The following is a 144,179-nucleotide window of genomic DNA, read 5'->3' on the forward strand; positions in this document are numbered from 1 at the left end:
GCAAAAGGATATTATAAAAGGATTTCCATAACCCACTATTATGGTCCTCAAGATATTCATCTTAGGACACATAAGCAAGAGGCTTGGAATAAACTCACCTGTTGGTTATGTGGAAAAAAGGGGCATACTTCAAATAATTGCCCACAAGGAGAAGAATCAAAATTACACAAAGGGAAAAAATCACAGGAAATCACTAAGAAATACCAACATGATAGACAAAGAAGAGAAGAAAGGAAACCACTAGTCCAAATTCAATGTTACAAATGTGGTTCTAAATTTCATAAAGCTAAAAATTGTCCTAATATTCACATCAAAGAAGAAGTACATGTTTTGGGACAAAATTACACAAAGGGAAACAATCACAGGAAATCACTAAGAAATACCAACATGATAGACAAAGAAAAGAAGAAAGGAAACCGCTAGTCCAAATTCAATGTTACAAATGTGGTTCTAAATTTCATAAAGCTAAAAATTGTCCTAATATTCACATCAAAGAAGAAGTACATGTTTTGGGACAAAATTGTTGTGACTCTACAAAAACTTCCAGTTTCAGTATTTCTGATTCAGAATCCATAGATGATCATGATGCAATTTTTCTTGCTGACTATTGTAGATGCATAGATTCAGAAAATTGTCATTGCAATGACTCAGAGCTAGATTCTGGATATAGTTCTGAAGAAGAGCTTGTCTTACAACATAAATAAAAAATATGTATGGCTCATATTTCCGACGACGAAGAAGCCAAGGCCTTAGCAGGAATCAAAATACCTTTTGAAGGATAAATGAAAGAAAAGATGATGGAAACATTCCTGTAGACCATGCTTAAGAACCAAGGTTCTACATCAACCCCTACAAGCAAAGGTACTGCCTCAAGAGCCCTATTTGTTGATGCTTCATATGAGTAGAATACTAAGTCATTTCAAAGAAATCATCAACAAATAAACAAAGAGTTCTTAGAACCAATGAAGTCAGTCAAGAGATAAAAAAAAAAAATATGAAAAAGGAAATCAGTGAAATTAAAGTTCAAGTTTCCATATTAAAAAAGGAAAAAATGAAGAAAGAAAAAGAAGATAATATCCCAGAACATCATTGGGTACCAAAACAAAACCCCTCTTTAAGAAAGAATTCAAATATAGAGATTTACGAGGTTAAATCAGATGACTTATTAGGGATAAACAATATGAAAATTATGGCAGTCCAACACCAACAATGTCATGTTATGCTCAAATTTAAAATTCAATTTGAAGTCATTACTCTAAAGATTCTATTGAATACACGGGCAAACATAAATGTATTAAATAAAAATCAATTCCTGCTAAATATTGGGCTAAGGAAAGAAGAAAAGTCATAGGGCTAGGAACACAAGAATACAACTTTTAGTATGAAGTTCCTAAAGCCACCATTTGTTTAGAAAATTACTGCATAAATATTAAATTTGCAGTAGGAAGCATCCCAGTAGACTGTATTTTGGGAAATCCATTCTTAGCAGTTGTTGAACCCCATGGTTCAACAAGATTAGATGATGGCTGGTATGGATATTATATCTCTGTCCCAAATCAAGAAGGGTATTTACAAGCCATCACACTGCCTTTTGTCTCAACTCCAAGGATTTCAACTATGGTCTAGGCCATGCAAGAATTGGGTTAGTCTGAAAAGCATTTGGAAGAGCTCAAAGACCTGAAATCCCATCTTAAGATTGATGAAGGATTGAGAAAAGCTATAGTCATAAGAAAAATAGAAGATTTGAGGAAACAGTTAGAGGCAGAATGATGTGCAAAAGAACCCAATGCTTTTTGGCACAAAAAACAATATTTTGTAGAACTACCTTACAAAACTGAATATACAAGAAAACCCTGTAGGAGCAGAGTCATCCCAATGAATGAAGAATACAGAAAGCTTTGCTAAAGAGAAATACAAGAACTTTAAAAAGATGGCTAATAAGAGAATCTAATAGTCCCTGGAATTGTTACAGATTCTATGTGAATAAGCTCTCTGAACAGATTAGAGGAGTACCTAGATTAGTAATAAACTATAAGCCGCTTAATAATGTTTTGGATGACGATACTTATCCCATTCCCAACAAAGGAAATATAATAGCCAAAATTGCAGGAGAAAAGATATTTTCAAAATTCGACATGAAGCCAAGTTTCTGGCAATATCAATCAAGGAAGAAGATCAATTCAAAACAATGTTCAGTATCCCTTCCAGACATTATGAATGGAATGTTATGCCTTTTGGACTCAAGCATGCTCCTTCTAAGTTCCAAAAAATTATGGATCGAGTTTTCAGGCCATATTTTCATTGGCTAATTGTATATATTGATGATGTTTTAATCTTTTCCAAGTCCATAGATGAACATTTTAAGAATGCATATAAATTCATGCATATAGTCAAGAACAATGGATTGGTCCTAAGCGAGAAAAAGATGGAGATCTTTCAAAACAAGGTCAAATTCCTTGGACATATCATAGAAAATGACTAGATTGCTCTCCAACAACATGAAGTTGCATTTGCAAACAAATTCTCAGATGAAATTAAAGATAAGACTTAGCTGCAAAGGTTCTTGGGTTGTCTAAACTATGTTTGTAATTTCTATAAGGACTATGCAGAAGACATAAAAACTATGAACCAGAGACTACAGAAAAATTCAGGGCCTTGGACCACAACATGTACAAGAATGCTTCCCATCTTGTACGTTTCAAATGAAAATCTCTATAAAATTGTTGAAACAAACACCAGTGACATAGGATGGGGTGGAGTTCTCAAACAACTTAAATAAGATCAAGAGAAAATTATCCAATTTGCCTCAGGTGTGTGGAATCCTGTAAATAAAAACTATTCAACCATTGAGAAGGAAGTAAAAGTTGTCTAGAATTGTATTGATAAATTTGATATACACCTAATAAACAAAATATGTATTCTCATAGCTGATGCTTCAGCCTTGAAGAGGTGTTAACCAAGGACATCAAGAAACCAGGAGAGTCAAAGTCTACGCGATGGAAAGCTCTCTTCACAAACTTTGATTTTGAAATTGAACACATCAAGGGCAGTAAAAACTGTATTCCTGATTTTCTCAGCAGAGAAAATATTCAAGAACGGTCCTATCTGATGTAGGAGCATTCGGCTTAGAAATATCATTGTATTTTAGTAGACATAAAGGGTCTTGTGTTTTCAAGGAAGTTGGTTTCCTATGTATCAAATTAATGTAATTGTTAAGGTTTTGATTGATTTTAATGAGAGATATTTAGAATAAGGATTAATTAAGTCTTGTGAGGCATATTTGTAAATGTTCTCGAACGTTGGAAAACATGAGAGATTTAGGCTAGTTAAGATTCCATAGAGATTGAGAGATCTAGGAATCAATTGTAAATCTTAGATTAGGAATTAGTTCATGATTTCATGGATTAGAGAGGATCCTTAGAGATAAAGAAGAGATTTTAGGATTTTCTTGAGAAGGTTATGGTTCTAAACTAGGAATTGGTTATAGAATCCTTTTGTATAAATGTAAGCCTAAAAGGCATAGAAGAAGGTTAGCTAGTTAGAAATTAGTTCAAGAGTTATATAGGTTTGATTGTAAGCCTACGAGAAGGAAAGGGCAAAGGCCACTGATAAGAAAATCAGGCCAGAGAGAGACAAAGACTCGTGGTGTAATTATTTGTTTATATATACACAGATAGTTTGATTCCTGAGTGTGTGATGTGTGTTGATTGATGGACTTATGAATTGTGTGTGAATTAGAAGTAATTCTACATAACATAGGGTTGCAGGTGTGCAGAACCAGAGATCAAGTGTAGGGAAGAATGTATTGGGTTTACACACAGACAACATTGGAGGAAACCTTTAATGTTACAATGAAGGTATAATGTAAGGTTCTTAAAACCTAACGAGTTACGCAGTGGAAGCGTAAAAGAGCAAAGGAATAAAGAACGAAGTTGAAGATCGAAATCAACACAGTCGAAGACCGGAAGGCGAGAACTAATATACAGGTAGAAACCTAAACAAATGGACTATTACACAATATAGACAAACGAACATAGCAACGGAGCACAATCGTTGGATCAGTCGAATCAACGAACGGGAGTGATGGAGATAGACGACCAGGATTAAGTTGGGTAGAATAAAGTTAAGAAGATGGATGGTGGAGATTAAAAACACATGTAGAATAGTGGAGGAGTCTATGGAAACAGTAAGTGGTATCTTGCGCGCCCTCAAAGCGGTAAACGATATTTCTATGAGTTCATGCGATTAGCCTTATGGGTTTACATGTATCACCCGAAGGAAAGAGAAAACCAATTTCTCGCGTTCTCTCAAGCTAATATCGATCATGCATGTAATTTGCGTGAGATTACGTGATCACCGTTGGATTGAGATAGGAGAGATAAATGGTGGAGATCGTCCGGGTAAGTTGATGATCAGGTGACTCGATGACTGTCGGATTAAGGATGAGATCGACGGCAGAGGATGAACGCGCTAAATGTTGAGCGTTGGGAAATGCGTAAAGTCATGTGAATCAACAGAAAGGTAAGGTTTAAGTGTTATATGAAATATTTCTATTATATGAGAATTATAATAGAAATAAGCGGAATCAATGATTATGGGTTAAGTGAGGTTTAACCATAGTCCTAAGACCATGTATAGTTGATAAGCGCGGGTGATTAAAATCAGAGTTGAAGCTTATATGATATTTTGTTACCGCGGGTAATAAGAGTTAAACCAAAGGTTGTGAAGGGTTCCACTCAAAGGTTAATTAAAGTTTAGACTTGGTATAGTTAAATGAAATGATCCTGCTTAAGCATTTAATTAAGGGGCCTTGAACCTTGATTTGTGAAGGTTTCCCTAAGTATGGAATTTTAGAATCCCTCGGACATGTACATGAAATGCAATTGAATTTGCATAATGTAGGTATTGTCGGCTTAGGCTAACATCACTATCTAATGGTTATAGTAACTAAATGGGATTATGCTCTTAGTCATGAAACTCTAAGAGAAATTCCAGACTCCATGAATTGGGAAGATTATATGAATTCTTGGAAACCAACTTGGCAGCTTCGAAACACTCAGGTCTTAGACGCAAATCTCCAACCTCATGGAGATATACAACATTTGGTCCCATAATTAAGGTTTATCCAAAATCCAGCAAATGGATCCATGATATGGTTTTTGACCATTCTAGACATTTGGAAAACCTGGCAGAAGATGCTTTAAACCTTCATTTCAAAGACCTGAACATAATTTGGGGAGAGGAAAATAACATATTTAATATTTTCCACAAATATTATGTGATAAATAGAGCCAAAGATCCAAAATTCCATAGACTTTTGTGGCCTCAACATAATCCAAAACTTATTTTTCCTAATTATGTTTATGATTTCTCTGGATATAAAAATTTACGGTGGAACCTACTTTGCAGAGACAAACTAGATTATACCTATTATACTCTCTTAAAATTTGGATCACTATTTGTCACTCGACTACTACATCAGCTAGACTGGTTAAAAGAATGGTGGACATGGTTTGGCATCAACAAGACCACTATGGATCCCATTTATTTCCAATCAAAGTACATACAAGCAGGCGAAGAATGTATGGACTGCTTTCACCAACCCTATAAAACTGTAGTAGATTTAAACATATTCATAGATGATGGGATTCTTTTGGATTGTATGGCTAAACATCACCAATGGTTAGTCATGACAAAAATAAAGCATCAAATAGTACTTGGGAAGCCCATGATAGTTTGACACATATTTTCTAAAGCATGGGACATTGTTGGAAGATATGCCAAACAAAGATTCCCTAGCACAAATATGTTGGGAACATATTCGTTTCTCGTGGGCTTTGCACGATAAAATCATCCACTGTGTGAAATAATGTAAAATTCTAGTCACTTGACGATGAGTGTGACCGGTATCGTGGGATTCCGATAATATCTCCACTATGTAAATAAAGGTATCGTGGGATGCCTTACATCTCCACTTTGTATACTTTTAGGACAATTCCATGTCCCAAAAGTCATTATTATAAAACTTTATTAAACGATTCTTTGAGACTCGAAGCACATCTCCGATGATTGGTGCGGTTTGACCCACATCTCAAAGCATCTACAAAAAAGACATTAGTCAGTATCAGTAGTACCATATGATGCCTTTGGTCTCCCCCCAAATTCTTATAAATAAGGGGGAGAAGAACCATTTAGGGCATCAAGAGTTAGAAAAATCTAGAGTCTAAGAGTCAAGAATTATCCCTGCTCTGCATCTACGTCTTAAAGGTGATCTTCTTGTATCATAGAGAAATTCTTAAGTTTGAGTCATAGAGAATCTAAAGTCTGAGAAGCCTGTGCATCAGGACTTGTGAGCCTGCAGAGAACCTAAAGTGACCAGAATTTCTTAGGGAAGAGTCTTTTAGTTTGAGTTCTCTAGTTGCAACGGGCCAAGAAGCCTTCAGTTTCTAGCTTGTTCTAAGAGGCCCTCATCCCCTGCATCTAAAAGGTCGAGAGGCCGAAAGGACAAGAAAATGAGAAGCCATTGATTAACGTAAATTTAGTGGCCGAAATGACAAGAAAATGAGAAGCCATTGAACAACGTAAATTTAGCTTTCTTGTCAGTGTGTCACCTCAGGGTCTTTTCTCAACGTGTCATGTAGGCTTTTGAAATGGGGTTTTATAAATTATCAAGTTTCATATTTTAAAATTTATGGCTCATAGGCAGCTCTACCAAAGGTGATCTCATATTTACATTATATGTTAAACCCATTAAACATTATAGACTCTTCAAGTTCCCTCCAACCGTGAATGTGGGACTAAAGAATTTTGAATTTTAAACATGACAAATCATTTTCCAAGTGCGTTTAAATAGTTTTAGGACTTTATCTTATGGGATTCATATATCGAGATCTAGGACATGAAATCAGACCCATAAGGGCTTGTTGGAAAGGTAAACTAGAGGAGAACAATTTGGAAATGACTATATGACCAAATTTGTTAATTAAACACTCCTAAAATTTAGCAAGAAATAATGTTGCAAATTTGCAACACATTGAGTCTCTTAGTGAGTTTTTTGGAAAAATTTGATTGTGAGGACATTTTGTTGTTGGGATTTCATTTCCAAATTATCTATTTACCAGTAATGCAACAACTAAAAATGATTTGGGGCTCAGATTTAGTTTCTATTAATTAATTAAATTGGTTTTCTCTTTTAGATTTCGGTTTCATATGACTTTTTAGATCTGGGTTTTATCTTCATTTTTTTTTTTTTTTTAATAATAGTTTAATGATATTTTGCATAATTTGTTGAGGGAAATCACAACTTGAAATCTCAAGATTTTGGATTGGAGCTACAAAGTGAAAAGGAGAATTTTCCAAATCTCAAAATCAGAGATCAAAATCTTCATTTAGTTGTCATTAAAACACACTTCTATTTTTAAAAATTAAATTGCATAATTATAAATAATAAATTTGTTAATGAGAGGGGGGTTCTATTTTTTCTGAAAAAAAAAAAAAAAAAAAAAAAAAAAAAAGAGAAAACTCTTTGCATTGTTGTAAGGGGGAGTTTATTATGTAGAATATCTTAGGCTCAAATATGAATTTTGGGGGTTTCTTTCTGGACTTTTAATTTCTATATAAAAGAGCAAAGATTGTGCATTATTATAGATCCATCTTTTGATGGTAGAGTTGTTGAGCCCACGAAGATTTTTTTAGAGAATTTCTGAGCTTAAAGAAGCACTCAAAACAAAAAAGTTTATGTAATGTATTTAAATATGAATACTATTGTTCATTTGAATGCAATATTAGACTATTGGTGTTGATGTATTTCTTCCAGAACTTGTATATTTTCGCACTATTGTGAATTATGGAAATGTATTTTCATATTACCAACTATCTATTTATATGATAAAAGAAGTTTATCAATTATTCCTAAATGTATTCATGAATGAAATTAAATGTATAGTAACTATTTGCTTAGGGATTTATTAATTTACATTGGTTTAACAATCACTTAAGCATGAGAACTATTTCCATCCTATAGACCTATTCTTAATATTTATTATCATTATTATTTATTTTTCTCCAATATGAAATAATTCACAGTTGTCAGAACTATTTATACAACTCAATATTGCCCCTAGTTGTCCATTTACTAGGTTAGGACAATTTTATTTGCATTTTCCCACATTGTTACATAGGACTACATTTAGATTTAGTTTTAATTTATTTTAAACAAGAGTATACTTATGCAGGAGAAAGCTTCATGGTGGCTTAGTTGAGCCCTTATTTCAATCAATTCAAGATATTGCCCTCTTTAAGCAGCTGCAACTAGGCAAGTCTGTCCTTTTGCATGTTAATACTAACAAGTATAATCATACACTAATAGGTAAAAGCTATATTTAGAGTTAGATTTATGCATTTATATTATTTTGAAAATGATTAGGTATTTAGTTTAGGTTAGAATTAGGTTGAGGCAATCAAGCCCATAACAGGGAGAAATCACCACACCAAACGAAAAAGGATTTAATTGGGATCTTGACTCTGTGATTTCCTTAATGGTGAACATGGTCAATTTTGGCCATCAATAGGACTTCACAGTCTACATGGATGCTTCAAAGCAAGGATTAGGAGTTGTGTTAATGTAAGAAGGGGGAGTAATAGCCTATGCATCTAGAAAGTTGAAAAAACATTAGGATTTTATCGCTACATATGACTTAGAATTAGCGATATTTATGCTACTTCTAAATCTTTAGAGGCATTACCTCATTGAGAGAAGCTTTGAGCTAACGATTAATCATGAAATTCTGAAGCATCTCTTCACTCAAAGAGATCTAAATACTAGACAAAGGAAATGGAGCAAATTCATGAGTGAGTATGATTTTAGAATTTCATACATTAAGGGAAAGGATAATGTGATGATCGATGCACGAAGTAGAAGACCATGGATCTTCTCCCTATTACTCTTAAGTGTCAATTTGAGGGATCATACAGTAGAAAAACTCTTTAGAGATAGTAAATATTTGAAAGTCATGTTAGTCCTCTATAATGGGAAGTAAATAAAACTGGATTTTAATTGCTATGTCCTTGAAGCTAATGGACTGTTGAGATTTTAGGGAAGGATGTATATCCTTGATGGAGGATATATACAAAGAACAATCCTCGAGGAATCCCATTGAGCACTTTATTGTGCACATTTTGATGTGAAGAATAAATATGCATACATAAATAAGCTTTTCTTTTGGGTAGGCATGAAGCATGATGTAGTCTAATTTATCGTTAGGTGTCTTGAGTGTCATCAAGTGAAGGTTGACTCTCACCACCTAACAAGACTCATGTAATCACATGACATTCCTATGTCTAATTTAGAATTCATTTCCATAGATTTCGTTGTGGATTTTCCATAGATTCTTGAATTACATCTAGGTTTTGGACAAGTTGTCGTCAACGTTAAGGACTTAGTTGAACATGAACATTACATATCATCGATCAATAAATGAGAAAATTGGAAGAGTAAAATAGGTTCTAGAAGACATGCTTATAATGTATTTTATGGATAATCAGATTCAATGGGAGAAGTACCTACCCTTGGTAGAGTTTGCTTATAATAACAATTACCACAGATTAATCAGGATGTCTCCTTGTGGAGCTCTGATGGGAGGCCATGCAGTACACTGTTGTGTTGGGAAAAATTGGAGGACAGAGTAATAGTAGGGCCTGAATTAGTACAAGGAATGGAGGAACATGTGATTTATATTAGAAAATGGTTAAAGGAAGCTCGAGGTAGATAGAAGAGTTATGTTGATGCACATTGGACCGATCAAAGTTATGAGGTAAAAAACTAAGTTTCTATTTGTATCCAACCCAACAAGAGTATTATTTGATTTGGAAATGGGATGAAGTTATCACCTTGATTTATACGACCTTTTGAATTGGACCAATTGTCGATCCTCTTGTAGTGCAATACCACTTACAAGATACTCATGATGTTTTTCATGTATCTATTCCATGAAATTATTTTGTTGATGAGTCTCAAAAAATCAATTGGAGGTAATTGTAGGTTTCTGACATCAAAATAGTTATGTCCAAACCGTTACACAGATTTGACCATAGAGTTTGACAACTCAGGCATTGTTTGATGGACCAAGTTAAGGTCCAATGGGACAAGTGTATCCTAGGATTTGCTAGCTAAGAGGATGCATAGACTTTATGTCGAGACAACATCTCACTTTTTCTTTACCACATGTAACACCCCATTTTGACCTAGGCAACTGCTTATATTGAGACCTCTATTTTCATGATGCATTATTTATGAATGCTATGTAATATTGTTGCATTTCATATTTTGGATGGGTGGAGTTATTTATATAAAACACTAGATGGATTATGTTTATGTTGTTAAAATTGATGTATTATTTACTTCCAACATGCTAATGTTAATTGAGACATCAAATGAGTAATGGGATGATATGAAATGTTTTATTGTATTCTGTATTAATTGATATGCACTACCATGACCTTGGGTAAGATGCAAGTTTATAGTTAACATGATTTTCTGGCTGAATAATTTGGTGACAAGCATCCAAAACTAGTGTTGTAGTGTGGTCCATGATAAGGTCTTGACCCTAGTTTTATGAGGAGGGGTGGAGGAATTTCCCACTGTGTAACCTTCAAACTTGGAGTCTTGGGAGGTTTGTGATGGACACACTCCCCTAGATGTGTGATGATGACTGCCAATTGCATGTTGGGGAAGTTAGGTTGATATAGTCAACACTTCTACCATTTTGGTTCTATCAATGGTTAGGTTGGTATAGCCAATGCCATAGTATATTGCAACAAAGGACCGATAGGATGAGAGTGAATGTAGGTTAGGGGGGATGGGTGGATATAGGTTAGTTGTGAACCCCAAGTGGGAAGTGATTTCTTCATATGCCTTTACTTAATTATGGATACCACTTCTTTCTCCTTGTTTTGTTATGTCTTATTGTCATATTACTCCTTGATTACTTGTATCCTCTTGACTTTAACCATGGGGCGGAATTTTATGAAGGAAGGGTATATGTAATGCCCACTCCTTGATCCTATTATATTATGCTTAATTATTAACCTACCTATTGAAAGATTGATTACAATGTTAATTTATTGTTGGTGTTATTAGTATACATATGAGGTATGCATATGCTAGCTACATACCCACACCTCGCACGAGTACGATAATATTTCTATGATATACTATGTATTGAATCTTAAAGTGGTGCTTATGTTAAAATTAATATTAATTAATCCTCATGCTTTATTAATTACTAATCATTATGGATTAATCTTAAATAGAACCTTATGTTAAAATAATGCTAATTAATCCTTATGCTTATTAATGACTAATTGGTGTGGTTGAATAAATTAATAATAAATTAATTACTATGAAGTTTAGGCTATTACAATATAAAAGCATAAGAATAAATATGGGAGCACCTTGTTTGTTTCTTTATGACTCCAATGATTTTCTTTTAAGGTTTTATTGGACAATAATATGATATGATTAAATGATAAAAGATTATATGTCATATAGTATAAGGAGAGTATCATATTCCTAATCCTCTTAAGACTAGGAAAAAAACAACTAATATTTATATCATAATAGACTAACCCTTGATTTGACCTTGTAAATTAATTATTTTTATTGGTAGGCTTGCTTTTTGTGCCTCATCTTGTTGGAAGGGGGGGGGGGTGGAATTCAAGGCCCTCACAATAAAATAATGGAGTTGGTAGAATTTTAAAAAGGAAGAGATATTTGTTGGAAGCTTTTATGATTGGGTAGGGAGGACATTAAAGGAGGGGGAAATATTGAGAGAGGGGGAAGGATAAATGAAGGGGGAGGAGGACAATTATGGGGGTTCTTTATCTTTGGGTTTTGGAGTCTTTGAAGAGTAGGGAAAGGAGTTTTGGAACTTGAACGTTAGAGTTGTTACAATCTATTGAGATCAAAGAAGATGTTGGGCATCTTGTGGTTTTGGCACACACATTATGGGTTGCAATTCTAAGGATTGGGCACATAGGGATAGGGAACTTGTGGAGGTTCCCTGGGGCTACTGAGCCAAATATGATGTTCCTAGTTGGTTGGGTGGCAAATTCAATTGGGTAGTTTCGAGGAGTAGAGGAAGGAAAGTGGCTCAAATCTCATTAAGGACAAATTCAATAAGCTCTGAGGTATTCTTTTTTTTAATCAAAATTTATTTCACGTAATTTTTCAAGTAGTATGATGATTTACTTCACATGATTCTACTATGTTTATACTGTCAAGGAAAAAAAACTTAAAAACTTTAGAAAGAGGAAAAAAACATGGTACATGTGCATATTAAATGATAGACCTTGGTTTTTCTTCATTACAATTGCTTACAAACTTGAGGCTTCAAATAAGGAGCCTCACATCTAGGATCAAATCCTTTAGCTACCATTATAACACCAAGAATATATCAAATAGTGTGCAAGCCAGATATACCAATAAATTATGACTTAGCAAGAGTTGAGACGTCAAGTGGGTTAGGGCATCTACTCTTCTATCATTATCACAAGATGCCAAACATGTCCCTTGGAATTAAACTAGGGTGGATGGGAGAAGAAACTGTGGGCCCAATCACTCGAGCTACCAATCTAGGTCAACGCAAGATGTCAATTATTGACATATATGAGCATCTTGTTTGTAGGATAATTGACCTCATGAACAATAATTTCACCACTTGAAAGATACCCTACCATATCCAATTTTCAAATAAAAAAAAACACTTATATTCTTAAAGTCATTAATATTATATCTAAAAACACACATATTAAAATCTCTCTCTCTCTCTCTCTCTCTCTCTCTCTCTCTCTCTCTCTCTCTATATATATATATATATATATATATTTATTTTTGGGAAATTGGTAACTAAAACATATAATCATTTTTGCCACTAAGAATCACGTAGCTTTGCTACCAAAATTGATAACTAGAACATATAATGATTACTACCACCAACAATTACATAGGGATGCTAGCAAAAAAACTCCTTAGCTCAATATAATAACCTGAAAACCATACTAAACAAAATTATCCAAGATTGAAACCTAAGTGGGTGGCATTATCATTATGAATCCCCAACAATTGGACTGCGCATTACAAATTTCTATCCGTACTATATAAAACACACAAATTAATCTAAAATTACTTTCTTTACTTGTCTTAGTATTATATTTAGTTCACTTATGATTTTACCATTAATTTAGATTATCAATGAATTATACCTATAATTTTATCTCCCAAAAACATATTCTTTCAAAGAAGGATACAAAATCGATTTTAGAAAGTCAAAACATTTTATGCACACACAAAAATACTCTTATATTTCCCAAACCAAAATTTATGTGCTATGGGAAAATTGTTAACTAAAACATATAATCATTGCTGCCACCAAGAATCACATAACTTTCCTGCCAAAATTGGTAACTAGAACATATAGTCATTGCTACCACCAACAATTACATAGGGCCGCTACCAAGAAAACTCCTTAGTTCATTATAATAGCCTGCAAACCATACTAAACAAAATTATCCAAGAATCAAACCTAAGTAAATTAGTTCTAGAAGACATGCTTATAACGTATGCTATGGATAATCAAATTCAATGGGAGAAGTACCTACCCTTGGTAAAGTTTGTTTACAATAACAATTATCATAGTTCAATCAAGATGTCTCCTTGTGGAGCTCTGATGGGAGGCCATGCAGTACACTATTGAGTTGGGAAAAGTTGTTGGACAGAGTAATAGTAGGGCCTGAATTGGTACAAGAAATGGAGGAGCAGGTGATTTATATTAGAAAATGGTTAAAGGAAGCTCGGGATAGATAGAAGAGTTATGTTGATGCACATTGGACTGATCAAAGTTATAAGGTAGCAAACCAAGTTTTTATATGTATCCAACCCCACAAGAGTATTATTCAATTTGGAAAAGGGATGTCGTTTTCACCTTGATTTATACGACCTTTGAAGATCAAAGAGAGAATTTGAACAATTGTTGATTGTCTTGTACTGCAATACCACTTACATGATACTCATGATGTTTTCCATGTATCTATTCCATGACATTATGTTGCTGATGAGTCTCAAAAACTCAATTGGAGGTAATTGAAGGTCTCTGACATCAAAATAATTATGTTCAAACCGTTACACAGATTGGACCATAGAGTTCGACAACCCAGACACGTTTGATGGACCAAGATAAGGTCTAATGGGACAAGTATATCCGAGGATTTGCTAGTTGAGAGGATGCAAAGACTTTATGTCAAGACTACCCGTCACTTTTTTTTGACCACATGTAACACCCCATTTTGACCTAAGCAAATGCTTATATTGAGAGCTCTATTTTCATTATGCATTATTTATGAATGCTATGTAATATATTTGCATTTCAAATTTTGGACGGGTCGAGTTATTTATATAAAACACTAGATGGATTATGTTTATGTTGTTAAAATCAATGTATTATTTACTTCCAACAACCTAATGTTAATTGAGACATCAAATGAGTAATGGTATGATATGCAGTGTTTTATTATATTTTGTGACAAGCATCCAAAACTAGTGTTGTAGTGTGGTCCATGATAGGGTGTTGACCCTAGTTTTATGAGGAGGGGTGGAGGAATTTCCCACTATGTAACCTCCAAACTTGGAGTCTTGGGAGGTTTGTGATGGACACACTCCCCTAGATGTGTGATGATGGCTGCCAATTGCATGTTGGGGAAGGTAGGTTGATATAGTCAACACTTCTATCGTTTTGGTTCTATCAATAGTTAGGTGGGTATAGCCAATGCCATACTATATTGCAACATAGACCGATAGGATGGGAGTGAATGTAGGTTAGGGGGGATGGGTGGATATAGGTTAGTTGTGAACCCTAAGTGGGAAGTGATTTATTCATATGCTTTTACTTAATTATGAATACTACTTCTTTCTCCTTGCTTTGTTATGTCTTATTGTCATATTACTCCTTAATTACTTGTATCCTCTTGACTCTAATTACGGGGCGAAATTTATGAAGGAAGGGTGTATGTAATGCCCACCCCCTAATCCTATTATGTTATGCTAAATTATTAACATACCTACTGAAAGATTGATTACAATCTTAATTTCTTGTCGGTGTTATTAGTATACATACGAGATATGCATATGCTAGCTACACACCCACACCTCGCACGAGTACGATAATATTTCTATGATATACTATGTAATGAATTTTAAAGTGGTGCTTATGTTAAAATTAATATTAATTAATCTTCATGCTTTATTAATTACTAATCATTATGGTTGAATCTTAAATGGAACTTTGTGTTAAAACAATGCTAATTAATCCTTATGATTATTAATGACTAATTGGTGTGGTTGAATAAATTAATAAAAAATTAATCACTGTGAAATTTAGGCTATTACAATCTAAAAGCATAAGAATAAATATGGGAGGCACTTGTTTGTTTCTTTATGACTCCAATGATTTTCTTTTAAGGTTTTATTCGACAATAATTTGATATGATTAAATGATAAAAGATTATATGTCATATAGTATAAGGAGAGTATCATATTCCTAATCCTCTTAAGACTATATATATATATATATAGAATTAATATTTATATTATGATAGATTGGCCCTTGAATTGACCTTGTGAATTAATTATTTTTATTGGTAGGCTTTCTTGTCGTGCCTCATCTTGTTGGGGGGGGGGGGGAATTCAAGGCCCTCATAATAAAATAATGGAGTTAGGTAGAACTTTAAAAATGAAGAGATATTTGTTGGAAGCTTTTATGATTAGGTAGGCAAGACATTAAAAGAGGGGGAAATATTGAGATAGAGGGAAGGATAAATGAAGGGGGAGGAGGACAATTGTGGGGGTTCTTTATCTTTGGGTTTTGGAGTCTTGAGAGAGTGGGGAAAGGAGTTTTGGAACTTGAAGGTTAGAGTTATTACAATCTGTTGAGATCAAAGAAGATGTTGGGCATCTTGTGGTTTTGGCACACACATTATGGGTTGCAATTCTAGGGCTTGGGCACGAAGGGCTAGGGAACTTGGGGAGGTTCCCTGGGGCTAGGGAGCCAAATAGACTGTTCCTAGTTGGTTGGGTGGAAAATTCAATTGTGTAGTTTTAAGGAGTAGAGGAAGGAAAGTAGCTCAAATCCCATTAAGGACAAATTCAATAAGCTCTAAGGTATTCTTCTTCTTGTTATCTAAATTTATTTCACGTAAATTTTCAAGTAGTATGATGATTTTATTTACATGATTCTACTCTGTATATATTTTCAAGAAAAACAACTTTAGAAAGAGGAAAAAAACATGGTACATGTGCATATTAAATGATAGCATTTCGTTTTTCTTCATTACATTTGCTTAAAGTCTTAAGGCTTCAGATAAGGGCCTCACATCCAGGATCAGATCCTCCAACTACCATTATAACACTAGGAGTATACCAAATAGCGCGCAAGCTAGATATACCAATAACTTATGACTTAGCAAGAGTCGAGACATCATGTGGGTTGGGACATCTACTCTTATAACATTACCACAATATGCCAAACATGTCCCTTGGAATTAAACTAGGGTGGATGGGAGAAGAAACTGTGCTCCCAATCACTTGAGCTACCAATCTAGGACAACTCAAGATGACAAATATTGACATATTTGACGTCCTTGTTTATAGGATAATTGACCTCATGAACAACAATTTCACCACTTGAAAGATACCCTACCACCTGTAATTTTCATATTAAAAAAACACTTATATTCTTAAAGTCATTCATAATATATCTAAAAACACACATATTAAAATCTCTCTCTCTCTCTCTCTCTCTATATATATATATATATATATCGTATTAATGGGAAATTGGTAACTAAAACATATAACTATTGTTGCCACTAAGAATCACATAACTTTGCTGCCAAAATTGGTAACTAGAACATATGGTCATTGCTACCGCCAACAATTACATAGGGCTGCTAGCAAGAAAACTCCTTAGCTCAATATAATAACCTACAAACTATACCAAACAAAATAATCCAAGATTCAAACCTAAGTGGGTGACATTATCATTATGAATCCCCATCAATTGGATCGATAATTACAAATTTCTATCCATACTATATAAAAAACACAAATTAATCTAAATTTACTTTGTTTATTCGTCTTAGTATTATATTTAGTTCACTTATGATTTTACCATTAATTTAGATTATCAATGAATTATACCTATAATTTTATCTCCCAAAAACATATCCTTTCAAAGAAGGATGCAAACTGATTTTAAAAAGTCAAAACATTTTATGTACACACAAAAATACTCTTATATTTCCCAAAACCAAAATTTATGTACTATGGGAAAATTGTTAACTAAAACATATAATCATTGCTGCCACCAAGAATCACATAACTTTGCTGCCAAAATTGGTAACTAGAACATATAGTCATTGTTACCACCAACAATTACATAGGGCCGCTATCAAGAAAACTCCCTAGCTCATTATAATAGTGTGCAAACCATACTAAACAAAATTATTCAAGATTCAAACCTAAGTGATTAGCATTATCAGTATGAATCCTAAGCAATTGGATTACCCATTACAAATTTCTATCCATTTTCCCGTAAAAAAAACCTGTAACCTTTATTAATTAAAATAAAAATTATACTTTGTAAACACAACAAGTGTGGATGCTTTAAAACCACGAATGAACATGCTTTTCTGATACAAAGCATTTGTCATTAGAGGAGTAGAGAATGAATCCCTAACAGACAAGAACCCCGACCCTATGCAATAATAAACCAAGGCACACAGGCCCAACCAACAAATAAACTGGTACGCAAGCCATATGTCGTCGAAAACAAAAACAAAAAATAAGGTGCACAAGCGTCCCAAAACCCAGAAAAAATACAGTCATCCAACAAGCATCATGACTGCAAAAAGCAAAAATAGGGCCTGTAACCCACACCAAAGAGGTTGTGATAACTTAAAGAAGAATGCCATGAACCTAGATGGAGTCTATGCATAGGTTATGCAGGAAGAGGCGTGATAAGGCACGAAAGGGGTTAAAAACCCCATCCACTCAACTTATCATAGGAGGACGACGCACCAAACTCTAACGAAGACCCTGGTCCCAATGACAGCATGTGAGCTCCACGAACCGGGCATCCCTGCATAGAAAGTCCCCGCAACAAAAAGAGAAGAAGAAAGGGCTGCAAAGCCCAACAAAAACCTTAAGCAAAATGCGGCAAAGGCGCCTAGAGCAGATGAAGTGGTGATGGGAGACAAAACCACCACAATGAGCCCATTCCATGTGTAGGCGACTAAGCAAGGAGGAAGAGGCACAAAATAGAGCCCATGAAGCTCCATCCCCTCATAAACTCCATCTAATCGAGCTTAGGGACACCACGACAACAACATATCTAACACGCACATCTACACAAGAGGAAAAACACGACAGGGGAAGAGAACTAGGACAATACAAGAGCGGAGCAACTAGGGTAAGCCACATGCCCCTTGAAAACTCTTACGAATTTCTATCCATACTATATAAAAAAACACAAATAAATCTAAATTTACTTTCTTTATTTTATCTTACTAATATATTTAATTATAATTTTACCAATAATTTAGTTTTTTTAAATAGAAAAAAAACATCTTTTTACATATCCTAGAGTCTTTATCCTGGCAATTACAAACAAAACAATGCAACAAGATAAAAAAGATAATCTAAAGCTTGATAACTAGTGGAAAGCCCCCTTACCATTAATTTAGGTTATCAATGAATTATAGCTATATTTTATTTCCCAAAAGCAAGTATACGAAGTCGATTTAAAAAAATCAAAACCTTTTAATCATACACAAAAATACTCTTATTTTTTCCAAAACCAAAATTGAAACTACCTACATTACGATGCTGTTTTCCGAGGGCAGAGTTAGAAGTTAGAAACCATGATGTACATTTTATTCCCCACCAAGTGCAGTTTCCACTCTTCCCCAAAATTGAACTAGTTGTTCGAAGTCCATCATGTCATCTCATGCTGAAGTGACAAGCAAATATAGTAAGGGCGCGGTCTCATGGGAAGGGGATATGATGCTTAATTCTCCGCCCTAATACGACCGTCCGTCTTTGTCTTTAAACTCTCACCCCTGTGCAAGGCACAAACAGTTTTCCAGCCAGAAGATATCAAGCAGAGCAACGATGATCAAGAGACTGTTTTACAGCGTAGACCATCCCAATGACAACGATGGCGCCTCTGATAACTCTTCATCGTCTTCAGAGGATGATCCTGAACCCACCAATGAACTTTCCACCAATGGCAAATCAGAAGAAGAGGAAGAAGAAGTAGTAGCAGCAGCAGCAGCAGAAGAGTCCCCAGGTAATCAGTTGGGGTATATCTCAATACAGACGGCAATGCAATTTAAAGAATGCGGGGTAGCATATTATTGCTGGTTAACATGTTTTTTGTTAAAGATATGGTTGAGAGGGCAGGATTGCGCTGTAAAATGAAAATTTTGTCTGTCGGGTTCTGGTTCTCTGAGGCGGACGGGATGCTCATATGCTTATTTACTTGTTTTTATCAGCGCTGTGGCTTAAAATGAAAATAATCATGTCTTCTAGGCTGAAGCTCTGTGGCCATGGCGAAATTATCAGTGTCCTTTGCCTCAATGTAATATCTTGGATTACTTAGTTTCTCTTTTAAAAATCAGTGCCCCTCCCAGGATTTTAGCCCGCGCCTTTGTGTTAGAATGCTAGACAACAATCGCCGTCCTACAATCCCTTTGACCTCTAAATGATTTTCAGAGCTTAATTCTTCCAATGATTTTCAAAATCCCAAGTTTTTTAAGGCCTGTAGTCCACAGGTTTCATGCAAGTAACGTTTAGATTGGTTCGCCATGAAGCCCCTTGAACTCATATATATAGTCCCTTGGGCTGTGATCTAGCAATGATTTGGAGTGGTTGTTGTGAAATTGACCCCAGTTTAAAGCATGCTTCTACCGTGTGCGATGTGCCGGATGTGGTGTTTGATCTTGAGCCTTGTGCCAATTATTGTTTATAGTCTTCAGGCAGTGGTATATGCTTATTTCCGTGCCTGCCGTCTGTAAAAAGGTTGGCTCCCCTTGGCTCCCCTTTACGTGTATGGAAGTTATTTGAAAAAATACGCCCAAGGAAACTGCACTGTAATGAGAGCGGACTTCCTTACGCATATGCCAAGTCCGAGGGTTATCTTTTCTGATAAAATTGCACACTTTGAAGGTCATGCCTTGTGGATGTGACAGATCACAGCAATATTGGAACTCGGTTGGACGGTTTAATACTTTCTTGATCTCACTAATGGACAAATGCATCATTGACAGCTGTATATCCTTTTGACAACACACTAGAAGTGTTTGCCCGTAACTGCTTGGGCTAATTTCGGGCTTTATTTTGAGAATTAATTACAAGTGCTGGACAAAACAGGCCTTAATTTAGTTGTTATGGCACACAGTTCGGCTGACTGTAATTGATTTTCTGTGGAAACTCTGATGTAAAGTTACTTTTCATGAGGACCCCTCCTGTCTTAGCTAGGGGAATTGAGGAGTATTAAACAGAATTTGGCTTTACTTGCGAGAGTCAAATTCAGTGTTTTCCGTCAATATGTTAAGTTCATCTCTTGTAGTGTGTAGGCTCGCGTGCTTTATCGGCCTTTCTAGGGTGGGATTTCCTGGTATCCCTGTTCATGTGGTATATTTCTCTTCGTTCGATGATGGATTTACTAATTTACTATTTATTTGTTCTATGAAGTAATATATGCATCGTTTCTTAAAAGAAATAATATGCCCTAATTGAGATGTTTAATTTCTATTGTTTCAGAGTCTGGATACCAGAGTGAGAATAGCTCAGACAGTGATGAAGAGTTCGATGCCACAGAAGGTGTGTTCTGTTATCTGTAGCTTCCTTACAAGACGGTTGTTTCAATTTGTTACCGCTTCTCTCTCGAGTCTCTGTTGCTCAAGCTTGTGTGCTGTTTCACCACCTTTAGTTCAACTGTGAACTTCTCATCCATTTTCTGGCTTGTCCTTTGTCTATAGAGGTAGTGCATTCTTCTTGTGGCTATTTTTTTTGGTTGGCAAAACTTATTATCTTATCGTTAAACCTAAAATACTTAACATAAATTAGAGAAAAGAATGTAGGGATGGGGGATGCTTGTTCCCGTTGAAGTTCCTTACGAGCTCAAATATGTGTATCTTTGATATATGGATTGATGAAGATTGGTAGGCGTACAAATCATAACATCCTCATTTCAAGATTGTACCACTATTTGAGGTAGTTGAAGCATGCCAAATTTCTCCACTTTTTATGGGCCTGGATCTACTACGCACTGTTCTCAGACAAAGTAGGGGCATGCTTGGCTATAGATGAAACCATGATAGACTAAATAATCTTCTTTCAGGAGTGTGACTGAAGTCTTTTAAAGAAACCTTGCAGAGATAGAAGCCCTGCTAGACAACCATGCAAGCTAAAATGGTAATGGTCTTGAAAACTGTAGCCACCAGCCTTACACCACTAACTGCAGGGGTTCCAAACTATAGTTAAGAAAGCATGATAAAATAAAACCCACAAATTTAATATGTATGGAAACTTATGCCAATACATGCTTTAAAAAGTATAGATAATACATGAAACATGAATTGTGGGCTGAATGCACGAGATTCAGAATTTAGTACAGAATTTGAGATTCCATTCGCTGGTCAAACATTTGTGCATATAAAGTAAGTATAACCATGTTGGTTTTTCAAAAACCACAGTCAATGGCTTTAACTGAAGTCATATTTTTTGACAGTCGATATGCTTTAGTATGCCAGATTTGCCAAGTAAAAAGCTAAGCTATAAATTATCTGTCCACACCTTCTAAGTAACCATGCTGCAAACCAGACATTTCCATGTTCATTGTTATTACATCTGTTTGCAGGGAAAAGGTTCAGGTCACCAATCCAACAAGCAGAGTACTAACGGCTTCACAAAAAGGACTGCAAAAAATTATCTGCAAAACTCATGCTGACCAGAGAATAACTTTATCAATTTCCCATGCTTTATAGTGCTGGTACCATTAAGAGCCGTATTTACTGTTGATGCAGCTCTAAGACATCACAGCCTTTGGCTTGAAGCAGAATGTCCAATATGTCACCAAGGAAAATTCTAATTACCACGCTCAAGTGTCTTTCTCTACCCAAGTGATATTTCAGAGCTGCTGTACTTTCCCAAATAGCTTACAGAAGAGATGCATGGATTCTCAATCCTTTGAAGTCACCCTCTTTCTTTCTTGCGGCATTCCATGCCCTTCAAAAGAAACACATGGCCCTGAGCAGTGAAACAAGGCTTCTTTTACTACTTGCTGAGTTTGGGCAAGTTGACTCAGTGAGCTTCTCAATACTTTTGTGCAGACCAGACAGGTATTCTGGTCAAACTTCGCAAATTATTGCCGATTTTTTCCCAGTTTATGTTCATTATTTTTTTAGTATGTCAAATATTGCTGAGTTTTTGTAATGTCCCCTAGGGATTAATTAACCCAAGCGACGAAGTAGCCTATCAATCCTCGTAGGCTATAGTCCTCGATAAAGGGGAAAACCTCAAAAATACCCAAGGTTGGGAAAGTTCTGGGGCAGCTAGAGCAAAAAAAACCCAATGTTGGGGTTTGGTGTGAACATCACTTAATTAATTATAGAGAAAACCCCCCTCATGAAAATCTATAAATACAAGAGGCTTAGAAGCATTTGAGGTATCATTGATTTGGATCATTTTGTCTCTATTCTTCTTTGAGCTTAAGGCTCTGAGGGTTTAAGACCCCTTTTACTCTTGGACTAGTTTTAGTGGAGGTGATCCCACCCTACCCTGCCACCGTTCTCTTGTTCTGACACAGGTTGTTGGCGATAACACTGGTTTGGTTTGTGAATTTGGCACTTGTGTTTTTTCTGCCACAGGGAATTTAATTATGCATAGAGCAGTGAGGGTGTGGTGGAAGTTCTGAAGCAAGACAGATTGTTGAGATAGGCCAAGGGTTTCTATGGTGGCTGCAACCCCTTCTAAGGAAAAGACTGAACAAGATTTCTGTGGTCAAAGGCTTGTGAAGACCCATCCATATGCAGGCCGCAACCCTTGAGGTGGATAGAGCAATCCTTGAAGATAGACATATTATCTGGGGCTGCAGTGGATTTCTTGAGCAAATCGTACTCTCTCCTTGAGGCAAAAATCACAAACTGAGTCAGATTGAGGCACACTTTTGAGGATAGACACCCCTTTGATACACTTGTAGCAGATCCGAGTCTTCTCGAGGTCGAGTCACCTTGAAGTCTGGGCGGATTATTCACTGAAACTAATGCTTGGACAGAGCGAAGTCTTCGTGAACCAGTTTGTCGCTGGAGAGATATATCTGTGGTAGATTGACGTATTTTGGGTTCGATGGCACACTCTACGAAGATTTCTGAGGGCGGAATTGTGATGATGTTGAGGCATTCCCTAAGGCAACGCAGAGTTCGATCATCCACTCAGTTGGTATCCTAGAGTTTTAATTGTAGTTCGAGTATCCTTGAAGGTTCGATTTTGGAGCTTAGTGTGGATTTGACCCTGAAGTCAGTAGTGTAGTCAGACCAGAAATAGGCTAGTAACACAAAATCTGCTAAATTCAAAATTAGATTGGCACTGTTCGAAATTGTAGTGAATTATTGAAATACTGGATTGTGGAGGTACTGTGGAATTGTTTTACTGGGCTGTTGAAATATTATTGAATTGATGTATGATTTAGCAACATCTTTGCTTTGCATGATTCATTGTGTATTGAAGGAGCAATTTGTTTATTATATTTGTATGAGATAGACTATGCAACTTTGATAGTACAAGAAATTGTTGAAACCCTAGTTTTTTTGAGAAACCCTAAGTGTAATAATTGCCCTAGCTTCTCACATTGGTATCAGAGCTGGAATCATGCTAGCTTGTGAGGGTGTTAGCCTTGTATGCTTCCATGAGATACAAGTAACGTGTAAGCGGAAAGAAAAAAACCCATCAGCCAGCTATGGGGGATAGAACAACGCAAGGGGAGCGGGACCCTAGTGATCTACTGAATGCAATATTCTAGCAACAACAACAAATGGCCACTGTGTTATTGGAAGGACAACAACAAATGGCTCATGTTATTGTCCAGGCCATCAATAATCTCGGTAATAGAGGGCTGAGTGCAAGCAATAGGGCTGGTTTTGAACGAAGCTGTGGCCATAACCTTGTTTTGTCCAATGCTATTCCTCAAACACACAACCAAGCAAATAGTGGGAGGAACCTCAGACCCTTACTCCCTCATTTTTTAAACCGACAACAGATAGTGGCCCAAGAAGCAATAGAGGAGAATAGGCTCTTTGATGAATACTTCTGGGAGTATGCAACATTAGAAGAGAACACTCGAGCAAGCCTAACCTTCCAGGATTATAGCTATATCAGATATCGGAATAGACTCAGGGAACACCAAAATCCGTATTTGGCACGCAAGGTAGGGAAGCTACCCATCCCTTCTTTTGATGGGTCATCAAAATGCTCAACGAGGGCATGGGTGCAAGATTTGGACACCTATTTCTGACTTAATCCCATGCAGGAAACATATGTTGTTCAATTTGCCATGCTTCACCTAGAAGGAGAAGCCCATGATTGGTGGTATCATGGATTGGTTACGTTGGGACATGCAAACATCACTTCTTATGAAGACTTTACATAGAGGCTGATAGATAGATTTTGATTGGAAGAACTCAGATATACACTTCAAAGAATTGGCACAACTCAGACAAATCGGTCACACGAAGAGTTTATTGCAAAATTTGAGCGAATCGAAGTCATGGTGACAGACATATTTGGAGAATGACTAGTCATGCTTTTCACGGAGGCATTAGTCGAACCCCTACAAGGTTGGGTCAAGGAATTCAATCTCGCAACCCTTCAGGAAGTCATAAAGAAGACTCGAGATATGGGAGGTGCAACACTAGAAGTGAAGACTCCACCCATGCCACTAGTCATTCCAAAGGATAAGGGCAAGAAGATATCTCTAGACAACGAAACCACGAAACGAGCTTAGAAGAAAGAAGCTCTGTTTCACAAAGAGCCATGGGAACCAGGTCATTGTTGTTTGGAAAAAGGTCATTACATTGAAGTGTTGTTCGATAGCGACAGTGAAAATGATACAACACAACCACTGAGCAAGGAGCTTAGCATCTATGAAGAAGCACCACCCCCAAAGTAGTGAGGAAGCCACTTTTGAGAATTGAAGGAGGTACTATCGCCACTCACTCAGGAGTTCCTAATTATCACACATTCAAAATCAAGGGCACTCTACAAGGGTTGCGTGTCATAGCATTGATAGATGACGGAGCAACATACAACTTTTTAATGCAATCGTAGTGGTAAGGAGAGGCATCCTCGTCTAGGAATTTGAGGGCTTTGAAATGAGGGCAGTTGATGGATATCATATGACATACACCCAGGAAGTTTCTTAGTTAAGCATCATTCTTGGTAAGTATATGCTTACTGATGATTTTTATGTGATAGAATTAGTAGATACTAACATGGTGCTGGGAGTTTAGTGGTTGTACTCGCTAGGAAGAATTGTGATGAACTATCAAACAATGGAAATGTAATTCTGAGACCCAAAGGTCAGCAAGGTAGTTTTGGGAGGCATGACCAATGGTGGTCCTCGCATTGTCACAACTCAGCAAAATACAAGGGTTGCGTGTCATAGCATTGATAGATGGCAGAGCAACATACAACTTTATTAATGCAGTTGTAGTGGTAAGGAGAGGCATCCTTGTCTAGGAATTTGAGGGCTTCAAAATGAGGGCAGCTGATGGGTATCATATGACATGCACCCATGAAGTTTCTTAGTTAAGCGTCACTCTTGGTAAGAATATGCTTACTTATGATTTTTATGTGATAGAATTGGTGGATACTAACATGGTGCTGTGATTTTAGTGGTTGTACTCGCTAGGAAGAATTGTGATGAACTACCAAACAATGGAAATGGAATTTCGAGACCCAAAGGGCAACAAGGTAGTTCTGTGAGGCCTGACCAATGGTGGTCCTTGCATTGTCACAACTCAGCAGATGGAGGTTATACCCAAACAAGGAGAAGTCACTTGCATGTCAGCTTGTAGAACTACATGTCACAACCTAAGAAACTAGATTCGTTGAAAACCCTCTACGTGAACCGAGTCGGGCGAATCAGACAAGATTCAATGGGACATGTGTCCAATCGTGTTCGATTGTGTCCTGATCGTGTCCGGTCGTGTCCGGGGAACAAGTCCATCGTGTCTCGATTATGGGGCATGTGTCCCCTTGATTTGCATGCCGTGCCCATAAAGGCTGGTTTTGGGTCATTTCTCCCTCACTTTTCTCCGTCTCTCTTGTTGTGGGTGTGTGGGAGCGAATAACAAAGGGTTTGGGAGCATTTTGGAGGCAATTCAAGCAACAAGTAAGTGCATTTTGTTTCTATTTTTTTGCATTTTTATTACAACAGTTTGCATGTGCATTTTTTCTTTATTTTTTTTACAGCATTCATGGCTCAATCAAGGGCAGCAGGGAAGGGGCAAAGGAAGGGGAAGAATGTCCCATTGGAGATGCCCCTCCTGTTCCAATTTCATCAAGGTCTGCAAGTGTTCCCTCTATTGGAAGTGGGGCTGCAACAACAACTTCAAATGTTGAGGGAAGAATTAATTTAGAAAGACAACAGGCTCAAGAAAACAAATATCCCTTGTGGAAGTATGTCACAAGAGAGCAAGGGCCAGACAACAAGTTGAAGGGAGAAGGAAATGTTGCTTGAAAATGCAACTATTGCAACAATAATTTCATGAGCACTTATTACCATGTGAAATCTCATTTGTTGGCTTTACCAGGTTGTGGAATTGCAGCGTGTACACGTGTCTTTAGCTAGAGGAAAGAAATGGAAAAAGAGGCCAATGTTGGTATGGCAAAGGTGGCTGAAACATTTAAAAAAAAAAAGAATGATGATCCCTTTCCATTCTTGAGGAAAAGCAACAACAAATTTCCATTTGAGAGTTTTGGTGGGGGACAAGCAACAAAAAGAAAGGCAGTGGCACTTGGTCCAATGGACAAGATTTTCCAGAAAGAGAAACAGGAAGAGCTTGATCTCACCCTTGCATTATTTTTCTATCAGAACTTTATATTACACATTCACCTTTATTTATTGAGATGTGTTGAGCTCTAACTGAAGGGCTCCATTAGGGTATGTGCCTCTTGGGTCAGAGAAGCCTAGAACCACATTGTTGACTAAGGCAAAGAAGGAGGTGGAAAAAATGATTGAGCGTATTAAATCAGCATGGCCAACATTTGGGGTCAGTATTGTTTTTGATGGATTGACAGATCCAATACGCCACCCACTCATCAACTTCATGGTGTCTTCCTTGAATGGTCCAGTTTTCTTGAAATCAGTGGATGCACTTGGAAAATACAAGGATGCACAATATATGGGTGAGTTGTTCATTAAAGTTATTGAAGATGTAGGTGTTGATTCTTGTGTGCAAATCATTACAGATAATGCACCTGTTTGCAAGGCTGCTGGCATGATTGTGGAAGCTAAATATCCACAAGTATTTTGGACACCTTGCATTGTCCATTCCTTGAATTTAGCACTTAAATCTATTGCTTCTGATGTGCTTTGGATTGGAAATATTATTGAGGATGCATGACATATCCACAACTTTGTACAAAATCATACAAATGCCCTCACAATCTACAAGGAGTACACCAATCTATCATTGTTGAAGATTGCAGATACACAATTTGCATCTTCATTCATCATGTTCAAGAGGTTGAGGGAGGTCAAGATCGCTCTTGGAGCCATGGTTATTTCAGAGTTTTGGTCTTTTTGGAGGAAGACAGATCCAGCAACCTCAAAAAGAGTGAAGGACACAATATTATATGATGCTTGGTGGGAGAGGGTAGATCTACTTATTAAGATCATGGACCCTATCATTGCTTTGCTACGATTTGTAGATACAGACCAACCCTGTTATTCTAGTTATCATTGATGTCAATATATTGAAGAAGGCAAGGACTTGAAGATGGTGATGAAAAAGGCTGGGACATGGTAATGAAGAAGGCAAGGACATCAAGGACATGACAATGGTGACTCTATGTTGAAGAAACCAAACCATGAAGGAGCCCAACACTTTGCCCTGCCTTCGTTTCTACACTAATAAATTGTCAGTGACTTTAAATAATATTTTCTCCATCTTAGAAGAAGAATCGCATCATGAGACCTGGACCATCTTGAAGAGCATAATTTTATCTTTCTAATGAGCTATTATGTGTCCTGAAATTCCAAATAACGAGAGAGAAATTAATTTTACAAGTTAAATTATACCTCTGTTCATGGAGTTGACCTACACAAACTTATATATGTTGGATTGCCCTAAAAGACATGTCCGTTCAGGCTTATGGGCAGAATAACCTATTAATATAGGCTCGTACCTCCTCCTCAAGGATAGAAGATAAGCATATAACACAGAGAAAAGATAGGAAGACTTGTTCACATCTCGTGAATAGTTAGAGGATAAATAAAGCTAAAGAAAATAAACTCTTGGACAACTGGAAGAGTACAATCCTTGCTTGGCACAATTCCGCAGTCTCTGAATTGACACAGTTCCACAGTCTTTGAAATTGACACAGTTCCACAGTCTCTTAATTGACACATTTTCGCAACTCCTTGCATTGGCATAGTTCTGTAGTCCTTGCTTGGCACAGCTCCGCAGTCCTTTCTTGGCACAGTTCTGCTGTGTCTTACTTGGCACAGTTCCATGGTACCTTATTGGTGCAGTTCCAGAATTCCTCGGTCTCTGTTTCTTGTTTTTGCATGGTCACAACAACATTAAGGGCTACCCCTCATTGACACAACTCCTTGGTCTCCACAGTGTTTTCGGTCTCCACAAAGTGACATTATCTCGGACAGTTGCTAAGCTTCTCGGGCCTCTGTAGTGGGATAGATTCTCACCCTCACAAAGAACTCTAATACAATGAGTGATAACTTGGACAAAGGCAGTGAGCAGTGACATGGTATACTCAAGGTGTCATTTCTTACAACAGTAATGGACAAAGCAAACAAATGAAGTACAATTGATCTTGAAACAATTGAATAGCCCCTTGACAATCAAGTAAGTACATTTTATATTCTCTATACAAAACAACAACATGATTGGTGTCCTTGGAGTTGGTGCTCCTAAACTCAAGGTCGGTGCCTTGGACAAGATAGGGTCAAAGCCCTAGAGGTCAGAACCTCATCAAATACCAAGCTGGTGCTTGACAATAATTATCATACATTGTACTTATTTTTTTATACTCAATAAAATTATTCTTATACTTTTCTCTGATTAAATTGTGAAGAATCTAAATGGTAACAATTGAAAGAAAATACTGATTCACCCCCCTCTTAGTATTTCCAACAAACCCATCCTAGGAGAGGTTTATGAGGGGTGAGATTCCATAATTGAGTCAGTGAGGACCATTATTTTATAGAGTGAGTGCCCCGAGTATGAGACATCATCAAAGGCCTTCTTCACCACCGTACAAGATATTATTGTCAGCAGATGGGGCAAGAATTGCACACCTTTGCATTGTTTGGCTCACTCATTGAACCCAAAATACTATAGCCATGAGTGGCTGAATGGTGGACCTTCCCATAGATTCCCTCCTCAAATGGATGGTAAAATTTCACAGTGGAGGAAGGATGCATTGCGGCGATTTTTTAAGGATAGAACATCCCTTGATGAGGTGGAGGATGCCTTTGTAGAGTTTTCCACTGGCATTGGTTGATTTGCAGGATATGATGTGATTAGAGACAGGGGGGCTAAGAAGCCCTATTCTTGGTGGGCAACTCATGGGGCAACAAGCCCTCCTCTACAACAGTTAGCCATGAGGCTCATCTCTCAGGTGACTTCATCCTCTTGTTGCGAGAGGAATTGGAGCACATATGGGAATTTGTATAGTGTCAAGAAGAATAAGATTGAGCAGTCCAGGGCAGAGACAATGGTGTATGTGCGCACCAACCTTCGTCTTATTTATAGGCAGAGGGATGAGTGGTTGAGGGGAAAGACAAAGATGTGGGATGCCTTTCCTGATGATATGGGTTTGGACAACAGTGTTGAGTTGGCATTGGCCAACTTGCATCTTAATGAGCCTTTGCTAGAACCTGTCACTTTTGATGATGGTGATACTGTTGAGGGGTCATCCTCTACACTAGCAGATGCGTAGATGACATTGAATACAGAGGAGGATGCAGCAGAGGAGAGCAGTGGCGACCATGATGATGACAGTGACGCTGATTTTGATGATGATGATTGATGACTCATGAGCTAACTACTGGCTTGAGGCTTGTATTTGTTTTGTATTTGCTATTTCTATTTGCCATTGGCATTGGTACTACCTATGTAACACATTTTGATTTTGATCACTTAATGAGAAAACTGCAGTTTCTTGTCTTTCTCCTATTGGATCATTGATGAATCTTTCACAATTGTATTTGTATGCATAATGTTGCTTTGTAAAATTTACATCTAGATGAAGATCTATGTTTGAATCAATGAATTTGTATCATGAATGAGAATTTGTGTAAGAAATATCCAATTTTTAATATATCTATATATATATATATATATATAAATAAAATATATATAATGTGTCTTGTTCCAGGGGGTCAACGTGCTATATATATATATATATTTTAATAAAATAATATATAACGTGTCTTGTTCCGGGGGGTCAAAGTGCCCGTGTCGGACACTCGAATCCTCGTGTCTTGCGTGTCCTGTGTTCCCGTGTCAGGTGACTTAGGTCACAACTTATAATCCAATGAGGTCAGGCATACGGAACACGACACATTCTTGAGAGATTGGATGCGCTCCAACTTCCATCTCTTAGTAGAGTACTCCAAGAATAAATTTGCTTGTGAAATATTGGATGGGCTCATTCATGGCGACATGGTATAAGGTGGAAGATGACATCATCTTCTATAAAGATGAGATGTATGTTGAATTTTGTAGCTATGGCCAGTCTTCATAATATCTCATTTTTATTTGTAACTATGAATTATATTTGTAAAAAGAAAATTTATTTGAGGCATGTTCTTCATGCTTGCAAGAAAAGGGAAAATGCTTATTTTGTATTCAAAAGCAAAAATATTATAAGGATCATCAAGAGTGAGAAAAAAATGAAATTTTGAATTTGTATTTGACCTCCACAATTGACCAACTCGGCCCCTCCAAGATCAAGTCGGCTTGTCCAAGGGACAACCCTTCACCTTGTTGAAATTTGGTAGCTCAGGGAGAAATTTCCTCCTTTGGGAAACCCTCCTCATCCTAAGGAGACCCTACTAGCCCTTGGAAGAATAAAATTTGTAAAAGGAAAAATATTATTTTTAATGTGGAACCACATTAAAAAATACAAGTCGGTATGGGCAAAGAAATTCAACCTCATCAACCACATATAAATAGACCACACTTGGTATCAGTTGGAGGCATCACATCGCACATTCATTTCATCTTCTCTTTGTTCGATTAGCTCTGAAATTGCAGGTCCGAGTTCACACGTTCGAAGGAGAGAGAGGCACTTCTGGTTTGACCAATGTTGACTTTTTGTTTGAGACTGTTTTGACTAGTGTTGACTTGGGGAAGTTTGACTTTGTTTGACTTAGATTTTGACCTATTTTGGGATGCTGAGTTGATTGTCATTTTGGCTGAAGTTTTCTGGGCATGTTGACTGTCTTTGACTGCAAATTTGAGTAGGGTTTGACTGGAAATTTTATCTCTCCTTTGGTTGAGAGTTTTGGGGCTACTTTGACAGGGTTTGACTAAAGGAAGAAGGCCACATATTTTGACTGGTTGACCAAGCTCTTTAGAAGTTGATTTGACCATTGACCAGGTCTGGTTAGGGTTGTGTTGACTGTTGTTGACTTTGACGAGAAATTACAAATTTGACTTTTGACCAGATTTGACTATATTGCTCATTTAGATTGGATATTGGATAGTTGACTTGGTTGGTCAAGGCTTTGACTCCTTGACTCATTATTGATGTACTTGGACTATGTATCTCTCTGTCAAACATTTGATGACAATCTAATAGAAGAAGAATTTGGAAATGGTTTTCTCCCTTGTGGGGTTTTTCCTTGGTCTTTGACCAAATCACCGTGTCTCTATTGTTCTTGGTTGTTTTCTATCCTGCATTTGGTTTACTGTTCTATCTACAATTGCTTATTGTTACTGGAAGATTGAAGTCATATTGGATAATTGATTGCTAATTGAAGAAGTATTGTAATAAGTGATTGTGTCAACATAGAACATTGGAAAATTAACATGGTCTCAGAGGTGAGGTGAAGATAAGCCCAAGGAGACAAGAGCAATCACCTTTGACGGAAATTGATTTGAAGAAGTTTATTTGACTTGGTCAAGATGTCTACCTCATACTTCAAGATTGAAGAGAAGCTGAATGACTCATCTAACTATGCTATTTGGAGAATCGGGTTGGATGTGACTTTGGATGAGAACAATGTCTTGAAATATGTGGAACGAAAGGTACCTAAGCTTGCAGAGAATGCTTCTGTTGCTATCAAAGTCAAGTACAAGAAAGGTGAGATCAAAGCTAAGAATATTATTATTGATTCGTTGAGAGATCATTTGATTATTTATATTTCAAAGTTGAAGAAGTCCAAGGAAATGTATGATAAGTTGGTTGGGATGTACGAAGTCAACAACTTGAATCATATTCTATCCTTGAAGAATCAACTCAAGGACATTAAGATGAACAAGGGGGAGACTGTGCAGTCATATTTCATGAGGATATCCCAACTTAAGGATCAATTGTTGTCTGTTGGAGAAGTTACTTCTGATAGAGAGCTGGTACTAATTGCACTTGGAGGTCTTCCACCAATTTGGGAGACATTTATTACAACTATTAACAACAATGACAGGTTCCCTTCATTTGATGAGATCGTTGGCAAGTGTACTCAAGAGGAGACCAGGATGATATCTAGAGGGAGAATTCAAAAACATGAAGAAAGAGAGTCCTCTGCCTTTGCTGCCCAAGACAAGAAGAGGAAAGGATGAGGAGGTCCATCTAATACAAGAAAACCGACACCAACATCCAGGGACTCTCAAAGAAGATTTAGAAAGGACAAAGTTCAATGTTTCAAATGCCATAAGTATGGTCATTTTGCCAAAGACTGTTCGGAAAATGGAAATGCTCCTAGGTCTTACAACAACAACCGTGGCTTCAACAACAAAAGGTTCTATGATAGAAGAAGAAGAGAAGCTCATGTTGCTTGTGAAGAAGACCACCGTCCTCAAAAGAGATCGAGGAACTCAAGGTATGAAAATAATGCAGCTGCTACTCAATCTAAATACTTTCTTATTTCTGCTCTTTCTAGTTCCTCTCCTCTGGATTCGTTTGATAGTTGGTTGGTAGATAGTGGGGTCTCTAAACACTTCACTGGTTATTGTGAAGTCCTCTCAAACCTGGTTGAGAGGGAGACAAATTTGAAGATCATTCTTGGGGACAATTCTACCTATCCCGTGAAGGGCTTTGTTTCTATTTCATTTCATTTGGATTATGGTGAAACTATACATCTACAGGATGTTCTATATGTGTCGGGATTGAAAAAGAATCTAGTGTCTATATTTGCCTTGGAGGACAAAGGAATGAAGGTTGCTTTTATAAATGGAAAGGTCCTTACCTGGCCTATGGAATCTTGCTTAAGGGATGCATTCACTTTGGGATCTAGAATTGAAGGCCTGCATAAAGTTAATGGAAGACCAATCTGAACAATTTGTTCATGATAGTAATCTTTAATATGAATTGTGGCTCTAAAGATTGGTTCACCTTCACTATGATGCCTTGCCTAAGGTGAGGAAGATGGTTTCTGGAATGCCTGAGGTTCAAGCAAATCATGATGGAGTTTGTTCGGGATGTGCTAGTGGAAAGAAGACAAGGGGACCATTCGCTTCTAGCAGGAGCAGGACCAGTGGTATTCTACAAGTCATTCATTCTGATCTATGTGGACCCATGTTAGTGACATATCTTGGTGGCTAACTATACTACATAATCTTTGTGGATGGCTTCTCTCGCAAAACTTGGATATTCTTCTTGAAGCACAAGGACTAGGAATTTGATATGTTCAAGGAATTCAAGGTGTTGATAGAAAATTAAACAGGGAAGAGAATCAAAGTCTTCAAGTCTGATAATGGTGGAGAATTCATTTCAAATGAGTTCATTAACTTTTGTAAGAAAGCAAGAATCAAGGAGGAGACCATTGTACCTTACAACCCTGAACAAAATGGAGTAGTTGAAAGAAAGAATAAGACAATTATGGACGCTGTTCGAGCTATGTTGAACGATCAAAAGTTGCCGAAGTTTCTATTGGGTGAAGCTGCTAACACAACAGGTTATGTTCAAAACAGGACTCCTCATCAAGCCTTGGGTGACATGACTCCCAAAGAAGTTTTGACGGGTGTACAGCCCGATGATGGACTTTTAAGGATTTTTGGCTACCCCATCTACTTTCATGTGCCGGAAGACAAAAGGAACACGCTGGAAGCTTGTGGAAAGAAAGGTACGTTTGTTGGTTACTATGAAAATTATAAAGCTTACAGAATATATGTGCTTGGTTAAAGGAATATAGAGTTTAGCAGAGATGTAACATTTGATGAAGATTTTGCACTTGGGAAAGCAAGGGACACTCCTCCCCCTGCCAATGTTGAGAAGAAGGATGTGCCATGGATATTCTAGAAGGCCCTTCTTGTTGAGAAATCTAGGGAAGCTAGATTAGGGTGATTTCTCTTACTTTGATAACTACATGTGATGTTCTTTTACTTAACTTGATGTACTTGTATTTAGCTTCTTCTTTCACTTGATTATTATTATGTTCTTATCATCAAACAACTACCAAACTATGAAGATCAATGAGACAAGAGGACACAAAATATAGGCTGCTAGCCAGGGCCAAAACTTCTCCTCTTGAGGATTCTTCTCTTCTTATACAATATTTAAAATGACGAATTCCAAGACCTAAGACCCTTGACAAAGACACCTCCAAGACCAAGTTGACCTTCCTTCTTGACAAGCTTTGCTCACATAGCTTCCAACAACAAACTTCCACCTTTCAACAACTTCTCCAGCAACTTCGACCCCCAACAACAATTTTTGCAACTTCGACCTAGTAGCTTCAACAACTTCGACCTAGCAACTTCAACAACTTTGACCTAGTAGATTCACAACTTCGACCTTGATGTAGCTTCACAAATTCGACCTAGATGCAGCTTCACAACTTTGACCTAGATACAACTTCACAGTGTCGACCTAGATGCAAATTCACAACTTCGACCTAGAAGCAGCTTCACAACTTCAACCTAGATGCAACTTCACAAGTTCGACCTAGAAGCAGCTTCACAACTTTGACCTTCACAGCTTCAACAACTTCGACCTAGATGCAACTTCACAACTTAGATGCAACTTCAGAATTTCAACCTGCCCAACAACTTTGGAAACCCTAACACGAGAGAGAGATCCAAAACTTCGATCTTGCTCTTCTTCTTCTTATCCTTGATTTTTTTCCTTTTTCCAGCTTATTTCTTGAGGAGATCGAACTTGCTTATTGTGTGTCCAAATGAGGTCGAGTTCCTTCTTATATATAGTCTTTCTAGGGGTACGAATTGTCTTCTTGAGGCCGACTTGATCTCTTGTAGGCCGACTTGATCTTGGAGGGTCATTTGACACAATTTTGACTCAAATAAATTGTTTTGACATGTTACAATATGCCCAATGGGGTCTTCTTCATATGACAATGATTCTATTGACATCTCGACTCTATGGCAAACCCTCTAAGCACTCAATGGGTGCTTGACCTCTAAATAAAATGATCTTGAGCATGAAACCCATGCTACAAAAACAACTATAATAATTTTTTTTTTCTTTTTACAATATACAAGTATCAAGAATACATTTCATATTTATGAAAACCGAACCTAGTTACATATTTCAACACTCAGTCTAGGTATTCATAATCCATACATGGTACTTGGACATTCTCAAAATGAAGAATTCTCATAAGAATAGTTGGATTGGTAATCCATCTCATAAGCTATCTTATTAACTTATACTAGAGCATCTCATCATACCAACCAACATTGTCACATAACAAGGCCTTGACTAACAACTCAATCTCTCCACAAGATCAGAGTACAATGCCAGCAAGACCAATAACTGATAGACACTGTTGACCACTACGTGTCAACTACCCATAGCAGTACACCCCCTTTTCTTCGCAAAAGGGATAGTGCTTGAGTGATGTGTCCGTGCCATTCGGCAGTCATCGTCGACTTGATCATATTATGTTGTAAACCCAGTCTGCATGTGTGAATTGTAAATAATCTTAGCAGAGCTGAGTCATGTATGTAAATTGCCTAGGTGGACCTAATTTTCTAGTGATAATCTACGTTCTGGAAGGTTTTTTGTCTCACCGATCCATGATCGACAGAGTTTTCCTTCAGCCTAACCCCAAAGCCGGAATGAATTTTGTCATTAGAATCTTAGAGGAATCCTAGTGTGTTAATCTGCTAGATTATATTTGGTCGCAGAACTGGGTGGTCTATGAGGGTCTATGTCAAATGGGTTTTCCCCCTTGAGATGTAAAATTGTAAAAGTCATGATGTAAAGTGTCTTGAGGGTTAGGAAATGTTTTAATCCCCTCATAGGTCCTAAGTCCTAAGTCCTAGGTCCTAGGTGATTTTTCCAAAGGCTAATTTCGAGGATCCATTTAAAAATAAAAAATAAAAATTGAAAAAATAAAAATAAGCAAAAATAAAAGATATATAAAAAAAAAAAAAATAATAATAATAATAATAAAATTAAAAAAAAAAAAAAAAAAAAAAAAAAAAATTTAAAAAATAATTAAAAAAAATAAAAAAATAAAAAATAATAATAATAATAAAATAATAATAAGTCAAAATTTTGAGTAAATAAATGCAGAATTTTAATTTTTTAATATATTAAAATGCATTTAAAAATTCGACGGATGAGATTAAAAGAAATCTTGATCCTCATCGACGGTCGAGATTAGTTTGACATGGATCACTCGAACTCGCTGTTGGGAATTTTTCCTTTAAATAGGGTGCTAGGGGTCATTTGGGATTAGATTTGATTTGAGAGTCTGGTGCTAAAGAAAGCTCTCTCGTAGTCATTTTTTGTGCAATAAAGAAAGACTTTGGGGTTAAAAATCATGTTGGTGTTACTCTTCTGGAAATGCTGTAAGATCTTTTATTCTTTCTGCATAATTTTATTTTCAGCTATTGATTTTAGCTTGATGAAGATTGATTCAGGGACAGGTATCTTGTCTGATCTCTAGGGTTTGAATGATAGTTTAGGTTCTGAAATATAATGGCAGGTTTCTCCATTTGATCTGGATTTCACTATCTTTTTTTCCCTCTATGTTAATGGTTGATTGTAAGCTGTGTAGGAAATCTTAGTTTTGAGTTTACTGGGCGTTAGGGGAAGTTCTCGGCTGAACCAGCCAACTCCCGAGTTGTGTTTTCTGAAAGAGCCCAACGAGTTCTTGACCCCGGGCTTATCATTCGAAATATTTTTTATGAATGCATGCAGGGTTTTCTGAAGCGTCTTACATTAAATTTAAATTCTGATAATATTACTGTGATTATTGACAAATCTGGCTGCTTAAGAGTCGAAAATCTGTAAACGCTGTAATTATTTAGCTGATTTAGGGTTTCAGTTTTGTTTTCTGCACATATTATTTCTGGTTTTTTTTTTTTTGTTGTTTTTGCCACTGTAGGCTGCAGGTGCAGGCTTTGAGAATTTTTCGGGGTTTTCATTAAACAAATTTGAATGCAGGGCCATTTAAAATTTACTAGAGAATTTGCAGGGTTTCTCTGAGGAAATTCGAGGTTTCCAAGCCATTTGTCTGCTGGGGCTTCATCTTCACAGGAAAATTTCGAAATTTTTCTTAGGCTATGCACTGTTCAGATCTACAGATTTGCGTCCATCAGACTGTTGGCCAATCCCTTCCATTCCACGTAGCCATATCATTTTTACCCGCGGTGCATCACCATCCTCGTGCTGCTTCACTCCCATCTCCCCTGCGTGCTGCCAGATCTAACTTATTCAACCACGCGTCCCTCCAAACCTTAAGTATTCCGCTCTTCAGTAAATCCGCGTGGCCTTTCCTTTCATCCAGTTCCCGCTCCCTGCTACCCGCACTTCACACCTGCAAACACCAGATCAAAGCGGCATTTTGCCCCACGCATTTTTCATTCTCTTCGCAACTCTCATCCTCATCACCATTGTTGCAGCGCCTTTCCACGCAATTGTGTCCACGCTATCCATCCAACTGCTTCATTCTTATGCTTCCGCCGGATTTCATTCCATTTCGCTGCAAACTGGTCTCATATCCATGCACCTTTGCGTGATTGTTTCATCGCTGTCCAGCACCCCTCCTCCCTGCGTATAGTTTTCTGCTCCATTCAGCCTATCTGTCCTCTGCTCCTCACGCGAACCTGCAAACAATCACCCCGTTCCTCACGTTTTTCTCCTCTGCCGTCAACCTGCACCAACAACAAACAAAGCAAATTTAATTTTCCGTATATGCCTATGGTAAGTCGCATGGTTAGTTTAGATTGTAAGTTTAATGTAGATTTAATTTTCATTTGAGTTATAATTCTAGCGTAGCCTTCAGTTTTTGATTTCAGTTTCTTTTTTAAATGGTATATATTCATTTAGTTTAGTTACGTTTAGATTTTAAAGTTTAGTTTTATTTTGTTTGATATACGTAGCTTATGTTTTGCTATTTAGATTTTAAATTTTGTTTGATTCTAAGATTAAAATCTCATAAAGAAATTAAAAATATATATATATATATATATATATATATAACATAAAAAAGTTTCTATTAGGTATTTTTTTAGGATAGATTAAATCAGATTTTGATTTTACTAATCTAAGTTTTAGTTTAGAATTTTTTTATTTAGTTTTGTTCTATGTTAATTTTAAACTTGGAACTTTATATCATAATAAAAAGTTTAAAAATATATAAAAATTCAAAAAAAAATCATAAAAAGTTTTAGATTTTATAGTTTAGTTTAGTTTTATTTTTTATATATCATAAATCAAATAAAAAATTCATAAAAAATAAAAAGTTTTCTTTTAATTTAAATTAGATTTTAGTTTGATTTAGATTGTAGACTTTTTTTTGTGAACTTTAAAAAATATAAAAAAAAAATTTTAAAAAAAGAGTCCCTTTTAAGTTTTTTTTTAGTTTTAGATTTTTACTTTATTTTTTAGATTTAGATTTAGGATTTGAGTTATCAGTTTTTCATTCAACTTAAAAAAATAAAAGTAAAATTTGGAAATTTTTTGCCAGTTTCAGTCTTGGATCAGGGATTTGTCATATATCTTTTCCGCTGAGGCTAAATTTTGATGTGGGATTAATGTTTCCGTGTCGTTAAATATGCTTGAATGATCATTCAAAGATTAGCCATATGAATGTGATCTCTGGTTAAAATTACGTGGTTATTTAAAAGCACTTAGTCTTTCGAATTTTAATTTGCTGGAGTATCATTAAGCCTTTGAGCATTTATTGATTATCTCATATTTGGTAAAAATTAATCTTTGTTTGAGTTGTTTGATGGTAAATGATTGTTAATGAGTTCATATTTCTGCAGTATTTGATAATTAATCGTTTAATCATTTATTTCATAAGGCACTGGTCTATTTAAGTGCTTTCGTGTCTCCCAACCCAACTGGTCCCCAGTTGGTCATCCACTATCCCATAGGGTCTAGCCCCCTTAGCTGCGGGAGACAGGCTTAAATGGAGAGATCGGGGATCAGGGTGACAGCCCCCCGTCTGAGCATTGTCGTGACAATCTGTGCGACAACATTTTTTGGCGCCATTGCCGGGGACATTTTATTCTCGACGTTTCAACGACATTCATCTTCTCATTTCTCATAATTCTTTCATCTCTCATTTGAGTTGGAAAATTCAACATTTTTGGCATCATTTGGATCTTTTTCATCACCTTATCTTTCGTCATATCAGCAACTACTCTTCGGTTCATTTCTTGTTTGGGTGGCGACTCCATTTCTTTTACTTTTCCCAGACAAGAAGCCTCCCTCATATCTGTTTGTTGGTTGTTTTTATTTTTTTGGATCCTAGAATTAGATTCATTGTTCAAGTGGCGATTCCATTTCTTTCATCTCTTGATTTTCTTGAGCAGAGATCTCTTTCGATCATCCATTTGGTCCCTCGTTATTCATCATGGATTATTCGTTTAAACCATGTCATTTCGCTGATGATCTCCATGATATTCCGGAAGTGGCCATTTCTAAATTACCTTTGTTCTCAAGTGGTGATTCAGTCGCTATTAAAAGACATCTAGGCTTGTTTACTCGTATAATGATCATATATTGTAGACCCCCTCAGTATAATCATGAAGATGTCAAAATGCGTCTTTTTGTCTTTTTTTTAGAGGGTGATGCTTTGAATTGGTTTAACAATTGTCCTAAGGATTCTTTCACTTCTTTACAAGACATTGTCAATGCATTTAAAGATAGATATGGTAATCCAGACAGCTCGCCTTGTGCCCCTAAAATTGTGCAACATAATGAAAGTAATCTTATGAAAGGTTCAGCTGTTGGTGAAAGATTCCAAGACAATTCTTCATATCAGAATGTGCCATCCACCTGTACCATTGCAGATCAAATCCATGATAGTGGAAAAGCAGGGACAAATGACAGTGAAAAAGAAAATCAAAAGCAAATTATACAAGAACTAATGCTGCTGGTAAAAAATATGGAGATAAATCAAACTAATTACGCTAATGATGTGAGAACTTTATGCACCCACTGGAAAAACGTAATAGGGAGATGGAGATCATGCAAAATCGGCATACTAAGGAAATTGAGGCCATGAAGATTAATCATGACATAGAAATTAGTTTTATGCAAAGCAAGATGTCAGGCTTAGAGGAAAATATGATGACCATGAAAGCTAATCATGATAGGGAAATTAATTCTATGCAAAACAAGTTATTAACTATGGATGAAGAAATGACTATCATGACATTCGATCATAATAATTAGTGGGCTACCATGCAAGCAAATCATAAGGAAGAAATAAACTCTATGCAGTATTGCTTGATGAACATAAAGGAAAAGAACGATAAAGTAATAAAATATATGGAAGAAGACCATGCCAGGCAAATCAGTGCTATAAAGGTTGAACACTCTAGTTAGATAGATGCCATTAAAATACAGGTTCAGAAGTTTCAACACTGGTCAGAGGATGAGAGAAACCAGGAACGTCAATAGATCAGGAGCCCCCTTATATGTTACAGCAAGCTCCATCATATTATGAGGTCCTTTGTTCCATTGAAAAGTGGATAATTAAAGATGACTTGGATAAAAGGGAAATTAATAATCAGGTTGATGCTCACACGGTTAATCCACTAGTCATTGAAGATCAAGTTATAACTCATGACACCTATGAGATTGGTCCATCATCTTTGACAGGCCGGATGCAGGATGAAGAAAGACATGTCACGCATATCTTACATACTTCATTTGATAGCTTTGAAGCAAAAAGTTCCACGTCATCAATAATACAGCCTACCAGGAAGACAAAGCGCAAAAGGAAGAAAATGAGAAGAAGATTTGATGCATCAGACGGCCGCAAGCAACTTGATTTTCGGATAGGAAAAAGTCCTACCATCTGCAGAATTGGACATGGCACATCCGACAAGCAGCCGACAGATTTGCCTGAAAGCAGGTAAATGCTCAGTATACACTATATTGAACACATCTGATGCCATGGGGCATCCTTTGTATTGTATTTCTAACCTACTTCTCATTTCAGCATTTCATTTCTGTTTTAGGATTAGATTTACTTTTCCAGATAGTTAATAAATGAAGAGCTTATATCTTTCATGTGCTTAATGTTATATGATGATTTTTGGATGGACGCTACTTATGTTTTATTGTGTATTGCGTGGATGCAGATTCTGGATTCTCACATTCCTGCAATGCAACAACGTGTCCCCAAGTGGAACCAGATGTTGACCACTACGTGTCAACTACCCATAGCAGTACACCTCCTTTTCTTCGCAAAAGGGATAGTGCTTGAGTGACGTGTTCGTGTTATTTGACAGTCATCGTCGATTTGATCATATTATGTTGTAAACCCAGTCTGCATGTGTGAATTGTAAATAATCTTAGCAGAGCTGAGTCATGTATGTAAATTGCCTAGGTGGACCTAATTTTCTAGTGATAATCTACGTTCCAGAAGGTTTTTTGTCTCACCGATCCATGATCAGCAGAGTTTTCCTTCAGCCTAACCCCAAAGCCGAAATGAATTTTGTCATTAGAATCTTGAGGAATCCTAGTGTGTTAATCTGCTAGATTATATTTGGTCGCAGAACTAGGTGGTCTATGAGGGTCTATGTCAAATGGGTTTTCCCCCTTGAGATGTAAAATTGTAAAAGTCATGATGTAAAGTGTCTTGAGGGTTAGGAAATGTTTTAATCCCCTCATAGGTCCTAAGTCCTAAGTCCTAGGTCCTAGGTGATTTTTCCAAAGGCTAAGTTCGAGGATCCATTTAAAAATAAAAAATAAAAATTGAAAAAATAAAAAACAATAAAAAATAAAAGATATAAATAATTAAAAAATAAAAAAAATAAAAAATAAAAATAAAAAATAAAAAATAAAAATAAAAAAATAAATAAAAATAATAATAAAATTTAAAAAATAAAATAAAATAAAATAAAATTTAAAAATTTAAAAAATAATTAAAAAATAAAATAAATTAAATTAAAAAAAATAATAAAATAATAATAAGTCAAATTTTTGAGTAAATAAATGCAGAATTTTAATTTTTTAATATATTAAAATGCATTTAAAAATTCGACGGATGAGATTAAAAGAAATCTTGATCCTCATCGACGGTCGAGATTAGTTTGACATGGATCACTCGAACTAGCTGTTGGGAATTTTTCCTTTAAATAGGGTGCTAGGGGTCATTTGAGATCAGATTTGATCTGAGAGTTTGGTGCTAAAGAAAGCTCTCTTGTAGTCATTTTTTGTGCAATAAAGAAAGACTTTGGGGTTAAAAATCTTGCTGGTGTTACTCTTCTGGAAATGCTGTAAGATCTTTTATTCTTTCTGCATAATTTTATTTTCAGCTATTGATTTTAGCTTGATGAAGATTGATTCAGGCACAGGTATCTTGTCTGATCTCTAGGGTTTGAATGATAGTTTAGGTTCTGAAATATAATGGCAGGTATCTCCATTTGATCTGGATTTTACTATCGTTTTTTCCCTCTATGTTAATGGTTGATTGTAAGCTGTGCAGAAAATCTTAGTTTTTGTGTTTACCGGGCGTTAGGGGAAGTTCTCGGCTGAACCAGCCAACTCCCGAGTTGTGTTTTCTGAAAGAGCCCAGCGAGTTCTTGACCCCGGGCTTATCATTCGAAATATTTTTTATGAATGCATGCAGGGTTTTCTGAAGCGTCTTACATTAAATTTAAATTCTGATAATATTACTGAGATTATTGACAAATCTGGCTGCTTAAGAGTCGAAAATCTGTAAACGCTGTAATTATTTAGCTGATTTAGGGTTTCAGTTTTTTTTTCTGCACATATTATTTCTGGGTTTTTTTTTGTTGTTTTTGCCATTGCACGCTGCAGGTGCAGGCTTTGAGAAATTTTCGGGGTTTTCATTAAACAAATTTGAATGCAGGGCCATTCAAAATTTACTGGAGAATTTGCAGGGTTTCTCTGAGGAAATTCGAGGTTTCCAAGCCATTTGTCTGCTGGGGCTTCATCTTCACAGGAAAATTTCGAAATTTTTCTTAGGGTATGCACTGTTCAGATCTCCAGATTTGCGTCCATCAGACTGCTGGCCAATCCCTTCCATTCCACGTAGCCATATCATTTTTACCCGCGGTGCATCACCGTCCTCGTGCTGCTTCACTCCCATCTCCCCTACGTGCTGCCAGATCTAACTTAGTCAACCACGTGTCCCTCCAAACCTTAAGCATTCCGCTCTTCAACAAATCTGCGTGGCCTTTCCTTTCATCCAGTTCCCGCTCCCTGCTACCCGCACTTCACACCTGCAAACACCAGATCAAAGCGACATTTTGCCCCATGCATTTTTCATTCTCTTCACATCTCTCATCCTCATCACCATTGCTACAGCTCCTTTCCACGCTATCCATCCAGCTGCTTCATTCTTATGCTTCCGCCGGATTTCATTCCATTTCGCTGCAAATTGGTCTCATATCCATGCACCTCTGCGTGATTGTTTCATCGCTGTCCAGCACCCCTCCTCCCTGTGTATAGTTTTCTGCTCCATTCAGCCTATTCGTCCTCTGCTCCTCACGCGAACCTGCAAACAATCACCCCGTTCCTCACGTTTTTCTCCTCTATCGTCAACCTGCACCAACAGCAAACAAAGCAAATTTGATTTTCCATATATGCCTATGGTAAGTCGCATTGTCAGTTTAGATTGTAAGTTTAATGTAGATTTAATTTTCATTTGAGTTATAATTCTAGTGTAGCCTTCAGTTTTTGATTTCATTTTCTTTTTTAAATGGTATATATTCATTTAGTTCAGTTATGTTTAGATTTTAAAGTTTAGTTTTATTTTGTTTGATATATGTAGCTTATGTTTTGCTATTTAGATTTTAAATTTTGTTTGATTCTAAGCTTAAAATCTCATAAAGAAATTAAAAAAATATATATATATATATATATATATATATATATATATAAAACATAAAAAAGTTTCTATTAGGTTTTTCTTTTAGGATAGATTAAATCAGATTGTGATTTTACTAATCTAAGTTTTAGTTTAGAATTTTATTTTTTTATTTTTATTTTTTATTTTTTATTTTTTAATTTTAGTTTTGTTCTATGTTAATTTTAAACTTGGAACTTTATATCATAATAAAAAGTTTAAAAATATATAAAAATTCAAAAAAAAAAATCATAAAAAGTTTTAGATTTTAATTTTGATTTTATAGTTTAGTTTAGTTTTATTTTTTATATATCATAAATCAAATAAAAAAAATAAAAAATTCATAAAAAATAAAAAGTTTTCTTTTAATTTAAATTAGATTTTAGCTTGATTTAGATTGTAGACTTTTTTTTGTGAACTTTAAAAAATATAAAAAAATAAAAATAAAAAAAGAGTCCCTTTTAAGTTTTTTTTAGTTTTAGATTTTTACTTTATTTTTTAGATTTAGATTTAGGATTTGAGTTATCAGTTTTTCATTTAACTTAAAAAAATAAAAATAAAAAATAAAAATAAAATTTGGAAATTTTTTGCCAGTTTCAGTCTTGGCTCAGGGATTTGTCATATATCTTTTCTGCTGAGGCTAAATTTTGATGTGGGATTAATGTTTTTGTGTCGTTAAATATGCTTGAATGATCATTCAAAGATTAGCCATATGAATGTGATCTCTGGTTAAAATTACGTGGTTATTTAAAAGCACTTAATCTTTCGAATTTTAATTTGTTGGAGTATCATTAAGCCTTTGAGCATTTATTGATTATCTCATATTTGGTAAAAATTAATCTTTGTTTGAGTTGTTTGATGGTAAACGATTGTTAATGAGTTCATATTTCTGCAGTATTTGATAATTAATCGTTTAATCATTTATTTCATAAGGCACCAGTCTATTTAAGTGCTTTCGTGTCTCCCAACCCAACTGGTCCCCAGTTGGTCATCCATTATCCCATAGGGTCTACCCCCCTTAGCCGCGGGAGACAGGCTTAAACAGAGAGATCGGGGATTAGGGTGACAGTCCCTGGTCTGAGCGTTGTCGTGACAATCTGTGCGACAACAGACACCATCATCATTGTCTCTCAAGGCACATACCCCACTCGGGTATTCAAAGGATACGTCCTTTTAGGACAATTCCTGTCTTGGAATAACACATCCTCAAGGAATTTCCTTTTCGACTACTCTTGCCTATTGGATGCCCTACCACATCCTCAAAAAGTATCAAAATCAATCTCAGATGCTTACCCAATCCTCCATTCTTTCTTCATAACATGAAGACAAGAATGATGTGTCTATCTCTCTCTCTCAACTAGGGAGGATATACTCATTCCTATAAAGAAATATATTCAAGCTCCTTCTTAACCAGGGACTTGCCCAAGCTCTTTCTCAACTAGGGACTTGTTATCAACAACAACTGTCTGCTCTTTGGTGGAGATCACAGTACTCTATCATTGGCTTGTAAGGCTCCTTTTTCTGCATCATGTCATGAACTTTATCTTCTTCATCATCACATTATCGTAGGGCATTGCTCATCTTCTTCATGACTTTTCCTTCAATGAACCATGGTGTTGAACCAATGGTCATGTCATCCTCATTTTCATCAAAAAGTGATCTTCTAGTCCACATCTGGCTTTACTTTATACAACTACCTCTTCCAGGTCAAGTTTCTTTCAAGATCTTCCATCCAATCACATGAGTGCTAGTTGTAGATGACATCTACAACTTTCTTTTGGTAGCCCTGTAACAACCCAACCAAATGATTTCAAAAAAATCAAAATAAACATCAAACCAAAGTTATCTTTGTTAAGATGGCCTTCCGTCATGACATCAACTTTTCCCAGCATCAACATCCTGCACATGTATGAATCCATCTACATTTAATATCAAGGGTCTCCTTCTTTTTCAGACTTTATCAAGGTCTTCATACCTTCTTTTTCCATGGAGATGTCATAGCTAATTCTTCTAGTTATCGGATATTGATCACTTATCTCTATCTTACGTGACTATAGTTGCATCTTTCACAAACTCTTCTTCCCTTCACATATGGCTTCCCTAAGAACTTCTATACATAGTTCCTTCATTATTGGAATCATGATTGTCAACCACCTCATATTTCATATGAGGTCATACTATGTTGATTCCATCTTATCAATATGTAGAAGAGTTAAAGGCACATCGTCTACATGCCTTCATGCATCATTCGAATGGAAGAGGTCCTTCTTCTTCAATAATGCTCATGAGATATAGTTTTCAACCATTCTATCTGCAACCATGTGATGGCATGACTTTATCTATCAAATATATATACATACCTCTTCCTTCATGTGGTCATCTAGACTTCCTTCTAGCAACTTCCTTTCTCAAGGATGAAAGTACTTCAACCATCTTGACACATTGCACTTCTTTGTCATCATACCTTACCAATGGATCCCACACAAGGTGAAATGTGGACTATTTGCGAGACACTTGCTTTATCCATAGTAGGGGTGAACCTTCTCATAAAGATTCTAGTGGAGGATCTTGATGATCCTCATTCTGCAAATGCTCCTTTCTAATGTATGATGACCTTCCTTTATCTTCTATCTAGATGACTTTTCTCCAACCATATATACTTCTACTCCAGTTATCCTTATATGCTAATGGAGATGCCATGAGCTACATTCTTTCTATCATAATGACTGCTACAACCATGTAGACTTTTACTTCAGTTATCCTTTCAAGCTTCTATGATGATGTCATCTCTATCTTGCTATCATGCATCCTATCATACTTCTATAACTAAAAAGAACTAAGTGAAAGAGATTATCTCAGTCTCAGTGGAGATCTTTCACTTCCTCCTTTTTCGATTTCTTCTTTCTGGCTCTTCTACTTTTTCAGTGATATGGGCTTCATTTCTTTCTTTTCTTTTCTTGTTGTCCTTCTTGAGTTTGGGACAATTCCTTTTAAAGTGCCCATAATCTTTGACATATCGATCTTCTTCTTTTTCCGAGGTTCAAACTTTCCAAATTTTCCTTTTCTCTTGGTCATGGCAACATATGCTTGAATTTGTTCATTTGATCCAACATCGCTCTTTGCCTTCAATCTAGTTTCTTCAATCTTACATAATGACCAAAGTTCACTGAAAGGAGTGGCTTCCTTCTTTCCATAGATACTTGATACAAAGTTGCCCCATTCACCAGGTAGTGCATTGAGCACAACGGTTGTCATTTCTTTATCGGACATTATTTCCCCTAACTCTTGTAGTTGGTCTCTTATTTGTGACACCCTCATATGGTATGCGACTATCCCTTCTACCTTTGATACCTTCATCTTGTATAGCTCGGTTCCAAGATATAACTTCTCCTGTAGTGCTTACGGAAAATAGTTCTACCAACTTTTCATAGATTTATTTCGATATCTCCATCTTTGCTACATAAGGGATGAGTGAATCCTTGATTGATTCTATGAGGATTCTTGGAGCCCTTATTTCCCCTTTCGTGTACTTTGATAGTGCTTGAGATTGCTCTTGAGATGGTTTGGTGATGGAGCCCTTCACATATTCAATAATTTCATTCTCTATGAGGATCTAATCTATCCTCTTCTTCCATGCAAGGTAGTTTAATGACCCAACCAATTTGTTGCTCTCCTTGCAAAATGAAGTCATTTTGATAGTAGATTCAAACATAGATATACAGATACTTACTTGTCAAGTGAAGATGCTCCTCGATGATGATATCTTCAACTTGATGCCTTCTTGATGATGTTGATAATAGAAGATGTATTCCTTTGAAAAGTAGTGATCCTTTCTTCAATGAGAGGGAGATCACCTTTATTTCTTTGATGATGATTGTAATGCTTTTTCTTGCTTGACAAATGTCTCCTTCTTCTTCGCTAGGGTTTTCTCCTTCTTCTAGGGAATATCGCTCTTTTTTTCTGCCTCCAGTTACTGCAGATCGAACTTCTTGGTTTATGCTCCAAATGAGGTCGAAGTAGTTGCCAATATATAGTGAATCTGTGAGGTTGAATTCCCTTGATGAGGGCGACTTGGTGGAGGAGGCTTAAATGACCTAATTTATATCAAAATAAATTTCTTCTTTGATAGATAAAGCCCAAGAAGGGTCTTTTACATGATGATGACGACAAGGACTCTTGACACAAACCATAGAAGCCTACAATGGAAGCTTTGACCTAGAAGTCATTGACTGACGCATGAAACCCATGCTTTAATACGTCAATTACTTTTATAATAAAATTTCTTTTTCTTTGTTTTGACAAATACATTACATTATGACTCAAATACAATTATGAAGACTGACACTAGTTACATTTTTCAACACCTCCAAGGCACACTTCGGATCACACATTTATCTTTGTTCAAGCGAAGTAGTAAGAAATATTTGAAGGATGAAAACAGGAGGAGAGAGATCATTCTATTCACTTTAGTGACTAAGGGAGGTCGAGTTTTGGACAGTTTTCTGAGGTATATCTCTATTGAACAGTGCAAAATTTTGTGGCATACTGCCCAAGTCTTTTCTGGCATCATTCTATGATATAGTGCGAAGGCTCCTTGGTTTAAGTGCATAGATCTGAGGCATATATCCTGTGGTATTTAGGTTCCTTTGGAGACCTCATCTTTGAGGTATATCTTTGTGGATAAGTGCATATTTGAGGCAGAATCGCAGAATTTGACTGGGGCTGCCTTGACTGTTGTTGATTTTGACTAGAAATTTAGATTTGACTATATTGCTAATTTTAGATTGGATATTGGATATGTTATCACTCCAAAATTTCTTCAAAGTTGTTAGAAAAAGAAATGATAGAGGTAACCACAAACCAACTTTGGAGATTAGGATCTAGCCTTCCTAATCTCAGAGAGGGCTCTCTCTTTTTGATTTAACTTTGTTTAAGTTAATTGATTTTAGGCTAGTTATGATTGTGCTTGGGTTTTGATTTAGATTTGGTGGTGGGATCACTTACTTAGATGAAAAAGGGTTGTCTTTTACCATTGGGCTATGGGGTCAAATGTCAGACAAACAGGACTGGATCAAGTTCTAAAAATAGTGTCTACAGGGAAAGATAACAGAGTTACTTCAGATCTCAAGGCTGGATGGTGAAGTGGTTTTCAATTGGATCCAAAGAGAAATTAAGGGTTCCTTAGGCCGGATTATGAAGAAAGTGAAAGAGGTCAACCGAGATGGGAGAGCAATTAAGGATTCTCAGATCCGGATATCAGAAGAAAACATGTAAATGATTAACTGTGGAAAACAGAGTGTACTTAAACAAATTCTGAGATAAATTTCCAGTTAATTCATTCAACTTTAGATAACATTTAAGTTTGTGAAAAACATAAGAGAATAACAAATTGACAAAGAAAATACTTCACTGTAATAGCTCTACACATGAATCTTGTAATGCAATCTATTTATCACTTGCTCCAACACGCTGACTTGAAAATTGGTACAATAACCCTCATGTTTATGATCAAAATAACTTTACAAATGTATAGCAGTCCACACTCAATACTGCGAATTATGAAGTATTTATACAAAAATATTTTACAAAATATCCTACACTGTCTTGGGAACTAATCTAGGAGAAAGAAAAAATCTTCATGCAAGAAGATAGAGACAACTATTGAACTGATGCTTGTTGCCCCTGCTTATTAGGTTGTGCTGGGGTTAATCTATGATATTTTGCCCTTTAATCTGCTTTGTTGTTTGGTCTTCACGCTGGATGTTCTATTTACTCTGATCTTTCAACTGATACACTTTCACCTTATACACTTTGACCTGGATGACGAGTCATTATCCTTTTACTGTGCCCTTTTACTATTACTGTACATTTTTACATTTTTACTGTGTATTCTACAGTAAATCATTTAGTTTCTCCCATGTTTCAACATCTGGTAATTGGATATTGATCATTTTCCTGAAAATCTCATCTGCCTTTGTGTACTTGGCAAAAGTAGGCTTATTTGACAAAAAAATGTTTTACCTCACGCTGGTAGTAAAACAAATTCTCAAGAGTTTGATATAATACTTTGCTAGTAGGTATGCCCTTCATGGATGAAGTATTCACTTGATCTCTGGCCACTTTCTGGATTTTTCTGTTATAGTCCTCCTGTGTCATTAGCTTATCATTTATTACCAAGGGATTCGGTAAACCTTTTTGCCTCAAAATTTCAAATTTGACCATGAATCTGTCAATGGCTAGCTGCATGGTTTGGCACTTGTCTTCCAGGTTTAACATTAAATTCCTCTTGGTGAGGACCCTTTTCACTTCCAAAATTGTACCTGTTCTGTCAGGTATCTCTAATTCCTGCAGCTCATACTTGTTCTTGGAGTTGAGGAAGTGAATGATCCTTGCAGCTTCCTTTGGCATGTCTCCAAGTTCTGCTTTGACTCTTTGTATGGCTTCTATAGCCTGCTTTATTAAATCAATCTGTTCAAAAATAACTTGGATGGATGGCCAAATATCATTGACAGAGTCAATGATATTGGCCCACAATTGTTCCTTAGCCTGACCTAGGGGTTCATTCAGTGTCAGTTCCTTCTCCATGCTTTTTATTCGTTCATTCATCCTTGTAGACTTCTGCTGTTCTTCTTTGTGCATGATTTGGGCAAGCTTGTAGTCAGTTTCTAGGCTGGTCACCTTCTCCTTAAGCCTGTTCATCTCAGTGGTCTGAATGGACATTTCTTCCATTGCTTTGACCAACCTGTTTGCTTCATCACCTGCAGACCCTGTTGTTGATGTAGAGGGTGTAGATGCTGGCAGTGTTGTGGCCATTGGAGCTGTGGGAGCTAAGGATGCTGCCAAAGTAGAAGGTACAACAGTGGTTACTATTGGAATAACAGTGGCAGGGGCATCCTCAAGACTAGCTTGTTTTTGTTGAATCAAGCTATCCAATTCTTTTTCCATCTCCTTTAGTTGATCATTCAATTGAAGTACTAGGTCCATCATCTCTTCATGATTGGTTTGGCTCTCCAAGACCTCTTTAGTTTGTGGGTGTTCTAAATGAGGCAGCTTTAGCTGTTTCTTGAGAGCTACTATATCCTCATTCTTCTTTTTGATCAATTTTTCAGTTGCCTTAATGTCACTTGGATCATGGCCCAACTCAATGACCAAGTCCTCCAATGACTTGATCCTGTTGTCTTTGGCCTGTGAGGAGGCCTTCTCCAATTTGTATTGGGCTGTTACATTATCCAGTGAACCCTGCAGCCTGTGTGCAGCCATGGCCTTTCCTGTAAGGGTGGAGTAAATCATCTCTCCAGCCTGTTTATGAAACTCTATTTGGTCAATGGGATGAACATCCCTGGCCAATACCTCAAAATCAGTCTTCCTATAATCCGCTGAGGTCTTTGGTTGCTGAACAGTGGGCTGCATAAATGAGACCTGCATCTTTCCTGCTTTGATGTCAAAAGCTGACATCAACCTGCTCTGGTTGGCTGGTGTATGCTTGAAGTATTGGGCGTATGTCTCAGCCTTCAACTTCTCATTCCTCATCTTTATTTCCTTGTACCTGTCTTTGATGTCTCTTTCTCTGTCAGCTGGTTTGGTAAAGGAGGAAACCTCAACACTCAGCTCTCTCAATCATTTGAGTGTTGGAGGTTGATGGCTGCTGTGTTTCACCTGAAGCAGCTGTGTCTTTGCTTCTTTGCCCCATTGTTTCAGTGTTAGTTATTTCCACTGATTCAATGTTCTCTTCCTGTTCAGACACATGATTCAACTTGGGCCTTTTCCTGAGTTCAAAGTATTCATCTGTAGTCTCCATGGCAGAACTAGAACCCTCCTCCCTGTTTCTTTTTGGATTCCTGTCCTCATTGGCTGGGGTCTGTAAAACAGGAGGATTACTCATTGGTTCCCCTAGTTCTGGAACCTGCAGGAAAGAACTTTGGTCAATTTGCTTTTCAACATCAATTAGTGTGTTTTCAACATCCACTACTGTGCTATCCATGTCAATCAATGTATTTTCCAACCACTCAGATTGGTTGGCAAACTGCTCAATATCAGGTCTTGGATGGTGGATGAAAGGTCCCAATTTGACCTTGATTCTCAATTTGTTTATGACCCCATGAGGGTCATACTGCCACATGAAGCTGTTTCTGAATTTCATCTGTTGCAATATCTTGTCAGCCTCAGGTCCAGCTTCTCTGTTATTACATATGAAGGGGCCCAATTGGTTCTTTATTTTAAATTGGGTCTTCTTCCTAGCTGCTAGGAAGTTGACCTCATCTGAATTGATGATTTTCCTAAAATACTCAAGTGTAAATATCCTCATAGGGAGGTATTTGGGCGGCTTATAAGGGACTAGTTTGCAACCATAAACCCTAATTTCAGTGTAGTTCTGGTATAGGTACCAGTCTCCCACCTTGCTGTTCTTAGCCAGTTGTAGCACCCTTTTGATTTCTTGGCTGATTCTAGGTTGAGTGTTACTGGTCAACATGTTCATGACTGGGTAGACAAATGAATCTATGAAGTCTTTGTAGGTAAATGCTGTGGAGTATTTTTGGATCAAGGGTGTCCAGTAGACCACTGATCTCTCTTTTCCCTTGGTATCCAACTTCTGGATGCTGACAGGGAATTTATTTGCTTGGTAATACAAAAACATGTGAAATAACACTGAAAAGTACTTGAAAACTCTTTCAGTGGGCAGTCTGGTGAATTGTTCATGCATCCTGTCTGCAATGAACTGAGCATAATTGTACATGATAGCAAGAGGCTTGCCTGGGGTGAAGATGGACAGGAAGGCTAGGATAACCTCATCCACATGCTCATCTGAGGTATATCCTAGGATGCAAGAGAGCATGGTGATTATATGTCTGCCTGTCTCTAAAAAAATGGTGGCAGCATAAGGTGGAGTATCTGTGGGAGTATGGCGGTCTTCAATGATGAAGGTCTGGAAGATTTGTCTTATATTAACTAGGTCTAGTGTGATATATAAGTCCAATAGGTCTCTAATAGATAATGGGGTCTCATTAGGGCTAGGTTGGACTTGCAACATTTGGTTGATAGACTCTGGAGTGATGGTGAATAAGAGCTGCTGGTTAGGGGCAACAATAGCCCTTTGGCTAGGGATATAGCAGGCATGACAAAAATGTATGATATCAGGGAATGGGTGAACTTCTGGGAATAGGTATTTGGGTAAATTGGATTCCCACAGATGGATGTCATCGGTATGGTTCAGGAATCTGTCCTTACTCTAGCAGTGGAGTTTCAGAAGGTAGGCTGGGGTAGCAGTATCTTTTATCTGGAAATCCCTATCTGCTAGTGCCAAATGGTCGATGTCCAGGTGAGGGGTTGACACAGTCTCACATCCAGAGAGGTCTGGGAAGCCATGACTGAGTTTATGGATTGGGATTAGGCCTGTATTGGCTGTAGAAGTGAGGTTTGGGAAACTCTGGTACAGTGAGAGGGTAATTGCAGTTTGCAAAAGAGGGGTTTTGGATATACAGGCAAATTACTCTTCAATTAGGCAAATGTATTAATTAATTTCAATTAATTAATCTTTAACTTGACTGTACGTTTTCAAATTTAGAGGGCCGTTCTGGTTTTCCCAAAAATACCTGGAATTTTGGTGGTATGGCTTGCAAAATGGTTTGAATAATTGTTGCAAAGGGTACAGTTGATGCAGCTGTGAACTGGATGGTTGAATTGGGTGTCCAGAGTTTCTTCGGGTGGTAAACAACAGTCAATTTTGGTCACAGAAGCTCAGGGTGTCGCAAAAAAGCTCGAGTAGTATTCACAGCGCAAACGAGCGAAAAGAGTCGAAATGGGGCTTCTCCGGCCTTTTAACTGACAACGGTTACAATTTGGCGTGGAATTTTACAAATGAACAGTGGATGGTTTTGGTTTGGGCGGGGAGGTGGTTTCTTGGGCCATCGCACTGCTTTTGGAGAGTAGGCGGTATTTCCTTGAGAGCATGCGACCTCACCTGGGGCTGCCATGTAGCAGAATAGTGCCCGAGCAAAACCGCGAATCTCGCGTGCTCTCGGGTTGGTAACGGTCGGATCGTGAACAAGTGCGATATGGATGCGCGCCATCGGATCTGGGGTTGGAAGATTGAACGACTGTCGCACGATCAATATGCAAGGAGGGAAACAGAGTCAGGATTTGCGGGGCCAGGGGGGTTAATTACAATTAATTGTAATTAATTAATAACTAAGGCAGGGATTTAAAAAATAATCAGCAGGTCTAATGGAGTGGGACTAGGGGTTAATGTGGCAGGGTTAGTTTAACTACACCAAGGGTTGGTGGGTTAAAAGGTTTATGTCGGGGAAATATAAACTGAGGAGTTAATTAAATAATGTTGGGGAGGGATTAAACTTAGGATAAGGCGTTTTTATGGGTTTTGAAGGGAAAATAAGGAAATTAATAAGGGGAAAGTGATTTTTGCAATAGGGAATGGGTTTCACACTAGGGAAAAGGGGTTTTTGGTTAGGGGGGTGAGTTTTGGAAGGTAACTTACTAGAGAAATGTGTGAAACCAAGGGATAAGGGTCAAAATGAAGGGAAAACAATATTTTAATCAGAAATGAGGGGATAATGGGGAAATTAGTAAATGAGTATGTGGGGTGAAATGAAATGAGGGGAAGTTAATCAAAGAAGCTTGTGAACATATTTTCACTCTCATAAATGCTCCTGCACATGAAACATAGGATTAAGCATGATAAATGTGCTTTTGACTGAGCAACCTTGTACATTTGCAACCTTTCTTCTACCTACCCATTATTTATCCTAACATTTTTTCTTCACTTTCTTGGGTGCATTTAAGCTAGCAGACCCTTTATTTCCTTTTCTTTTGACAAGCAAACTATCTAATTCTAACCTTATAACTTCCAATGGCTCAGATTAAGCTGATGAACACATTTTTATTCTCTACCTAACTACTGATCTGCCAAGGTTAAACAGTTTGGCTAGATCTTTATTCTCTATCTATAAACATGAAATTTAAAGCATGAATTAGTCAAGATTAAGCTATTTGACTATCATGGGCTGTGGCATTTATGACAAGCTGCACACAACCATTATTTTGCATAGTAAAGTAACAAGTAGTGGCACTTGAATTTGCACACTTTCATGATCTGTTTTATTTTTTGTTTGGGGTTCATATTTTTCACTTTTTTCACTTTTCTTTTTCTTTTTGTCGTTTGATTATTCTTTTAGGACATACCCTCTTTACATTTTTAATTTTTAATATGGAAAACATTTTGCAGAAAGCAAAAGTATGTATAATATTACAAGACTAACCATAGCCAATTCAAAATTATGAATCCTATTATTATAGGACCCTAATAGGATAGTTGATTTGGTTAAGGCTTTGACTCCTTGATTCATTATTTATGTACTTGGACTATGTATCTTTTTGCTAAACATTTGATGACAATCTAATAGAAGAAGAATTTGGAAAGGGTTTTCCCCCTTGTGGGGTTTTACCCCGGTCTTTGACCAAATCATTGCGTCTCTATTTTTCTTGGCTGTCTTCTATTGTGCATTTGGTTTACTACTCTATCTACAATTGCTTATTGTTACTAGAAGATTTAAATCATATTGGATAATTGATTGGTAATTGAAGAAGAATTGTAATAAGTGATTGTGTCAGCATAGAGCATTGGAAAATTAACATGCATGGAGAAATCATTATAAATAGAGCCTATTCGCTCTCTTCCAAGCCACACTTCGAATCACACATCTATCTCTATTCAAGCGGAGTAGCAAGAAGTATTTGAAGGACGAAAACAAAAGGAGAAAGGTTATTCTATAGTCCTCATTCTAGTGAAGGGAGGTCGAGTTTTGGACGGTTTCTTGAGGTATATCTCTATTGAACAATGCAAAAATTTGTGGCATACTGCACAAGTCTTTTATGGCATCATTCTGTGATATAGTGCAAAGGCTCCTTGGTTTAAGTGTGTAGATTTGAGGCATATATTCTGTGGTATTTTGGCCCCTTTGGAGACCTCATCTCTGAGGTATATCTTTGTGGATAAGTGTGTATGTTGAGGCAAAATTACAAGACTATTTTCGTCCCTCTCTTGTATATAGTGCGCATTCAGAGGTTGATCTCAGTGGCATAGTGTGAGTTTTGAGGCAAGTTTGGAGGATGTTTTGTGACCTTGTTACAAAGCTGCTTTGATAAGATTTATGGAGGGTTGACTTGGTCCTTGGTGGTTGTTCATCATACTAATTAGTTGACTTTGATGTATCTCTTGTTGCATTGACTCTTTAAAGAAAAGGTTGGCTAGGTTTTTCCCCTTAGTGGGTTTTCCTAGGTTAAAATATCATGTTCTTTGTGTGGCTTTCTCTTTATGATCCTACTGTGTTAATTGTTGATGTCTTCTATGTAATTATTGAATGATGGAATAACGAATAAGAATGTGAAAAGATCAAAATCATCAAAGATAAATATCAGTATAGAAGACACCCAAAAAATCAACATCGAATCAAAGCAGGTTAAAGAGAAACCATATAAATAAAGTCGTCTAAGTTCTCCTATACGACCCAATTTGTGAATTGACCTGGATGCCGTAGCTCAAGATTCAAAGGTCAAGATTTGACCTCTTGTTTGAAGAAACTCTCACTCCATTCTGCCAAATCAATATCAACCTATGATCAGTACGAGTCTAGAATGAATTGTCATTTGTCTAGGACGTAAGAAAGTTCTGGTTAAGGAATGACATTGCAAGGTATGAAGTTTTGCTCTCACTGATTTTGATCAAAGCCAAGATTCTTTTGACAAGGATGAAAGTGCAGTGTATCTTCATCAAGTTTGAGTAAGCAAACTCATGTGTTATATATTGCAAGAAAGTATTGAGATGATCCCTAGACAATATTCATCTTTTATGATTTGTATCACTGCAATAAGGAATATCACAGTTATATGTGTGAAATGAAAGGTCATTGCTAAAGGTTGATCATCTCCTTGAGATATGATGATTTCATCTCAAATATAATTGATGAACTACCTTGTGCCAAGAATATTTGAAATAAACAAGAGATATTTCCGTCAGCTTTGTAGAGGATGTGTGAAACTACTAGTATAGAAAAGGCCGAGTTCCTCTTTAAAACTGAAGACTAATGTCATCCCAAGGAAGATGAGTGACTTGCAGGACTTGATGGGCTCATGGAAGACTTGGAATTAATACCAAAGTAGTATCAAAGTATACTATCCTTAATTGCTTGTTGAGTGATTGAGAATCCATGAACATTTGTATGAAAAGAAAATCTTGCAAAAGGTGTAAAGTGAAAGCGCTAGGGTTTGGAAGGTTGAATATGAAATGTTCTAAGGTTTTAGATATTTGGGTATCTAGTGTTTGAAAACCCCAACTGGTGTAAAAGGCTTGGAGAAGAAAGCCTAGGGTTCATGGACAAAACCCTAGTATTAGACATTTTTTCTAAAAGAAGAAACCCTAACCCTAGCATGGAAAGCATGCCATCATGATAAGGACGAGGATGATAAAGGTGGCAATGTATGCAAGGAAGCTAAAATCAAGTGGGAGCTTACATTCTAGTATAATCCTCAAAAGATAAGTATTTTTCTTATTTGATTATTACTATTGTTGTTATTTCACTACTAGTTAGTCTCGTCTTTGAGTTCTTTGCTTGGTTGTAATTGTTCTTCCATGGCCCCTTAGTGAGGATTGCAGGTACGTAGTGAAGGTTGCCAAGGCTTTGACAAGCAAATGGAAGAAGTGCAAGAACAAAGCAAAGCAATAGGACTTTCCCAAAATCATGACCTGTGTTGAGAGATATTGTAACAAATGAGATCTAAACTCAGAGGGAGCAATTAGAGGTTAACGTATGCCTTGATCATGAAGGTTCTCCTAGTAAGAGGGAGAGGATCTTGTCAAGACATTTGTCCCCGTTGTGAGGTGCACTTCTATTATCATTGTTTTGAAAATTGCACAAGGTTGATGCTAGACTGCTTTCCTCAATAATTGAGGAGGAAGAAGTGTACATAAGAGCTCATTGAAGACTTCAGAGGGATTTGATCTTTGAGTTCGAGGTGATGGATTGTCATTGATAGCTGATATACTAAAAGACAACAGTGGCAGAGGGAGCAACCTAAACTACCACAAAAGTATATTTCTCAGTCTGAGAGGGAGCACTCAGTTTGAGTGTTCGGAAAACATTTGTGATCTAGTGAAGGGAACAAAACAATTTATGGATATGTTACTCAACATATGATGGAGTACTAACATGGTACAAACTTATAGTTGGTCATGGATGTTTTGAGAAGTATAGTTGCAGACTTAGTTTGGGCAATTTGTTGCTTCATTTTGGGCTCCGTTATAGTTTTTCTTGGATAAGCATGAAGCAGTCATATGTTGCACTCAATATGGCATAGGCCAAGTATATTGATGCTAGATTGGCAAGTTGAGAAGCAGTAAGACTTCTGAGGCTACATGCTGGATTATTTTTTATCAGGTGTTGGTGGTGACCATGATGACAGGTCGAAGCATGTATCACTTTATTCGAGACATGGTGCAGAATGGAGTCGTGAAGCTCCAATACATCTTTACTAATAAGCAGATAGTTGATATTCTTGAGATGGCTCTTTCTGGAGGGAAGTTTATGTACTTGTGGGACAAGCTTGGGCCTGTGGAGATTGCCTCTCTCATTTGAGAGGGAGAGCTGATGAGCCTTCATGGATATTCTCCCCGTGTCTTCATGACCTTGGTTGGAGAATGGTCTGATATTCTCCCTGTGTCATCATGACCTTAGTTGGAAAAGTTATCCTCGTGTCATTATGACCTTGGCTGGAGAATGGTTTGATAGATTAGATAGCATCATAGACTGACATTCTTCCTATTCATGTACTTTGACCTAATTAGGGAGGTTATCCCTGTGTTAAGTACATAGACCTTGGTTGAAGGCTGGCTTGATGGACTGACATTCTTCCTGTGTCACTTTTACCTTGGTTTGAAGAATGGTTCGATAGAGGATATACTCCCTGTGTCAGTTAGACGAAGACCTTGGTTGGAGAATATTCCTAGAGGCCCACTCAGATCTCTTTCTAAAGTGAGTAGGAGCCTCCCAACATCATGCTTCGATCTCTTTCTAGAGTGAGCTTGTTTATCATTAATGAGGCATTTGATGTTTCACCTAGACTATGTCTATAGTTGTTTGATGGTGAACCGTGATTATGTTGATGTTGGTGATTTTGATATTGATGATGATGCTTATCTTAATCTTGATCTTTCCTTAATTCCTCTATCAGTGAGAGGGAGCATTGATGTGATAGCATGAGGGATGAACATTCTAGAGAGAATGGTCCCTGAGGCTTGGACACTCATGGAATGGACACCTTGTCAGCATCATGGCCTAGAGTGATGCCTTTGGATTTATGACATGAATTTCCCTAGGATTTGACCATGGGAAATGACAACCTTGAACTAGTTAGAGTACCATGAGGTGAGGCGCCAACTGGATCATGATGACTAGTGAGTACCATTTGGTTAGGAGAGCTAACTTGGGTTGTGGTACATATTGATGATGATGCTGATGTAGATCGAGGATGTTGACCTAGATGATGATGCTATCAATGAATTGAACCTTTTCTTAGAGAGATGATATATACAGAGAACATATGGATAGTCATTATGAATACCTCCTTAGCTAAGACGGAGTGTTGAATTTTGTAGCTATGGTCGGTCTTCATACTATCTCATTTTTATTTGTAATTATGAATTATATTTGTAAAAAGAAAATTTATTTGAGGCATGTTCTTCATGCTACCAAGAAAAGGGAAAATATTTATCTTGTATTCAAAAGAAAAAATATTATAAGGCTCATCAAGAGTGGGAAAAAAATGAAAGTTTGAATTTGTATTTTATCTCCACAAGCGACCAAGCCGGCCCCTCCAAGATCAAGTCGGCCTGCTCAAGAGACACCCTTTCACATGGATGAATCACTATAAATAGAGCCTATTCACTCTCCTTCAAGGCACACTTTGGATCACACATCTATCTCTGTTCAAGCGAAGTAGCAAGAAGTATTTGAAGGATGAAAACAGAAGGAGAAAGATCATTCGATAGCCCTCGCTCTAGTGACTAAGGGAGGTTGAGTTTTGGATGGTTTCCTGAGGTATATCTCTGTTGAACAATGCAAAATTTCTGTGGCATACTGCACAAGTCTTTTGTGGCAACATCTTGTGATAGTGCGAAGGCTCCTTCGTTTAAGTGCGCAGATCTGAGGCATATATTTTGTGGTATTTCAGCCCCTTTGGAGACCTCATCTTTGAGGTATATCACTATGGATATGTGCGTATGTTGAAGCATAATTGTAGGACTATTTTCGCCCCTCTTGAAGACCCTATCTCTGTGATATATCTCTAGGATGTAGTGCGCATTCAAAGGTGGATCTCAATGGCATAGTGCAAGTTCTAAGGTAGGCTTGGAGGATGTTTCGTGACCTTCTTGCAGAGCTACTTTGATCAGATTTGTGGAGGGTTGACTTAGTCCTTGGTGGTTGGTCATCATACTGGTTAGTTGACTTTGATGTGTCTCTTGTTGCATTGATTCTCTAAGGAAAAGGTTGGATGGGTTTTTCCCCTTAGTGGGTTTTCCCAGGCTAAAATATCGTGTTCTTTGTGTGGTTCTCTCTTTATGATCCTACTGTGTTGATTGTTAATGTCTTCTGTGTAATTGTTGGATGATGGAATAATGAATAAGAATGTGAAAAGATCAAAATCATCAAAGATAATTATCAGTGTAGAAGACACCCTAAAATTCAACAATATATTTTGTCCCCGAATCTATGCTCAAGGAGAAGCTTGTTAAAGCTACACATAGCAAACCAACTTGAGTCACAACACAGTCTCACCTTCAAGACAAGGATTGTATAGACAATGAAAGGGAAGAAAGGCACACAAGTCAAACTGGCATGTAGACATAATATCCAACCAACACTAATGTTTCATATGCTGACTGGCCTGCTGTTGAACAAGTGGGACCAAACAGAACTGCAACATCTTTGTCAGGCATGATTTTGAACCACAGGAAGCTTATTACCTATGAAGTATATCTTGGTGTGAAGCATAGCAGACTTAAAGACACAATGCAAAATATATTGCAGGGGCTTGAAGATAGTTGTTGCTGTCTATATATTCTAGACCAATTTTTCTTGTCCTTGAACCACTTTGGGAGAGGATTAGGTGAAAATTTCAAAGAAATTCTATTGGAGGACGTTCTTGGGAAATTGTGGAGCAAGGTGGAAGTCTAATGGGTCAATTGACTGCTACAAAACAGGGAGAATGGTGCAACCTGCACATTGCTGGAAACTCTAATGGAGGGATCGACTGGATTGTATATTGGCAACATAAATTTAGTAGATTGGAACTTGTGAAGTTTGTGCCTTATGGAAGCATAGAAGTTGAGGCATACAAGGGGCACCATCTTTGAGTAACTAATGAAGACATGGGCATAGGCAGTAGAGTGCAACCTCTAAAGGACAAAATAACATCTGGCAGTGCTGGTATGTTCAGGGTGGTAATTGTGAAATTTGAAGGAAATTTTTCATGTTCAGGGGTTGATGAGAAAAAGTGGCAGCACTCAGATTTTTCATTGCTTGGGGACAAACAATGTCGGGAAGGGGGGATTGTAATGTCCATAAGGGATTAATTAACCCAAAGGACGAAGTAGCCTATCAATCCTTGTAGGCTACATTCCTTGATAAAGGGGAAAACTCCAAAAATACCCAATGTTGGGCAAGTTTTGTGGCAGCTGCGGCAAGAAAAGCCCAAAGTTGGGGCTTGGTGTGAACATCACTCAATTAATTAAAGAGAAAACCACCCTCGTGAAAATCTATAAATACAAGAGGCTTAGAAGCATTTGAAGCATCATTGGGTTGGATCATTTTGACTCTATTCTGCTTTGAGCCTGAGGCTCTGAGGGTTTAAGACCCCTTTTACTCTTGGACTAGTTTCGGTGGAGGTAATCCCACATCCCACCCACCCTACCTAGTTACTGTCCTTCTGTTCTGGCACAGGTTGTTGGGGATAACTTTGGTTTGGTCTGTGAATTTGGCACTTCTGTTTGTTCTGGCAGAGGGAATTTAATTATCTAAGGAGCAACGAGGGTGTGGTGGAAGTTCTGAAGCAAGACAGATTCATGAGACAGGTTGAGTGTTTATATGGTAGCTGCAACCCCTTCTGAGGCAAAGGATTGAATGAAATTGGCTGCGGTAAATTGCTTGTGACAGAGCGAGATCTCTGTGGCCAAATCCTTGTGAAGACCCATTCGTATGCAGGCTGCAACCCTTGAGGTGGATAGAGCGAAGTATCCCTAGAGATAGACGTATTGTTTGAGGTTATAGTGGCTTCCTGGAGCAGATCGTACTCTCTCCCTGAGGCAAAAACCACAAACTGAGTCAGATCGAGGCACACGTTTGAGGACAAATGTCACTCTAAAAACACTAGTAGCAAATCCGAGCCTTCTTGAGGTTGAGTCACCTTGAAGGATGGGCGATTATTCACTGAAACTAATGGTTGGATAGAGCGAAGTCTTCCTGAACCACTTTGTCGCTCCACAGACGTATTCTGGGTTTGATGGCAAACTCTACAAAAATTTCTGAGGGTGGAATTGTGACGATGTTGAGGCATTACTAAGGCAACGCAGAGTTCGATAATCCACTTGGTTTGTGTCTTGGAGTTTAGTATGGATTTGGCCCTGAAGTCAATCTAGTGTAGTCGGACCAGAAATAGGCTAGTAACACGAACTCTGCTAAACACAGAAATTAGATTGGCCCTGATTGGAATTGTAATGGATTATTGAAATACGGGACTGTGAATTGTTTACCTGGGCTGTTGAAATATTATTGAATTGATGAATGATTTAGCAACATCTTTCCATTGTATGATTCATTGTGTATTGAAGGAGCAGTTTGTTTATTATATTTGTATGAGATAGACTATGCAACTTTGGCAGTACAAGAAATTGTTGAACCCCTAGTTTTTTTTGAGAAACCCTGAGTGCAATAATTGCCCTAGCTTCTTACAGTTTTTCCCTGAATTTTACCAAGTCGCCAAGTAGACTCTCCATTTTGGGTTTGTTGGGTCAATGTCATGGGACTATTGTCCCAACTCCGAGACAAGCTTGGAGTTTCTTTGTAAGAGGACATGTGCTCGATTCCCAGATTCCAGTCCTACAGCATTTTCTTGCTTATGTGTATTATAGATAATTTTACTTTTGTATGCCCTGATGCTGGACATGGTTATGCATGAATTGATTTTACATGAGCAAGCCAGGAGTCACTTTATTTTCTATTCCTTAAATGCGCTTCAATGTGGCAAGACAGTGGATCTGTTCATAGCTTTTTTCATTTCACAGAAATGTGGAAGTGAAGGCATGCTAAATTTATTATTTTGCTTCGGAGTTACGTCTAAAATAATTGAAGTATTTTAGTATTGCTTAGGCACATGAATCATTTGCCACACCATTATGGACTTAAGTCTTAAGTTGCTGTTAGATCTGCCATTAGATTGGTTTAAACTCTACTTCTTTTGAAAACTGTGAAGCTGCATACTTACTTTTTTGAAAAGTGTGAAATTGCATGGTTAACACAAGCCTCTATATTTTAGGGCTAATTTCTACGGCTGACTATGTTTAGTTACACTCACACTGAGTTAGCTGACTTCAATTACCATTTTACAAATTAGGCATACAATAATGAGATATTGCAATTTGCTCCCCATGATGCTATTTTTAGAATTATGTCCCCATAATGTGAATGTCTTTATATTGTGTAGCTGGGAATACAAATAATCTGACTCTATATATTGCAGCTTGGCCAGGTCATTTAACCAGTGACGACAATGGTGAGCCTGAATTGCTTCAAGACAGTTCAGAAAAAGCCAGGAGCAGTGATTTGATAAAAGGGGAAAACATAAATTTTTCAATAGCCCAAGAAAAACATTCTAATCAGTGGGCAGAAGCTGTAGAGGAGACAGAGAAGGACCGGGCTTTACATAACTTAGATTGTGTTATAAAGTGCAAATCAGTCTTCAAGTGCAAGCTCTGCCCAAGAATTGTTTGTCTGTCTGTGGACACGATGGAAGTGCACCTTGCTTCGAAGGTATATACAGTATTCATGAGTTTGATTTGTAATGTTAGACCTTTGGGAGCCAATCAAGGAACATAAAGAATAATACTTTCAAGTAATGCATTTGTAGCTTTTTGATGAAAGGTTACGACTTGCAAGTTTTTTGGTTACTTTTTTGAAGTATAAGTGCTAATTAGCTGGACTTGAAGGAATTCTATTCTAAATGGAATGCACAAGTTTATTTTTTTCCTTGGGAGGAATGCACAAGTTTATTTTTTTCATTGGGAGGAATGCACAAGTTTATATTGTTTAGCAATTAAAATTCACTGTTTAGTTGGAAGAGTCTTACAAGAAGAAAATGACCATGGTATAGGTTATAAACTTATATGTTTATTCCAAGTTGTTTGGTATGTTAGGCTCTGGCAGTATGGATGTTGAGTTTTCAAAAAACGTTACAGGGATGCATCCCTGGGGTGGATGTGTCCCCTGTTTCCCCTTTGGATTTGGGACATCCTTTTTTGTCCTGGATCAGCAGGGGATGCCTGAGGATGTTCCAGGGATGCTCCTTACTCTTCAAGGATGTCAAGCCATTCCCCAACTCCAGATGGGACGGTTAGAAACCCCCCATGGGGGCTTAATGACAACATTTTTTATATATCATTGTGCAGCAAGTGTGCCCTTCCCCTATCTGGGAACATTACAATGCAATGTTGCTGACTTACAACACTCTAGAGTGATCCCTTTAAGAAATTGTGAGTGGGGGTGTCTATTTTGCTGAAGTTGGTCAGGGCTTGCACCCTACCCAACCTCTTGAGAAGATCCTTGAAGGGGGGAAACATGTCTCTTGGGGGATTTGAACCTTTGTTGGGGCATGACAAACCCTTGTTTTGCCATATAAATATTCTTGTTGACGAATTAACAACACCACATGAAAAACAATTCTTTATTTATTTTTTTATCTAAACGGGTTCCACCAGACTTTTAAAGGACCCCACAAAGTCTTCTAATTTGGATAGTGACAACGAGGGTGGCTAGTGTCTCACTTGATACTTTTAATTTTAATTTTTGCATGATATCTCCAAGACTACATAAATTTTGTCATATAAAACTTTTATATCATGATATGCAATGATGTATGGATGTGCCATCATATTTTAATTTTGTTTATTAATGAGAAAAGCAATCAATTCTTTGTTTGAATTTAAAATCGGTGTTACATTGTACTTATTTGTAATTAATGTTACTAATAATTTGATATTTTCTGTAACATTTTTTATATTTGGATAGTGGGGTCTCTTATGTCCCATCCTCTGTTATCCTCTGAAAATTTGGGAGCCTCTGTAGCCATCTTAGAAACTTGTTCCCCTTCCCTGAATGTTCTTGAAACACAACCTTTTTCATTAAAAAAAGGAAATTTATATTAAAATACAGGTTTACTTATTGTCTTAACTATACTTGTTGGCAGAAGTGATCTCAATACAGACTATAAATATACAATCCCTACTAAAGATTAATTTTGTACTATCAAGAAAAAAACAACATAGAAAAAGCTGTCAAAACTAAAGAGGATCCACCTCAGCTCAACCCATAAGTGGGGATCTCAATAACTTGGCCATCCTTTTTCTTTATTCAAATGTTTTGTTAAAGCTACTCTTTGCAGTTGCAAATCAGGTAAAAGGACGTTGTTGGCAGGGAGGTTGGTATTGCATGCTTGGTTGCCTTGCTGAGACAATGGGACAGAAACTTGCTCAATTTCATATCCTCTGAAATTTTGGGAGCCTCTTGAGTCTTTAGCCATCCTAGAAACTTGTTCCCCCTCCCTGAATGTTCTAGAAGCACAACATTTTTTATTAAAAAAGAAAATTTATATTAAATTACAGGTTTACTTATTGTCTTATCTATACTTGTTGGCAGAAGTAATCTCAATACTTGCTACAAATGCACAATCCCTACTAAAGATCAGTTTTGTACTAACAAGAAAATATAACATAGGAAAAGCTTGTCAGAACTGAAGAGGATCCACCTCAGCTCAACCCATAAGTGGGGATCTCAATAACTTGGTCATCCTTATTCCTTATTCAAATGATTTGTCAAAGCTACTCTTTGTGGTTTTGAATCAGGTAAAAGGACCTTGATTACTGGAGGGTTAGTGTTGCATGCTCGGTTGCCTCCCTGAGACAATGGACCATCAACCTCTTGGTTTAAGCTCATTTGGACATTAATTTGGACTTGTGGAACAACTTCCACTCATAGTGCCTTGACTCCAATTGATTAAAATCTTTGATTCAACTCTGATGCAAAGTTGTATGGCCTGATGCAAAGATCAGGCTCTCACTTGTGTTAAAAATGGTAGTGCGGAGGTCTTCTCTGGCTCGTGCCTTAGCCAGGAAGATCACGATTTGTCTTCCTTTGACCATGGTGTGATTCATGGAGATGGCAAGTTCATGTGTAGTTGTGGAGCTTCAATCAGGTGGAGCCTTCCTCAGTTAACTACAGGATCGAGTGGCAGTCCGAACTTAGAAGAGGATGAGTTGGGAGCTTCAGTTTTTGATTGAGGCAAGGACGAGTTAGAGAAACAGTTAAACTCAGTTAACTAGTCAGTCACAACTGCTGTTCTAAATTTGTACTTGCCAGATTTAGCATGGAAAGAACCTATAAAGGTAGGACGAAAGGCACAATTGTAATTCATTATGTATGCACGAGTTTGTGTGTGAGAGAGCTTTGTTGTGGCAGCATATCTTGGAGGAGCCAATACACAGATTGTAGAGACCCTTTCTTGTGGAATTTCTGTGCTAGGATTTAGGAGGACTGTCCTAAAGAATAGGGGCCATATTGCTCTAGGAAGTAGGAGGAGATCAGTGCAAGGAAATAGGGCCAGGCAGGCTGCAAGGAAGTAGGAGCAGGGGTCAAGTGGTTGCAGGCTGTGTCCAGCTAGTACAGCGTGAGTACAAGTGTTTTCTCAGGGTGACTGTTTGCTTTGTAAGAGACAGTGTTACTTGGGAGCGGGAGCGGCATTTTCAAAAGCTCCAGGTTTGGGAGCGAATCCCGGAGCGATTTTTATATAATATATATATATATATATATATATATATATATATATATTTTATATTTTGATACATATATGTCAACAAAAACATGTAGAATGATGAATTAGATATAAAAACATAAAAAAACATAGATTGATCATTGAACCATCAACCATATAACATCAATCATCTAGAAGTTATAATCTTCATCAACCACATCCACAAGTTAGTAACATACAACATATTGAGTCTTGTGAATCATGATTCATCAATCTTAAAGTTTCAACTTCAAGCTTTCAAAATTGAAAATTCAATATATAACATTTATCATCGTTGATCACCAAAGTTGTACTTGTAAGTTGTAAGCTAAGTTTAAAGTTTAAACTTTAACCATTACAAGAAATAATATCTAACAAGAAATGAAATGTTATAAAATGAATTATGAAATGAAATGAAACAACTTTCATGAAGCATCATATTCATAATTTAGAATCATTACCAATGAATTATAATTGCCAACTTCAAACTTCAAACTTAAATTGTCACAGCCATATATTGTTTACAAAAACTATCATTATGATATGAAAGAGTCAAGACTCAATAGTTATGAAAACTAATAGGAACTAGAAAAGACAAGTAAACTGTAAATCTATTATCTACTACTACATGTGGCCCTTGCCACGAGAAGTGTGTAATGTATGAGCAGGTCGTGGTGGTCTTCTAGGAGTCTCTCGCACAGATCGACGACCAGAACCAGAAGGCACATGCCCTCCATGGGAGGGTGTAGACGGAGGCGGCGACAGCAAAGGAACAAGACTCGGAACTCGAGCACTGCTACTGGATGGTGGAGGTGGCATGGTTGTTGCTTCATCTTCCTCTCTCATAAGTTCCGCTTCTAGTTCTTCAAGATGTATAGTGCCATCCTCCAAATTATCATCCTCTGGGTGGTTGTCCCAAATTTTATATGTTGGATCCTCATAAGCCCGATCACAGTAATGACTCAACAACCTCAAGTTGTAGTGCACATAAACCAAGCTTTTTGCCTGGTTTTCATTGAGTCTGTTTCTTTTCACATTATGTATGAAGTTGTAGGTGCTCCAACACCTCTCTGCAAAAGAAGTATTTACAACCCGTGAGAGAACTTTTTTTGCCAATTTGGCAAAAGTCCATGGCCGCCATATGATTCCCATCGTGTGAGAGCATCAAATCTGTCTCTATCTTCCATTGCATGAAAGGTACCAAACAAACCAGTGCAACTGAAGTATCTGCCTAATTCAAGACGCGCACTAGCACATTCCTCCTTGTCAGGTATCAACTTTTCTAATGCTTCCAAATATACTTTAGATACCTCTTCATCTATATGGAGTTTGGCCCTAACCCCACCCCTTGGTGCAGGTTGGCCCAACCAAGATGTAGAGTAGTATTTTGGCGTAAGGATATACGCCAAGCAATGTAGTGGAACATTAAGTTTATCCCACTGTACACACACACAATCGTGAATCAGTTTGTACAAGTTGGGATCATTGTTATGAACAATATGTTTTATTTGCCCCAACATGGTATCCATCTGCTCATACACCTCGCCAATCACTGGTTTATGTGTATCTGCAAACTGAATCATGTGATAAATGGGCTTGGTGAAATCCAATACTTGCCTCACATGTGCCCAAAACATACCATCAAGAGCGGCCTCCTCCACTTGTTCAAAACCTCGCCTGTCAGCTGCATTTGTAGCCCTTTCCTTTAATAGCTGCCAGTGTGGACTTGATACCATGCTAGCCAATGACTCTCTTACCTTCAAAAGGCGCTTGAAGGTGAGGTAATAGCTATCAAATCTAGTCTTCGCAATTTTCAACAACTTCAATCTTGAGTGACTGCGGAAAAGGCCATGGGTATTGCTATGATTTGTAATAAATTTTATCATTTGTTTGCCTTTCTTGTACAAATCACCAATCCATTTGGAATGTTTTTTTTGTTCTTAACAATGTCATGCATCAAAAGGTTCATTGTGTGAACCAAACACCCAGACCAAAATATGTTGGGGTATTTATCCTCAATAATTGCTCCAGCTGCCTTACAATTAGGAGCATTATCAGTGATGACTTGGATGACATTGTATGGCCCAATATGGTCAATTGTTTCAAGTAATGGTTCTGCAATGTTGATGGCGGTCTTGAACTTGTCTGAGTAATCATATGCTGAAAGAAAGATGGCACCACTAACAGACACAATAAGAACATTTATCAATGGCTTGCCTTTTACATTTGTCCATCCATCAGATACAAGGGACACCCCATGGTCAGTCGAAGAACTTGTCATTCTATTCAAAGAATGTGATATTTTTGCTTTTTCATGATCAAGTCCAACGGTTGTTGCCTTGTCATACCCAGGGCTCTTGTATCCTTTAGGGGCATCATTTATGGTAGAAACCATTTTGTGCCAATAAGGTGAGCGAAGAACATTGAATGGTATCCCACATGCATAGAGAAACCTGTAAACTTTTGAATCCACATCATTCCTACACCTTTCATCAAGGAAATCTGATATGGTTCTATGCCTTAAACCTAGTGACCTTGTGCCTCCATATCCACTGCCTTGGGAGGATCCTGAAGGAGTTCTTTGTGCATGTGATTGTGAGCTTGGTTCAAAGAAACCCTTTGATTTTTTAGATTTGTATTGGGCTTCCTCCTCTTCCCTTATGTATTTGGCTTTATCTGCTGCTGACACACCTGTACAAGTTTTGATTCCTATTTGTTTATCTCCATCCCATGGCATTTTCCCGTAGAGATGTTTTTTGGCACGGGTGTATGAACCTGTGTAATTATTGTTGCAATGGGGGCAATGAAATTTAGTGGTTCCACCCCCTTTCCCTGCTTCAGGCTTGTTAACATATTTCCACAATGGGGTTTGGTCTTGTTTAGTTTTTTGAGCTGACTCATGTTCACTGTCCTCCAGCTCCTCCTCACTGGGGTTTTCATCAAATCCACTATGCCCCCCTTCTTCATTTTCAATTTCAACCCTCCTTTTTCTACTCTCCAGCACCATAATAACCAAAAAATGAACTAAGAAGAAGAAAATGCTAGACACTCTATTCAATATTGTAGAGCCTACCTCTTTGGCATCCAATCTCCCCTTGCAAACTCTTCAATCTCCCCTTGCTCCTTTCTTTCTCTTGCTCTCTCACTCTCTTGCTTCTTGCTCTCTCTTGCTCTCCCCTTGCTCCTCACTCTCACCCTCTCTCAATCTCAATCTCACTCTCACAATGATGAAATGAAACCCTCCCTCACTTCATATCAAAAAAACCAATTATTTTCGGCCGGTTTTTTTTTTTTTTTGTTTGTGTCCGCGCCGATCGTTCCGGGAGCGACGCTCCTTGCTTTGCTCCACAAAATGGCAGGGAGCGCGCTCCCGACCTGCGCCCGAGTCGTTCCCGTCCGGAGTGCGGATTGGGAGTGGGATCGAGGGGGGGGGGCACTCCCGACCCGCTCCCGAGTTGCTCCCGCCCGGAGTGCGGATTGGGAGTGGGATCCGGGGGGGGCGCTCCCCCGCAACACTGGTAAGAGATTAGATTGCTCAAACTCTATCAATAAAAATACTGCAGCAAAAAAGAAGGTTTTCTCAAGAAAAAATATTGTGTAAATTGTGTGACTCTGTTTTTATCTCTTTCTTTATTCAGCTACTTATATGTGTTAAGAAATTCTGTGTCTTGGTGAAAGAAATTGTGGTTTCAGTTTGCAGTTGCCTTAGTTTCAGATTATTCATCTAAGCAGTCGCAGAATTTTGTGGAAAATTAACAATTTGCTCTGAAATTGCCCTGGCTATTGTTGGAGGCCAACTCCCACATGCTACAGGGCATGTTTATGGCATGTGGACCTGCCCTCCTTGGCAATTGCTGTTCTCAGGGCTTTTAGAAGCTCTATAACCAGTACGATAGTGCCTTGATATTAATTGATTGAAATCTTTGATTCAACTCTGATGCATTGTTGCATTGGCTCGATGCAAAGATCAAGCTGCGCTCTGAAATTGCCCTGGCTATTGTTGGAGGCCAGCTCCCACATGCCACATAACATGTTTATGGTGATTGCTGTTCTCAGGGCTTTTAGAAGCTCTATAACCAGTCTGATTTGTGCCCAACCACTTTGCTGGAACATGAGAAACTTATAGCACCCTATTGATTATAGAATAATAGGTTGTGTCATGCAGTCATACTAAATAATTAGGAGATGCAGTCATGCAAGCTGAATGCATTTCTACTTTTCTGCAAAAGTGATATTCACTCAAAAAAAAAAAAAACTTGCTAGTTTTTCAGCACATAAACACAAATTTATGAAATGCAGCGTTCAACAAAACAATGATACTTATCTGAGATAATAATCCTTGAACAAGTGGAATGGCTACCAAAGATATATTTCATTTCACCTTTCAAGATATTAGAGATCAATAGATCTAAACACAAGACTTTAATACAGACTTTCTCCATCAGACCTATACATGGTCTTCATGCAATTTTTGACTTCAAAAATTTCTGATAACTATATGTTGTAATGCTTCTTAATGATCATACCTTAGGAGCTCGGTTATACCTTGGACTCTTTGTTTATACCTCAGATGAACCTTGGGTCTGTACCATAGAACTGTCTCAGACTTCACCCCTCAGACATCACTACAAAAGTAATTTGTTCTTGCCACAGGTATAACTCAGACTTCACAACAGAAGGTCTCGGTCTTGTACGTATCACAAAGATAGATTTGGACCAGCACAGAATCTCGGACTAGAATTATGCCTCTGCAACTTAGATTTTTGTCTCAGAGGGATATCGGCTTCACCATGGAAGAGCTTTCGGCCTATATTACAGAATCACTTCGGACTTGACTTCTTCAAGTCAAAATGCACTTAATTTAATAGGGATCTGCAAACTTGCAAATGGCTTATCTGATTAGAGCTTCTTTGGCTCAAGTATAGACTTGACCTTTATATCTCATTCACTTTCTTCAAAAAGGTGATCTCAGTGCTCTTTTCTTCACCATAGCTCTGATACCATGTTGATTTTCCAGTAGCGAGGTAGACTAGAACAATTTTCCATCTGATAACTACTTCCAATGATTCATTTTTAGCTTCTTAGAAAATTCACATCATCACTTGTTTTTTTTTAACCACATGGTGAATCGGTAACTGCCAAGCCTAATCTATGGGAGACCAAGGATCAAACCTCATAGCTGCCGCTATAACACCAAGAGCATAACCAACCACCTGCAAGTCGGGTATACTAAGTTCCTATGATTTTAGCAAGAGCAGACTCACGGGAAAGGGGAATCCGCCCCTCTAGCTGCCACCACAGCAGGTCATTGTACTCAATGAAATTTGAACTTTGGTCTGCCCAGGCTTCGCCCAAGTGACATCATCACTTGTTACACTTAGAAGATTTTAGATTTAAACCCATTAAGGACAATAGAGCAGTAGAGATCACAGTGAGACAATGGAACAAGAGACAACAAAATTACTCTGGGAAAACCCCACTCCAATGGGAAAAACCCAACAACCTTTCCTTATGAGAAATTGTCCAATTTAACCAATTTGTACATCAGTCAAAATAGCTTATCTTTGACAAGATCCATTAACAAGACATAAAGGCAAATACTGACCAGCAAGATGATCTCCCACAAGTGCCAACCTAACCCTCCAAGATCCAACACACAGTTTCCTTCAATTCTGTCCACAAAGAGGTTTGTAATTAGATCTGCCACAGATCTCCAAGATGTTAACTTTTCATCAATATGTTCTATGCTGCAACTATCACTTCAGCAATATTCAATAGCATCCAATTTAACAATTTTTTTTCTTCAATTATCCAATGACAGTAGAGGAATCCAATTTAACAATTAGACAAATGCACAATGAAAGACAGCCAATAGACAAGGAGTTGAAGTCAACAATAGTCAAATCTGATGTTCCTGTAATCTACCCAATTCAACAGCAGTCAACAGCAGCGCAGTCAGCCCTAACCAGCCTGCAGTCAATGGTCAACAGTGTCCTTTAGGAGCTTGGTTTACTTCAGTGAAACTCGGCCTCAAATGCTGGTCAAAATCTGCACAAAACAGTCCTCAAAACCTCAGTTAAACTCGGTCAAAAGAGAGGGAAAGTCAGCTGTCACAGTGCAATTTTCTGCAGTCAATCCTGAAAATCAATGCCAGTCAAACTGCTCAGAATTCCTCGATTTGTGTGTCCTTCAATACAGCCTGCAGAAATCGAACTTTTCCACCAAAAATGCAGTCAAATGGGGTCAATTTCACCCTGGTCAACACTGGTCAACGCCCTGCAACAGTCCTGCAACTTGGCCCAATCAGAAACAGCCACCTGTCCTTCACATGTGTGAGAGAAATCCTTCCAATCTGAGCTGTAAGAACCAATAGGAATAGGAGAGAGAAGATGTGATGTGAGGTGATGAAGTGGCAAATGAGGTTTGAGGTCTCTTGTATATATATGAATTGATGAGGGTGAAAAGACATGTCGTTTGGGCTTCATGAGCGTACATGATGTTGAAGCCGACCTTGACAATTTGCAAATGTGTGGGCTTTAATTCAAAAACAAACTTCTCCTTGTCTGATTTGAGTGATCTTTAGGTTGATTGTGCCCCTCTCGAAAAGAGGAATTCAATGCAATAATTATCTCCATCAAATGGGCTGTCCAAAGTGGAATTTGACCCTAATTGCATAATTTAACACTCCTTCTCAACTAGGGAGAATTCCACCTATCAATATTTGTCCATCGATCATCATGTCATCATGTACCTTCTTTGCTTGTCTCTACTCATCTCATGTTGAACATTCTCGAATCTAAAGAAGAAGAAATGCCACAGGGGAGCTCCAGCTACTGCTCTGTCTCTATTACCATCAGGGAGACTTAGCTACCACCCAGAATCATAATCATCATTTGAACCAAAGACAATAGGCGAGACCAACCTACCCCAAGCGTAGGGATCACACTCTATCACAAAGTCCTTAACAATAGGTGAGATCAACGTAAGGGTAACACTCTACCCTATGGTCCTTGATCACCCATCTTAACCTTGAAGAGTTAGATTGTAGAACACATGCATCCACCAACTTAGGCGAGATTCACCTATTGCAAGGGGCAAGGATCACATTTTATCCCAAGTTCCTCAACCCTTTGGCCAGATGGGAGAGGTTATCCCATAGAGTGGGCAGGACGCTAACTGGGGCATACTCTGATTGGGGGAGATCCTAGGTCTCAACATCCTATCGGTCAGAGGTCTCTCATCCCTAGGAGCCCTATAGCTCCATTACACACCCTGGGAGCTCAACTGGGGGGGAGATCACTGCTCAGTGTTCTTGATCAGCTTGAACCCTTATTCGAAAGGGTCATCTCAACCAATCCAAGCTGCTCTTTGAAGACCAAAATCTTCCTTTTCAGCAAAGCCTTGGTGAGGATATTGGCTATCTGCTCATCTATCGAAATGTGGAGGAGTCTCACGGCTCTTCTCTGCACCATGTCTTGAATAAAATGATATCTAATCTCTATATGCTTGGACTTGATGTGGAAAACATGATTCTCTGACAAACGAATCCCACTCTTATTGTCACAATAGATAACTATCGTGTCTAGAACTTGCTCAAATAGCTCTCCAAAGAGCTTCCTCAACGAAATTGCTTCAGAACTTGCAAGGCTAGTTGCAATATACTCGGCCTCAGCAGTGCTAAGGGCTACGGATTTCTATTTCCTGCTCATCCATGATATCATGGCAGATCCCATAGTAAAACAACATTAGAAAGTACTCTTCTTGTCGACAACATTGCTTGGCCAATCTACATATGTATATCCATCTAGCCTAATGTTTTCAGTAGCATATCTCAGTCCAAGGTTAATAGTCCCATGTATATCTCAATACATGCTTGGCAGTGACCCAATGTACATGTTGAGGCTCGGTCATAAACTGGCTCAAGGTGTTAATTGCAAAACATATGTCAGGGCGAGTATTCACGAGAAACATTGGAGCACCAACCAATTGCCTATATTCAGAAGGGTTTGCTAGGTCCAGTCCAATGACTTCTCTACCCAACTTGAAATTCATCTCCATAGTTGTAGGCAAGGACTTGCACTCAACCATGCCAAATCTCTTTAGAAGTTTCACAACATATTTTCTTTGTGAAAGGAAAATCTTGCCCAACTTTTGCCATACTTCTAGTCCCAGGAAATAGTGCATCAAACCAAGGTCTTTCATCTCGAATTTGGAAGCCAACTTCCTCTTACATTCTAGAATGAGAGAGTCTACACTTGTCCTGAATAAGTCATCGACATATAATAACAAAATGAGAGGCATACCTTGGATTGTTTTGAAGTACAAGTTTGGATCAACATTGCTCCTTCTGAATCCCAGCTTTATTAAGAACTGTTGATACGAGCATACCAAGCAGAGGGGCTTGCTTCAATCCATAGAGAGTTTTCTTTAATTGACATACATGGGTCTTCTTGTCATAAACTTCAAATCTTGGAGGTTGTTCCACATACACTTCTTCTTGCAACAAACCATGGAAGAAAACGATCTCACATCCATTTGATGGAGAGTCCATTCCTGAATTGTAGTAAGGGCTACTATCAAACGAATGGTTGTATATCGGGCCATAGGAGCAAATATATCATCATAATCATCTCCCTCTTTTTGAGAGAATCCACGGGCTACGAACCTTGCCTTGTATTTTTCGATGGTTCCATCAACCCCATGCTTGATATTCTAGAGCCATTTGGAGGTTACCACATATCTTCCCTTCGGTCTCGGTACAATATCCCATACATAATTTTTCATAATAGACTCATATTCTTTGGCAATTGCATCCTTCCAGACTTGTTCCTTCACAACTTCTTCAAAGGTACTAGGTTCATCTTGAATCATATTGCTCATAGCAACAACATATGCTTGGTACCTGCATGGCTTCTTGCTTTCCATGAAAGTTCCACGAGTACCAACATGTTTCTTGTAATAAAGATGATTCCCAAGTGAATGCACGGGCATTGGACCACATATATCAGGATTCAGAATGAATGAAATGAAAAATTTCTTTCGTCTTGTTTTCACTAGAGGGGAATGGTCCCCTTCTCTCCTTTCCACATGCACACTTAGGGCATACTCCATCATGTCAAGCTTGAACATCAGGGATCCCGGAGACCAACTTCTTCAATTTTGGAAGAGCATCATAATGTTGATGGGGTAGCCTTTGGTACCACAACTCGCTTTTAAGATTTGTATTATGGACCATAGTTAGAAGAGGTCTTCCAGTGACTCTCTAGGGTCCTTCAAACCTAGATCCCAATGTGAAGGCATTTCTCATGTAGGATTCAATAGGCCAAGTACTTTTCCTTTAATGAATGCAACCCTCATTCCTTTATCCTCCAAAGCAGATATCGAAATCAAATTCTTCTTCAATCTCGACACATATAATACATCATGAAGCAATAAAGATTCCCCAAAGTTCAAATGAAATTTGACAGAACCAAAACCCTTTATAGGATGAGTGGTATTGTCACCAAGAATAATGTTCAAATTGGTCTCCCTCTCTACCAAATTAGAGAGAACCTCCTTATATCCAGAGAAGTGATGAGAGGCCCCACTATCAACCAACCAACTATCCCAAGAATCTCGGAGGAGATGAACTAGATAATGCAGAAATAAGAATATATTCAAATTGATTAGTAGCATTGCCTTCATACCTGGAGTTCCTTGACCTCTTTGGAGGATGATAACTATCTTCACGATCATCAGGGGAGTCTCTTCTTCTTTCATTCCTTCTTCTATCGTTTCTTCTTTCATATGACCTGTTGTTGTTGAAGCCATGGTTATTGTTGTATGACCTTGAAGAGTTTCTTCTTGGAGCATCTCTCTTTTCGGGACAATCTCGAGCATAGCAACCCTTCCAATGACAATTGTAGCACTCAACATCTCTATCTCGCCTTCTTGAATCCTTGGAATCTTGATTAGATTCAGGAGGTCTTCTTGATTTTGATGGCTTTCCTTTTCCTTTCTTTGCATTCTTTTTCTTTCCTTGAGTAACATAGGCAGTGGGCTCTCCTTCATTTGATCCTTGAATTCTTCCTCTAGATATCATCCTTGATTCTTCTTGAATGAGCTTTCCAACAGCTCATCAAATGACCTAAAGCTATTGTTATTGCTTATAGTAGTAATGAAGGTTTCCCAAATGGGAGGGAGGCCTCTAAGAGTTACAATCATGAATTCCCTGTCAAGTGTGGTTTCCCTAATTCTTTGCAATTGATCTCAAAGACGAGATATTCTCATAATGTATGATGGCACAGATTCTCCTTTGTTTACCTTCATGTCTTTGAGTTGATCTTTCAAGGAGATGATTTCATTCAAATTGTTGACTTCATACATGCCAACTATCTTATCGAACATGTCCTTAGACCTTTTCAAATTTCCATCATACACAAGTAGATTATCTTGTAAACCATTAGCTATAATTTGCTTTGCTTTTAACTCACCTTTCTTATGCTTGTTTTTGATAGGAGCAGAAGCATTCTCCAGAGGCTCAAGTACTCTTCCTTGAATGAAGTCCAAAACATCATTGTTGTCAGTGATGACTTCCACCCTGACTTTCCATGCAACAAAGTTAGACGAGTCACCCAACTTCTCATGCTCCTTGAAGAAAGAGGAAGACATTTTTACCAAAAGATTTTCCCTTTTTCAATCAACTGCTAGAAAATGGATGCTCTTGCTCTATGTCTCTTGGGCTTGTCTTCACCTTAGCTCTGATACCATGTTAATTTTTCATCAATTTGTTCGACGCTGCAACTATCACTTCAACAATATCCAATAGCATCCAATTTAACAATTTTTCTTCTTCAATTATCTAATGACATTAGAGCAATAGTAGATAGAACAATTAGAGAAATGCATAGTGAAAGATAGCCAAGAGACAAGGAGTTGAAGTCAACAATGGTCAAATCAGATCTTCTTGTAATATGCCCAAGTCAACAACAGTCAACAATAGTGCAGTCAACCCTAACCAGTCTGCAGTCAATGGTCAACACAATCTTTTAGGAGCTCGGTCTACTTTAGTCAAACACGGCCTAAAATGCTGGTCAAAATCTTCCCAAAACAATGCTCAAAACCTCAGTCAAACTCGGTCAAAAGAGAGAGAAAGTTTGCTGTCACAGTCTGCAATTTTCTGCGATCAATCCTGAAATTCAACGTCACTCAAAGTGCTCAAAATTCCTCGATTTGTGTGTCCTTCAATATGGCCTACAAAAATCGAACCTTTCCACCCAGAAACGCAGTCAAATGAGGTCAATTTCACCTTGGTCAACACTGGTCAATGCCCTGCAACGATCTTGCAACTCAGCCCAATCAGAAACAACCACCTGTCCTTTGCATGTGTGAGAGAAATGAAAATCCTTCCAATTTGAGCTGTACGAACCAATAGGAATAGGAGAGAGAAGATGTGATGTGAGGTGATGAAGTGGCAAATGAGGTTTGAGGTCTCTTGTATTTATATGAATCGATGAGGGTGAAAAGATATGTCGTTTGGGCTTCATGAGCCTACATGATGTTGAAACCGACCTTGACAATTTGCACATGCGTGGGCTTTAATTCAAAAACAAACTTCTCCTTGTCCGATCTGAGTGATCTTTAGGTCGATTTTGGTCCTCTCGAAAAGAGGAATTCAATGCAATAACTATCTCCATCAAATGCACTGTCCCATACTGCATAATTTAACACTCCCTCTCAACTAGGGAGAATTCCACCTGTCAATATTTGTCCATCGATCATCATGTCATCTTGTCATCATGTACCATCTCTGCTTGTCTCTGCTCATCTCATGTTGAACATTCTCGAATCTAAAGAAGAAGAAATGCTGCAGGGGAGCTCCAGCTACCACCCTGTCTCTATCACCATCGGGGAGACTTAGCTACCACCTAGAATCATCATCATCATTGTCGTCGGGGAGCCATGGCTACCACCTAGAACCAAAGACAATGGGTGAGACCAACCTACCCCAAGCGTAGGGATCACACTCTATCCCAAAGTCCTTGACAATAGGTGAGATCAATGTAAGGATCACACTCTACCCTATTGTCCCTGATCATCCATCTTAACCTTGAAGAGTTAGATGGTAGAACACATGCATCCACCAACTTGGGCGAGATCCACCTACTGCAAGGGGTAGGGATCACACTCTATCCCAAGTTCCTCAACCCATTGGCCAGATGGGAGAGGTTATCCCACAGAGTGGCCATGACGCTAACTGGGGCATACTCTGACTGGGGGAGATCTTAGTTCTCAACATCTTATCGGTCAGAGGTCTCTCATCTCCAGGAGCCCTATAGCTCCATTACACAGCCTGGGAGCTCAACCAGGGGGAGAGGGAACTGCTTTGTGTTCTTGATCAGCTCGAACTGTTATTTGAAAGGGTCATCTCAACCAGTCCAAGCTGCTCTCTGAAGACCAAAAACTTCCTTTTCGGCAAAGCCTTGGTGAGGATATTGACTATCTGCGCATTTATCGAAATGTGGAGTCTCACGACTCCTCTCTGCACTATGTCTCGAATAAAATGATATCTGATCTCTATATGCTTGGACTTGTCGTGGAAAACAGGATTCTCTGACAAACGAATCCCACTCTTATTGTCACAATAGATAACTATCGTGTCCAAAACCTGCTCAAATAGCTCTCCAAAGAGCTTCCTCAACCAAATTGCTTCACAAATTGCAAGGCTAGCTGCAATATACACGGCCTTAGCAGTGCTAAGGGCTACAGATTTTTGTTTCCAGCTCATCCATGATACCATGGCAGATCCCATACTAAAATAACATCCGGAAGTACCCTTCTTGTCAACAACATTGCCAGCCCAATCTGTATCTATATATCCATGTAGTCTAATGTTTCCAACGACATATCTCATTCCAAGGTTAATAGTCCCATGTAGATATCTCAATACATGCTTGGCAGTGACCCAATGTACATGGTGAGGCTCGATCATAAATTGGTTCAAGGTGTTAATTGCAAAACATATGTTGGGGCGAGTTTTCACGAGAAACATCAGAGCACCAACCAATTGTTTATATTCAGAGGGGTTTGCTAGGTCCGATCCAACAACTTCTCCACACAACTTCTTGAAATTTATCTCCATAGTTGTAGGCAAGGAATTGCACTTAACCAAGCCAAATCTCTTTAGAAGTTTCACAACATATTTTCCTTGTGAAAGGAAAGTTTCACCCAACTTTTGCCATACTTCTAGTCGCAGGAAGTAGTGCATCAAACCAAGGTCTTTCATCTCGAATTTGGAAGCCAACTTCCTCTTACATTCTACAATCAAAGGGTCTGCACTTGTCGTGAATAAGTCATCGACATATAATACCAAAATGAGAGGCATACCTTGGATTGTTTTGAAGTACAAGTTTGGATCAACATTGCTCCTTGTGAATCCCAGCTTCATCAAGTAACTGTCGATACGAGCATACCAAGAACGGGGGGCTTGCTTCAATCCATAGAGAGCTTTCTTTAATTTGCATACATGGGTTTTCTTGTGATAAAATTCAAATCCTGGAGGTTGTTCTACATACATTTCTTGCAACAAAGCATGTAAGAAAGCGATCTTCACATCCATTTGATGGAGAGTCCATCCCTGACTTGCAATAAGGGCTACTATCGAATGGATGGTTGTATATCGGGCCACAGGAGCAAATATATCATCGTAATCTTCTCCCTCTTTTTGAGAGAATCCATAGGCTACGAACCTTGCCTTGTATTTTTCGATGCTTCCATCAGCCCCATGCTTGATCTTATAGAGCCATTTGGAGGTTACCATAGATCTTCCCTTCGGTCTCGACACAATATCCCATACATCATTTTTCATAATAGACTCATATTCTTTGGCCATTGCATCCTTCCAGACTTGTTCCTTCACGACTTCTTCAAAGGTACTAGGTTCAACTTGAATCATATTGCTCATAGCTACAACATATGCTTGGTACCTGCATGGCTTCTTGCTTTCCCTGAAAGTTCCACAAGCAACAACATGTGCCTTGACATGTAATAAAGATGACCCCCAAGTGAATGCACGGGCATTGGACCATGTCGCCCAAAGTGTACACTTAAGGCGCAACTCTCAAAGTAGGGGCTGTCACTCCGATCCCTACCCACTCTGTTTAGATTCTCTCTTAGCTAAGTCAAGGGGGGTAGTCCCTAAAAACGATGATGAGGGGAAACTTGTTGGAACAACAAGTCCTAGGAGAATAAGGGCAAGGCAATTACTTCTTTCAGTAACTTGAATTAAGGATTATTTAACAAGTGTGATTATGAGATGATCAATGTATATGTTCACAAGATGAATCTCAATTAAATCAATATGACAATAGTCAGATAAACAAATAAACACCAATGCCTTGATAATAGTGATCAATAAAGATGTAACACTTCCAAGAGATAATATTTCAAGTTACATGACAAGTAATGCTGCAAGACAAATGTTAGTATGGAAGATATTGAAATATGAGTAGAGAAATACAACTTGCGAGATGAATGAAACTTGTACTTTAGAAATATGCCTCAATGAGATATAGCAACTATAGTGAATAGGCAAGTGGAAAGTTTACAAGTAAAGATATGCTAACAATTCAATAATATGGCAAGAGGGATGATGTTAGAATCAATGCAAGACTAAACTATGTGAGATGCAAAGATCAAATCTAGTATGCAAATGAAGTGCAAATGTTAATGCAATGCTTCAAAGAGATGCAATTAAAACAATATGCTTCAAATGGAATGCTTAGGATATATGAAGATGCCAATCCACTTATAATTGATATTACTTCAAGTTCAAAAGTAAGATTAGTTTAAGGCAATAACCAAATGAAGCAACAAGAAATTACTCAATGAAACAAGAGATGACAATTAGAATTAGGTGTTGGAGAAACAACTCAAAATGCCTTTAAATAAAAGTGCTTTTAGGATTTTATTTATGCTAGACAATGAAACCAAGTAATATTTATAATGAAAGCACAGTTAAAAGATGGCAAATGAGATTGCTAATCAAATAAGATTGAGCAAATAGAACATCTTATGACAACAGTAAGCTAATAGTGAATTATTTATACCCAATGTGTCATTTAATGAGCAGTGAACCTTCAAGACAGCAGTAAGAAAAACTTTAGGACAACAAACAAATGTTATGACAACAACAATATGACAATGAAAATAGTGAGCTATCAATGCTATTTTTATGCCAAAAGTTTACCAGAAATTTTCCAAACTTGCCCTCATGAATTTTCAGAAAATTTTAGCTTGTTATGATGTGATTTCCAAAATAACATCAGTTCTGATATACGTATTACATTGAACAAATAAAACATGAAATAGGGTTAATGATAGATGACCAACTCAAGAAATTAATTCATTAATGTATTAAACAACATAGGAATTGATTTTAGGCTAACCTACATGAAATTTTGCCATTGTTATATTTCACATTTCAGAAGCAAAATTATTCAAAGATAACAATTACCAAAAAATGTAGATCTAGGCTAAGTTTTTGATACCCATCAAACATAAGTGACTTATTAATGTATTTAACATTTTTTTTTTCTTCAGTTAATTTCAAACCACTTAGATGCGTTTTTCACCACTATTAGAAAGGTATATTATTGTTGTAGCAAACAGTGAGAAAAAAAGGGTTTAGATATCAAACTCTTAGGACCTAGACCTTGAAGATCATTTGCCCAAGTTGCCAAATTTTTTTCAATACCTAAAACACAAATTTTTACCAATTTTTCTACAAAACCTATCAATGATCAGCTTCAAAAAATTAAATATTTAGATTAGAAATGGAGCAAAGAGAATCTAGGGTCAATGAGGGCTAACACTAGGCCTAATAGGGCTAGCGTTGGGTTGTGAGAAGGTAGATATGCGCTTAGGAGCCCCAAAACTTGAGACCCTTGTTATGAAAAAATGATTTTGCTTTAGATCTTCAGATTTGTTGCAAAATCTTTAATGGCTAGCTTTGTAAAATTTTAGAGACTAGATATTACCCTCAAGGGCCTAGATCTAGCTCTAATCCAACTTTTTCCTCTTGATTTCACTTGCACAAATGAAAATAAAAGTACCCAAAACCCCAATATATACAAATTTTTTTAATAATAATTCAAATTTCAAACCCCAGAAACCCCAGCTGCAAAACCAAGATTAGAGAAATAAAATAATTTACAAGATTTATTTTACAAATATAATCAAATCTATACAAATAATATACAAATCTATTGAATTTGAGGAGTAGGAGTCCAACTTCCCTCCCAGATCAGTAGAAATAAGCTCTTCCTAGCCAAATCTATCTAATGAGCACAATATATAAAAGATAAATGAGTTTAAATGAACTACTAGCCAAAAAACCCTGCAAGAAAATCTTCGTTAGATAAATCTTGGGATTCAATCAGGAAGGCTCTTCAGTTCTTATGTCTTGGGAGTTGGCTAGTCCAACCAAGGACTTTCCCTCACACCCAAGTTTTCGAATATAAAAGATCTTTGCACACTCAAGATCAATTTATCAGATCGATAGAGATATAAAATAGAAATATAATCCTCAAGAATTAGAGATACCTACTAATTAAATTAAATTAAAATGCTACCTTAGATCCAATAACCTATGCAAGATACCTATGCAATAAGTTATTCCACGAAGGCTAATAATCAACAACTTCTAAAATATACTTCAGCAGAGCATTAGGAACAATATTACCATAAGAAGTAGGAGAGAAACACCACCATCAATGAAAACCCCAAAGACTTTGCATTATTATTATTCTAAAAAAATTACAAGAGAGTTTCGAGAGCTAGTACACGATTCAAAGATCGGATCTTTTGTGAGACAAATGACCTCTAATTTATAGATAAATTCTCCAAACGGCTAGTTGGCTTGATCTCCGTCAAAATAATCTCGACTATTGATAAAAATTTGATTATCTTTTAATCTCCATCGTCGAAATATTTATTTTTGAGGAATTTTCGAATTTCTCTTTTAATTCGTTTTTAATTAGCTCAAAATTAATTATTTTGAGCTTATTTTCTCAAAAATTAATTTTGACTTAACCACCAATGCCCAAGGGTCCAAAATTTCTTGAAATTTTTAGTATTCCCTTGGTGGGGGACGTCCAAAATTTAATTTCTCTAGGACCCACAATTTTTTATTTGGAGAATTTATTTTCCCTAAAACTTTTAATTTTGACTCTAATTAATTAAATTTTTGGCTTAAGATTTTTAATTTATTTTTGCCAGAAAATTTAATTAATTGACACATGAGGGGATTAATATTTTTTCCAACCCTCTAATATTTTAGCCATGGTGTTAAAATATCATTTACATAAGATAATTACATTTCAACCCTCAAGGGGGGAAAACCCTTTTGCTATAGACCCTCAATTATTTTACCTAATTCTACAACTCAATATGATCTGGTAGACCAAGTGATTTGTAATAAAATAATTTAGCCAATTAGCCAAAATTATTCCCAAATTACTTTTATAGAACATTCGATTAGAACACTAGGACTTACCTAAGACTTTGACGACAAAATCCACCCTAGCTTTGAGGTGAGGCTGGAGGGAAAAACTCTGCCAATCATCTGTGTTTAGAAACACAGATGAATCAGTGAGACGAAAAACCTCTTAGGTTGGAAATCGTCACCAAAATAATAGGCTTACTTAGGTTGTTACATACATTTATGGTCATACTAAGATCATTTACATTACAAACTTGCAAAATGGGTTTACAACTTTGACAAATTAGCGACTGATGATGATGAATCCATGATGATCTGAATGTGCGAACATGATGGAGTCCCTTTCTGAAAAAAATGTACTGGGGAATGGTCCCCTTGTCTTTCTTTCCACATGCACACCTAGGGCATACTCCATCATGTTGAGCTTGAACATCGGGGATCCCGGAGACCAACTTCTTCAATTTTGGAAGAGCATCATAATGTAGATGGGGTAGCCTTTGGTGTCACAACTCGCTTTTAAGATTTGTATTATTGACCATAACTAGAAGAGGTCTTCTAGTGACTCTATAGAGTCCTTCAAACCTACATCCCAATGCGAAGGCATTTCTCATGTAGGATTCAACAGGCCAAGTACTTTTCCTCTAATGAATGCAACCCTCATTCCTTTATCCTCCAAAGCAGATATCAAAATCAAAATTTTCATCAATCCTGATACATAATACATCATGAAGCAAGAAAGATTCCCCAAAGTTCAAATGAAATTTGATAGAACCAAAGCCCTTTACAGGATGAGTGATATTGTCACCAAGAATAATGTTCAAATTGGTCTCCCTCTCTACCAAATTAGAGAGAACCTCCTTATATCCAGAGAAGTGATGAGAGGCTCCACTATCAACCAGCCAACTATCCCAAGAATTCGGAGGAGATGAACTAGAGAATGCGGAAATAATAATATATTCAGATTGATTAGTAGCATTGGCTTCATATCTAGAGTTCCTTAACCTCTTTGGAGAACGATAACTATATTCACGATCATTAGGGGAGTCTCTTCTTCTTTCATATGACCTGTTGTTGTTGAAGCCACGGTTGTTGTTGTAGGACCTTGAAGAGTTTCTTCTTGGAGCATCTCTCTTTTCAGGACAATCTCCAGCATAGCGACCCTATCAATGACAATGGTAGCACTCAACATCTCTATCTCGTCTTCTTGAATCCTTGGAATCTCGATTGGATTGAGGATGTCTTCTTGATTTTGATGGCTTTCCTTTTCCATTTTTTTCATTCTTTTTCTTTCCTCGAGTAACATAGGCAGTGGGCTCTCCTTCATTTGATCCTTGAATTCTTCTTCTAGATATCATCCTTAATTCTTCTTGAGTGAGCTTTCCAACAAGCTCATCAAATGACGAGAAACTATTATTATTGCTTATAGTAGTAATGAAGGTTTCCCAAATGGGAGGGAGGCCTCTAAGAGTTACAATCACCAATTCCCTGTCAGGTGTGGTTTCCCCAATTCTTTGCAATTGATCTCTAAGACGAGATATCCTCATAATGTATGATTGCACAAATTCTCCTTTGTTCATCTTCATGTCTTTGAGTTGATCTTTCAAGGAGATGATTTCATTCAAATTGTTGACTTCATACATGCCAACTATCTTATCATACATGTCCTTAGACCTTTTCAAATTTCCAACATACGCAAGTAGATTATCTTGTAAACCATTAATTATAATTTGCTTTGCTTTTAACTCACCTTGCTTATGCTTGTTTTTGATAGCAGCATAAGCATTCTCCGGAGGCTTAGGTACTCTTCCTTGAATGAAGTCCAAAACATCATTGTTGTTAGCTATGATTTCCAACTTGAATTTCCGTGCAACAAAGTTAGATGAGTCACCCAACTTCTCATGCTCCTTGAAGAAAGAGGAAGACATTTTTACCAAAAGATTTTCCCTTTTTCAATTAGTTGCTAGAAAATGGATGTTCTTGCTCTTATGTCTCTTGGGCTTGTCTTCACCTCAGTCATGATACCATTTTAATTTTTCATCAATTTGTTCTATGCTGCAACTATCACTTCAGCGATATCCAATAACATACAATTTAACAATTTTTCTTCTTCAATTATCTAATGACATTAGAGAAATAGTAGATAGAACAATTAGACAAATGCACAATGAAAGATAGCTAAGAGACAAGGAGTTGAAGTCAACAATCGTCAAATCCGATCTTCATGTAATCTACCCAAGTCAACAACAGTCAATAGCAACACAGTTAGCCCTAACCAGTCTGCATTCAACGGTCAACACAGTCCTTAAGGAGCTCGGTCTACTTCAATCAAACTTGGCCTCAAATGCTGGTCAAAATCTGCCCAAAACAATCCTCAAAACCTCAGTCAAACTCGGTCAAAATAGAGAGAAAGTCTACTTTCATAATATGCAATTTTCTGTGGTCAATCGTAAAACTCAACGTCAGTGAAACTGCTCAGAATTCCTCGATTTGTGTGTCCTTCAATGCGGCTTGCAAAAATCGAACTTTTCCACCAAAAAACGTAGTCAAATGAGGTCAACTTCACCCTAGTCAACGCCCTGCAACAGTCCTGCAATTGTCCAACTCGGCCCAATCAGAAACACCCACCCATGTCAACGCCCTTTGCATGTGTGAGAGAAATCCTTCTAATCTGAGCTGTACGAACCAATAGGAATAGGAGAGAGACGCTGTGATGTGAGGTGATGAAATGCCAAATGAGGTTTGAGGTCTCTTGTATTTATATGAGTCGATGAGGGTGAAAAGACATGTTGTTTGGGTTTCATGAGCCTATATGTTGTTGAAGCCGACCTTGACAATTTGCATGTGTGGGCTTTAATTCAAAAACACACTTCTCCTTGTCCAATTTGAGTGATCTTTAGGTCGATTTGGCCCTCTCGAAAAGAGGAATTCAATGCAATAATTATCTCCATCAAATGAGTTGTCCAAAGTGGAATTTGATCCTAGTTGCATAATTTAACACAAGAGGGCCAAAATTCGGCCTCTCTCTCAACTTCAAAACTCGGATGATGCCACAAAAAATAGTGCCTCCGACTTTCGCATGAGCCACAAAACCTTTGCTTTAGCCATAGAAAGATGCTTTAGAACTCGACCTGCTTTTTCTACAAGAGTGAAGTATAGAAGATTATATGTGCTTCTGTTTTCGTCCTCCCTGTTGACCACTCTGTGTCAACGACCCCATAGCAGTACACCCCTTTTTTCTCAATAGGCATCGATCATGTTCGAGTGTCCGTGCCATTCAGACTTCATCATCAGCCAATCGTTTTATGAATATGGCAGCACATTCTCCATATGTAAAATGTAAATAATCTTTATATGACTGCGTCTGAATGTAACAGCCTAGGTAAACCTATGGTTTTGGTGACTATCTACATTCTAGGAGGTTTTTTGTCTCATTGATTCATCTATCTCTAGACACAAATGATCGGCTGAGTTTTTCCCTCCACTCTTACCCCAAAGCTAGAGTGGATTTTGTCGCTCAGATCTTAGGCGAGTCCTAGTGTTTTAGATAGAGTCTTCGTAAAAGTGATTTGGGAATAATCTTAGTTAATTGGTTAAATTATTTTATTACAAGTCACTTGGTCTATTGGATTATATTTTGTGTCGCAGAAATGAGTATTTTTCGAGGGTCTATAATGAACAGGTTTTCCCCCTTCATGTATTAAAATGTAAAATCTTGATGTAAAAAATATTTAGTGCATGGCCCCTCATAATTAGACACCATGGTTAAAGTATTAGAGGGTTGGAAAAATAATCAATCCCCTCAGAAGTCAATTAATTACATTTTATAGCTAAGTTAAATTAAAAATCCTAAGCCAGAAATTTAATTAATTTTATGTCCTAGGTAAATTTATATTCTCTAAAGGAAAAATTCGTGGGTCTTAAACAATTAAATTTTTAAAGGCCCCAAGCCTAGGGAATATTGAAGATTTTAAGAAACTTTGGACCCTTGGACCTTAGTAGTTAAGTCAAAGTCAATTTTTGAGGTAATTAACTCAAAAATATTATTTTTGAGTTAATTAAAAAAAAATTAAATGAAAAATTCGAAATTCCTCAAAAAATAAATAATTTTGACGAACGAGATTAAAAGATAATCAAATATTTTTCAATGGTCAAGATTATTTTGACGGGGATTAAGCGAATTAGCCGTTGGAGAATTTATCTATAAACTAGAGGTCAATGTCAGTCTATTTTTCATCCGATCTTTGAATCGTGTACTAAGCTCTCAAGCTTTCTTGTATATTTTCTGGAATTAATGCAAAAGTCTTTGGGGTTTCAATTTGCGGTGGTGTTCCTCTTCATGAATCTATGGTAACATTGTTTTAATTTCTGCTTAATATTATGTGAAAACTATCAATCAATAGCTCTCTTATAATAATTTGAATACAAATATCTTATTTAGTTTGTTGGATCTGGGGTAACATTTTTAATTTTGATTGAATTAGCAAGTATTTCTATTTCTTCAAAATTTTATTGTTATTCTATTTCTCTACTTGGTTTGATGGTTGATCTAGTGTTTGCAGAAGATCTCTCAGGTTTTCATTGAGCGTTTGGGATAGTCCTCGGTTGGACCAATCAACTCTCAACACATGTTTTTTGAAGAGCCTACATCATAAAAGCTTGAGGGTTTATCTAACGATTAAATTTTTTATGCATGATGTTTTTGGGCTAGTACCTCTCTAAAAATCATGTTTTTAAAAATATTTTTGTGGAAAATTTATAGATCTGGCTAGGAAGAGCCTTAGATCTTCAGATCTGGGAGCGGAGTTAGACTCATACTCCTCACATCTGATAGTTCTGCAATTTTTGTGCATAGATCTGTAAATATTTTGTATAGATCTGAAGTTTCTCTGACTTGGGTTTTTGGGGTTTTTATTCATTTTTGTATATTTGGGATTTGGGTATTTTTTGTTTTTGTTTTGGGTGTAGATCTGAAAGAAGAAGTTGATTTGAAACTAGATCTAGACCCTGGAAGGCAAGATCTGGCCTCAACGAAATTTGTCAAAGAAAATTATTTAGAAAAACATTCGCATTTGAGGGTCTCAACTTCAATTCGAGATCTTCATCAAATTTTTCAAAGAAAAGGGAAAAAAATATTTTTTTGAGGCTTGAAGGCAGCCTCCGCTCTGTTCCTAGCCTTCTCCAAGCCACGACTGCTACTCTTCAGGTCTACTGTCTCCATCCTCCACGAAGTCCCTCCTCTTCTTCGACAGTTGTGTCCTAACCCTCATCCGCCGCCTTCTTTGCCTTTCAGCCCTCCTTCAGCCTGCCTTAGGTCTGCCTTACCCCTGCCTGGGCAGACTTCCTCACAACCTTTCCCTCTCCTTGCTGCGGCTTCCCTCAACCCCGCAACCTCACCTTATCCCTCCGCTCCACCTTTCTGCTGGACTTACTTTGGTTGTGACATCCTTTTTCTCCCTCTTCTCTCCTTCCTCTCCCTGTTGACTTCTTCCTATTTCAATCTCCTCTCCTTGCCAGGCATGCACTTTACTTGACCTACAGGCCTTGCAGCCTTCCTGCCTCCATCTACCTCACATTTCCCTAGCCCATCCTCCCTTCCGTTGCTACAAGTTACAACAACCTCCCTTCAGGCCTTACTGCCTTCCCTTTCTTGCTGCCATCTCCCTGCTCCCCCCTACCCCCTTGCTGTTCTTCCCTTTCCCTCAAGCCGTCTGTTAGCCCTCCTCTTTTGAGGCCTCTACCTCAAGCACAGTGGCATATTTTTGAAAAGGATAGAGCAGTCTTCCTTGGGGGCTCTTCTCCACCAAAACATTAAGGTAAGAGATATTGCAGCAGGATTTTCTGAGATATGAGACACTCTAAACCTTGGTGGCATTGACATATAAGTTGGGCATGCATTGCAATCTAAATGTATGGCTGTTGCAAAATTCTGGGAATATATATTAAAATTTGATTCATTATCACCTCAAGTACAAATGAGGGGAGATAAGTAAATCTGAAAATCATTGGTTCAGCAGTTACACATGTTCCCACACCAAATTTATGCCTAAAAAGTTGACTGTCATTAACATTGCATTCAGATTTAATTTTTAAGGTTAATCATAACAATGATTGCATTATTTATTTGGGCATAAGTTATTGAGCTTATTTCATGACTGTTGTATCTCTCTTAAGATTGCATTATCTTTAAAAAATCTTTTGAGTAAGGGCTTGTTCCATTGCATCTTACATCTTATTTTCATCATACTAGCATCCCTCTGCAACATTGTTTTTTTTTTTTCTCGGTAAAAGACTAAACTATTATGTTATGTACAGGATTCAAAAATACATCATGGTGAAACAAGAGAGAGTCAGGCTCTGGGTATGTCATCCGAGAGCAGAAGAGGCATCCAAAAACTAGCCCACGCAGGGGCGCCAGACACCAAAGCCAGACTTCCATAAGAGCACGCCCACGCAGGGGCACCATCCATCTCGTCCCACGCAGGGGACACCGACCTTACCCAGATCATTGACATAAAATTGAACATGGACATTAAACCAGACACGAAAGAGACCAGAAGCATTGTTACTTTAACAGAGGCAAAAAACAAATAGCAGAAGACCAAACAGAAAGCCATAGAAACCTTGTGTGCGGGCGTCATCAGTCGTCCATTTGCACCTCCTCTACCCGGCACCAGCCATAGGCCTCTCTTTCAGCCGCAGTGGGAAAGGTGTCTTCCTCCTCGCCAGTTCCCGGCTTCTGATCTGGCTTGCGTTGCATTACGTTTTCCGGGTCTGAGGCCGCCCCTTTAACCCCCTGCTCCTGAGCAGCTTCAGAGGCCGCTGCTTCATGCTTCTGATTGTCATTCGTCCCCTGCCCCTGTTCATCCAGGGCGTCCTCATCTTCCCGGGCATTTTCTATGAACAGGACTGAGACATGCGCGCTGATCCTCGGATTGTTCATGGTGCTGCTGAAATTGAAGATAGCCGAACCAAAGGCAGGCAAGGCATTCGAGCTAGAAGCCCCTGCATCCATGAATTGGCTGGAGTGGAGGGGGTTGGCGCCAGTGGAGCGAGCAATGTTGCAGTGGCAGCAATGGACAACATTGTCCGCTTCATGACTGCGCGAGATTCCTCCTCTGGAAGTGCCTCGGCGGCTAAGCATGTGCTGCCGAGGTCTCACCATTCTTGTGGGAGGCAGGGGAAAGAAATTCCAACAGACAACAGGGTAGTCCAGACCCCCTACAACCAGACCCTTTGCAACCAGACTTCCTGCAACCAACGCCGACTGAGGAATGAACCAGATAGACGGAGAAGAAATCCCGACAGAGATGGAGAGGCCAGGCAACTGCCATACCACAAACATTCTCTGATTCCACGCATCGATATCTCTTATGACTTCACTGTCTCTGCTTTGGAGCGCCCCCGCCATAACTGCTGTCGTCGCCTGAGCCAAATTACCTCGCGGAGCATTTACTCTCGCCTGCCAATCCACCTTATACCATCTGCTCTCGCTGGCTGTATTACCTACGGCTGCCACGTGATGGCCATGGGCCGACAGGTGGCCATCCTCCGTCGCCTGTCCCATCTTAGTTATCACCCGCATCCGGGGACCTTTGCAGCATTGTTATTTTGTAGCTTGATATCATTTCCTAGCAAGAACTTTGATTTATCATTAAGTATTATTGTATAAAGGCACTGGTCTAATATTTTTATTTTGTGGTTTGCCTAATCAAGCTTAATTGATCTATCTTAACATTATTCATATCATAAATACTTGCCTTAATGAATAACCAAGTTACATCATTAGCAAATTGCCTCGCCATGGATCTCCTAGACCTTGTTGTTTTACAGGTCTCTCATCATCCATCTGCCTACAAGGACTACCCCTCTTGACTTAGCTAGGAGAGGGTATAAACAGAGTGAGTAGGGATCGGAGTGACAACCCCTACCCTGAGCGTTGTCGCAATGCCTAGACACTTTGTGCGACAACACTCCCAATATCCTTATCTTCTTCACATAAAACATAAAAAGATGAGATGATTCGATGCCTTTTGGTGGAGTGATCACATATATATAGTATCCAAGAGGGTTTGAACTTTGAATGGGTGCCTCCAAGGGGCCAGGCTGATTTGATTTAGGAGGGCTCACTTGAATACTTGTGGGCTCATAAGCCAATAAATATAATTTCAAATTTGCTTTTCCTTCTTCCAAGGTCATGAGCCAATAAATACAATTTCAAATTTTCTTTTCCTTCTTCCAAGGTCATGAAAAATGCCTTTTACAATTTTCTTTTGACAAATACAAGATCATGCTTGAATCAATAAATTTATCTTTTGAAAATACCAACCGCGACTATAATTTCTCAACAGTGTGGAGGTGCAATTTCAATCCTTTGTCGCTTTGGAGATTAGGTCATAAAATTATAGAAGAGGGAAATGTGTTATTCAAGAGTTCAGTTCGATTTGATGCAAGAGTTGGGCATTCAACAAAGGCAAGAAGTCGAAGTCACAACAAAGTGTGATCAACGTAGAGGAAAATTTCGGGGGCAGCGAGTAGGCTTGAATTTTCCAAGCTGTAGAGGTCAATTTATGTTAATTTTAGGTATGTTCTATGCTTAGAGAAATTTATTTCAATTTTCACAATTAACTCAATATGTTTTCCAGATTTGCAATCACATCAGCATTAAAGTAAACTGTAGATAGAACATAAACATAAATCGCAGAAGACAAACCAAGACAAGAGGACACAAGATGTGGCGCTAGCCAGGGACAAACCCCAATGTGGGGAAACCCTTGATCAATTCTTCTTATATGTTCTTCAATAGTTCAACACATAGCGAGAGAGAGAGATAGAGAGAGAGAGTACATTTACAATAGAAGTCAACACTTTGACTTATCTAAATAAGAGCAGAGATCATCTTTAAGAAGATGGTACATGAGATCAGTTGAAGACATGCTGCTTCAACTGATTCTCCAAGGTGACTTCTTCACCTATCATTGCACTACATCTCGTCATCATGCTGCACCTCACCGTGCTGCACCCATCACAATGCTGGACCTCATGACCGCTGCACCTTACGCTGCACTACTGTCCCATGTGCCATTGTTGAATCATGTTGTCATACAACATGTCTCATGTGCTTGCAGCACTATGTTTGCCACTGCTGACTATGCTTGCTGTTGTCCATGCTGCTGCCCATTGTGCCACTGCTGCACAATGTCATTGCTGTCCCATCATTGTTCTATCTCATCATACTGTTGTCCCATCATTGTTCTGTCTCATCATATTGCTGTCCCAACATCTTGCAACTGTCCCTTTGCACATTGCTGTACTATATCATTGCTGTCCCATCATTGTGTTGTCCATGCTTGCTGCTGGCCCTACCAGTCATGCTATACCTTGCTGCTGTCCCATGTGACCTTGCAACACTATGTAGCCTTGCTGTCTATGCATCTTAGCAGCACTATGTCTTGCTGTCCATGCATCTTTGCAGCGCTATGTCTTGCTGTCCATGCATCTTGGTTCAACAAAGCTCCATTGCCTAGCTGTCCACAACACTGCTGTTCCAATGCTGCCTACACTGCTGCTTATGTGGTGACTGGTTAGGGCATCTGGCAACCCTTACACACCCAGCCAAACAACCCCTAAAATCTGCCCAAATTTGCCCTTAATTAATGCAGTTGTCCTCCAAGGGAAGGCTCTCCCCTTCGCTATAATTATGGGCAACCTTCTAGCCCTTAATAATTGCTCTGCCGTCCTCTCATTACAGTGGCATCCTACAACCCTTAGAACAGGCCTGCGACAGCCTTTCTAGAGGATTGTTCCACCCTCTACAAGCCCTCAAAGAACTCCCTTTCTCCTCGGCTTTCTAGCAAGATACTCGGCCTCCTTTCATCCCTTCAGTCTTCCTAAAATGGCTTCAGAACAACCCTATTTCACCCATGCTGAATTGCCTCTTCTTGCTGCGGCCCTAAGCTTCAAACTTCAGCCTTTCTCCCTACAAGAGCACCCAAACAACCTCTCTTTCCCACACTGTCTAGGGTAGCCTCTTTCTTGGCTGTGTAGAGGCCAGCATATAGGCTAGGGCTTTTTATTGATAGCGTAGATCAATGTTGCAGGAAACGTCCCCCCCGCGGATCTAATGCCCGAAGCGCGTACGGTAGGGACGTGTCCCCGGAAGCGCGGTTCCAAAATTCCAAAACGCGTTTCAGATTGATATGGACGCTTCCTGGAACTTCCGAAAGCGTCCCTCCGAAACACGCTTTGGAAGTGCGTTTCGTACGACGCTTCGACCGTACAAAGCGCGGTGCTTTGGAGGGCGAATCGTACGGTTCCCATATGGTTCCGTACACGCTTCCGGAAAGTGCGCCGCGCTGTTTAGAAAATCGATTTTTTTTTTTTTAGGTGAGTTTGCATATTGGGGGTGGGTCCACCTTGGGTTAGGGTGAGGATGAAGGCAAAAAGAATATTAAAAAAAATATAAATATAGCAAATGCTCCCTCATGGTAATGTTAAATTCTTAAAGTAAAAGTGACATTCTCCTTTATTTTTCATTTTCATCTGTTTACTTAAATTTTTAACATTACCATGAAATGACTCGGGATGTTTGAGAGTGGTTCCAACCTCATTGGACTTCATATGGAGAAAATAGAATTTCATATCCTATTCAAAATTCAGCAGACTTAACAGTTTTCAGGAATTCAGGATCAATGGGATTGTGGCATTTCATTAGATTATATCAAGTATGAAGGTATGCGATTAGCATTTAATCAAGAGCACCAAGCCCTATATGTACCCTAGTGTTGGTGGTGTTAATTGTTGAACTCCTTTGTCACGCCTTTAGCAAAAAATTACCTTTCAATCAAGCCAAAATCATTGATCAAGCATGTTAAGCTTTTTCTACCATATTTTAAGTCTTGAATTAGGTAGTTTGATCAAAATTGGGCAATGTTGACTAATATGCCTAGACAATCGAGGTAGAGGCAAAGGCTAGACAAGAGGAGAAGAATCTAGATTCTAGATGGTTGATGCTTGAATAATTAATGATTAATGTACAATGGATGCTATATCTATCTTGATTTATGCAAAAATATGCATGTTTTCATGTCTTCTACAACTAATTTGGTATTTGGGATGTTTGTTTTGAGTATAAATGCAAATATATATATATATATATATATATATAGCAGACGCTTCCGTAGATGCTTCGCTTCCTAGATTTTTTGAAAATGACGTTTCTGCGTCCCCGCTTCCAAAAAATGTCCCCGTTTCGTCCTCGCTTCGTGCAACATTGGCGTAGATACTAGGGCTGTCCTCCTTGTAGTGTTAGGGCTTCTCACTTGATTGCGTCCTCTAGATTAGGGAAACGTTCTTTTTCTTGACTGCGGCTAGGGCAACTTCAATTCTCCAACGTCTAGGGCTTCCACTCCTAGATTTCTCTTCCACTAAAACCCAAGACAAGTGGAGAGAATCAAGATAGAAGTGTGTGTAAAAATGACTATCAAGTCTTCTCCTTTTATACTAAAACGCTGAGCACATGTGGGGTATATTTGGTTGTTGGCCGACCTTGACGAATTGTCTTATAGCACAAAAAAATTCATAACTCCATGAATACTTATCAGAATCGGATGATCTTTAGATCAATCCTACACTTCTCAATGAGAGGGATCCAAGAAAAATATTAGCTGCCATAAATAAGATGACCCACATGGAGTTTGGCCCTAGTTGCCAATTTTAACAATTTATAGGAGCAGAAAGAAACTGATTTGATAGGGTCGAGTTGGGCAAATTCATTGGGTTGAAGGGGGCTGAGTTGTTGGGCGGATTTGATTGGGTCATACATGCCAATTTCTAGTAAACTATACAGATTGATTTGGCTGGTCTGTGTAGGTTGAATTCCACTGGGCTATACAACTAATTTGTTGGGTCAAAGGGTTGAAAATTTCTTGGTAAATTTCTGTTGTAAGTCCCTAAGAAAATATTTGCTATAATCAATTTTTTGAAGTTGAATAAAGAGCCCAAGTTTGCTACCTTTCCCCACATTAGGGTTTCTAGGGTTAAAACTGTCATTTTTTTATTTGCCTGGTTTACTGTTTGTTTATTTTTGTTGTGCATACTGAGTTAGGATCCCAAAGTATTTGTTGCTATAAATTTTCATAACTAAGGAAATCAATTTTAGTTATGTTTTGAGGAATTTTATTGAGTATTAAATTTGATTCAGGTTCAAGAAAACTAACATAGTATCTAAGAACAATAGTCTTTGAGTACAAAACCAAGGGCGTTAGCTCAAAGAAGTATGAGTCTTTTACAAGCAAGTGTTTAGGCCCTAGGGGTTTAATTCGCCATGGCTACCCGTGTTCTATATGAAGAAAAATTGGAAGGATCCTCAAATTATCTTTAATGGAGGGTTCAAATCACAATTGTTCTCATGGAGAACAAACTGTGGAACTTCATCAACACCATAATTGTTCCACCTGTTTTAGATCTAATAGCCCTGGACCTACATGAGGTAAAAGCAGTAAGGGTGTAAAGGATAATTTTGGATGGAGTCAAGGATCACCTTATCTCACATCTGTCCGAGAAGAAGACAATGAAATAAATGTGGGACACGCTCACCAAGCTGTACTAGAGTGACTATTAGAGTCAAAAGATGGTATTGAGGGACCAACTACACAACACAATGATGTTTAAGGGTGAGGGTGTGGCTTCATATTTGACTAGGATCACTCAACTATGTGATGAGATGGCGACTGTAAGAAAAATAATACTTGAACCAAAACTAGTGCATATAGCCTTGAATGGCTTTACGAAACAATGGGATGTGTTCATCAAATGCATCATGGGTCGAGAGCACCTTCCCACTTGGGAAAGGATGTGGGATGATTTCATTCAAGAAGAGATCAGAGAAGGGGCTCAGTGTGGTGACCAAAAGAAGAAATTTGAGGAAGAAGAAGAGAATCTTGCCCTAGTTGGTAAGGGTAAGATGAAGGCAAAGAAAGGGCCAAATAATGGGTCGAATTCTAAAGGAGAGAAGAAGGACCCTAGTAAGATAAAGTGTTTTGCTTGTCATCAACCAGGACACTTCGCCGACGAATGCCTAATAAGCTCTGTTACATTGGAACCGCTCCCGAGAGGTGGGAAACCCATTCCAATGGTTCCGACACTCCTTGGAGCTTTGAAACTATATGGGAACGTTACCTTTTCAGTGGGAGCTGCAATGGGAGTTAGGGAAAGTTTCGGGAGCTTTGAAAACTATTTTTTTTGGAGTTTCGACATTCCTTGGGGTTGGGGAATACAAAGCCTGTAGAGAAATATGCTGAACTGCCCACAAAACATGAGCCTATGTTGAAACCTTCGTAGAAAGAAAGGCCAAAGACATCCTTAACATTGGTATCCTTAATTGAGAAATTGGAGCAATCTCTTGATGGGTTAAAGAAGCATGTGGCACCTTGACCTAAGGGCGATATTTGGGATGTCACGCTGATGAGTATTTCTTTTGCTATTTATGTATATATATCGTAGAAGATTGTGTGTGCATATTGTATGTGGCAGTCAATACTTAAACATTAGAGTTGCTTTTTCTCTTAAGAATAACTAGAGAAACATATGTAAAATTGTTCCTTTGTATTTTTAAGGCAGATTGTTTCAAACACTGGTCATGTGTCAGAGAACTGATAATGAACTTGACATTTTATATATATATAAAGGAGAGACTCAGGGTGAGAGAACCCAGAGAATATATTTATATATAAGAGAGATTATATATTATATATTTATATATTTAAATTGATTTTAATATTTGAATATTTTGATTCAATATTAATTTTGATTATTATATAAATTATATAATTTAAAAAATCTTTTTTTACTTTTTTATTATATAATATTACTACTCCTGATTTGTCGTTTCCTGTAAATTTTGGGGAAACCTCTAGCCGTTCCAGACACTTGTACCCAAGTTCCCAATGTTCCCACGTTCCAGAAACTCATGCAACATAGCTAATAAGAGAAAGGGCAAGCAAAAGGAGGTTGCTATTACCACTGAAGTGAATGAATTTGCAGGGACTTTCAAAAATGAGTTTTTACTCATTGCCTGTCTCTCGAGTTTAGTAGCCACCAACGTGTGGTATATTGACAACGGGGCTTCTTGCCACATGACGAGAGTGAAGGAGTATTTCTCCAATCGGAAGGAGAAATAAATTGACTTCTGCATAGAACTTGGGGACAATGCTAAGTAAAAATCAGTTGTAGTTGACATTGTCAAGTTTCAGAGGGAGTTTGGTAAACCTTTGCTGGTGGAAGATGTGTTGTATGTTTTGGGAATGACCAAAAAATTGATTTTTGTTGCTACCTTGGAAGACAAGGGTTACATTGTGACCTTTGAGGGTGGAAAGGTGTATATTCAACCTAAGGATTCCAAGACAGCCAAGGTGATAGGAGTCAAAAAAGGTAACCTGTTCAGACTTCAGTTTGAACTAGCACAAGCATTACTAAGTGGTGGCCAAGAGTTGGGCGAGTTATGGCACAAGAGGATGGCTCATTTGCAATTTTGCACCATGGAGCATCAATGTGCTCAAGAAGATTGTGTCAGGACTGCCAGAGTTTAGGGTTGGGCAACATGATGTGTGCAAGGGTTGCACGTTATACAAAAATGTCAAGACCACCTTTCTGAGCAACAATACTAGGGCCAAGGGCATCTTGGACTTGATACATTCAAATGTGTGTGGGCCCATGTCAGCAGTGTCCTTAAGTGGATACCACTATTATGTAACTTTCATAGATGACTTCTCCAGGACTTGGATATACTTATTGAAAAAGAAGGACAAGGATTTTTGTTGGTTCAAGGAATTCAAAGCCCTTGTAGAGAACTGGACAAGGAGAAAGATTAGAACACTCAAGTTTGAAAATGGAGGCAAGTACACCTCAAATGCCTTCAAGGATTTTTGTGCACGTCAAGGTATCAGAAAAGAGCTAACAGTTCCATACAACCCTCAACAAAATGGGGTTGCAGAGTGGAAGAAATTAGAATAGCGCCATTATCGGAGCAACCAAGGCTATGTTACATGACTAGGCGTTTCCTATGTTTTTATGGGTAGACGCTTGCAAAACTGTTGTCTATTTTGTAGAATCAAAGTCCACATAAAGTGCTGGGTAGGTTGACCTAAGTAGGCTTTCATAGGAAAGAAACTAGATTTGTCACATATTCACATCTTTGGCTGTCTAGTATACAACTATGTTCCTTCAAAAAAGAGGACCAAGCTAGAACCTATTGCAGAGAAGGGGATTCTTGTGGGGTATAGTGATACCTCAAATTCCTATAGGATTTACATCCTGGCACTTAGGAAAACAATGCTATGTAGGGATGTGAAATTTAAGGAGCAAAGACCTCTCAGGAGGTCTTGTAGCACAAATTCCTCTATAGAGGAGGTTTTAGAGCAGGTGACACAGAAGATAGAAGCAATGCTGACTCTTCAGGATACTATGATACGGAGTGGTGAGATGAATGAGCGAGCCAAGCAGGAGGAGCAGGACATGGAGCAGAGTGTTTCTCTCTTTCAGTCCCAAACTTCCAACACAAAAAGGAAGAAGGCCAAGTGGACAGAGCAGACATTGAGAGATGCTTAGGAGTACATGGGTATTCCTATATAATCAGTCAGACAGAGAAAAGCACCACAAAGATATTTAGGCTATATGGCATTGATTAGTGAGTTAATTGAGGCCAAGCCTTCCTGCATCCAGGAAGCATTCGAGCATTAGGTGTGGATGGATGCTATGGTGGAAGAGTATTCTTCCATCATGAAGAACAATGTTTGGGAGGTTGTACCACAACCATAGGACAAATCTGTGGTTCTCTCTAGATGGGTCTACAACATTAAGCACACTCTAGATGGCAGTGTGGAAAAGTTTAAGGCCCAATTTGTGGCTAAGGGGTTTTCATAGAAGGAAGGGATTGACTACGATGAGACCTTTGCCCCAATAATTTCCATTGCAATGCAGATGGGTTGGAGGATTCACCAGATGGACGTGAAGACGACCTTCCTCAATGGTGTGGTTGAGGAAGAGATTTACATTGAGTAGTCAAATGGTTTTTAGGTGCATGGGAGGGATTCCCATATGTGCAGATTGAAGAGAACATTGTATGGACTCAAGCAGGTTCTGAGGGTTAGGTATGCCAAGATTGACAGCGACTTGCAAGGCATGGGCTTCACCAAGAGTGAGGCAGACCCAAACCTGTATTACATTCAGGTCAAGGGTGAGCCTCTCATTTTGGTGTTATATGTGGATGACTTATTTCTCATAGGTTGTGAGAAGCTCATAGCAAAATGTAAGAGGGACCTAGCAACAAAGTTCGACATGAAGGATTTAGGGTTGATGCATTATTTTCTGGGCTTGGAGATGTGGCAGAAGGATGGAGAGATCTTCCTCAAGCAGGGGAAGTATACAATTGAGATCTTGAAGCGATTCAAGATGATGGATTGTAGACCTATGTTTACACCACAAGTGAGCAACTAGAAGAAGTTTGATGCTTCCAGATTAGGTAGTGGACCCTACATTATATAGACAATTGATTGGCTCTCTCATGTAATTGGTCACTACTAGACCAGACCTCTGTTTTGTAGTCAATACGCTTAGTCAGTTCATGGTAGAGACAAAGTGAGTTCATTAGGTGGTTGCAAAACGTGTTAAGATACCTTGGGGGCACAATTGATTATGGACTGAGATATACTCAGATAGATGGAGTGAAGCTAGAGGGGTACACTTTTTGGTGTTGTTTCAACTTGGGATTATGATTCAGATTGGATCATTATATTGTTTGTCATCCATCTCAATGCTTTTAGAGTGGAAAAAGTGGAGGAATTAGCTCACAAGACCATTTTTACGGGCGGGACCCAATTTGGCAAATTGGGGTTTGAAACCTTCTGGGAGCATTTTGAGGCATCAAGCAGCGTTTTTTGGGGGCAAAACTTTGTCACCTTTGCATCACACCTTTTTTTCATATTCTACACAAAGACCTTTCCAATGACGTAGAATCGCCTCAATCGGAGTCCATATGCAAAATTTATGCCACTCGGAAATTGATCTTCCTGTTTTGGCCACCATAATTCGAGAGGATGCGACATCAATGCCCATAACTCCTAGAAAAAGGGCTAGCCACATGATTATGATCAAGAAGACTCTAGAAGAGTCAATATTGTAACTCTGGTTAAGAGATTGAGTCAAACCTAACCACTAGTAGGCTATCGGGTTGTGTTATAACCAAGCCAGTAGGAGGAAAAGGTATTCCATTCTTTTCGAGTGCATTTGTTCCATAGACGAGAAGATTAGCTAAGAGGATAGGGAGAGAGCACACAAAGAGGGTTTGTGCACTATAGTAGCTCACGGGCCACAAGCCTTACTTCTTTGTGCTTGCAACCATTTTCTATTCAAAGAGAGAGCAAAATCACCTCACCTTCTAGTTGAGTTTTCTCTCAAAAGGGTTTCCTATGTTATATCTTGTGTCAAATCATGGTTTGTGAGATTTTATTTCTTTGTTCTCTATTTAAAGCATAATTATAATTTGCATGCATACACAATAAATAGTAATTTATAGATCCAAAAATCTAAAGAGAAATAAACCCTCATAGAGTAGATTTCAGATTTTAAAGTATAATTTAATAGATATGTTGTAAGGAACTGTCTAGTGGAATATCCACGACAGTTTACGGATCATATTGTTATTAGAGCAGGTTTCTTTGGGTATATTGTGGAGAATTGTGGGGAATCTAGATTGGCTAAGCAAAAAGTCAGAAAACCCTAGTCATGGCTGCCAAATCTGTGAATAACTTCCTTGATGCTACAGAGGAGAGATTTTCGTGGTTGGAAGCACAAGTTGCAGTTATAAGTTGTAATGTGAATATCCTCATGTCAGCCCTGAACAATAAACTTGGGCTATTTGAAGAAGATGGGGGTTCTATTGCAGAGGACTAAGCAGAGGGGAGATCAGGAGATCAGGAAGAAACATAGAACGAGTAGAAGAAAGGACCTAAAAGAGATCAACCTAGTTTGAGTGCCATGAACCATTAATAGTCCCTATTCAAAATGGAAGCAGAGGTTGATATCAAGTCGGACCAAGATGAAATCAACGCTTTGAAGCTAAATTATTGGTTGCAACAATTACAAGTTTATTTTAGTGTTCATCACATCGAGGAAGAACAAAAGATTTCATTTGTGCCGCTGAAATTAGAGGGACATGCCCTAACGTATTGGGAAAGCCACACAGAGACCTTGAAGTTGGAGGGAGATCCTCCAATGACTAAGTGGGAAGTCTTTAAAACCTTCATAAAGCCACAATTTTAGACTATCAGGTATGTAGAGGACCAGTGGATTCAATGCCACTACTTTAGGTAGAAGCAGGGGCAGAGTATACAAGAGTACACCAAAATGTAGAAAGATGGTCATAATGTTGGGTATCTCCCCAAAGAACCGAGATGTACTCAAGTACTTGGGGGTCTACATAGCCATTTGCGGAAGCAAGTAATGTTGTTTAAGCCCATATCGATGGACAAAGCTTGTGTACAGGCATAATACCTAGAGAACATAGGGCAAAAGAAAGGGTAGTCAAGTGGATTGAAGTAGGAGGAGCACCAAGATGCTTCTAATGAGGGCAAGAAGTGGAAAGCGGGAAAGGATAAAAATATGACAGCCACAACACGCTAGTGCAAAGATCCCAACAACCACTACAACCATTGTAATATTGGTGGTCATGTGGATGAGAAGTGTTGGAAGTTACATCCAAAGCTTAACCCAATGAACAAAAAGAAAGATAATAATAAGAAGAATCTCATGGCCACTGATTCAGGCAACCAGATTGAAAGAAACTCAAACATGGATGAGAAGATCGTTTGTACATCATTGTAAAAGGAGGTGAATTTGAGTAGCCCTCAACAACAAGAAGAGAAAGAAATGGCCAAACTCTTCCACATAAAGATACAGGTCTCTAAGACAAAGATTGATGCTTTGTTTGACTTAGGATCGCAAACGAATCTCATTGCGACAGAGCTGGTCAACAATTTGGGATTAGAAGTTTGTGATCATCCAAGCCCATATCCATTGGGATGGGTAAATAATGATGCAAAATTAAAGGTAACAAAACAATGCAAAATTAGATTTGCAATTAGTGTTGATTTTATTGATGAAGTAGAACTAGATGTAGCTCCCCTTTATATATGTGGAATGGTGTTTGGAAGTCCCTACATGTACATGCGAGATGCAATATTCATGCAGAGAGCCAACCAATATCGGCACACTAAGGATGAACAATTATTCAACATCAATGTGCACAAATGCAAGTTGAAATTTCACTGGTAAGTGCCAACCAAGCCAAGAAATTGATTAGTTCCAGCAAGAAGTATGTTTTACAATTTTTAAGGGAAAATCAGTCTATAGAAGAGTCTGTAAGAGGCAAGGTATCCCTCGAGGTGTGTACTAAGAAACAAAAATAGTAACTAGAAGAGTTGTTACAAGCATATAGGGATGTGTTCTAGAAGCCTAAAGGGTAACCACCCAAGAGGGAAATGGAGCACGAGATCCAAGTATTGCTGGACTCCCCATTGCCAAACATTGGGTTGTACAAGGAGTTTGTTATAGAAGCATGTGAGGTGAAGAAACAATTGTAGCAACTACTAGAATAAGGTGTCATTCGACTGAGTACATCACCATGTGGGTCACCTGTCATCATTTTGCCAAAGAAGGATGGGACTTGGCGGATGTGTATAGATTACAGGGCGTCGAACGAAATCATGCTCAAGAACAGGTACCTCTTGCCTAAAATAGATGATCTGTTGGGTCAGTTGTAGCAAGCGAAATACTTCACCAAGCTAGACTTAGAGTTTAGATATCACCATGTTCGAGTCAGAGAAGAAGATACTTGGAAGACTCCCTTCAAAACCAGACAAGGTTTGTATGAGTGGTTAGTCATGCCATTTGGCATATGTAATGCACCAACTACGTTTATGAGGTTAATGAATGATATATCGCTCCCTTTTATAGATTCATTTGTTATTGTCTATTTGGATGATATATAGGTATACAGTGCTACATGGGAGGACCACATCTCTCATTTGATGCAAGTGTTGGAGACATTAAACAAGCACCATTTGCTATCAAATCTCAAGAAGTGAGAGTTTGCACAACAGTCGTTGGTCTATCTGGTGTATGTGATAAGTGGAGGATAGCTGAAGATAGATCTTGCGAAGATGGAGGCCATTATAAAATAGTCAGTGCCTACTAATGTTTCTGAGGATAGGAGTTTTGTAGGGGTGGCATAGTACTTGGGGAAATTCATAGCCTCGTTTTTGGTGGTAGCAACGCTACTCCTAGTGGAAAGAGTTTCTAGTGGGTAAAGGATCAACAACGATCCTTTGAATTAAAGAAGATTATTCAAGCACCAGTTTTGGCATTATTGAACTTGCAACAACCCATTGAAGTGGAGACAGATGCAAGTGGATATGCTATGGGAGCAGTTTTGATGCAAGGAGGAAGGCCTGTATGCTACCATTCTGAAGTATTTCATGGGGTAGTTCTTAACTACCGTACCTATCACAAGGAGCTCTATGCCTCGTGGCAAGATGTGAAGAAGTGGAAGCACTATCTGATGGGAAAGGAGACAATAATCCACACAAATCACCGACCTCTACACTACCTGCAGGCACATAGTAAGCTACAACAGACCAGGCATTACAAGTGGATGGGGGTTGCTACAACAATTTCATTTAGTGATAAAGTATAAGAAGGGAAATACAAACAAGTTGGCCGACATACTTTCAAAGCCACCCACATCAAAGATCACAACTTTTGAAACTTTGATGCACATGGAACCATTCACCCATGATGCATACAGAGAGGCATATTCAGATGATGAGGACTTCAAGGAGGTGTTACAACAGTTGCAGAGTCAGAGTCATGTGCACGATGGTGACAACTTCGTTGACTGCCATCCTCATGATGGGTTACTCTATATGTTGGATAGGCTATGTGTTCCTAAAGGTGAGCGATTGTAGTTGATTAGAGAGGCTCACACCTCCAAGGTTGTAGGGCACTTTGGTGTAGGGACGATAGTGGCCAACTTGCAAAGGTATGTGTATTGGCCTAAGATGCAAGAACAAGTAGTTAGGTTTATATGAGGATGCATGATTTGTTATACTAGCAAGCCTAGTAACATGAAATAGGGTCTATATCATCCCTTACCTGTAACCACTCCTCCCTAGGAAAGCATTTCCATGGACCTTGGGGGGAGATTTACCAACAACTAGGAAGGGATATGACTACTTGTTCATGATAGTTAATAGGTTCAGCAAGATGTGTGTTCTGATGCCCTATAAAAAGACCATCAATGGGCAAGAAACAACAAACTTGTTCTTTGGACAAGTTTAGGTGCACTTTGGGATACCAAAGAGCATTGTTTCAGACATAGACACGAGATTTCTCAGTGCATTTTGGACTACATTGTGGGAGAAGATGGACATGAAGTTGAAAAAGTCTACAACTTTCCATCCACAAACATATGGGCAGACAAAAGTAGTGAATAGGAATTTGGTGCAACTTTAGAGGGTTATAATTAGAAGTATTTGAAGACCTAGGATAAAAATATGGTATATATACAACACTCTTACAACAAATCAATCCACATTTCTACTGTTAAGTTCCCATTTGAAACTTGTTTTGGATACTTGCCACTCTCACTTTTGGATATTGCCTATGGGCAACAAGAAGTAAGGGAGGATCTTACAGGGGATGCCTTGAGGGCTTAAAATTTTGTTGAGAAGATGAGGTAGATCCATATACAGGTACATGAGACATTGCAGAAGTCACAAGAAAAATAGAAGGCCAGACAGGCTCAACATAGAACAAAGAAGTTCAAGGTTGGAGATAGAGTATGGTTACAGTTGAACAAGAAGAGGCTATAGGGTCATAGTAAGAAAATGAAGGCTCTATGGTATGGTCCCTTTGAGATATTGGAAAAGGTGGGAGATAATGTCTATAGACTCAGTCTACCCCCATACATGCACATTTACTTAGTTGTGAATATGGAGAATCTCAAGCTCTATCAACCTTCCATGTTAAATCATGAAGAGGAATAGGTCCTACCTTCTATAGAGGATTTGACACCAAATGCTTAGGAAAATTTGATAGAAGGTACAATTTTGCAAAAGTTCTATGAGACAGGGGCAACATGACCTTTGGCAGATTGGATTGAAGGGACAACTTCCAAGAAAAGCTAAATTGTACACTCGAGAGAAGGTGGAGGAAAAATTTCCTCACCTCATTGAATAGAAGCTTTTGGGGACCAAAATCCTCCCAAAATGGGAAAGTGTGATCTAGATTGGATCATTATATTGTTTTTCATCCATCTCGATGCTTTTAGAGTGGAAAACGTTGGAGGAATAAGCTTATAGGACTTTTTTTTAATGGTGGGACCTAGTTTGGCAAATTGGGGGTCGAAACCTTCCAGGACCATTTTGAGGGATCAAACAATGTTTTTTGGGGGTAAAACTTTGCTACTTTAGCGTTGCACTTTTTTTTCATATTCTATACAGAGGCTTTTCCAATGATGCAATAATTGCTTCAATTAGAGTCCGCTTGCAAAAGTTATGCCACTCGGAATTCGATCTTCATGTTTTGGCCACCATAATTTAGGAGAATGCCACGTCAACCCCCATAACTCATGGAAAAAGGGTAAACCACATGATTATGATGAAGAAGACTCTAGTAGAGCCACTATGTAACTTTGGTTAAGAGACAAAGAAGTCAAACCTAACCACTAGTAGGCTATCGGGCTATGTTATAATCGAGCCACTAGGAGGAAAATGGGTTCCATTCTTTTCAAGTGCATTTGTTCCATAGATGAGCAGAGTAGACGAGAGGGATACGGAGAGAGCGCATAGAGAGGATTTGTGCATTGTAGTAGCCCATGGGCCATATGCCTTACTTCTTTGTACTTGTATCCATTTTCTATTAAGAGAAAGAGAGTAGAGACATCTCATCTTCCAGTTGAATTTTCTCTTGAAAGGGTTTCCTAAGTTATATCTAGTGTCAAATCTTGGTTTGCAAGTTTTTATTTTGTTGTTCTCTATTTTCTGCATAATTATAATTTGCATGCATATACAATAAACAATAATTCACAGATCCATAAAATCTAAAGAGAAATAAGCCTTCATAGAGTAGATTTCGGATTTTCAAGTATAATTTATTAGATATGTTGCGACAAACTGTCCAATGGAATATCCACTGCAATTTATGGATCAGATTAGGAGCAATTTCTTGGTTCAGTAGGAAGCTGATGTCAAATACATGGCTGTCAAATTGGTAGCTTGTGGGGCAATTTGGCTTCGGAAACTTCTAGTTGAGCTATTTGATTAGCCTTCAGGAGATGGAGCTGATTTTGATTCACTGTGATAGTAAGAGATGTATCAAGCTCTCGGAAATCTGGTTCATGACAAGTCGAAAGACATTCAGATCAGGTACCACTTTATTTGAGGCTGTGTGCAGAAGGGGACAATAAAATACATTATGTACCAATGGATGAGTAGGTTGCAGACATTTTGACCAAGGCTTTGATGAAAGGCAAATTTGTATTGTTTAGAAATAAGCAGGGGTTGGTGCAGAGCACCTTCCTTGACACGAGGGTGTGTTGGAAATGTAGCTTGAAAGGTTTTTCTGCATTGGTCAAGTGCCACGATATGCAGTGAATCACCAAAGATCTCTCATGGCCAAATTAATTAAATATTTCCTAAGTTTGGACATTAGGCATAGAATCAATAGTTTAATTTTTGATTTTATCAACCACTTTTTTTTTTATAACGTTAAGAGTTTAACAAAAGATTATATTGTTACCATTGATCTTAAGTGTCGAGGTGCAATATCAACCCTCCATCACTTTGGAGATGTGTTGGAGATTAGGTCAGAAAATTATAAAAGAGGGAAATGAGTTGTTGGAGAGTTCAATTCGATTTGGCACAAGAGTTACGCATTCAACAGAGATAGGAAGTTGAAGTTACGACAAAGTGTGATCAACACAGGAAAATTTAAGGGGCAATGGGTATTCTTGAGGAGGCCAAATTATTCAGGCCATACAAGTCAATTTAGAGGAACAAGAGCAGAGTGATTTGTTAGGGCCAAGTTGGGCAAATTGATTGGGCTGAAGGGGGCCGAGTTGTTGGGCCATACAACCCAATTTCCAATAAGTCGTACATATTGATTTGGCTGGGCCATATAGGCCAATTTCCAATAAGCCGTATAGATTGATTTGGCTAGGCCGAATTCCATTGGGCCGTACAACTAATTTGCTAGGTCGAAGGACTGAAAATTTCTAGGCAAATTGCTACTATAAATCCCTAAGAAAAGATTTGCTGTAATCAATTTTCTGAAGCTGAATAAAGAGTCCAGGTTTGCTGGTTTTCCCCACATTAGGGTGTCTAGGGTAAAAACTGTGTCAATTATTTTTATTTGCCTGGTTTATTGTATGTTTATTTCTGCTGTTGTGCATATTGAGCTAGGAACCACGAGTATTTCTTGCTATAAAATTTCAGATTTGAGGAACTATTTTTTATCTGTCTTGAGAAATTTGATTGAACATTAAATTTGATCTGGTTTCAAGGAAACTAACAAGAAGTTTCCAGGATGGGGGAGTACGGGAGTGGGGAGATACAAAAAGGGGAAATGCGAGATCATCCACAAATTTTAGGGAAATTTAGGGGGGATGGGGGGATGTTGGGGCCCTTAGCATATGGGTCCTCATCTCTTAAATTATAAAAAACGCAAATAATAATGATATAATTCCAATAATAACAATTCATCCCATGCAAATTCATCATTCTGCAATCTAGTGGAAACACTATAATCCTGCCAATCTTGAAATCCTGAAAACTGTTATGTCTACTTAATTTTGAATGGGATCTACTTTCTGCATATGAAGTCTAATGAGGTTGGAACCACTCTCAAACATCCTGAAACAATTAATGGTAATGTTATAAATTTAAGTAAGATGATAGAAAAGGTCAAATAAAAATTTGAGTAGTGGGAGGGACTTAATAGCTTCACCTACTAAGAGGTCATCATTTTTTGTTCCACGAACTGGAGTGGGAGCACAAACTTCAATCAAGTTAGTGATAATAAAAAGGGAGAAGCAAGAAGTAGACATGGTTATGGGAAGATGTCGTTTTTGGAGTGACTTACCTCTTAGCATCACCAAAAGCAACCCATTTTGGTAGCCAGTGTGATGCTGTTGTCGTTGCGTGCCCATGATACAAAAGTGCTACCTATGAGGAGTTGTGGGGACCAATCCTTCAAGCAGAAATGAAAGACATCAAATCTAGACTGGTCGAGTTGAAGCAATCATGGGAGGTCTCTAGATGCATAGTGATGTCTGATGGCTGGACAAATATGAAGGGTAGGACCCTTCTAAATTTCTTGGTGCACTATCCTAGAGGTACCATGTTTATTAAATCAGTGGATGCATCAACACATATAAAAGATGCAACATTGATATGTGAGTTGTTAGATGGGTTCACTAGGAGATTGGTTTGCATAATGTGGTACAAATCATAACATATATTACAACTAATTATGTGGTTGCTGGTAGGATGCTTATGGACAGGCACCGCTCATTGTTCTGGACTCCGTGCACTGCACACTGTATTGATTTGATGCTTGAAGATACGGGGAAACTCCCCTTCATCAAAGAGGTGATTGATATGGCTAAGAGCATCCCTAACTTCATATATAACCATGCTTTCATTCTTAGTCTCATAAGGAGATATGCCAGAAACAGGGAGTTGCATCATCCCACAATCAAACATTTTGCCACCAACTTCATTACTCTTCAGTCTTTGCTTCAATGTCAGTTTGAGTTGAAGCAAATGTTTGTTTGTGATGAGTGGTGTGATTGTAAATACAACAAGAGAGAGGATGGGAGAGCCATTGCTAAATTGGTGTACACTGACTCCTTTTGGCAAGGAGTAGAAGAAGTGTGCTCAATTAGTGAACCTTTAGTAAAGGTTTTGAGATTGGTAGATAGCGATAAGCCTGCAATGGCTTATTTGTATGAGGCCATGGATAGGGCCAAAGAGACTATTCGAGCTTATTATGTGGACAAGGGTACCCCTGGGTTTAATAAACACATGATGTTATGGGATGTGATTGATAGTTGGTGGATAGGGATGCTTCATCGACCCATTCATGCAAGAACACTTTTCGTCAACCCCACATTTTCTGCAAATGTAACTTTGATTTTGATGGTGAGGTGATGGAAGGGATCCATACTTGTCTTCATAGGATGGTACCTAATCCCGAGGTTCTCAACACAATCAATTGCGAGATAGAGAGGTATCAGGATGGTAGTGGACTATTTGGCTTTGGTGATGCTATTCTTGAAAGGACCACCTTGATGCCACACAAGTGAGAAGTCACGTCTCATTAGAATTTACTAATTTACAACTCTATTTTTTAAAGCCAATTATGTTTTATTTGAAAGTTTTATTATGTTTTAACTTTTCTTTATTTTGTTGTAGATATCTGGGGGTGAAATTATGGTGAAAGGGCACCAAATTTATAGAAATTCACCATTAGAATCTTTGGTCAGACCTGTAGTACTTTGGGGTGTGAGTGCAATTGGAATGTATTTGAGAAAATACACTCAAAGAAGCGCAATAGGTTATAACTTTGAATTTCAATTGAGCAATTACATTTATTGTAATTTATGACCCTCAAGAGTCAAGACTCATTAATTTTTTTATGACACTCTTACAGGTTGGAGTTCTCATGCCTTAATGACTTGGTGTATGTCCATTACAATCTCCGACTATGGATGAAGAAAATGGAGAGAACATTGGATGTGGATGCCATTTCCTTAAACAATATTGATGTATTGTCTAAGTGGAGGGTGGAGTTTGAGGTTCCCATCATATAGGAGTCACCCACATGTAGGAGGAACCAATACAACAATAGGAGCAACAAGAAGAAGAGCAGGAGGAGTAGAATGTGCCAACATCAACACCACCTTCTTTAGATATAGGAGAGCACAGTTCTATACCCATCACTCATCATCTGACATATGGTGTAGGGCTAAGGCTTTTTGTTGTTAGGGGCAGGCTTGGCAAACAACCCATCATCTTTTCTCGTAAAAGGGGGAGAGGGCATTGATCTCAGATAGCTGGCTGCTAGTTTTGTTTCTTTTTCCATTGTACATATAACTCATGATGATGAGATACATTTATATATGTGATGCTATTTTGTGTTGGTTCCCCACATTTGAGTCCTTGATTGGACAATTGTCAGGTTTCAACAAAATTTAGTATCACGTTTGTCGTATCATTTTTCTTTAGCATATAGTAGATCATATATCAATGTTTTCTTCATATTTATGTGCCAATGTGTTTATTTGATGTTGTTGTTGCTTTATATGTTTAAAATCTGAAAAAAAAATGAATATATTTTGCATTTTTTAATGTTTGCCGTAGTTTCAGATTTTGCCATTTTTTCCGAAATGATGTTTTTTGGACCCTCGCTGATTCTTTGCCAATCCCAATTTTTTCAACACTGATTATTATCATTAATTACCAAGGTTAGATCCTCCTCAAAACTCTATCTTTGTTTTGTCTGCTTGGGTAGGACAAAGAGCTTGTTGGCAGGGGGGGTGGTTGCCCAAGCATCCCGTTTTGGGGGAGGGGGCCATTAAGATGGCTCCTATTTTGGGAACCATGTCCCCCACACTAGTGAAATGTTCCTCTTTTCATTTCCCTAATTTTCCCGCAAAGTGGGATGTCCCTTAGGTGCCCCAATCCCGAGAACATGGGAAATGTGGAGTGCATGCCCCCCATCCCATGTAATATTCCTAATTAGCCATGGCTAATTGGAATATTCGATTTTGTTCAATTTTGCCTTCTATAGTTATTTATAAATAAAAAGGTGAGGAAAAGGGGGACATAACTCACTTTTAAAATAAAGTCACTCCTAGTAGTACAACGTTGTGACTTAAAGGCTAAGTTGCAGGAAACGCAGGGGGAGGGTCCGTTTCCGTACGGAAACGAAACGGAAATGAGTTTCCCCGTACCGTACGGCGTGGAAACGAGTTTCCGTCCGTACGGGCGCGTTTCCCGAAATGGAAACGCGCCCGTATGGACGGAAACTCGTTTCCACGCCGTACGGGCCCCGTTTCCCACAAAAAAATACTTGTTTTTTAATTTTTTTTTTCCTAATTAGTTTTTAATTTATTTTAGGGTTTTTAATCACTTCTAGAAACCATTTCTAAAGTTATAAAAGAGCAGTGCCTCTCTTTCTCTCATCACACTATTCAGCAAGGAGTTTCTCTTGGAGATTGGCAGTTGTTTCAGTAGCTGGTGTTTTGAGCATTGAGCAAAGTAGATTTCAGCAGCGGGAGAAAGAGATTTCAACAGCAAGAGAAGGAGATTTCAGCAAGAGATTTCTGTAGCAGCAGATTTGGCTCAGCTACAGCCATATTTCTCTTCTCTTTTCTGGCATTTCTGGGTAGTTTCAACCACAGAAAATTAATTTGGGTAAGCCACATTCATTTTGTTAGTTTTTTCTTACTATTTCTTCAATTTTTCTAGGGTTTATGCAGCTAAATTGCTGAAAAACGTTTTTTATTTATAGATTTGTTTTTTAAATTTATTTTTGCAGCAGATTTGGCTCAGCTACAGCCATATTTCTCCTCTTTTCTGGCATTTTAGGGTAGATTCAGCCACAGATAATTAATTTGGGTAAGCCACATTTATTTCTTAGTTTTTTTCTTACTATTTCTTTAATTTTTCTAGGGTTTATACAACCAAAAATATGAAAAACGTTTTAATAAATTTATTATTTACAGATTTGTTTTTTTAATTTATTTTTGTAGCAATGGCTTCCAGCCAAAGTGCAGCTGCAACTTCAAACCCTAGGGCCAACCCAAGGGCTGAATATTATCCTCTTTGGAGGCATGTGACGAAGCTTCAAAAATGTGGAGGTGGTGGCTCATGGGAATGGCGATGCACTCTTTGCAATATCACGTACAAGGGCTCCTACCCAAGAGTGAAGGCGCATCTGTTGCATGGAGGAGGACAGGGGATTCTGGGTTGCACAAAAACAGCAGATCCGTTGGTAAGGAGTGCATATCAAAGAGAGCAAGATGAGGCGGATGGTACTAAGAGGAGGCATGATGAGCATACTCAGGCTACATCTAACATTGAGCCAAGGATTGTAGTTGAAGCAAGAAAGAGGAGAGGTGGTCACAGTCAAGAACATGAACAAGCAACACCCAAACATACCAGAGGCTCAGGGGCATCCCAATCAGTTCAGGATAGCAGAATTGCTAGATTGGTGAATGTGCAAGCAAGAGAAGAAGCTGATTCCAGAGTTGCCAGGTGCATTTATGCATGTGGTATCCCATTCAATGTTGTTCGCTCTCCTTACTGGCAAGATATGATAAGGGCAGTTAACAAAGCTCCTCAAGGGTACAAGGGGCCCAACTATGAGAAAGTCAGAACCCAGCTTCTCAAAAATGAGAAGGAACTTGTGGAGGACGTTTTAGCTCCAATTCGTTCTTCCTGGAGGAGCTCTGGGGTTACCATAGTCTCAGATGGTTGGACAGATATGAGGCGCAGACCATTGATAAATATCATTGCCACTTCCCCCAAAGGAGCAATGTTTATCAAGGCAGAAGACTGCTCAGGAGAGGTGAAAGATGCACAGTTCATTGCTGATGTTATTATAAAAGCTATTGAACAAATAGGGGCTAACAGGGTGGTGCAAGTTATCACGGATAATGCACCAGTTTGCAAAGCTGCAGGTTTGATTATTGAGGGGAGGTATGACCACATATTTTGGACACCATGCATTGTCCATAATCTGAATCTGATCTTAGAGGAGATCGACAACAAAGTTTCCTGGATAAAGGAAGTCACAGGGGATGCAAGGGAGATTATCAAATTCATCACCAACCACCACCAGTCTCAGGCCATATTTCGAGAGTACTCCAAATTGGAGTTGTTAAAAGTTGCTGAGACAAGATATGCCTCAAACTTCGTGATGTTGCGCCGCCTTGTTGAGGTTAAGCATGCATTAGTTTCTATGGTGGTGAGTCAACTGTGGATTGAGTGGAGACAAGCAGATTCAGAGCGGGGATCTATGGTGCGTAGATTGTGCCTTGATGAGGATTGGTGGAGCAAGGTAGATTTCTTGCTAAAGTTCACAACCCCTGCATTTGAGCTTCTCCGGAGTGCTGACACTGACCAACCTTTCTTGGGAGAGGTATATGATGGCATGGATTCCATGGTTGAGAAAACTATGGAAATCATTTCGCAGGAGTCTCCACAACTTCTGTTTGTTGATGATCATTTTGCTGGTTTGATCAAGAAAATCATTGTTGACAGGTGGAACAATTTCAATACACCATTGCACACTTTAGCACATGCTTTGAACCCCAAATTTTATGATGAGGAGCTTATTGCTAAAAGCAATTGGAAGAGGAAGGCACCCCATAAGGATAGAGAGGTGGCTACTGGGGTGAAAAAAGCACTAATGAGAATGTTTCCTTCTCACCTACATAGGGAGGTAAAGGAGGAATTTGCCAGTTTTGCTGCAGGAATAGATGATTATGCAGATATATCAGCTTTGGAGGAGAGAAGCACCATGAATCCAGTTAGGTGGTGGATTTGTCATGGAGCAAATGGTGTACATTTGCAAAGCCTTGCCATTCGTATTCTTTCACAAGTGGCAAGCTCTTCATCAGCAGAAAGGAATTGGAGCACTTATGGTTTTATTCATTCTGTGAAGCGCAATAGGTTGGGCTCACAGAAAGCAGATGATCTTGTTTATGTGCACTCCAACCTTCGCCTTGCATCTCGTAGGGGTCCAGAATACAACAGTGGTCTTTCTAAAGAATGGGATGTGGATGCAAAAAATCCTGATTTGGATCTCTCTCTTGCTGCCCTGAATATTGAGGAGGATTCTGGAAGTGGAATTGGTGCATCATCTTCTTCAGCACCACCATCCACTGTTGAGCATTCTGCTGCTTCTATTTTTGATGAGGATTGTTATGATGAGGATTAGTCTTTTGTGACTTGTCTCTATAGTTCTTGCAGTCTTATAGTCTTTATTGTACTTGCAGCCTCATATGCTAATATAAATAAAGGCTGATTTTGGATTTTCCAGTTCCTATATTTTTATTTTCATTATGTGATGACTCATGAGTAAATGTGATCATTGTGATGTAAATTTAATCTTAATGTTAAAATGTTTAAGTAAATGTATCATTAATGCTGTATGATTGCACATATATATATTAATAATTTTTAAATGTTTTTAATATATATATATATATATATATATATATATATATATATATATATATATTATATATATTCGCGTTTCCCCGTTTCCAAAATTTGGGGAGGTCGCGTTTCGTTTCGCTTCCGCGTTTCGTTTCGCTTCCCCGTTTCCCCGTTTCGTGCAACTTAGCTTAAAGGGGAACCAAGGGAGCCAAAGGACCACACAGAGATGGGGCCCATGCAGACACTTGGAGGGGCTACGCAGATGGAAAGGAACACGTGGCAAGAGAGGGACTGCGTTGGAGGAGGTGGGCCTTGGGATTGAGAGAGGCCAACACTATAAAGGAGAGGGGAGCCTCCTCATTTTGTCATTTGATTATGTGCATTTGAGCTAGTCACTTCGACTTAGAGCACGCTGGCTGTTTAGCTGGTCCGCAACACTGTTTAGTGCATCGAGTATCTCCATTTGGAGATCTCACCCTTAGCCCTGGGTGACTTCGAGTGCCTACTTGGGCAAGGTAGTTTTCAGCAGTCTTTTGTAGGAGGATTGATCTTTGGAGTGAGGAGGAACTGAGCATTTTGGATAACTGCGCAGTCTTGAGAGAGGGACACAGTTCTTTTGGTGGGAGTTCTGGATTGAGGGGTTTGCGGAGGATTTGAGCTGGGAGATTGAGCAAGGGATCAACTCTTGCATATTGGAGGATTTTGGCAGAGTTTCGGGCTGAGTTTTGGTGGATTCTATTCAGTGGTAGCGCAGAGCCTTGAGGGACAGCGTAGATCCTCAAGGGGGTGATTTTCAGGGGTCAACTATTTCAGAAAAGCTTTCTGGGTTTTTCTGGGTTTCTTGAGTAGAGTCTGATTCCAGAGTTTCAACATTTTCTGAGAAGGGGAACAGCCCCAAATCCTCATTTGATTTCCAGCAATAGCAGCAACATGACAATTCTCTAGCAGTTTGGACGCAGTTCAGAGAAAGGCCATTCCTTTGCTATTCTGAGTGTATTTCTTCACTTGCCTTGTGCAAGTCGAGGTGCCATCTTTCTGATCACTTCCTGTATTCATTCCATTGCTCAGTATAATAAAATGGCTTAGCATTTCTCTCTACATTTCTTGAGTATCTGCTTGTATTCTGTGTTTATGTTATTATATATTGCATCACTGTTATTTTCTTTTTCCGGTTACTGTATCATTTGCACGTATTGGGTTGGAGTTTGCTTGTGTTTGAGGAATATCCCTGAAACGGGATATTACATCCCATGAGCATGGGAAACATCAGGTGCGCACTCACACCTTGGGGGATGCATTCCTGTGGAACACTGGCATATTTTATTATGAGATTTTGATCTTTTTCATAATATATAATTGGACATAACTTATATTTATCCAAATAAAGAATATTTTGTGCACATAATGAAAAGGGAGGCGAAAATGCCATTATAAATATGAAAAGGATAATTAATGACATAGTCACTTCCTTTCCATTATGTGCATGAAACACTATTTATTTGGATAAATAGAAGTTATTTTGTTGAAGTGGTTCAAGGAACCTGCTCCAGTGTGCTGCCTTGTGAAAAATGGACTCCCTTCCACCTAGGTGTTAGGTCTGATGAGTATCTTTTCAGCCAAAGTTTCCCGGGATTTGCACCTGGATTTCTCCCTTTTGAAACTCATGCCACTACAGGCAGGGCAGGCGACATTGAGAATGGAACCCTGGTTGGTGGCTCAACACTTTGACTGCACCAGTGAACAGTGCTCCATTGGCTATTTGTTGATATTGACTCCATTAAGTTGGGCCGCTTTTAGAAATGCACCTCTGATCAGCAAGAGAACTACTAAAAATTTGTTTGCAATGAGAATGCCTTTTTCAAATATGAACCTTGAAAAGTCACAATTTAACCAACTTGCTTGATTTAGTCAATTGAGGGAGTTGAATGAGAGGAGTTTCGAGAAAATAAACCTGTGACATGTCTCGGTTGTGTTGTAATTGACTTATGCTGGAATTCTCTTATCCATAGTTGGGCATGCCTTACTTTGGTACCATATTTTAATTATGCATTTATGTCGTGTATAAAATGCTCAGTAACATAGTAACGATGACCATCACTTTGTTCACCCATGGGACAAATCTCAACATGCTACCCTCTTAGTATGTGATTTCTAATATCTATTCATAATTTGTGGACGTTAAAATAATTTCTTTCTTTCTTTCTTTCTGATGTATTTTGCAACTAAGAATCTGTTGAAGTATCATTTGTCGTTTAGGTTTTACCAGATAAGTAATTGATGTGATAGTATGTTTCCAGTGCTCTTTTTATTGAAAGGAACATCACCTTTCTCTGCAGCAAACATAAACCAAGTAAGGGGGTGTGGTGTTGATCAATTCTGTTTGAGATCTCTGATTGTTTTACAATTCTGCACATACATGCAGCTTGTAATTTGGTACTTCCCATAAAAGTTTGTTTCACGAAGCAACATTCTCTGCTTCATTTATTTTCAGGGTCCAAATGTTTATGTTCTTTCCCATTTTCATTTTGGTGCTTATAGAGGCATGCACGGTCCCAAAAGCTATTTGCTGAAGGAAGGTTGAAGCTGATGCTCAACAGTGATGGAGAAGTAGAGGAAGATGCTGAAACCCATGCAGAAAGGCATGCCCGGATAGTTGCTGCTGCAGAGGTTTAAGTTGTTCACTTGGACAATCATATTCTTTTGACTTTTCCTGTCATATACATTTGTTTTGAGATATGTTACATGTGTTGATCTTTCAGATTCCACAGACAACTAAGAACTCAAAGAAAAGAAATAGAGGACGGCAACGACAGAAGCAACGAATGAAGAAGGTGGGATGATTTCAATCTGGCACATGGTAAATTTTCCCTTCTTTTTAGTTTTATATGTTCGTTTGACATGATATTGTTGTTCTTTCCAGAAAGCTTTAGAGACTGGAAGCAAGAAAACTCAAGTGAAGTTCTCATCAGAGGCTTCTACGAAGAAAATTAATGCTGGGAAAATATGAGCATAACAAAAGCGTCAATATAATGTTTTGGCACATGCATGGCTGGAGATGGAAGTTTTACGTGTTTTTCAGCCAGTGAAAAAGGTTTTTATTTTGAGATGACTATGCATTTGAAAGCAGAGTGAAATTGCAGACAAACTTAAAAAAGCTTTCCTTCTGAGCATGTTTATCAGTTTTTCTCAGATGAGAAGCCATTGAAATAAAATTTTTATTTAAGGATTTTTTAGTGACTGGAAAACAAGAGACTGAAATATAACTTGCTTATCAAGTTTTTTCTGAATGCATTCATGCTTACTTGAACCTAATGCTTTATTGGAGGCAATGGATGTGCAATCGAGTGTATAAAGAATTTGTAAGCTCATATTTCTTTATCATTGATTTTTATGGAAACATTTTGATTTGTCATTTATTATAAGAGAGCAGTTGATTACCTTCTGCCTCATAGACTTATTTGGGTGTGTACAGTCACCCTACTTGGCAATATCACATTTATTCTGTAAGATAAGTCCTGGTTTTTGAAATCAAATAGATGATGATGTTGTATTTGTTGTGCTGCTTGAAGAAGGAAGGGTAAAATACAAGCTTTAAATATCATTCATTATCATTGAGAATATATAGTGATTGGCATGCCCTTATCGTGCTAGTGCAAGGGGCAGTTGATAAGGCCCTTATTCCCATGTTGAGATTCGGAGTAATGAAGCAATCAACCAACTAAACTTTTGACCTTTGTGTTGCTTTCAGTGGCAATCATTAATCAGCCTTCTAATAATCTTAAAACGATACACTTAATTTTTTCTTTTATCTTTTACATTGTATGCTTTGATTATGATCTCGTAGCCTTTCCTCAGAAACATTCATCAATCTCTTAAATGTCACAATGATTTAGTCTGATGAGCTGTTTGGAACTGTGCACTTGCAACTTTGTCACAAAGATGATTTGAGTGGTGCTTATTGAATTAATATTTTCTGGCCCTTTGATGGATAGGCTACTTTTGTATAAATCAATTCGTCTAGTTTGGGTGGGTGGGAGGAATGATTGTAATCCTTCCTACCCATTTTCAATTCCGGTAAATGAGTTGTTGAGCTCTTAATGAGTGTATTGTTGTAATTGCTTCAAACTTGTTGTCAACTGGCTTTGTGCCCGTAAGATTCTAGGTTTTACCTTGGGTACTGTTACCACTCAATCTAGTAGGGGTCCTAGGAGGGCTTCCAAAGGGGCAACTACTAGACCAAGTGACAACAATGGGACAAAGACCCACTGTCACCTCAGTCAATGTTCCCTGCTCTTTACGGACTTTCATCGATGGGAGGAGTCCCGGTATATGGGAAATCACTAAGAATGATATATCAATGATGGAAAGATAGTGATTTCAAGAGCCCATTCATAGGAGAGACTCAGATGATAGAGCTTACTTGCTCAAGAAGCAAGGTATATGGCTCTCCAAGAAAGGCTTAAAGGGAAGCCTAGACCTAGGGATGAGGGATAATCCTTGATAAGGGAGGCCCTAGACCTAAGATTCCTAGGAGAAGAGGGTTTCTAAGATGATCCTTGTGAAATTAGAGTGATAAAGGGTGTGGGACCACAAAGAAGCCCAAGTGGACCCAAACAAGGTCAAGGGCTTAGGGTGAAACTTCAAACAAAAGGTTTTGACCAAGTAAGGGAGGAGAAGAGGATCAAAGAAATTAGATTTAACTTGAGTTTTTGATGCAATGATCCTTAATGAAGCCACTAACCAAGGAAAACTAGGGTCGAAATTGGAGTTGGGGCTAGGGCATCTGATATTTTAAGATCCAGCCATGGGATTTCATTGAAACCTGGAGGGCACCTAGGGAAAATGCTAGCACAATAGTGGACCAATTCGCACTTGAAAAGGAGCTCTCTAATGCAATTCGCACTAGTCCCTAGAAGACCTCTAGGGTTAGGGCTTGGAAAAGAGGAGAGGTGAAAAATATACCTATTTAGGTGATCAACAAGGATTGATCAATGCCTAGTCTATTAGGAGAATAGAGTCAATGTGCTTTTCAACTTATGGAATTCATTTACACAATCAAGGAGTCCTCTAGCAACTTTGCATGGCCTCAAAGGAAACTACTAGGTTACCAAGGAATTTATACTTCTTGTAGCAACAATTTGACGACCCGTCGAGGAAATTGCCCCTATGAACATTCATTCACTAACATATGCAATACCGTCACAAAAATCAAAATTTGACTATGATTCACATAAAAATTAGGGCAAAGTTTCAAATTTCATGAGCGAAAACTCCATACATTATAGATGTATACAAGAGAGCAAGATAAACCATGAGAAAACACTTACAACTATAGCGAATATATCCAATCATCAAAGAGAGACAAAATCAAAGCTCCAAAACCAAGAAAAGATATCCAAATGTCAAAATGCATCAATGTTCATCTAATTCGTCCTCCAATAGCCATAACGAAATTCTCAAGAAGATATAAAGATACAAATGCAAGTGATAATGAGAATCAAATGATCCTCTCATCAATATATATCATCCTTTAAGAGTTCGATTTGCCTAATTAGGCCTAATGATGCCCCAACGAATAAAATAATATACAAAATAACATTACTTGGTGAGAAGCCCACCAAGATAGCTCCATAACATGAATAAGCCTCTTAAGAGAGCCAAAATGTTAGATATAATAGGCCGAAGAGCCATTGAAAGGCGAAACAGAGTCTAACATGTGCCAAAATGAGTGGAAGGGCTCCAACTATAGTGATAAAGGGGGTGGCCCCTTGATCTCCAAGCAAATGACCTGTGGTGCTCCCAAGTGGCTGTGGGGGCACAAAAACATCCTCATGGGTCTCCAAGTGGATTGAACAACCTTGTAGCCCATCTGTAAGGCTGGAACAATGATTCAATCCCTCCCTTTGTCTCCCATGGTGAGACACAACCTCATTTGGGCCCTGGATCCACTGCTAAGTGTGTGGTGCAAGTGTGTAGTTGGTTGGGGAAGGTGGTCTAGGTGCATCATCATCATCAAATAGGTGGAACACGAGGAAGCAATGGATAGTATTGAAGGATCCAATGTTGTGGCTATTTGCTCTCTGCTATAGTGGAGACCCATGGCTCTCAACGCACACCCTACAAATGCCAATATGACCCTCTGGAGGGCATTGGACCCTGTATAGGGAGACCAAATCCCAAGATGATGTTAAAATATGTAACTAGGTTCAGTCTTCCATATGTACTCTTGATTCTTGTATATTGTAAAATGAAAAATAAATTATTATTGTTATTTTTTGGAGCACGAGTTTCATGCTCAAGGTCATTTTATTTTGGTCAAAGCACCCATTTAGTGCTTCTAGGTTTTATCATTTAGTCAAGAAGTCAAAGAGTCATTGTCATATGTATAAGACCCTATTGGGCATTTTGTAACATGCCAAAATAATTATTTTTGAGTCAGTGTCAAAAATACCCCTCGAAGACTAAGTCGGCCTGGCAGAGAAGTAGTTGGCCTAATTAGGGCATGTTGTCGTCCTTGGAAGCCTATACATAAGAGAGCATATGACCTCCTATGGATTCACTCACTCATTCACTCATCATTCAAGCGAAGGACAAGAAGAAGAAGGCAAGCGAAGGAGGAAGGAAGAAGGAAGTCAAAGTTTTTGGGTTTACACACACACTCTCTCTCACACGTGCGAAGACAAGATAGGATTTCTGTAGCATCAATGCTGAAATTCTCAAGGAGCAAGGAAAGGGTCGAAACTAGAAGAAAAGTGGACAATTTGATCTCTCACAAGGCATAGAAGAAGTAGTCCAAGCGAAGGAAGGAGGAAGCCCTAGAAGCCTTAATTCTCCCACATGTGTGAAGCTGCAACTGGTTGCAGGGGGGCTGAAAATTTCAGACTTGCAGTGGGTGTGAAAATCTGAAGCCGGGGGTCGATGTTGTGTTGCTGGAAGAGATTTGACTGGGTTTGACTTGGATAGGGGAAACACATCATCAAGAAGATCTGACTTGGTCTTGGAAGGGTATTGGTCTTGGAATTCATCATTTGAAGAATCTATAAGAAGATAGGAGATTTGTGGGTTTTCTCTCAAGGAGCAAGGAAAGGGTCGAAGCTAGAAGAAAAGTGGACAATTTGATCTCTCATAAGGCATAGAAGAAGAAGCAGTCCAAGCAAAGGAAGGATGAAACTCTAGAAGCCCTAATTCTCCCACGTGTGAAGCTGCAACTAGTTGCAAGAGGCCGACAATTTTAGACTTGCAGTGGGTGCCGAAAATTTGAAGTCAAGGGTCGAAGTTGCGTTGCTGGAAGAGATTTGACTGGGTTTGACTTGGATAGGGGAAACACATCATCAAGAAGATCTGACTTGGTCTTAGAAGGGTATTGGTCTTGGTCTAGAGGTCTTGGAATTCATCATTTGAAGTATCTATAAGAAGAGAGGAGACTTGTGGGTTTTCCTCTCAAGAGGAGAGGTTTTGGCCCTGACTTGCAGGCTACATCTTGTGTCCTTGTGTACCATTGATCTTCATGTTTTGGTCGCTGTTTGATGATAAAAACAACATAATGATAAGAAATGAAGAATTTGATAATTAAGAAAAGTAAAAGAACATCACAAGTAGTTATCAAGTCTAAGAGAAATTACCTCTTTTGTAGCCCTATCGATTTCTCAACATGATATCCGAGCTAAGGTTGACAAAGGGCATAATGAAGATCACTACATCCTTGAAGAAGGCATTGGAGTTCTCATTGACGCAGTTTTCTATGATGGCAACTCACCTCAAGCAAGACATCAAAGCATTTAAGGATCTCCAATCATCTATCAAGAACTATATGATCAAGACCTACTCTTCAAAGGACGAAGGATCATTCTCAACACTTATAGGTGCTTTTCAAGATGAAAATATTTGGGTAATTGACAGTGGAGCATCTATACATATGATAGGTGAACATGAACAACTAAAGACCCTATCATGAGGAAAAACTTCTTATTCTGTCAAACTTGGAGATAAGAAGAGTTATGCAGTGAGAGAAATTGAATCAACTTCGTTGGAGTTAGAAGATGGAGGGAACATACATCTCAACAACATTCTATTCGTTCCAAGTTTGAAGAAAAATTTACTTTCCATTTCATGTTTAGAAGATAAAGGAGATAGAATTGCTTTTATAGATGGAAAAGTTATGGTATGGGATAAGGGCTCTAGCATCAACAATGCAAAAGTTATTGGGATTCGTGAAGGAAGGCTCTATAAATTACTTACACCTCTCTCTCAAGCCTTGGTTCACATTGAAGTCAGCCCATGTGAGCTTTGGCATAGAATGTTTGGACACCTTCATTACAAAATCTTACCAACTTTAAACTCAATGGTGAATGACATCCCTGAACTAAAGGAGGATCATGAAGGAATTTGTAAGGGATATGCATTAGGGAAAAATGTAAAGAAACCATTTGGAAGCAATGCTTCAAGATCTAAAGAAATCATGGATCTCATTCACTCTGATGTCTATGGTCCTATGTCTACAAAATCTCTTGGAGGTCATCTATACTATGTGACTTTCATTGATGACCACTCAAGGAAGACTTGGATTTATTTACTTAAGTCCAAGGATGAAGTATTTGAAAAAATTCAAGAATTCAAAGCAGAAGTAGAGAATCTTACATAAAGAAAGATCAATGTACTAAGATTCGATAATGGAGGAGAATACATATTAAAGGAACTTATAACTTTCTGTAAGGAGGCTGGAAATAAAAGGGAGTTGATAGTCCCATATAATCCAGAGCAAAATGGAGTAGCAAAAAGGAAGAACCGTACAATTGAAGAATGTGTTAGAGCTACGTTACATGATCAAGGCTTACCTCAATTCCTGTGGGGTGAGGCATCCAAAACAACTGTCTATAGTGAAAATCGAAGTCTTCACCGGACACTTGACAACATGACTTCTGAAGAGGCGTTTAATGGAAAGAAACCATTTGTAGATCATCTTTGAATATTTGGTTTCCCTCTCTACATTCACATTCCAAAAGATAAAAGGAAGAAATTGGATCCTATAAGCTTGAAGGGAATATTGGTTGGCTATAGTGACTCTTCAAAGGCATATATGATCTACATAAAACAAGGGCACCAAATTGAAGTACGCAGAGATGTGATCTTTTTGATGAAAGCATTGCATATAAGAAATATAAGGATCTCGTGATCGATTTTGATGATGAACTACCTATATTTGAAGAATGTCTAAGGGAAGAAGAAGATTCAAATCATGAAGAAGAAGGTCCTAGTGAACTTGTGCAGCAAGTCATAATCCCTGAAAATCAGAAAACACTGAATTGGTTAAAGTCTACTCTTCAAGAAGCATAAGGACATGCTGCAGCTAAAGGTACATTCAGGGAAAGAAAGAAGCCTAAAAGGTATTTAGGGATGCAACCTATATGACAATGCTATTTGAAGCATAACCATCCACTTTTGAAGAATTTGTCAACCATTAAGAATGGAAAGATGCTATGAATGAAAAATATCAATCTATAATTAAAAATGGAGTTTGGGAAATCATTCCTAGTTCGGATGACAAATCTGTGGTAACTTCAAATGGCTCTACAAGATTAAGCATGCAACAGATGAAAGCATTAACAAATAGAAAGCAAGGTTTGTGCTAGTGGTTTCTTTCAACAAGAAGGCATCGATTATGAACAGACATTTGCACCTACAACGAGATACACTACTATAAGATTGTTGGTCTCTTCGACAACATCTATGGAATGAAACATCCATCAAATGGATGTCAAAACAACATTCCCGAATGGTACTATTGATGAAGAAGTATATATTGAACAACCCTTGGGATTTGAAGTACACTTAATGGTCTCAAGCAAGCTCCAAGGGCTTGGTATGCTAGGATGGACACGTATCTACAAAGATTGGTTTTTTCAAAGAGTTCTGTTGATCCAAATATTTATATCAAATTAGTGAAGGATGAACCAATCATCATTCTTATATATGTGGATGATCTTCTCATAACATGTGTGGAAGGTCGTATTCAAGAATGCAAGAGACAATTGGCAACAAAATTCGATATGAATTATCTAGGGTTGATGCACTATTACTTGGGGTTGAAAGTCTGACAGAAACCTAGTGAAATATATCTAGGTCAAGGGAAGTATGTAATTAAGATGCTACAAAGGTTTGGCATGATGGATTGCAAACCTATGACAACCCCCATGATCACAAACTTGAAGAGGTTGAGAAGTTCTGATTCAAGCCCTATGGATCCTACAAGTTATAGACAATTGGTTGGCTCTTTGATGTATCTTGTGAACACTCGACCAAATATTTGGTTTGCAGTGAATATTCTCAGTCAATTTCAGATAGAGCCTAGACATGACCACTGGATAACAACCAAGCATATATTGAGATATTTGCAAGGAACAATACATTACTGCCTGAAGTATGATAGAAAGAATGATATCCAATTGATTGGATATACAAATTTTGATTGGGGAGGCAATGAGACAAATGGAAGAAGCACTACCAAAGGATGTTTTAGCTTGGGATCCTCTATGATCTCATGGATGAGTAGAAAGCAATAATTAATTGCTTTAAGTAGTGCTAAAGCTTAATATATTGCAACATGCGAAGTTAGTAGAGAAGCTATCTAGTTGAGGACGCTGTTATCCGATTTGTTTGAAGGATCAATGGACCCTACGATTATACATTGTGACAACACCAGTTGCATCAGATTGTTAGAAGACCCTGTATTCCATGGAAAGTCGAAGCACATAAACAATAAGTATCATTACATACGAAAATTGGTGCAAGATGTAGTGTTGCAACTACAATATATCTCCACCGATGAGTAGGTAGATGATATTTTGACAAAATCTCTTCCTCATAAGAAGCTTGTGTATTTGAGAAACAAGATTGGATTGGTTGATATTTCCTCCCTAGTTGAGAGGGAGAGATAGACACGTCATTCTTGTCTTCACTTTGTGAAGAAAGAATGGAGAATTGGGTAAGCATCTGGATTCCGATACTCTTTGAGGATGAGGTAGGGCATCCAATAGGTAAGAGTAGTCAAAAAGGAAATTCCTTGAGGATGTGTTAATACAAGACAAGAATGGTCATAGAAGGACATACATTCTAAACATCTGAATGGGGTATGTGCCTTAAGAGACAATGATAATGGTGTCTACAAGTCATTGTCTAGCCAATGTTGTGCTCTTATCTTGTGGAGAGATAGAGCTGCTAGTCAAGGCCTTGCTATGTGACAATGTTGGTTGGTGTGATTAGATGCAATGTGATAAACTGAAATAATAGCTTATGAGATGGCTTACCAATCTGAGTCTTCAGTATGAGATCTCTTTAGTATGAGAATGTCCATGTGCCATTATGAATACCTTCCTAGTTAAGGAGTGTTGAAATATGTAACTAGGTTCGGTTTTCATATGTATTCCTGATTCTTGTATATTGTAAAATGAAAAAGAAACTATTATTATTATTTTTTGTAGCATGGGTTTCATGCTCAAGGTCATTTTATTTTAGGTCAAAGCACCCATTAAGTGCTTCTAGGTTTTGTCATTGAGTCAAGAAGTCAAAGTTATTGTCATATGTATAAGGCCCCATTGGGAATTTTGTAACATGTCAAAAGAATTATTTTTGAGTCAAAGTGTTAAAAATACCCCTCCAAGACCAAGTCGGCATGATAGATAAGAAGTCGGCCTAATTAGGGCATGTCGTCCTCCTTGGAAGCCTATATTTAAAAGAGCATTTGACCTCCTATGGATTCACTCACTCATTCACTCACCGTTTAAGCAAAGGACAAGAAGAAGAAGGCAAACGAAGGAAGAAGAAAGAAGGAAGTCGAAGTTTTTGGGTTTTCACACCCTCTCTCTCTCACACGTGCAAAGACAAGAGAGGGTTTTTATAACATTAAGGCCAAAATTCTCAATGAGCAAGGAAAGGGTCAAAGCTAGAAGAAAAGTGGACAATTTGATCTCTCATAAGGCATAGAACAAGAAGCAGTCCAAGCGAAGGAAAGATGAAGCTCTAGAAGCCCTAATTCTCCCACATGTGTGAAGTTGTAGTTGGTTGCAGGGGGTTGAAAATTTCAGACGTGCAGTGGGGGTCGAAAATATGACGCTGTGGGTCAAAGTTGTGTTGTTGGAAGAAATTTGACTCGGTTTGACTTGGATAGAAGAAGCACATCATCAAGAAGGTCTGACTTGGTCTTGGAAGGGTATTGGTCTTGGTGTAGAGGTCTTAGAATTCGTCATTTGAAGAATCTATAAGAAGAGAAGAGATTTGTGGGTTTTTGTCTCAAGAGGAGAGGTTTTGGCCCTGGCTTGCAACTTACATCTTGTGTCCTCGTGTACTATTGATCTTCATGTTTGGGTAGCTATTTGATGATAATAACAACATAATAATAAGAAATGAAGAAATTGATAATCAAGAAAAGTAAAAGAACATCATAAGTAGTTATCAAGTCTAAGAGAAATCACCACTTTTGTAGCCATATTGATTTCTCAACAGATGAAGATCCACCTGCAATCATGTATAAGATCCAATGCGTCTCCTCACCTTCCAACACAACAAATCACCAATGTAATTGAGCAAATGAGCTTACAAACCATGGAATCAAGTGGACACTTCATGGTGGCATGCGCTTCCATAATGGGCTTTAGAGTGTACAAGTGTCTCCAAGTTCAAGAAATAGGTTAACCAAGTATGCTGTTAGGTGGTTTCAACCTCTAAGGGAGGGACAGGTCCATGGTACATCCCTCAAGTGGTAGGTGTCTGTGATATAATGATGGAATATAATGGGTGCATTAGGGGAAGGCTCCAAGCCACATTCCACAGTACAAGGGTAGTTATGATAATTGAAGTCTACATTTGCGTATATAGATGTAGGAGGAAGCAATCGTGGTACATGAGTCACCCCAACCTTTGTTTCTCCTCCCTTCTTCATATGCCTTTTGCCTTTATTGATTTTTCTTTTATAATTGCTCAGGGCTGCAAGGGATGAGAGCATGATCTGAATGCTATAGCAATGCATACCCATTTAAGGTTGGGCAGTTCATCGCCTAGTAGGGGTTGGGACAATCACATGTTCCTTAATGATGTAAGGGGATAATATGAGGGGCCTTAGGAACCAGGGTGATGGCCAATGATGATAGGGGTAGAGCTCATGATGGCTTTTGCCCACGTGCCAAATTTGTATGTCCCGACCATATTTTGCATTTTATGGTACATTTCCTATTGAGAGTGGCCAAATTATGTTTTTTAATTTATTTTTAGATGCATCAACCTTCAAGACATCGTTCGAGGCCTAACCCAAAGTGTGGACAAGGGGAGGGGAATGATAACTCCTTGTGGACCCAATGGACAAATGTGGACCTGGATGGGACATGTGTTAAAAATATGTTATAATGAGCAGAGGGAAGTGATGTATGTGGTGTCAGGAAGTGGGATCACACAACCAAAATCGAGATTTCCCATGTAGTGGTACTCCTAAGGCTAGTAGCCCATAAAGGAGATCCCACGAGCCTACGATACAAGGTTAACCACCAATTTGGACAAGGAGACAAGAGCATAAACCAAGCCCATTCTTTCCACCAAATCCCCCCGCTAATCCATGTCTAGAAGTGTCCATGATAAGTAAACAAAAATACCCAACTACATAATGAAAACCCTACCTTCGGGGTTGGAAGTCTCACCTTCAAACATACCATCATAACAAATGGGCGAGGAATCATAATGGTTGGCTCAGGTTTCGGAGATGGTGGCACACCGAGCTATTTGGTGGCTGCAAGGGGTTGTTGGCTATTGGCTGAGGACCATATAGGAGAAAAATTTCTCCTATGGGTGTCACTCACGAGTGGTGGGTAACATCTGGCTCCAACTGGGACATGCGCTCTCAATATAGTGCACAAACGTACTCGAACGAGGAGGTCATGAGAACACCAACAATCTCCTGGGACCACAACCTTCTACTTGCACATCAAAGAATAAGCACACGAGGCAACATATTTTTGTGGTGTCTTATGGTCACCCATGCTTAACATTAGGCCATAAAATCAACAAGAAATAAAATTTATTCTAAATTCAAGTTTAATCTAAATGTAACTAATCTAGCATGATAAAAGAACATTATGTTAGTTCTAATGCAAAAATGAGCATGCAATGCTTCCTACTCTAACATGCATATGATACAATGTCAAGTATCAAGGAAGGAGTGATGCGACTTAACTTGACTGGTTGCGGCTAAAGTTCGTTGTCAAGTTTAGCAATGTAATAATAATCTTCACAGACCTTCCCATGAATCTTGACAGGAATGGGATTTTTGTCAACCAACACAACATCCCTAACCTTGAACTCCCTTTTATGCCTCCACTTATTTTTTTTCTTTTGATTTGACCTTTTAAGGATGTGGACCTCTTGAGAGGGAAGGATAGGGGATGGTTTTTTGGCCTCAAGAATCTTGTAATAAGGAATCAGGCTTGGTTTTACCACATGAGTTGGGTACAAAGGCTATCTATAGAGGATGAAAGGGGTTCTATCGGATTTTGGAACGCTGAAATATGACAGATCCATTTGAAGTTGACCACCTATAGTAGAACCCCATTTCCTAAAAAGTAACATGCACCATACATCAGGTATATCTATGATCACAACATCCATGAGCAGTGATATGTCAGGATTTATAGCTAAAGACACCTTAAGATCCTTGATGAGGCCTTCTACTTCAACGGGTTTGTTGTTGAAACCACATACGCTTTTGTACCTCCGGGAAGTGATAAGATTTAGTTTCTTCATGACTTTTAATGGCATGATGTTTGCGGAAGCCCCTGAATCCAACATACAATTATGTAATAGGAGGTAATTGATAACTAAGGTGAGTAAGAATGGGTCATGCCCTAGTTTGTACTAGGGAGATGTATATTTTACAATGTGATAGGTGTGTCCTCTTCTTCCTCAAACCCTAATGCTTTCTTAGCCTGCCACTTTTGATGTTGGACTTTAACCAACTCTTTTAGGGGAACTTGCATGGTCATCTTTCCTATAGCAACGTCTACATCAATATCATGCTTGACCTCCTTGCCTTCAAATTTGACTTTAGTTTCACCCTTGGGATGATCATTTTGGGTTTTGTTCTTCTTAGGAGGATCCTTCTTTGAAGGCTCTTTAGGAGGAGGTTCTTTGGGAGGAGACTGCTTATGAGGAGATTCTTTCTTGTTAGATTCCTTGAGCTAGTGGGGGTGTCTTTGTTCTTCCATGAATATTGGACACATTTAAATATCCCACTATCATCGACATTGAGGATTGTCTTATCCTTTTCCTCTTTGAGAGTCACTTTACTAATTGAAGGATGATCGTATGTGCCACCTAGCATAATGCTGAAGGCATGGGAATCTACAATATTAGCTTGCTCATCATTTTCCTCATCTTCACTTTCTTCTTCATCACTTCGCTCACTCTTAAAGGATGATTCTTGTTCCACAACATTAGTTGGGGTTAATGTGTTAGGAACTTGGGAAGAACTTTGCTTGCCTTCATCGTTAGCTTTCCTAGGAAAAGGCTTGTTTTTGAGAATAAAGCTTAACCTTTGAGCCTTTTCAAGGGTAGTGAACCTATTCATGTAGAGCCTATCCCTTGAGTTCATTTCCTCAGATATCTTATCAAGCTTCTTAAGGACCACCACAAGGGTTTCCTCATTTTGGTCTTTGGGCTTACTCTTCTTAGCTTCAACCTTGGCTTTAGGATGCTCATCTACATCCATTTTGGAAATTCTCAGGTTTTTCTCAACTTCCATAACAATCTCTTTGGCCTCAAGAAGGGTATTTGGTTCCTTATCTTTCAATTCATATGTTAGATGACCACCCACAACCTTAATGAATTTGTCAAGGATATTTGCATAAAGAGGCTTAAGGTTATCAAGGATGTCTCTAACTACCTTATCAAATTTTTGGATGAACTCTTTAATACCCTCCCTTCCCCTACTTATGTGGTAAAAATTTTCTATGTTGAAATTCCCTTGGGCATCAAATGACCATCTCTTCATAAAAACATCTTCAAATTCATCAGAGTCCCCTATACTACCCAAAGAGAGACTAAGATACCATTCCCTAACTTGTCCCTCTAAGGATAAAGCAAATAACATCATGATCTTGTCCTCATCATCAATGAATCTAGGGGAGGACATCCAATAGAAGTCCTCAACGTGATCACGGGCACTATTGGTTGCATCTCCTTTGAATTTGGGTAACCAGTCATTATATTTTTTGAGCAAAGGCTCAGGATTGTCACTCGATTTCAAAGGTCCAAAAACACTAGCCAAGTGCCTCTTGCTTTTAGGGAATTTGGTTTGGTTTTGATTTTGGTTGGCGTTGGAGGTGGTTGCCATATTAGGAGCTGAATTACCAACCTTTTCAAATTCAAAGAGAAGGTTAGTTCTAATAGGTGATGGAGTTTATTCTCCCTTTCTTGTAACAACCCTAGTTAAAGGAGGAATGTTGTCACTTTTTATCAAACTAGGGGATTGGACAATGAATGGAGTTTCTAGAGGAATATTTGAAATGTTGTTAATGAATCAATTCCTCAATGATTCAGAAGGGAAGTAGACCTACTTCCTCCCTGACAACGCTATCAAAAATGTTATCGCTCAATCTAACAGGGGTCTTAGGAGGGGTTCCAAAGGGGAAACTACTAGACCAAGTGGTAACAATGGGACAAAGACCCACTATTACCTAAGTCAATGTCCCCTGCTCTTTATGGAATTAACCGATGGGAGGAGTTTCAGTATATGGGAAATCACTAAGGATGATATATCAATGATGGAAATATAATGATTTTAGGTGCCCATTCATAGGAGAGACTTAGATGATAGAGATTACTTGCTCAAGAATCAAGGTATATGGCTCTCCAAGAAAGGCTTGAAGGGAAGACTAGACTTAGGGATAAGGATAATCCTTGCTAAGGGAAGTTCAGGTAGACCTAAAATTCCTAGGAGAAGAGGGTTTCTAAGATGATCCTTGTGAAATTAGAGTGATAAGGGTGTGAGACCATAAAGAACCCCAAGCGAACCCAAACAAGGTCAAAGGATTAGGGTGAAAATTTAAACAGAAGGTCTTGACCAAGTAAGGGAGGAGAAGAGGATCAAAGAAATTAAATTTAACTTGAGTTTTTGATGCAATGATCCTTAATGAAGCCACTAACCAAGGAAAACTAGGGTTGAAATTGGAGTTGGGGCTAGGGCATAGGATATCCTCGGGGGCTTCATTAGGGGAGCAATACCATACCACGTGCATTCATATTGGGGGATATATATTGAGGAAAAATGACATAATATGTTGAGCTTATAATAGGGGTTAAAGTGTTTTTATACTGGCGGGTATAAAAAATGGAGCTTAAAGTTAATGAAAAAACATAAAGGGGTGTAAAAAATGTTAATGAAAAAATGGATACCTACAATATCTAGTGAAAGTACGAGATTTTAAATTGAGAAGGTGTATTGGGTTTGTATTGGTAGGGGGTTAAATAATGTGATTTTTAAAGGTATTTTCCAATATGTACTCAACTTTAGGGTATTTTTTAGTAATCTATGAATGCACATGCTATGTCAGGGGTTCAGTGAGTGAAGCCCCCATGAGGATATCTTTAGATTTAGCCATGGGAATTCGTTGAAACCTGGAGGGATCCTAGAGAAAACCCTAGCACAATAGTGGATCAATTTGCACTTGAAAAGGAGCTCCCTAATGCAATTCACACTAGGCCCTAGAAGACCTCTAGGGTTAGGGCTTGGAAAAGAGGAGAGGAGGTGAAAACGATATTTGTTTAGTTGATAAAAAAGGATTGATTAGTGCCTAGTCTATTAAGAGAATGGAGTCAATGTGCTTTTCAACTTATGGAATTCTTTTACCCAATCAAGGAGTCCTCTAGCAACTTCGCATGGCCTTAAAGGCAACTGCTGGGTTACCAAGGGATTTATACTTCTTGTTGCAACAATTTCATGACTTGTCAAGGAAATTATCCCTAGGAACATTCATTCACTATACCCATAATATGTAACATATGCAATACCCTCACAAAAATCAAAATTTGACTATTTTGCATAAAAATTAAGGCAAAATTTCAGATTTCATGAGTGAAAATTCCATACATTATAGATGTATACAAGAGAACAAGATAAACCATGAGAAAAAGCTTACAAGTATAGTGAGTATATCCAATCATCAAAAAGAGACAAAATCGAAGCTCCAAGACCAAGAAAAGATATCCAAATGTCAAAATGCATCAATGTTCATCCAATTCGTCCTCCAATAGCTATAGCAAAATTCTCAAGAAGAGATAAAGATACAAATCCAAGTGATGATGAGAATCAAATGATCCTCTAATCAATATATATCATCCTCTAATGGTTTGATTTGCCTAACTAGGCATAATGATGCCCTAACTAATAAAATAATGTACAAAATAACATTACTTGGTGACAAGCCCACCAAGATAGCTCCATAACATGAAAATAAGCCTCTTAAGAGGGCCAAAATGATAAATACAATAGGTCGAAGGGCCATTGAAAGGCCAAATGGAGTTCAACATGTTCCAAAATGAGTGGAAGGGCTCCAATTTTAGTGATAAAGGGGGTGATCCCTTGATCTCCAAGCAAATGACCTGTGGTTCTCCCAAGTGGCCGTGGGGGCACAAAAACATCCTCATGGGTCTCTAAGTGGATCGAACAACCCTGTATCCCATCTGTAAGGGATGGAACAATGATTCAAGCCATCCCTTTGTTTTCCATGGTGAGACAAAACCTCATCTGGGTCCTAGATCAATTTCCAAGTGTGTGGTGCAAGTGTGTATCCGGTTGGCCAAGGTGGTACATGTGCACCATCATCATAAAATAGGTGGAACACAAGCAAGAAATGGATAGTACTGAAGGATCCCATGTAGGCTATCTGCTCTCTGCTATAGTCGAGGCTCGTGGCTTTCAACACACACCCTACAAATGCTAATATGACCCTCTAGAGGGCATTGGACCATGTATAAGGAGACCAAACCACAAGATGAATACCCACCTACAATCCTGTATAAGATCCAATGCGTCTCCTCACCTTCCAACACAACAAATCATTAGTGTAACTAAGCAAATGAGCATACAAACCATGGAATCAAGTGGACACTTCATAGTGGCATGCCCTTCCATAATGGGTTTTAGAGTGTACAAGTGTCTCCAAGTTCAAGAAGGAGTTTAACCAAGGACCCTATTAGTTGGTTTCAACCTCTAAGGGAGTGACAGGTCCATGGTACATCCCTCAAGTGGCAGGTGTCATGTGATATAATGGTGGAACAAAATGGGGGCATTAGGGAAGGTGAGTCAAGCCACATGCCACAGTACAAGGGTAGCTATGATAAGGGAAACCCACACTTGGGTATATAGATGTAGGAGGGAACAATCGTGGTACATGAGTCATCATGACCTTTGTTTTTCCACCCTTCTTCATATGCCTTTTTCCTTTATTGATTTTTCTTTTATCGCTACTTAGGGCTCCAAGGGATGAGAGCATGATGTGAACGATATAGCAGTGAATACCCCTTTAAGGTTGGACAGTTCATCACCCACCAGGGGTTGGGAAAATCATGTGATCCTTAATGATGTGGGGGGCCAATATGAGGGGCCCTAGGAACCAGAGTGATGGCCAATGATGATAGGGGTAGAGCTCATGATGGCTTTGCCCATGTGCTAAATTTGTATGTCTCGGCCATATTTTGCATTTTATGGTACGTTTCTTGTTGAGAGTGGCCAAATTATGTTTTTTACTTTCTTTTTAACCGCATCAATCTCTGGGGCATCATTCCAGGCCCGACCCAAAGTTTGGACAAGGGGAGGGGGAGGTTAACTCCTTGTGGACCCAATGGAAAAATGTGGACCCAGATGGGAAATGTGTGAAAAGGGGTTATAATGAGCAGAGGGCAGTGATGTATGTGGTATCGGGAAGCGAGACCACACAACCAAAATTAGGATTTCCAATGTAGTGGCACTCCTAAGGCTAGTAGCAAATAAATGAGACCCTACAGGACTAGGATACAAGGTTAACCACAAAATTGGACAAGGAGATAAGAGCACAAACCAAACCCATTATTTCCAATGAATCCCCCCACTAATCCATGCCCAAAAGTGTCCATGATAAGTAAACAAAAATACCCAACTACATAATGAAAGCCCTACCTTCGGGGTTGGAAGGCCCACCTTCAAACATATGATCATAACGGATGGACGAGAAATCATAATGGTTAGCTCATATGGGGGAGGATATGGGACTAGGATACAAGGTTAACTACAAAATTGGACAAGGAGATAAGAGCACAAACCAGACCCATTATTTCCACTGAATCCCCCCACTAATCCATGCCCAAAAATGTCCATGATAAGTAAAAAAAAATAACTAACTACATAATGAAAGCCCTACCTTTGGGGTTGGAAGGCCCACCTTCAAACATATGATCATAACAGATGGATGAGAAATCATAATGGCTAGCTCATGTGGTGGAGATGGTGGCACATCAAGCTATCTGGTGGCTGTAAGGGGCCGCTAGCTATCGACTAAGGACCATCTAGGAGAAAAATTTCTCCTATGGGTTTCACCCACAAGTGGTGGTTAACAGGTACCATTTTTGAAATGAGGGAAGTACTTGGGGTTTTCCTTGGGTAGTGTAACCTAGGAGGGAAAAAGAGGACACTTTTTCCTTGGGTAGTACAAATAAGGTTGTTGGGACAGTATATCTCAATTGTAGATGGTACATATATAAATAGATGTACTATTTATCTTAATTTGAAGGTGGAGTTTTAAGAAAGTGAATGTGAAATCACATGCATTTTTTATTATATATTTACTTAAAGTACATGTTTTTTTCCTTTCTTTTCTGAAAAATGTTAATGGAGAAACTCTTGGGGAAATGCACTTTCCCGTATTTTGTGAATGGTACCTAGTGTACACCTATTGGTAGGGACATATTGACTTCAACACCTCTTGCATAGAGCTAAAAATTCTCAACTACTTGAGCTAATCCACCATATCATTTTGATATATGTGTTTTAAATCCTACTCTATTTAATAATTTACATGGAAACTTATTATTTAAAAATACTTTTACTAGTTAAGTAATTAAATAATTTATTTTTTATACACAAATAAAATTTGAATAAATAATTCATATATACTATTTAAGAAAGACTAAATTTATATATAAACTAAGCCTAGCTTTATATGTTTATTAAAAGTGTGTTTTGTTTGTTTGTTTGTTTGTTTGTTTCGAAGAAAAGTCATAATTTTATTCAACCTGAGAATCAAGGACAAAATCACATTTTGTAGTTGCTCGAGAGAATTCGATCATATGTTCCTGAAGGCCTACAAGCAAATGAGCATGAGGCTCAAAAAATAAACATTCCTCCAATAACCAGAGGTCCGCAAAAAACAACAAAAAAATTACATTTTGGGGCTAAGTGTAAAAACACTTAATTACCCTTTTCTACCTTTCTTTTTCTCTACTTTTCGTGAGACTTCATGTTTGGGAGTGGCAGTGACAATTGCTAGTTGGTTCTCTTCTGAAATTACCATTTGATTTTCTGCTACCTTTGACTAGGCCTCTTTTTCTGAGTCCGAACTATCAGATGCATGGGCTCTTTTTATGCCTCCCGCCTTAGTGGGAGGCATTTCGATCTGCTGTGTTGGAGTTGTGGTTATTGCTGTTGTTGTCCCTTTCTTGTTTCGTAACATTATTTCTTGTTTCTCAACCACTCCGTTCATCGATGTTCCTTGTGTTTTTTGGGTATGCATAGGATTCTCCATTGTTCCATCATCCTCTTTATCCGAGGAAATCTGCTCCTGAAATTGCCAAACCTTGGGCTTTTGGGGTTTTCTTTTTTTCCTTTTTGCATCCTTCTTTTCCTGTGGGAACGAGTTTTGTAGATGGCTAGTTTGGAGGCAAATACAACATCAAAATGCCATATTTTCGTAATCTAAATGTTGGGTCCACTGAAGATTGCTATGATTAAGGTGAATACGACTAGGTAAACCCTTGCTAAGGTCTACTTCTATACAAATCTTAGCAATGGTAAAGATGCCCTTTGAAGGTCTATCCAAATCCATTTTTACAAACTCCCCTATTCTGTTTCCAATTCCTTATAGAACGTGATGGTGTTAGAACGAAAGAGGAAAGTTGTGTAATCGTACCCAAACCAAAATTTTGGAGACCATCATGGTATTTGCATCGAACCCTAGAAACCATGGCGTTATAAATAGTCATGCACTTCCCCAAAACCATGGGCCCTCATTTAGGGCAAAATGCATATCTTTCAAAGTAGTAAATTGTACAACAAAAGATCCCTTGGAGCATAAATGGATTTAATAATTTTGGGTCCAATTTAAATATACCCAATGATATAGATTCTCTGCTTTTGACGAGAAATCGTTAAATCTACAAATTTCTGCTTGAGATTGGAGGTTGGAGAACCATTCCGTAACTTCTGGAACATTAATTGCCATTGCTAGAACCTAATCTATTTGATCCATGATGTAAGGTCTAGGAATATTGATGTTTGGATCAGATTTGTCTTATCGCTCACCCCGACTCTTCACTACATCCCTAAATGAAGCTGGTCCCTTAGATTTGTTGGGGCAAGGAAAACCACCCCTCAACCTCAATTTGATGATGATAGAGGAGTTTCGATCAATGTCATAGTCCTACAACAGAAAGTCATCTTGCAGAGATCTGCCAACATAAATCAGATTTGGAAGCTCCGTCGGTATTCCCAGTCTATTTTGGGTCTTTTTGTTTCAAATCAAACACCAATGTTGTAGCCATAACCCTAATGAGGACGGATCTCCCATCTAGGGTTTTTACAAAATATTGAAAAGGAAACCCCTCTTCCAGATCTGCTTGAAAACACTCGCATGGGAATTGCAGAAGCTCCCTTTACTCATCCCCTTTGAGATCCATGAGAGAGACAATGTCAAGCCTCCATTCATCCTCTGTTTTTATGGCTTCAACAAATCTTGCATATGAGAAAAGAAAGGTTGACATATTCAATCTTTTGGAGGAGATCTTTGCCAAATCTAATGAGAAAATGTGCAGATTTGCATCAAGGATAAATTCTTTGAGCATATATTGAAACAAATGGACAGATCCAACACTATCGTTGATTGATCTGGCTGCCTCGCTCTAAACAACAACATCAATGGCTGCAATCTCACATGAAGGGTCTCTTTGCAATCCTCTTGGCCCATGCCTAGGATGGATGGATCTACCTGAAGCGATCATGTTGTTGACGACAACACAAAGCAAGCTTTTGCGAGCACCATACACCCTTACAATTGCTATCCTTTTACCCCTCTATAAAAAAGTGTTAACAAATGTACTTACTAGTACAAGCCTTATCATCACTTTTAACTTTAAATGCTAACACACAATAACAACTAATCTCAATAAATAATTCATTTGTAATTAATTAATAATGAAAAGTAAAATAAAATAAAATAAACTAAGTATATAAATTGAAAAACTTTGAACACATATAATTTTTTCCATTAAAATTATCTTAATACTTTTTTAAAATCTTAACAACCAAAGTAATAAAAATTAATAATTTTATAATCCAATAACATACCCATAAATAAATTATATATTTAATACGTTCTTTTGTATGTGAAGATTATCCAAATGTTTCTAGTTTCTCTAATTAATCACTATTTAACAAATATTTTTAAATCTTAATAACCAAATTAATAACCATTAATAATTTTATCATCCAATAACATGCCATAAATGAATTATATATTTAATACGTTCTCTTGTAGGTGAAGATTATGCTAATGTTTCTAATTAATCACTATTTAGCACATATGAATTATATATTTAATACGTTCTCTTGTTGGTGAAGATTATGCTAATGTTTCTAATTAATCACTATTTAGGACATATTTATAAAGTAATATCATGATTCCTTTCCCTATATTATTAACAAATAGTTATACAACATATTTTTCAAATATCTCTAATTGACCACTATTTAGTTGATCACTATTTAGCAAATATTTATAAAGTTACCTATACTATTAACAAATAGTTATACAGCATATTTTCTAATAAGCTTTTACTTGTTGGCTGCAAAAGAAAGTGGAAGGATGACAATGCTCTATTGGCATACTTTCAACCATGTCAAATGGAACCTCGAGATAGCTACGCAAGAAGTAGAATATATCCATTTGCAAATTAAGTTGGCTTGTACGAATTAAATAATGAAATTCCTTTACTTAATCGACTAAGTTCATTAAGTTTTGACACAATGAACCCTATTTAATAGAAATTGTATAAGTAGATCCTTTGAGGTTAAGGGAAAAAGATTAATAAAAGTTACAAGGTTGATAATTTATGGTTTATATAGTTTTGGAGTAAATTGCTGTTGTTGGTTTCGTGAAAAACTTGTATTTTTGTTGCGGGCTTATAATTATAATTATAATAGATGATGATGAATGAAACTAATGAAGAGTTCCATTTCGTTCTTTTTGGAGTGTTATTGTGATGTGGTGTTTTAATTATTTTATTTTTAGTATATTTATGTTTAATGGATAATACATAGGTTTATATTAAGAAATTTTTAGACTTATAGAGATAGTTGGGGTGTTATGTTAAATATATTAGATCTTACTAATAAATCATCATCTATCTCGTAACTTCTTTTCATCATAGAATGTCTTAGCATTGCTTTAGGTGAGACCATCTTTTTAGGGATTGAATTTGATAACTCGCTATATTACAATGGATCTCCTTTTTGGACATCTAGAGAGAACTTTGGGTTTTAAAGAGGGCTAAAAAAATGTTCCACCACCAAGACCTACACTATAAGAGAAGCCTATATGTAAGATGAGATAATGGCTTTCTTTAGGTTAAATATTCAAGATTGGCAGGAAAAGAAACTAGAAGCTTTTGTAGTACAAGAAATAAAAGTTACACCGTTGGAACCTCCAAAGATGTAGGGAAATAGTTTTGTACAAGAGCCTTAGTAAATATTATTATGTAATTTTATTTGTGTGTTGAATTCCTAGTAAGCCTCTATATATGGTTGAAATGGCTTGTGTAAACACTTGAATATGAAAAATAAAGAAAGAAGAGTGGAATGTTAGAGCTTGCTTGTGCTTCATCAATTAGATCATTAATGCACTTGTGTAGTGGACTTTTAGGTGCATAATACAAACAAAGGATATATAGTAGAATTTGTTGTGGAATCTTTCCAGTCATTTTCAAAGATAGATGTAGAATTTAAAGAGAGAAAAAAAGAGATTAACTTGAGAAATTTCTATTTAGATAAATATCCTTTTGGTTGAAGAGGGGTTGCTTCCTTTTGATCTTGTTAGTATGCTTGAGTAGACACCCTATGCTAGGGGTTTAACTACCATAGAGTTGGTGATGGTGAGAGGTAAATTGGGGGAAGCAGAGCACAATACAAGTGTTAAGCATGCTTTAAGAAGGGCAATGATCACCAATATTGGTGGAAGAATCCGATGAAACCAATTAAGAAGGAAAAGTATGTAGTTGCAAAAGGAGACTGACAATGAAGAAAGTAGTGAAGGGAGGTTGCAAGAGTTGCAAAAGTTCAAGCAACAAGGAAAGAGCGAGTGCATCGAGAGATGATAATTGAAGGAGGGTCATTGGAATATGAAGCACTAATTTGGAAAGGAGTACATAAATATGTAAGAGTGTAAAAAATGGTGGAGAGTTTCCCTTGGAAGTAGTATTGTTACAACTTAAAGGAGACAAAGAATACCAAAATAGGAGGTAATGCACAAAACAATGTAAACTATGAAACGAGAACTATAAACTCAAAACGGGAACTCTGGCAAAAAAACCTCGAAAAAACATCAAAAACAGTGCTAAAAATGAAAAGTGTTGATGCTGGAATAACACCTTTTTTTTTTCTTGGGTAAATTTTCAACATTTTTAAAAATGGCGGTGAAAACAAATTTTTTGAGCAAAAAATATCCAAAAAACACCCTTAAAACGAAAAGTGTTGAAGAACACTTTTTTTTTTTTCAACAGTAAAATTTCAACATTTAGAAATAATGGTGTAAAATATTTTATCATGAACCTGAAAAACATTAAATTTTAAAAAATAATGAAAACATAAAAAAAAAAAAATAAAAAAAAAAAATTAAAACAATGAAAAAACACAAAAAAAAAAAGTTTAAAAAAAATAACAAACGAAGAAAAAAAAGTCAATCATAAAAATGTAAAAAAAACAAAATTAATGATAAGAATTAAAAAGCTAAAAAAAAAAAACTATAAACAATTAAATAGTAAAAAAAATATTTAAAAAAATGGAGAGAAAAAAGAAAAAGATTTATCTTGTAAAACATAAAAAAAATTGCCCAAAAAAAAATGGAAAAGAAAAAAAAAACATTTAAAAAAAACAAAAAAATTAAGTAGGTGAAAATAGAAAAATTAAAAAAAAAAAATTAAGGAAAAACTAAAAAACTAAAAATTAAAATTAAAAACCAACTAGATCTACAAAAATAGAAAATTAACAAAAAAAAGATAAAAATTACTAAAATTAAGATTAAAATGTTGATTACTTAAAAAACAAATATAAAAATATATATAAAAGATAAAAATAAAAAATGTTAAAAACTATTATCTCACAAACCATAAAAAAATTTGGAAAACACAAAAAAAAATTAAATATATATATATATATATATATATATATAAACTAAGTAAGTAAAAATAGAGAAATTAAAAAAAATATTAGCAAAACTGGGAAAAAAAAAATAAAAAATTTAAAAAAACTAGTTTAAAAAAAAAAAATAGAAAATTAACGAAAAAAATTGAAAAACTACTAAAATTAATATTAAAAAAAACAAAAATAAATTCAAATTATAAAAAAAAAAAAAAAACAAAAAATGTAATTATTTTTTATTAAACATACCTATTTTATTTAAATATATATATATATATATATATATATAAATTTTTATTTTTTTTAAACAACCTTTTTTATTATTTAGAAAAAAATTATAATTTTTTTAAAACAATTTTTATTTTTATTTTTATTTTTTCCCTAAAAATACAAATTATTAAATCTACGTTTTATATTTAAAAAAATAAATAAATAAACAAAACCTAAATTTAAAAAAAAAATTACATTTCTTTTTTTTATTTAAAAAAAAATTAATAAAATTAATTTTCTTTTTTAAACCATTCTTCTTTTATTAAAAAAAAAATTACAACTTTTTTTTTAAACATTTTTTTTGTTTTTCATTTAAAAATATAAATAATAAAAAAAATGATTTTTAAAAAAAATATATATATATTTTAAATTTAAATATTAAAAATTTATTAAAAAAAAATTTAAAAATTGTAAAAATTAACATTTTTTTTTTAGCATTATTAAAAAAAAAAATCTTATACCACAATGGGCCGCCCACCGCCGCGCCACCACCGGCCGCCCGTGGT

The 144,179-nt window shown here is 37.9% G+C and overlaps 1 protein-coding gene across 3 annotated transcripts; it reads left to right on the forward strand.

The window, feature by feature from the left end:
* Positions 1-19,050: 19,050 nt before the first annotated feature.
* Positions 19,051-120,124, forward strand: LOC149179239 (uncharacterized). 3 transcript variants are annotated; one of them, XM_089420570.1, is made up of 6 exons: positions 19,061-19,397; positions 20,873-20,932; positions 64,629-64,918; positions 119,247-119,375; positions 119,468-119,534; positions 119,627-120,124. In XM_089420570.1, exons 1-6 carry the CDS (start codon positions 19,220-19,222, stop codon positions 119,713-119,715), a joined length of 813 nt encoding a protein of 270 aa, XP_089276696.1. In that variant the 5' UTR covers positions 19,061-19,219; the 3' UTR covers positions 119,716-120,124. The 3 variants fall into 3 exon arrangements, with proteins under 3 accessions (XP_089276697.1, XP_089276696.1, XP_089276695.1); XM_089420569.1 differs by having other exon boundaries at positions 19,077-19,397; positions 119,468-119,539; positions 119,629-120,124; XM_089420571.1 differs by lacking the exon at positions 20,873-20,932 and having other exon boundaries at positions 19,051-19,397; positions 119,468-119,539; positions 119,629-120,124.
* The last annotated feature ends 24,055 nt before the right edge of the window (positions 120,125-144,179 follow it).

Source organism: Pinus tabuliformis, chromosome 4_1 (assembly GCF_031772625.1).
Source record: "Pinus tabuliformis cultivar Carrire ecotype Pingquan chromosome 4_1, CPIR1, whole genome shotgun sequence".
NCBI lineage: Eukaryota > Viridiplantae > Streptophyta > Pinopsida > Pinales > Pinaceae > Pinus > Pinus tabuliformis.

Coding starts and splice junctions, on each gene's coding strand:
- LOC149179239 (XM_089420569.1), top strand. CDS start 19,220: ATGATCAAGAGACTGTTTTACAGCGTAGACCATCCCAATGACAACGAT. Junction 19,398..20,872: donor AGCAGCAGAAGAGTCCCCAG/GTAATCAGTTGG, acceptor CTATTGTTTCAG/AGTCTGGATACCAGAGTGAG. Junction 119,376..119,467: donor GGATAGTTGCTGCTGCAGAG/GTTTAAGTTGTT, acceptor TTGATCTTTCAG/ATTCCACAGACAACTAAGAA.